This window comes from Coturnix japonica, chromosome 5, assembly GCF_054131305.1.
Source record: "Coturnix japonica strain WE chromosome 5, WE-NBRP24, whole genome shotgun sequence".
In the NCBI taxonomy this organism is placed as follows: Eukaryota; Metazoa; Chordata; class Aves; order Galliformes; family Phasianidae; genus Coturnix; species Coturnix japonica.
This window is the reverse complement of record NC_140667.1, coordinates 56,360,147-56,481,767: the sequence shown is the minus strand read 5'-3', so window position 1 is coordinate 56,481,767 and position 121,621 is coordinate 56,360,147. Positions and strand designations below refer to the sequence as shown.

Below are 121,621 nucleotides of genomic sequence, written 5' to 3'. Positions count from 1 at the left end.
GGCAGGTTTGGGTTCCTAGTAACTGCTTAGTGGTACCTGCCAAGAGCAATACGCATCTCCTTCATTAAGCTGATCACCTGTGGACTGCACCACAGAACGCTCACAGAGAAGCAGTGGGAGGTGGCAGGAAGGGCAGCCCCCAGCACTGCCCAGCCCCAACCCCCTACAAGGTCTAGGAGAAGGAACAAGGCAGCTCAGGGAAGGCAGAGGTCTACCCCCAGTCCCCCCGCTTGTGCCACAGGACCCCAACTCAACCTTCACCCCCTCCCCCCGTTGCCTCTGCAGAAAAGTTCCACAGGAGTCCTTGGGTTGCCCCACCAGGTGTTTCAGTGCTCGGATGAGTTTTGCAAGGCTGGGGGCTGCTGTCCTGGAGTGACATCGGGACATGCTCAGCCAACAGGCCTCTATGCGCTGTGCTGCTGCACAACGTCCTTTCCATTTGAAATGCAATCAACTTGCTCTCCCAGTGAAGCAAGGAGAAGTACAAAGGAAACAGTAAATGTGCACTACTCGTGACACATAAATCACAGAACAATCCTGCAATTATTGTTCTTTCAGATAAGTCATAAATAATATAGCAGAAGGAACGAGGCCTAATGAGAGAAAAGGAATCCGCACTGAGATTGTTTATCAGCCCTGCCCAGAAGAGGAGCAATCTGTATTTCTAACAGTGAATTTCCAGGCAAGCAGCAGAGACTGCTTCAAGAAGTGCTGCTGCTGGTCTGCTTTGTTCATGTGCTGCAAGATGCAGTGCAGAATGTTTCTCAATTGTTTTCCTTCCTCTTCCCATACCTTATCTTTTGCATAGACACCTCTTCCTTGTGCTGAAGAACTCCATTACATTTGGTTATGTCCTTTGTGAAGTTCACCACCACATTTTCCAGCTTGGCAGGATCATGGCTGCACAGAGCAGGGCAGAGGCCAAACCAGACAGCGCTGCCTCAAACTCTGAGTATTCAATTTGCCTCTTGCTGTCTCCAAGACCTGATTCAGTATCAAATATTTGCAGTGATGACATTTCATTTGCTTCTTGCAGAAATACCAGATACCTAGTTATGCACTGTGTACAGTTCACTATAAACCTCTGCCTTTTGTTTCAGCAGTATAAACTTCATCAGTGATTTTATACCTGATTATTTAAAGCCGACACCAAAGGCCTGAAAGAAGGACCTCACACAACTAAGTATCAAGAGAGAAAGTGATGAAGTCCACTAGCAATGGAAGTTTTTCAGCATAGGCTGAATCATCTGCAGGCTTTGTGTTCCCACTATGTACTGAGTTTTCCAGGTTATCTATTGAAGGAGAAACAAGAATGAAGTGTCCTTGCAAAATAAAATTTGGGAAGGATATGGGGTCCCCTCAAAACAAGACATAGAAAAAGCTGAAAAGAAGAATTTCAGCCCCAAGGATCTGGTTAAGCAATCTTATCTTGTAAATATATGGCAGGAAATGCTAGCTTAGCACCTGCAAGTAAATCTTGTTTGCAAAAGCGAGACTTTACAGGATACAAACATGGTTCTAGTTGGGCAAAGCAACAAACTGGTGAATCAAGGAGAACGTGAACCCTGAGTAGCTCAGCCAATGGAGAAAGGGGAAGGGCTCATTAGTGTCGGGGCTCAGGGGACTGTGCTCCCCAGAATCTTGAGGCCCCACAGGGATACAAATACAGAAAGATGAAGACTCTCTTCAGTCTCTTTCTGGGATTAAAAGACAACTGAGCAAAATGTTTGGAGCTGAAATTTTCCCAACATCTATGAACAATATATACTAAATATATTACATAGAAACAAAAGACAACAAATGCTCTCTCCACACATCCCACAGCACTGTTACTTTGCAGAGAACATTTGGTGAGAACTTTATAAAAAACTTAAGGAAATCCAAATATGCTGCAGGAACCAGGCATCTCTGGGAACATTTTTTATTATTATTATTTTTTTAATCAGTAAAGGTAAGAGACAGCAGTGCTGCTTCCTGCAGCTCCCAACACACCTCACCCACAGCAAAACACTGACTGTGCTACAGGGCACAGCCTAGGGGAAAGAGTGATGCTAGGACACTGCTAAGACACCACTGGGAGCAAGCAGCACCGTTTGCTCTGAACAGACCGCAGGGAAGAACCCAGACCCAAAGCACAGGACAATGAAGAGTGGAGAGCAGAAAGTATACAGATCCCGAAGCACCAGCTAAGCAGAGAGGAGAGTAACAATTAAGGTAACATTATAATATAACATAATTAAGTAACAGCAACAATTAAGGGTTTTATAGCTGCAACTTGCAGGAGCAGGTGTTGTCCATGGGGTCAGGGGATGGCATTAGATTGGGTGGGATCCCAAGTAGCAAGGGTTTCCCTGGGCAGCAGCAGCACAGGGTGGGGGAAGCACCACATGGAAATGGGCAACATTTCTGTGGGGAACTGCATCTCAACGATCAGAACTGTGTAAAGTCCATTAAGTGTTACACTTAAAAACTGAGTTTAATTACCACCTTTCAAAATGAAGAACACTCCACATGTGAGTACCAACTTCAGAGGAGAAAATCATGGTTTGTGTTACAACAGAAACACAATAGAAAGTGCAGTAATAACAGCATTGTAGGCTGTAACAGAGATATGCTCAAACAGAGCAGCTGTGTACACAGAAAAAAAAGAAAAGATAAGAATCTGCCTACTCTTTCAAAGCCTCAACTACACAGCGATCTCCAACAAGAAATACTCACCTCCACTGCCAACCCGTTAATGAGGTCTGGGAAGGGGAAGATCCTAGTTCCACCTCTTTCAGTCAGAGCTCCCCTGGGTTGGCTCTGCCTTCCCACCATGTGCTCCATCATTGCTTCAGGCCACGACAGCATTTCCACTACAGCAACAAGTATTATTGAAGTAATACAACTTGTGTATGAGTTAATGTTATTTGTTTGCTGTAGTCTTATGGTTCCCAGCAATGTTTTTGCACATGTAGCTGCAGTGGGCATCCTGCCTTTTCCCATGAGTAGTGGGAATGAGCAGGTGAGCGCCTGCTGCAGCCATGAGATCTGGATTATCATGAATCTGATTCCTAAGATTTCAATAATGCTCGGTAATGCCATGGTTTTGGTTATATATGAGGTGTGCCCATGTAAGTACAGCGCACAGCTGGGCTCCAGTAACTTGTGTGACCCTAAGAGCCCTGGCAAGAGCAGCCTTGCCCCAGGGATGGCTCAGGCTACATACACTTACTGCACTTAGTACTCAGGAAACATCATATCTAAATCCCACAAATCTCAGGGGTGAAAACATCATGCCATCTTTGTGTCTTTCTGTTTCAGCAATGATGAACAGTTTCTCAGTTCAGTTAGTGCCTTAATTCTGACAGGACACAGAACTATAATGCTCTTTTGCTCTTTTACTAATGGAGGACAGCTCACTAGCAATTTCTGGCTGATCAGTTGTCTACCTTTCCTGCTTTCATGACAGCTGTAAGAAAGTGCTCTTAAATGACAATCAACAGATGATGATTCCCACCTGACAATGCAGCATAATGAAAGGAAATAATTCTTTTCAGTTTTACTCAGGGCAGTTAAACTGTAAAACAGACACCCATGCTATCTTTGGGCCAGACCCTTCTGTCCTAAAAAAGGCAGAAATGGAGAGATGGTGACACTCGGTGAAGCTAGTGTAACTTCTGTGAGGTCAGGGAGAGAGGAAATGGGTTATGGTCCAGGGGATTGGGTGATGATGGGAAGGGGCATCAGCACACAGGGGCTCATCCAGATGGACGGCAGTGGCAGAACCAGCTTGAGATAGCCATCATCAGGACATTATGTTGTATAAAAAATAGACGCACAGAATCATTAAGGTTGGAAAAGACCTTTAAGGTCATCAAGTCAACTGTCAACCCATCACACCATGCCCACTACACCACATTTCTACGATAAATACTAAGAAAAGAAAAAGAGAGAAGAGAAGAGAAGAGAAGAGAAGAGAAGAGAAGAGAAGAGAAGAGAAGAGAAGAGAAGAGAAGAGAAGAGAAGAGAAGAGAAGAGAAGAGAAGAGAAGAGAAGAGAAGAGAGGAGAAGAGAGAAGAAGAGGAAGAGAAATTTGGAGGAAGGGATTCCTCAGTGAGTTTCCACTTCAATCAATATTTTTGTTCTGTGTTCTGTTTCTTCCATTTTCTTTTCATCCCTTTTCCATTATGGAAAGATGGAAATGAACTGGGAGAAGCAGGAAATGGTGACCTGAAATTGCAGATGAGAAGGGGATTAGAACTGAAACATTTTCCAAAAAAAGAGAAAATTCTTCCCAAACTCTTGATTCTTATTTAAGCAAAATTTGAGGGGGGGGAAAAAAAAAAAGAAATATGTTTATGCTTCATTTTGCTGAATTATTTATTTATCCTGCGGGAAAAAAAATAGTATTTCTGAGTGGCCGTGGTGGCTTAGGACTTTCAAGGCAATCATGAGATAAATGGGGCCTCCAGACTGCTCAGTGCTGCCAAGCAGAGTTCATGGCATGTGGAGCAGTGATAAATAGTAACTGCTATACAGTGCAGACTGAATAAATGCATACAAATTGGGAAAATAAATAAAGCACAAAGGGGACACCCGAATGGGAAAAACACACAACTTGGAGGCTCATAAAAAGTGGATTGTGAGCCTTGGGAAAATATGGAGGACAAGTTTTCAGTAATAGTTTATGCGATGTCTGTAATACATCAGATCTTCTTTGATGCATTATTAACTGTACCCACAACCGAAAGCTTGAATTAACACCTGTGCAGCAGTAAGTGTTGGTTCCTGGGCCATGATGCTCCCTGAGCTTCACCCACAGCCACTCTGCCATTCTGTGTGCAATGTGCTGCTGTTTTCATTTGGCACACCCTATGTTAGAGCACAGCAAAGCTCTGCTTATGGAGCTGTTCTGAAAATCACAGGAACATTTTGTATTTTTGGCCTTTTTACTTTTCATTCTGGCTTGCAATTAAAAAGTGTGAAGCACGTAATTAGCCAGAGCAATCCCTTACATGTTTAAGGCTTAGATGCATTATCAGCAGCTCAGCTCAGGGTGAAAGGAACTTCTTCCTGGATGCATTGTTTTGCAATTCTAAAGCAAGAGAACGCAAATGTTTCTGTCTTACAAAGGATTTTTATTATTATTATATTTTTTAATCAAATTGACACTTGCAGAAGAGTCAGCTTTGTGAGGCAGTTGTAGACACCACTGACTGGGATTCCCCACTGGCTGTGCCCTTCCTCAGGACAGAAGCACCGCTGCCCATGTGAAGCACAGCACTGGGGCTGTGGTGCTATGAGGACAGCAGCGCTGAATGTTCACGGCAGAGGCAGGATCCTGTGCTTTGCTGCCTAATGCACTGGAAGAACACTGGCAATGTTTCAGAAACAAAAGCTCTTCAGATCTGAAACTTCACCAACCGTATCAGTGGTTCTATTAAGAAATAAAATCTCTCTACACATCCTTTACCATCTTTAGTGTTTAGATGAGGGCTGCCATTGCTTTACCTCTGCAACATGGAAAACTAATCACATTTTATGTGTTGCGAGATGCAGCAGATGATGCAATTGGTTCTAATCAAAAGCCCACTAACATCTATCCACTGTGAGCTGAGTCTGAATCGTAGAATAACAAAGTCACAGAAAGGCCTGGGTTTGAAAGGACCATAATGATCATCTAGTTTCAATCTCCCCACCACATGCAGAGCCGCCAGCCTCTAAACCAGGCTGCCCAGAGCCACATCCAGGGATGGGGCATCCACGACCTCCATGGGCAACCTGTTCCAGTGCATCACCACCCTCTAGGTGAAAAACTTTCTCCTAATCTCTAATCTAAACCTCCCCTGTCTTAGTTTAAAAACATTCCCTCTTGTCCTATCCCTATTCATCCTCATAAACAGGCATTCCCCCTCCTAAGTGCTCCCTTCTAGTACTGGAAGACTGCAATGAGTGTCAGTCCCTCTCGGCCTCAAGTTCTCAGCACACAGTCGAGGCTCCTAATGGAGCATGTCAGCCCCTGCCACCTCACAAACAGGTGGTAAAGGGTAACCAGCCAGCTGGCAACACTGCAGCCGGCCCCCTGTCCTCTCTTCCCCCCAGCAGTAACTTGAGAAGGGAGGAGGAGTGGAAACGGGTACCTGCTCGACGGAAGGGGCATCCTCCATCACGACCATCCCCGGCTCCCCAGGTGCCTCTGCGAAACCGGTTTGAGGCCCTGGAACTTGAGGGGGGGACTAGTGAGAGTATGGAAACAGGTGCACCCATGAGGTTGCCACAGGTGAAGCGGTCACTCCGAAGACTCAAGACTGCTTCTACACGTAAGGACAGAAGGGTGATTGTTGTAGGTGACTCCCTTCTGCAAGGAACAGAAGGCCCTATATGCCGGCCTGACCCTACCCGCAGAGAAGTGTGCTGCCTTCCTGGGGCACGGGTCAGGGACATTTCAAAGAAAATTTCTAGATTGATTCATCCTTCAGACTACTACCCACTTTTAATAATTCAGGCTGGCAGTGAGGAAGTTGGCAAGCAAAGCCTGAGGTCCATCAAGAAAGACTTCAGGGGAATGGGGCGAATACTTGAAGGAGCTGGGGTGCAGGTGATCTTTTCTTCTATGCCCGTGGTGTCAGGAAAAGATACAGGGTGGATCCAAAAAACCAATCTCTTAAACAGATGGCTTAAGAGCTGGTGCAAACACAAGAATTTCGGCTATTTTGACCATGGGGCAATCTACACTGCACCTGGAATGATGGCTGCTGATGCTAGCAGCCTGTCCCTGAGGGGTAAGAGGGTATTAGCTGAAGAATTAGCGGGACTCATTGATAGGTCTTTAAACTAGGAACGAAGGGGGAAGGGGGCAAAATAAGGGCTACTGGGGTTGAACGGTGCATTCGAGGGATTGTACCAAACTCTGTGGGCAAAGATTGCAGAGTGCAAAAGGAGGGAGTAGGGCAGGGGGATGCTGGGGATGCCACTGTTCTAGTGGATCCTGGATCGCTTATGAAGGTGGTGAGACGGACAGCCCGGCTGAAGTGCCTTTATACTAATGCACGGAGCCTGAGTAACAAGCAGGAGGAACTGGAAACTGTGATGCACTCTGAAAATTATGACATTGTTGCTATCACAGAAACATGGTGGGATGACTCCCACAATTGGGATACTACCATCGATGGCTATAGGCTCTTTAGGAGAGATAGGCGAGGTAGGAAGGGTGGGGGAGTCGCCCTTTATGTCAGAGATTGGATAAACTGTGAGGAGCTCCCCATGAGAAACAGTCAAGAACAGGTTGAGAGCCTGTGGGTTAGGATTAGAGATGGGACTAATAAAGGTCAGCTGGTATTAGGGGTATACTACAGGCCACCTGATCAAGGGGAGGCTGCTGATGAGGCTTTCTTGCTCCAGATGCGTGAGGCGTCTGGCTCACGGGCTCTTGTCCTGGTGGGGGACTTCAACCATCCTGACATCTGTTGGGAAAACCACACGGCGAGCTGCAAGAGCTCCAGAAGGCTCTTGGAATCCATTGATGATAGCTTTCTGGTTCAGGTATTGGACAGACCGACCAGAGGTCAAGCGTTGCTGGACCTGCTGCTCACCAACGCTGAGGAGATCATCAAAGGCGTCAAGGTTGGAGGCTGCCTGGGCTCCAGCGATCATGCCTTGGTTCAGTTTGTGATCTCAAGCGATGTGGGCCTGGCAAAGAGCAGGACCAGGATGCTCAACTTTAGAAGAGCAGACTTCAAGCTACTCAATGGAATGCTGGCCAAGATCCCCTGGCGCGCTGCCCTCAAAGGTAAGGACGTTGAGGAGAGCTGGCTACTGTTCAAGGATGCCCTCCTGGCAGCACAAGAGGTCTCCATTCCCCTGATTAAGAAAGTGGGCAGGAGAGGTAGAAAACCGGCATGGCTTAGCAAGGACCTGCTAAGAGAACTGAGGGTGAAGAAAGGGGTGTACAAGCTCTGGAAACAAGGCTGTGTCACCCGGGAAGAATACAGGGATGCCGTCCGAACTTGCAGATGTGGGATCAGGAAAGCCAAGGCGCAGGCAGAACTGAACTTGGCGAGGGATGTGAAAAACAACAAGAAAACCTTCTACAGGTACATTGGCCAGAAGAGACAGGCCAAAATGGGCGTGCCTACTCTGGTAAATTCAAAAGGAGAAATGGCTTCAACAGATGAAGAGAAAGCTGAGGTGCTGAATGAGTTCTTCACCTCGGTCTTCACTGGTGGCCAGGATTCTAGTCTTTTTCACGTCCCTAAGTCTTGCACCCCCATACCTCCACGTGGGGACCAAGGAGGTAAATCCCTCCCCACTGTAAGGGTAGAGCAAGTCCGAGAGTGCCTCCTTAGACTGAATGAGTATAAGTCTATGGGGCCAGATGGCGTGCATCCCAGGGTCCTGAAGGAGCTGGCTGAGGTGGTTGCTGAGCCGCTCTCCATCATATTTGAAAAGTCGTGGCTGTCAGGTGAGGTCCCGGATGATTGGAGGAAGGGTCACGTCACTCCCATTTACAAGAAGGGGAGCAGGGACGACCCGGGTAACTACAGGCCGGTGAGTCTCACCTCTGTGCCTGGGAAGATTATGGAACAGATCCTCCTGGACAACATGCTTGATCACATAAAGAACGAGCATGTGATCCGAGACAGCCAGCATGGCTTCACCAGGGAAAGGTCATGCTTAACTAATCTTGTGGCCTTCTATGATGGAGTGACGGCGTTGGTGGATGAAGGGAAGGCGACCGATGTCATTTACCTGGACCTGAGCAAGGCCTTTGACATGGTCCCCCATCACATCCTCATCTCCAAATTGGAGGGAGGTGGATTTGATGGGTGGACAACTAGATGGATAAGCAATTGGTTGAAAGGCCGCAGACAGAGGGTGGTGGTCAATGGCTCTATGTCCAGGTGGAGGCCGGTAACGAGCGGCGTCCCTCAAGGGTCTGTCTTGGGACCGGTGCTCTTTAACATCTTTATTAATGACATCGATGAGGGAATGGAGTGCACCCTCAGCAAGTTTGCTGACGACACCAAGCTGAGTGGTGCAGTCGATACGGTGGAGGGAACAGATGCCATTCAGAGGGACCTTGACAGGCTGGAAAGCTGGGCTCGGGTGAACCTAATGAGGTTCAACACGGCAAAGTGCAAGGTTTTGCACTTGGGCCGGAAGAACCCCAGGCACCTGTACAGGCTGGGAGGAGTTGTCCTTGAGAGCAGCTCGGCTGAAAAAGACCTAGGGGTCCTGATAGATGAGAAACTTAACATGAGCCAGCAGTGCGCTCTGGCAGCCCGGAAAGCAAATGGGATCCTGGGCTCCATCAGGAGAGGGGTGGTCAGCAGGGATAGGGAGGTGATCGTCCCTCTCTACTCTGCTCTTGTGAGGCCCCATCTGGAGTACTGTGTCCAGGTGTGGAGCCCTCAGTACAAAAAAGATATGGAGATTTTGGAAAGGGTCCAGAGGAGGGCCACAAAGATGATCAGGGGGCTGGAGCACCTCCCCTATGAGGACAGGCTGAGGGAGTTGGGTTTGTTCAGCCTGGAGAAGAGAAGGTTGCGAGGTGACCTCATTGCAGCCTTTCAATACCTGAAGGGAACTTACTCCCAGGAGGGGAGTAAACTCTTCGAAAGGGCTGATAATAGCAGGACTAGGGGAAATGGTTTTAAGTTGAAGGAGGGAAGATTTAGGTTGGATGTTAGGGGAAAGTTCTTTACTAGAAGGGTGGTTAGGTCCTGGAACAGGCTGCCCAGTGAGGTTGTGGATGCCCCGTCCTTGGAGGTGTTCAAGACCAGGTTGGACAGGGCCCTGGGCAACCTGATCTAGTAAATGTGTATGTTTGGTGGCCCTGCCAGGCAGGGGGGTTGGAACTACATGATCCTTGAGGTCCCTTCCAACCCGGGTAATTCTGTGATTCTGTGATTCTGTGTGATTCTCCCTGGAGCCTTCTCTTCTCTAAGCTAAACAAGCCCAGTTCCCCCAGCCTTTCCTCATAGAAGAGGTGCTCCAGCCCTTTGACCATCTTAGTGGCCTCCTCTGGACCTGCTCCAAGAGCTCCATGTCCTTCCTGTACTGAGGGCCCCAGGCCTGGACACAGTACTGCAGATGGGGGCCTCACAAGTGCCAAGCAGAGGAAGGGCAAACCTCCCTCTCCCTTCTGGCCACCCCTTTTTTAATGCAGCCCAAAATACAGCTGGCCTTCTGGGCTGCAAGTGCACACTGCTGGCTCATATCCAGCTTCTTATCCACCAGGACCCCCAGGTCCCTCTCCGCAGGGCTGCTCTCAAGGAGATCTTACCTCAGTTTGTATAAATACCTGGGGCTGCCCTGACCCAAGTGCAGCACCCTGCACTTGGCCTTATTGAACCTCATTAATTTTACACAGGCCCACTTCTCCAGCCTGTCCAGGTCCTTCTGGATGGCTTCCTTTCCTTTCAATGTATCGATGGCACCACTCAGCTTGGTATCATCTGCAAACTTGCTGAGGTTGCACTTGATGCCACTGTCTGTCATTGAGGTGTTGAAGAGCACCAGTCCCAGGACTGACCCCTGAGGGATGCCACTTGTGACCGGCTTTTTCAACCCTGAAGATTTTTCAAACTGTATCTGAGAAAACAACCAGAAAATGACTTCAGGTGTTCTCACCACCTCCCAGAATGTGGGTGCCACACTCAGCAAGCAGTGCCAGCTCTGTCTGGGAATTGGGTGCTGGGGACTATGGAAAGGGGCACATATGAGTCAGATGGAGAGCAGGGAGGATAGGAAACTCCTGAGGCTGCTTGTTTTCTGCAGCATCTCCCCACATCCCTCCCCTACAGAAGGACATCCTATCCTCCTGGCCGTACTCAGGTACCAGAGACTCACACAGCTTCCCCTTTGCCCCCACTCTCACAGCTGCAGCTGGAGCTGCTGTTTCCTGGCCTTTACCTGCTTGGCCCTTGGGCTGGGCAGAGGGACCAACGCTGTCCAAACAACCTGGTTGCTGATGGCAGGCTGGTGTGCAGCCTGTGCTTAGAGAGCAGACATGATCCTTCCAGGAGGAATCCAAGCACTTGAGAGCTATTGCACAAGCCTTAAATTCATTATTAACAATGTAGAATTGCTAATTGTAGAATTGTGATGTAGAATTTGGTAATTGCTTACTATACAAACACTTGAGCAATTTAAAGAACACATCTAATTACTGGCTTTCAACATAATGCAGGCTTGTAATAACACCAGAGCTGCGGAAGAGCACGGCTCAGCATCCCAGCGGACTCTGCAGGTGAAGTCAAGATGAAGTGGATCCGTGCTGAACTAAGAAGCCTTCCTCACCCTCCTCTTTCTCAGCCCACTCACGCACAGTCTGTGCTGCACAGCAGGATGGGGCAGCCGCATGTCTCCCAGCAGGGCACCTGTACATGTTTTGTGTGAAATCCATGTTTGGTATGGAACTATATCAGAAATGAGACCAGGTGTTTTGTGTGGGTGCTCTTTTGTGTGTTTTGGTGCCCATCATGTTTGAAGATAAAACCAGGAATGGCAAAACTCTCCTCTGCTTTTCTGCTGGAAATATACACAGACTTACTGAGTTGCAATGGTAAATTTATTTTTTTAAAATGATTCTAAAATCGGATAGAGCTAATAAAATCTCTAGGAATGTGGTTAAAGATACTTCTTTCTTCTCTTGTTGTTGTTTGTTTTTGAGAAAGCAAACAGCTGTGTGGATCAGTCCCTGGGCGATGTGTGGCTCTGCAGCGGGGAGTAGGAAGGGCTTTGCCTGCAGTGAGTGGGGCCCACACGCACAGAGCCTTGGGGATGGGCTCTGAACCAACTACACAGGACACACATTTTTGGGTGTGCTGACTGGGAACATCTTGTCCGTGAGTATCTGCACTTCTCCAGGAGGTGAAAAGCTTTTCTGGCAGCACACCCTTTTGCTATCCAGCCTGAAATCTGAGAGCGGAGTCATAAGAGAATGGACTAAATGGAGACAGTAGTACTTATTTCTTTACTGTACATAGACAGCCCCACTTTGATTTTAAAAAAATCCCTTCCTAACATGTAGCTGTGTGCAGCGCATTCAGGCTCCTCCACAAAAGGGAAAATTTGAGCGATGGTGCCTCAAATGGATGAATGTTTTAAAGAGGCCATAAGAAATGAGAAAACTTGCAAGAACTGGGGAAAAAAGCTTATTGACCATAGGGAAATGCATCCAGGATTCAATGAAAATCACAGAGGAAACAAAGGTTTCTAAAAGAAAAGTAAGAAGAGGTTTTGATGGAGCGTGTGAAGTACTATGAGAGAAGTGGAACAGCAAAGCAGGAGTGGAAGAGGGCTAGGGAACATGTTTCAGGTCAGCACCAAAGGGCTGGTGCTGCTACAGCAGAAAAAAGTGAATTTCTGATGTCCACTTTTAACAATAAAAATAATAAAGTCACCTGGGTTTTAGCAAGAGGGTGGGCTGAGGGAGCTTCACACGTCCCTTTCCACCCCTCTGGTTCTGATTTTGTGACATACGTATTCCCCATAGACTGCCCCATGGCACCATGAGTAGAAAATAGTTCCAAATGGGCTTTAAAATGTGCTTGCTGCCTGACAACGTGGGAGTGAATCCTCCATTGGAAACACTGCCACAGCTAAACTCAGTAATTCAAGAGTGTTCGGAAATTGCATAGTATCATCTTTATTAGATTTATCTCACAGCTCTTCCTTCCTCCTCTGTAGGGTCCTTTATTCAGAATTTGCTCAAATATTTTTCTTCAGAAGATTTAATATCTCAAAGTGCAAATATCCAAACCTTGTATCATTTTGTAATTTCATACTCCATGGTTCTTTCATATGCATATCACTCATTTGCTATCCCTTTGAAGAATGCAGCTTGAGTAATGGAAGTGAAAGAAAACCCATTCAGTGTTGATTTTAATTGAACAAGCTTGGAAGCTATGGGGATCCATGCCAGATTCCAGCTCCCTCTCTTTTGAAGAATTATTACAAAACTTCTTTTGCCCATGTGCCTCTGCATTATTTTTTTTTCCCCATTGGCAAATTCCTGACAATATTAGTTACCCCAGCATCTTTCCATTTCTACTTGTTTGGGATGTTTCTGCCTAAGTCATTCTATCTAACTCCTTTTCCTGCCCAGTGGAATATTCCTTCTCTGGTCAGAAAATCATCAGACAGAATTAGACCCTGCCAGTACCTGTGAGTAAAATTTTGGAGTAACAATTGATTTGCTTTGATGCAACTTTGTCACTGAAGTGTGGTTATGCCAGTGATGAAATTCTGTAACGAAATTCTGCTTTAAGCTGTGACCACAAAGACTGTAAACTGAGTGATTTTTTGTTTGTTTTTTAAAACTTGTGTGCATAAATGGTTCTTCATCCTCCCACTCATCAGCTAATTGAGAGCCTTCAGCTGATTGGGTGGGTATAATAGATAGGACATGCAGAAGGAAGATGGAGCAAGCAGCTCAAATTACTCTTCTCCACTTAAGTCTTGGCCTAAGGTAAATGCTTGAATCAGCAGCTGGGAGACAAGCAAACCATTTTCAGTTCATGCTGTAAACCAGCCCTTCACCTGGCTGCTTCAGAAGCAGCAAGGATGCTCAGGCAATTCATGCAGGCTGGTGATGCTGACTTTGCTACTTCCTACAGAGATGTCATCTCCACAAGGATAAGTCACATTAAAAAAATAAAAACAACCAAGCAAACAGCAACATGAAAAGAGTGCAAGTGTTAAGGGAGCTCATTAATAACTGCCAAGGGCACACCTAAGTACTGCCAGAAGAAGGGAAAAGGAGATGGGCAATGGAGCACATCCTTAACCCAGATGCTTGGTTTTATTTCATGAGCACAGGGGTGGCTGCAGTGTGTGGGACAGAGGCACTTCACTACAGCTGGGTGCAGCCCGTCCCATCCCATCCTCACCCAGCAGCTCTGCCTGCCTGAATGCAGTGGGAGTGCACTGACCCTGTGGTGAGCAGGCTGGAAAGATGGACAGTGCTGACGGAGGCACTTGGAGTGGTGCTCTGTGTTCCTCCCCATCCTCCCCGTCCCCCATGCAGCCTGGTGCTGGGGTCACGCTGCTGTCCAACAGGCCTTGTGCTGGTAGTGATCTGCTGGGTGGCATTTGTTAGATAAAAGAGAGATATAAACCACCATTTTGAAAGTCAGGTGCCAATTGGTAGAAATCTTCATTTTATCGCAGACGAGATTTAGAAATCAACCCAAAAGGTGTCAGTGCTTTGTTTTACTTCTTTCTCAGAAAGCGAGGCTGTTAGAGAACAAACAGTATAAAACTGTAATCATGAATGTAAATCTAGGCTGAAAAGATTTGTAAAAGATTAAAAAACAAAACAAAACAACAACAAAAAAGCCCAAAACAACCCACAATCAAACAAACCAACAAACCCATAAACTAAGAATCCCAAGGTGCACATCAGCAACCAAGCATCTATTTCACCTGGCTTAGTTTCAGCCAGGGAACCAAGCTGACCTGATGACCAGCCTGCTTCACCATCACCCAGCAGTGAAGCACATCCAGGGGCAATAAATGAGTCCGTGCTGCTGCTCGCGAACACGTGTACTGTGGGCTTCAATGCAACGCCAGTCCACTTTACATAGCGTTAGAGCTATTAAAGTAAGGAAGAGGCTTATCCAGCAATCCCTTCCGTGGGCCAGGCTCCCGCGGAGCCATGGCCGGTGATGGATCGGGTGAGCCCGGCCCGGGAGGCTCTCACCGCGTGGAACCGGGAGGAGCAGCCTGCGCGGTTCTTGTGCAATGCAACAGCTCCCCCATCTTACAGACCGCAGAACTGAAACTAGAATAATTTAAACCGTGGGAAACCAACAGCGATGAACCTGACGTACCGCGCTGCTGCCTCCGGACAGAGCGTCCCCTGTGCCCGATAACCGCAGTGCTCCCATTGCCCGGCCCTCAGGGGAGGACACACTGCATGCAGCGCTGCCCCGACATTTCCGTCACTGAGGCATTGAGCTTCTTGTAAAAATGAGTAAAAACCGCAGTTCCCAAACGCTTCTTGATTAGCCACAACAGACTACCTTAAAAAGAAGCATTTACTCCCTCTTGCTTCAGAGTTCCAACAGGGATGCTAAACCTTGCAGCCACCCATCCATTGCTGTTCTACCTCCCTGCACTGCTGTTGGTCTCCTTTAGGGTGTGTACATAGCACACTGCATTAGCACTCAGAGGTGGTTTTGGTTTGTTTTTAAGCATTTCACTCAATCCAGACTGTCTCCCTAATCTGTCACTTCCCCAGGCTTGCACACAACACCTTAGGAAAGTATTTCTCCTTCCTTTCCCCAAGAAAAACGCCTGCGTGCCCAGCTGCTGGGCAGCACTTCTAACTGATGGCATCTTCCCCAGCTGCAAGGCCAGCAAGGGGTTATGGTGTAAAGCAGGTGGGGACAAGCAGCCACTGTGCCTAGGGCTGAATGGGGCACATGGCTCTGGGGTGCAGGAAGCACTTGGGCAGCATGACAGGTACAGCACGTAGCTGCAGCCTTCCATCTTTATTTCAGCCAAAAGAGACCAAAGTGATGTCCGTGAGCCAGTAATGTGCTCTCACAGCCCAGAAAGACAACTGTATCACAGAATCACAGAACTGTAGGGGTTGGAAGGGACCTCTAGAGATCATTGAGTCCAACTGTACCCTGGGCTGCACAAAAAACAGTGTGGTCAGAGACTGAGGGAGGTGATCCCACCCCTCTGCTCTGCTCTGTGAGACCTCACCTGGAGCACTGCTCCATATGTGGAGTCCTCAGTTCAGGGGAGACACAGACCTGATGGTGTGTTCATCCAGAGGAAAATGGTTAAATGGTTTCAAACTGAAAGATGGGATATTTAAATTGGACATAAGTTTTTACAATAAGGGTGGTGTTGGCACTGCAGTTTGCCCAAAGAGGTGGTGGTGCCCCATCCCTGCAGGCCTTCAAGGTCAGGAAATGGGTACTGAGCTTCTGACGGAGCTGTGGGTGTCTCTGTGCATTGTAGGGGAGGTGGATAGGATGACTTTCAATGGTTCCTTTCAACTCAAGCCACTCAGTGATTCTATCAAATAATTCTTGAATGATACCTACGAAAGGAGAATATAGGGTAACAAGTGGTCTTCTGTCAGAAATAAGGCATTTATCCTGTTCCTGAAGGCTGCAGTAAGACAAAGCTCCCTCAAGGGCTCGTGGGGAAGGGTGGAAGTGCAGGTACAGTGGCTGAGCTGTGGCACAGTGGATGCTCCCCATGGCCACCTGCCTCTCAGCGCTCTCAGACCCTCTGGAAAAGAGCATTTTTCCCTGGGTATGTTACCAAAGCAGCAGGGCCATTTCAGGCCCATGCCCAGCATGAATTTTGAGCTGGCAGTAGCCCCTGCACAGCCCTGAGAGCAGAGGGTGCAGGATGTTCCAGAACCTGCCTGTGAGGAGGCAGCTGCTGGGAGGTGATGTCACGGTACCTGTTCAGAGTGATTCTGACCCAGTCCTGGTGTTTGTGTTGGATGGCAGCAAAGCAGAGCAGCCTCCACTATGAGCCTGACTTGGAACAAGCTTCTCCTGTCACCAAGAAAGTCATACCCAAACATTTGCTTCCTTTCCTCGCACCAGAACACAGCTGGCACCGCTGCTGTGCCCGCCCTGCTGCTCCTGGGCCAGAACGGAGTGCCAAGGCAGCAAATGCTGGGAATGAGAGGCCTGAGGAGGCTGCTCCATGTGGCAGAGGTCAGCCAAGACTGCAGATGCATTACCACAGAGCGCCTTCCTGTCTGTCTGCTCCCCCCAGGGAGCACACTGCTAATGCTGAGCAGGGCCAAGCATGGGACTGAGGAACACCAAACACACTCCCTCCAGTTCTAAAAGACAGCAGTGATAGAACTGAAAATTAGGGATGCACAAGAAAACCCCGGCAAAGCCAACTTTCTGACGTGGCTTTTCTCTTAGGGGAGCAGAGGAATCAGTCGCTCCCTTCCTTCATCACTTGGGCCTCTCTGCCCTTGTAACAGCCTGATCCTGATCCATGGAGCAGAGGGCTTGAAAATGGATAGAGGAGAGCTGCCCTCAGTGCCAATCCTCAGTTCCCAGCCCCAGGCAGCAGTTGCTGATAGGGCAGAGGTGGCCACTGCTCTGGGAAGGGCAGTTTTGATGGTCCACAGGCACAAGCTGTGGTGCTGATCTCAAAACAATGCTCCTTTTCCCCCTTAGAGGTTGCAAGAACTGTGTCCTCAGGCTGCACAGAGATGGGTCTGGGAGCAAAGCCGCATTCCCTTTCCTTGCTCACACTGACCCCAGGCGCTGGATCCCAGGGCAGGAAGGTTTCCAGGAGGAAGGTGTGAGGTGCAGCGCTGCAGCTTTCTTCTTCTTCTGGGGCTGTGCCCCCCCCACGTGCGCACCCAGCACAACGCCCAGCACAAGGTATCCAGAAGCATTGCATCCACCCCGGCACAACGATGGGCTGTACCCACATGCTCCACAGTAACCCTGGCCCCACGCTCCTCCAGCTGCAGGCAGCATGAGAGTGGGGACAGCCCCGCCAAGCGGCACCACTGCTGTCCCCACGGGAGGGTGGCCGAGGGGCCAGGGTTCATGGCCAGTGGTGGGGGCCTCTTTCCAGGCGCAGGGTTGCTGCACATTGGCAAGGTACGGCGGCTCCTCTCCGGGCAGGCAGTGTTTGTCGCGGTGCTCTGCTCGCCGTGCTGTAACATCGCTGTCATTTTCTGAGAAAACCGGACCAAGGTTTCAAAATGTCAGAGCTGCACACTGCTAGGAGTCCTGGAGACAGGTAACAACCTCTAAAACCCTGACGCCTACAGAATTTATTGACCCCGGAGACAACGTAACCTCTCATTTCCGCGCCGGGCTCATCTCCTCCACCCAGCCGCGTGTCGGGGCCGGGGCCGGGCCGGCAGGAGACGGTTCCGCTCCGCGCAGCTCCGCGCTCGGCTTCCAACGCCGCCTCGAATCCGTGCGTGGCTCCTCCTGGTGCCGCAGCCGTTTCTGCCGGTTCCCTCAGCGGAAAAGCCGCTCGAAAGCCGAGCACGCTCCTGAGCGGTGGCAGCAGCATTCCTCTCCGCTCCTCTCCTCTTCTTTCCTCTCCTCTCCTCTCCGCTCCGCTCCTCACGCACCCGCCTCCCCACGGGCCCGGGGTCCCGCGTCCCTCCCGCATCCCGACCCGAGCGTTGGTCAGACTCGTGGCTCCGTGCTCCCTGTCGGCGCTGCCCCGCCCGGTGCGCGGCTGCCCGGCCCGCGACACGTCTGCGCGCGGTCGGGCGGCTGCGGCTCAGCCGTGCGTGCGGGGCGGGGAGCGCCCGCATCCCGTGCCCGCCCCGGCGCGGCGGCGCGGCGCGGGGGAGGCGGCGGCCGCCTCCGTGCTGCATCGCGCGGCGCCGCTGGCGGGGGCCGGGGCCGGGCGGCAGCGCTGGGTGCGGAGGATGGGCGCAGCGAAGGGCCGGGCCGAGCACCCCGCCCTGCCCCACCGCACCGCGCGGCGCCGCGGCTGCTCCGCCTGAGCGCGGAGCCGCATGGCCCTGCCGCCCGCCGCGCCGTAGGTGCCCCCGGGGAGGCTCCGCGCCCCCCCCCCCCCTTCCAAGCTCCGTCGTTCCGCAGCGAAGCGCGGACACGCAGCGCTCGGCGAGGATTCACCCGGCTCGGCTCCACCGCGAGGTCGGCGGGCGCGGAGCGGAGCGGCGCGGGCTGCCCGCGGCGGGGCGATGCGAGCGGGCTCGGAGGGCTGCGCCGCTGCGTGCCCCGCGCCCGCGCCGTCCCCCCGCCTCCCGCCCGCCCGGCGCGGTGTGTGCGTGTGTGCATGTGCGCTGCCGCTGCCCGCGCCGGAGCCGGAGCCGGAGCCGGAGCCGAGCCGCCGCGCTCCATGGGGCCGTCCGTGCGGGCTGCCCTTCCCTCCGCGGCCGCCGGCAGCCGCCACCGCGGAGCCGGTCTAGGATGCGGCTGCTGAGCCATGGCACAGGGCAGAGAGGCGGCCAGCCTGCCTGCTGCGAGAGTCTGAAGCCCCGCCGGAGCCCGGCCGCGGCCGCCGCTGCAGGGGAAGCGCTCCGGACGCCGTCTTTCCCCGAGAGGCACCAGGTAATCGCGGAGCTGGCGGCCGTCGCCCGGCTCCCGCCGCATTGCAGCCGCCGTTACTTATTCATGGGGGAAGGGGCGCGGGAGGGCGCCAGCGGCGGGGTCCCGCCCGGCTCCGTGCAGGGCTCGCCCCGCATCGCACCGGGACGGGACGGGACGGGACGGGGTGTCCGCCGGCGCCTGGGACTCCCCTCCCGGGGGGGCGGCGGCCGCGGGGCCGCGCGGGGCGAGGGTGGGGTGGGCGCCACGAGCCGGGCCGGGCCGGGCCGCGCTCCCATCGCTGCCCGCGGGACGGCGCCGGCGGCCGCCCGCGGCTGGGGGTGCTGCAGGGCCGCGGATACCGCGGCGGCCGCCGCCCCCTCCGCTCCTTGGCGCGGTGCTGCCGCCGTCTGGGGAGCGCCGGCACCGCCGGGCCGGGCCGGGGCTGCGCGGTGCCGCCCGAGCCCTGCGCTGCCGGGGTCGCGGCCGTGCCCGCGGTCCTGCCGGGCGCTCGCTCGGGGGCACGGCTCGGCTCCTCCGGCTGCGGGGGGTTCCTGAGCTCCTCCGCAGGGAACGCACCGGGTGTGCGGAGATGCGGCTCCCGGCTCCCTCCTGCCGCCTGCCCTCACCGCGGGAGGCTCCCGTCAGCCGCGCCGTCCCGCTGCCCTCGCCCGGCACACGCCTCTCATTGCACCTCTGTCCTGGGAGGCTGTCGCTTGTCCCCGGGATCCCAGGATTTGTGTTAAGTGCCGTCCCTTCCCCTCCCCTCCTTTTTGTGTGTAGTGAGCGCTCCTCGTCTGCGGGAAAGCAAATGTAGGACACAATCAACCTTTTTTTTTTTTTTTTTTTTCTGATGGAAGGTTCCCGTTAGGGGAGACAGCACGGCAGTTGTTGAGGAGCCAGCCGAAACCTTGCAGCCATGTTGATGTCAGGAACAAACAAACCTCCCTGCAGGGATCGGCTGCAGCTGAGGAGGGGGCCACGGAGGGCGGCTACACGGAGGGGCAGTTCAGTGCTGCCACACCTGGGGAGCACGGGCAGAGGTGGGCGAGGAGCTGTCACAGCCCTTCCTGCTGTTGCTGCTTGCCAGGCACTGGCTTGGCATCAGCATGGCATCTGCAGATCACGGCCACTGCCCTCTGTCATTTTCTTCTGTGATACAGGGCAGCAGTATTTCCTCTCCTGTGCTGTTGTCTTCTCTCTCTAGCCTGGTCTGTCATGTCTCCAGGGCAGGCAATTTTCATTGCATTGAGCAACTGGAACAGGAGGGTGTGTTGGCCTTAGCTGCTGGTGTGAACATCATCTGGCCAGCCCCCAAACCAAGGAGGGGAAAGCTGGGAGCCTTTAGCTGGGGCTGTCCCTGCACGGTCTCTGGCTGTCTCCTACAGAGCTTGACAGCCCAGGATACCTATGCCTTTCTCGTCATGTTGCTGGTTACTGATCTTTCCCATTCACGTTTACATGTCCCCAGAGTAAGGTGGTGTCTGCTCATTCCTTCTGAGAATCCTTGTCTGAATGCTGCATGTCCAGCCCTTTTCAAGTGAAGGTCGACAGACAACAAAGCAGTGGGATGGATGGATCCTCCCTGGGTTGTTGGAGCCTTTTGGTGATAACTGTGTGTCAGAGGGTTTCTACTTCCTTGGGAGGGCTGGGCTGGTTCTGGCAGCACCCATCCTACCTGCAGCCATCGGCAGGAGCACAGTGCCCAGGGCTGTTGGGGCAGTGTGTGCCTCGTGGTGTGGTGGGGCCTCTGCCTGGTTCCATTAGCTTGGAGTCATCCCCTGGAGCCGTGGGCTGTGTGTGGGTCTCCCCTTGGTGTCAGCCCACTGCTGTGTTTTACTGCTGGAATCTGTCCTGGTGGGGTGGAGCCGCTGTGCTCCAAAACGTGGAGCAGCGATTCCTCTCTGTTGGACTGAGAGTCAGGTTCAATTTTGCAGGAAGAACCATACCAGAAACTGAATGCTCTCAGTGCCCAAACACCTTTCTGATCTACATTTCTAAATATAAGCTGTTCTCAAGGGATTATGCATTTGTTTAAATGCATAATAAATGCATTTTAATGCATTAAGGCTGTATCAAAATGCACACCCAAGCTTGCCAGCTAGGCCTCCAGTCACAAAGCTTACTAAGAAGCTTCCCATGGTATATTAGCTTGCATTTCTTCTTTCAGAAAAAGCAGTTACCAGTTTTCTCATGGCAATGCAGTCAGTGGAAATAAATCCTGGCTATTTGAAGCATCTCGCATGAGTTTGAAGCTGAGCTGGTCTACCAGTTTTGTGGCTTACTAAAACCTACACAAGTCCAGGAATGGACTCCTTGCACTCATCAATCTCATCTTTGGTTTATGCTCAAGGAGGTGCAGTGTTATTCAGATGGTTTCTTGGGTGCTGTCTTTGAATTTGTTGTACAAATCTTTTGCCTGAAGAGATTTGTATTTGGCTGCATCATTATGAACATTGGTAGATGTTGCCCATGAGGTAGAGGAAGAAGGTAAGGTGTTGTCCAACCTAAGAATGGGACTGATGAGGTATGTGGGGCAAAACAGGTGGGAACCCAAAAACAAATGTGTCAGAACAGCACAGAAAGAGGGAAACGGAGCTTCCCCAGGCCAATCTGTAACTGAGCTCCCCACGCAGCTGCCTTGGTGTACATTTTTTCCAAAAATTTCAGAAGATGGGGATGGTGTTCCCGCTGGTGTGGTCTGGGCAAGCAAAGGTGCCTGCAAGCAGTGGGGAGATGGAGCGTCCGAAGGTACCTGGAGAGCTTGTCGGTCTGTTGGGGCGCATGGGGATATGTTAAATGCTGAAAGGCTAATGGCTTTCCATTGTTGATCAATATTTCCTATGCTTTCAGATGTGGTAACGGGTTTAGTTTATTAGAACAATCTTTGAATATTCTCTAAGCAAGCAACCCATCCAGAAAATCATGCTAATAGCTTTGTTATTAACAGGCCTGGCAGAATTTGAGCCAAGTAGAAAAGGCTTGTCTAAGTGCTGTTGCAGTGTTTGGGGCCAGGCAAATTCCATGCATTAGGAAAGATTTGTACTCCTTTGACCAGACATCACCGACTGTTGTCTATTTATATGCATCTAAATATATCCTCTGCAGACTTCAGACTCTTAGATAGTAGTAAAATTACTTTTCGATATTATGCTATTAAAATGTGCTTGCTGACACTACTTGATGAGTTTTATGCTAAGAGATGTGTGTGTATGTTTAAAATAAAAATTGTTCTTCAAGTTGTTACCTGAAATGCTTTGGAAGTGAAAGCGTGTTATGGTGCAGATGGAGAGCAAAAAGAAATACGGTTGAATCGAAGCAGTACTGGAGACATACTCAAGCCTCTAAGGCCAAATCCAAACAACTACAGGCTTTTGTTGCTTAAAAGTGAGCCATTCCCTCCATAAATATATATAAAATAATTGTTTACTATGTGATGCAATGGGAAGATTTGCTTCTGATTAGTCAGATATACCTTCTGACTACATGGTTCCTGCATGCTGAATACTGTGAAGTTTGAGACATCATTTTGGAAACAAACCCTGGAAGAAGCACCTTCTTGTCTGTTGTAGGTGTGCATGAGGCCCAGGCAGCCAGCCAATGTTCTTCAGTGGTGCTCCTGCTGGGGCCACCCCTCATCCACAACAGCGCTAATGTGGGTACCCACCTGTGCTTGGCAGCAGGGGAGCTGACAGAGAGGAGCATGAGGTTCTCCTGACCAGGTTAACTGATCTGTCAGCTCCTGAGCTCTGGGTGAGTGGGAGCTGTGCTGTATGCTGCCCCAAAGGGACACACCAGGAAGTAATTGCAGGTGGAGGGGCTGATCTCACTGCATGCTGTGGTGCAATAGTAATTGCTGTCCAGGTAGTGTTTTGGAACTGGCAGTACAGACCCAGGGGTAAAAAATGATACCCTAGTTCCAAGCTTTCATAAATGTTCCCAGTTAACCCTGCTGCAAAAGTGGTTGCGTTGGTGATTCTGTGTCTGACTGGCCTTCAGACTATGATGGAATGGTAATAATAGTAATTTTCTGTGGCATCTCTTGCTTATGGTTCTTGAGGAAGTAAGAAAACCTGTAGAGGAATTGAGAGCAATTGGTATCTGTAGGATGTTGAGACGGGCCACAGAGAAGTTAAATGTATGGTTCTCAGAAAAGGTCTCAAGTCTGGTATTTGGTCCCCTGATGCTCAGGGACAGGTACTGTGCCATCTTCAGCTCCTTGAATCATAGGATGGTATGGGTTGGAAAAGCTCTTAGTCATCATCTAGTTCTAATGCTTACATCTTTCTCTAGACCAGGTTACCCAAAGCCCCATCCAGCCTGGCCTTGAACAACTCCAGGGATGGGGCATCCATAGCTTCTCTGAACACCCTGTGCAGTGCCCTTACTACAATCATAGGTGGACAATCTGAGATCCAGACTGTTAGTCAGAGGAGTCCATTGCCCTGCCATGAACTGGGGTCATGGATTTCAGTGACAGCTGTCCTAGCTGCCAAATAGTCCTGTCATTTAGAAGGGTGTAGTGAAGTCTGTGATGACTAAAGGGAGTAAGACCTAGGGGAAGGTCTGTGTCTGAGTGCACATCGAAGTAGCGCCTGGTGCAGAGGAGGGTGGCAGCGCTGGCCACAGGGCTCCATTCCCCCGTGCCTGCCTTGCTGGCTGCCTGCTGCCTGTGGCTTGGGGCTGGAGCTGTTCTGCTGGCCTAAGCCAGTGTAGCAGTTCTCATGTTCTTGTGGGTTAAATCACTCTACAGATAATGTTTGTCCTGAGCAGGCTGAATAATGCAAAAGGTGATTTGTCAAATGGCTAATTCAGTGGCTAATGGGAAACCTCAGTAAAGGCCTCTTTAATTGCATAGCATGGGACTGGCAAACTGAGTGCTTGTATCTGGTTCCCAGTGCTGCAAAACCGTGTCTCATGCTTTATTTTTGAGGTTGCTCAACAAGAACTGCTATAAGATCATTTCCATGAGAACACACGATGAGCTGACTTGAAAGTTGAATGCCTGTTTTTTCCCTTGAAGTTTTTTGTTGTTGTTGTTCAAGTTTCTCTGTCAAGTCATGTTGGATTGTTGTTTTTGTTTTGTTTTGTTTTGGTTTATTATAGAGACGAATAAAGCTGTTTTCATTGCCAAAGCATTGTAATGTTGCCAGGTATCTGGTATTGCAGAGTTTATAATTCCTCATTCTGCGTAGTCTTGGTGCCTGTCTGAGGGACATGGAGAGACCAGAGGTGTGAGCTGGATGGGAGAAGCTGTGGCAGAATGTGCGACAGCTCAGCACCTGCTGCTGGAAGAAGGCTGGTCAGCAGCAGTACAGCAGTAAGGAGCAGACATACAAGTACCCAACAGTGTGGTAGAAAAGTGTCAGATAGGAAACCCAGAAAGGTGTCAGGGCTGCCAGTCCCAAGATTCAGACATAGGATTTCTTTAACAACTCGAAAAGTAAAGCAGAGATTTTCTGCTATGCGTGGGTGAGATGTGAATTGAGTTTTTTCCAGGCTTTAGAAGGGTTGTGGGTTTACCAACTGCGTCAAGTGTCCACCCCAGGAAGGGAAAACGCGCAGTCCGAGCAGCGCCGGCGCTGCGCTGAGCTCCGCTGCTTTCCAGTCGCCGCTGTCCGTGGTGCTGAAAGGCAGCCGAGCTGCGGAGGCGCGGCGGGCCGCCCTCCTTGGGCTGCGGGTGAGGGCAATCAGTGCCCACTGAAATTCTGTACTGGTGGTGATGGCCGGAGCGCAGCTGTGCGATGTCCCTGCAGGATCGGGTCGGGTGGAACTGGGGACATGGTGAGTGTGGATCCTTGCCTCACAATGTGCCTTGAGGACTGCAGCATTCAGATCCATTGGTTTATGGGTTCCTGGAAGGTTTATATGTACAGCCCAGTGCTGTGCTGCAACTCCATGACTCATCACTTGTCTCAGTGCATGCCCTGTTAGAGTGGGCCCAGAGAGGCCACGAGGATGCTTAGAGGTCTGGAGCACCTCTTCTATGAAGACAGATGACGGAGCTGGGGGTGTTCAGCCTGGAGAAGAGAAGGTTCCGGGGAGACCTCACTGTGGCTTTCCAGTATTTAAAGGTGGCTTACAAGCAAGTTAGAGAGGGACTCCATTCGGAGCTGTAGTGATAGGACAAGAGGTAACAGTTTTTAAGTGTTTAAACTGACTAGATTTGGGTTAGATATTAAGGGGACATTATTTACTCTGTGATTCTGCTCAGAGTGTGGTGAGGCCTTGGCACAGGCTGACCAGAGAAGCTGTGAGTGCCCCATCTCTGGAAGTGCTCAAGGCCAGGCTGGAGGGGGCCCTATGCAGCCTGATCCGGTGGGAGATGTTCCTGCTCACAGCAGGTGATTGGAACTAAATGTTCTTTAAGATCCCTCTCAACCTAAGCTATTGAGTGATTCTGTGATTCTACTTATGAGAGAAACTTTGGGAAGGGAGTAGACTCACAGTCATGGAAAGGGCTCTTTGGGCTGCGCATCATTTGGTGCCCTGGCTGTAACAGTGATGGTTTGGGCTGCTTCAAACAAATGTCACCAAGCATGTGGCAGTGGTTGCACTCTGGCAACCTGTTCTGAGGGTACAGTCTCCTTTCCAGTCGTTCCTTATTCTCTTGCATGGAGCCCTCACTCTGACTCCCAGTCCATATCACTGATGCCTCACTTACGCTTCCTCATCTCTGTATCACTATGGCTGCAAGCAGCAAGAAACCCTCCTGTTATGGTCTAGTGGAAGTACACGTGGAGATATGGTTATTCCTCTGAAGTGTGAGTTTGATCGTCCCAAAGAGGTTCGTGGGTTACATATAGAAGAAAGACGTTTCATCTCATCATTTGTTGAAAGTAAGGGCATGCATGTGTGTGGCAACAGGTAGCTACTGTGCCCCATCAGTAGCTCATTGTACACAGATGTTCAGTCCAGCTCCCACAACTGTTTTTCCAATTAAAAGTTTCAGAGCAATGCTTCTGTCTTATTCTGATGACAGAATGGAGTCTTTTATTATTTTATATTATTATTTTATTATTATTATTTTTCAGAAATCTTTGGCACTCTAGTTTGCAATTCTCATATTCCAGCTCCAAAAAGCCAGAATACTTCCACTGGACCCAAGTTAGATTATGCTGATGTCAGAGCTGAGCATGGTTTCTTGTCCTGTTGCACCCTTCACTGAGGTCCACAGCCTCAGCAGCATCATCCATCTTCCAGACTGCTGTTCGTGCATAATACAGTTGGGGTAGTTAGGACTGTGCACAGGGCTGGAGAAGGCAAATGCCTAGGGAGCTGTCTGGCTCTAGGCCCCACTGGCTGCTGTTAGCCTTGTTACTACAGGGACATACGGTCATGCTTAACTGTACAGGAGGTGCAACGTTCCCTGCATGACTGTGCTTTTGTGGCAAGAATCCCGGTGCTCTGCTGGAGTGCAGTGTGGAGCTGGCATCTCTGCCCTGGGCAGCAGCACAGTTTCCTGAACCCATTCTGCATGGAGAGTCTCCTAGAAACAGTACAAGAGTTGTGCATGCTGTGAAATACTGGTATTTAAAAATAAATCACAGTGCCATGCAGTGTGGGGTGATTTACAGTAATACACATCTCCGCAGGGGCTGCCACCTTAAGAGGAGTTTTCATTTCTTCAAATGGTGGTCTTATTAAATGAGTGTTGGCCATTAGCGTAGAATCTGGAGGAGCAATGACTTATTCCTGGCGCTGTGTGGGTACAGTTACAGTGAGGGATGTGTGCAAGACAAACATGTTCCACGTGCCCTGGTGGCACTGGTGTGACCTGGGTCCATGGGCTCAGCCCTTCACCATGGCTGTGCTTGCTCTGGTCTCAGGTCCCAGGACCATGAGTGCAAGGGAAGAAAGGGGCAGTACTGTCTGTTTGCTGCCAGCTTTACCCTTTCTGGGCCACCAGAGACCTCTCCTGTCGGTGGATACTGGGGTCACCTGCAGAACTTGTCACTGTCCCACTGTCGATGTGGGGCTTAGAGCCCTCCTCTGGTCACAGCACCACCCAGGGCACCACCATGAGTGCAGGAGTTGTGCCACGGGGCGTTTGTCCTTGTGACCCCATGCAGGGGCTTTGCTCGCTCAGCCATAAGTAAACAAGCAGAGCGCGCTACAGTTTGCTTTTGTGTTCCAACTGCCTGACCTGCAGATACTTTGATGCAGTTGTTGAAATGGGAGGTTGCTTCCCTCTGGGCTCACGTTTCTGTTGTATACATTATTGCCAATTACAGCCCTGGGTCAGATGCTCTGTTCCTGACTTGTTTTATTTAAGAAGCCGTCTTCAAGCAGATACCTTCTGTGTGTAGAAGCAACCCCCATATCCTTCCTTGATTATAGAAGGGAAACATGATATATACCATAGAAAAAGGCAGGGTAGTTGAAGATGTGTAGTCACAGCTGACTGCTTGATACAAATGACAGTTGTGTGAATTTCCTTGGGAAGTTAGGAAAGGAGTTTCTAAATGAATGTTCCTAGGGTAGCCTTGTGAAATACATAAAAATGAGTAAAAGACAAACTGCTTAGGAAAATGTTCTTTGATTACTTACATTGATGAACCATGTGATTGTCGTTAGCTCTGTTTCAGTACCACAGCCTTGCACCATTCACATCCGTCGTGCTGTTGTCTTCCATGGGAGGACACAGGCAGCTGAGCTCGACATGCTTAATTTAGCCTAAGAAGCATTCAAGAAGCCTGTGTACAGGCGGTGTGACTGTATTTGGTGTGCACTGGAAAGTTAAAATAATGACAAGAAAGAAATGACAATAATTAGGAGTAAAATTCTGACTGGCAGAAAGAGAGGTTCTTGGAATGCAGACACCTTCACTGCTGACTGAGATTCAGGATGCAGATGAAATCAGATACCCAGATTGTTCCCTGATGGTCAGTAATGCTTTCCTGATTTATACTGAGAACACGGAGGGAACTGAGGAGAGTGAAGGGCACAGGCATTACAATTACTGCATAAATCAGAAGAATCGGGCTCTGAGGGTATGCTGTGTTTCTCCTTTGCTGCTGGACACAGAATCCAACCCAAACTGTCTGTAGGGCAGCAATACATTCTGTGTTGGGCCGCATCCATGCAGCTCATAGGCCTTGTCAGCCCATGGGATCACAGCCTGCTGCTGTGGGCTGCTTTCTCTTCAGCTCCTGCTGTGACCATCAGTGCAGGGATTGCAAGTGGTGTTGGATATGAAAGTGTGAAAGTAGAATGTTTGCATTGGAGGGCTGATTCTGACCTTAGAACTGTATGAGCAGGGCACCATGAGGGAGGCTGCTCAGTGTGCTTTGAGTATAATCTCCCTGTGACAAGACATTGCTGCCTTGCTAAGTGTGCTCAGTCTCCCCTGACTCATTTTGGTTTGTGTTTACACTGGTGAGTGGTAGGGGCAACAGGAGGGCTATAGGGCATTTCACAGGTGGCACAATGGGTGGGTAGGGATGTGATGTCCATGCTGTGTGCTTCTGGGAGATTGTGTTGGGCTCATGTAGGTAGGGCTTGATGCACAGGACTGGGGCAGGGACTGGAGCACCCTGAGAGCGTGGCTGAGTGTGCTGTTCCACTGCCATTCCTGGGAGCAGCTCTGGGTGCCCATGGTGGAACAGCCCTGCAACAGGGGGTTTCTCTGGGTGGAGATGGGCTCTGCCAGAGCTGGGTGCTGTGGTGCGGGTGCAGGTTTGCTCATGTGCAGACTTAGCCCAGGCTGAAATATGCTGTGACACTTCTTATCTCTGTAGCTCAGAAACACAGTGCTCAGGGCATCCTGATGGATTTGTGACACTCCCTGTGGGACTTGGTGCTCATAAACCAATTAAAGGATTACATTGTTATAATGTGGAGAGTACTCTTTGTTTATTAAGTAATGGAGGTATAATTCAATTAGTGGAAGGCTGACCTGCTGATGTCAAGATGTGGATGCCAGCCAGGTCAGAGTCTTGAGCTCTGCTTTCCAGCTCAGCAACAGTCTGCCTTCTGGCTTCTGGACCAAAATGACAAAAGCTGAGGGGAATAACTGTGCCTTGTGAAAGCCTGTTGGGGGAGAGCTGGGGCAGGTGCCCCTGCAGGATGCTGCTGTGCCCTCACCATGGGGTAAGCACAGATGGAGCTCCAGCATCTTTGTCCCCTTTGCCTGCAGCTGCTCGCCCAGTGCCCTCACAGGTCAGCGCAGAGTCAGTGGGGTACATCTGACAGCATGGGAGAATCATCTTAGAGGACTGAGGAATGGCATGTAAGCCATCCCTGTGTTCTGTGGCACTTACTTTCTCAGCTGCGCTTTTCATGGGGTTTGCAGGGCTGCTGGTTACTGTCCATCAGAAGGAAGACTCCAGCCTGCTGGGTGTCAGAGCAGATGGCCTTGTAGCACAGGAGGCACAGAGTAAAATAAATGGGACCCTGGCAGTGAGCCATTCCCCCGCCAGGGTAAGAACTGCAAAAGGTGCTCACTGCTGAGCCAGGGTCTGCATTGCTGCTAGGACACCAAAGTCCGGCACAGGGATTTCTGTGCGTGTCTCTGTCCAGGTGCTTTGTGATGTACTATACCATAAAGTCCTGTAGAAATAAAAAGCCAAAAAACTGGCACAGGGAAAAGCATGCACTTCTTTGGGTGAAAGGAGAGATGAATGCTGATTTTCCAGCTGCTGCAAGGCCTTTATGTGGTAACCATGGCAACCAGGCTTCAAAGACAAAGGGTTAGGGTACAGGTTTCCCAACTTCTTCATCAGCAGAGACAGAGTCCTTCCAATGTCGTCATTTCAACACCGTCCTTCCAACACCGTCGTCTGTACAACATTGTCCTTACAACACCACCTTCCAATGCCATCCTTCCAGGACTTAAAGGGGCCTATTAGGAAGAAATTCTTTACTGCAAGGGTGGTGAGACTGGAACAGGTTGCTCAGCGAGGTTCTGGCATGCCTCCCTGGAAGCACTCAAGGCCAGGCTGGATTGGGGCTGTGAACGACCTGGGCTAGGGGGAGGTGTCCCTGCCTATAGCAGGGGGTTGGAACCAGGTGATCTTAAGGGTCCCTTCCAACCCAAACCATTCAGCCATTTGGATGAAGGTAAGGCTGTCGATATGTCTACCTGGAATTCAGTAAAGTCTTTGACACTGTCCCCCACAACATTGTCATGGAGAAGCTGGCTGCCCATGGTTTGGATGCGCATACACTCTGCTGGATGAAACATTGGCTGGATGGCTGGGCCCAAAGAGCTGTGGTCAGTGGAGTTAAATCCAGTTGGTGGTTGGTCACGAGTGGTGTCCTCCAGGGCTCAGTACTGGGGCTGCTTCTATTTAACATCTTTATTAATTATCTTGATGAGGGGATTGAATGCACCCTCAGTAAGTTTGAAGATGACACCAAGTTGGGAGGAAGTGCTGATGTGCCTGAGGGGAGAAGGGCACTACAGAGGGGCCTGGATAGACTGGATTGATGGGCCAAGGTTAACTGTATGACTTTCAATAGGGCCAAGTGTCAGGTCCTGCATTTTGGTTACAACATCCCCAGGCAACCCTACAGGCTTGGGGAGGCATGGCTGGAAAGCTGCCTGATAGAAAGGGATCTTGGTGTGCTGATAGACAGGTGGTTGAATATGAGTGTCATGTGTGCCCAGCAGTGTGCCCAGGTGGCCAAGAAGGCTGATGGTATCCTGGCTTGCATCAGGAATGGTGTGGTGAGCAGCTCTAGGGAAGTCATCCTGCCCCTGTACTCGGCATTGGTGATACCTCACCTCGAGTACTGTGTTCAGTTTTGGGCACCTCAGTACAGGAAGGACATGGAGGTGCTGGAGCAGGTCCAAAGAAGGGCAACAAAACTTGTGAAGGGCTTGGAGAATGTGTCCTATGAGGAGAGACTGAGGGAACTGGGGCTGTTTAGTTTGGGGAAAAGGAGGTTGAGGGGAGACCTGATTGCTCTCTTCCAATACCTGTAAGGTGCTTACACCGAGAGCAGGGCTGCTCTCTTCTCACTGGTGACAGGCGACAGGATGAGGGGAAATGGCTTCAAGTTGCACCAGGGCAAGTTTAGGTTGGATATGAGGAAAAACTTCACAGAAAGGGCTGTTAAGCACTGAAATAGGCTCCCCAGGGAGGTGGTTGAGTCACCATCCTTGGATGTGTTTAAAAAATGTTTGGATGTGGTGCTCAGGGACATGACTTAGCGGAGGGTTGTTAGGGTAGGATGGTGAGGTTGTGGTTGGACTTGATCATCTTTAAGGTCTTTTCCAACCTGAGCAATTCTATTATTCTGTGACTCCATTCTATGATCCTTCCAACGCCGTCTTTCCAATGCCGTCCTTCCAATACCATCCTCACAGTGTCATCCTTCCAGGGCCGTTCTTCCAATGCTGTTCCCATGAGATGAGGCTGCAGGAGCTGTGAGGGCCTATGCAGCCTCAGACCACTGGGGGCTTCCTTTTCAGCCCCTACTCAGCAGCCTGGTGTTCCTGCTGTATCCACATGCTCTTGCAGTGCTTGCAATGTTGCACACCTCCCTCTGCAGCACTGTTCTTACAGAAGCTCCAGCAGCTTCTACAAATCCTTTCCAAAACTGTAAGATTGAGCCTGTTTGCTTGGAAGGCAGAAGTGGAAGCTTGGGCTCTCTGTGGTCAGTCACAGCTTAGCAGCTCTTCCCTGATGCTTAGTGTGAGTTGTCACAGGCTGGCAGTGCTCAGCTCTCTGGACACATTTTATTGTCATGTTGCATTGTCTTATTTTGTACTTACCCGTGCGCTGTTGCTTCCCTTTAAAACTTGCAGTTAGTTAAGGCTGTAACTTTGACATGACATTCATTCCCATAAAGTACTTTGTACGCTAATATGGTACAATCACGTTGCAGTGAGATGGTATCTAAATACTTCTAAATGTCACTCCGTGTTGATGCATGGATACTGTTCATCAGGAAATTAATTTCAAATAGAACACCTCTGGGCATCCTGGAATAATGGTCTCTGCAGTGCTCCCTATTACCAGCCGGCACTTGCATGGGAAAGATAATGACATATGAATGAGTTAATGGCAGTTGGAGGGGCTGAGGGGAAGGAGGATACCTTTTACAAATTAATGAAGGGGAAGAAAACAATGGAAGGAAAATATCAGTTCCTCTGCAAATGAGGACAGGAATGGAAACTGCAACCTACCTACAGAACAACATGATTTGAAGTTGGCTTTATCATCTTTGTAGCACCGGCTTCGTCTCTGCAGTGTCAGAGCGGAAGCTCCCACCAGACCCAGCTGTGGGGCTGCATGTGCCTCATGTCTGGGCACCCTGTGCCTCGTCCTGCTCTGTGCAGTGTTTCACCATGTCCTGTGGGCTGGGGCTGTCTGCGTGGGCACATTCTGCCATGGAACAACAGAGGCTTGGCCAACTGTCTGTGTCCCTGTGGTTTGATCTGTCTGCAGGCTGGTAGCAGGGAGGAGCGGTGCTCGTGCTGCTGGCCTATAGCAGGCAGGGTGGAGGAGCAGGCAGGCAGAGCAGTGCTGTCTGCAGGCAGTGAGCGCATCTTGTGGGTGCTCAGTGTGCGGCCCAGCATGCGCACAGTGCTGCCATTCTCAACTGAAGCTGTGGTCGGGTCATGTCTGCTGGTAGGTTCTGCTCAAGTGTTGACGCTCATTTTCCACACAGTGTCAATTTTTCAGATTATATCAGTGGATTCTGCCCGTTATCACCGAGGACAGAGCTGATGGCTGAGCCCTTCTGCCTCCGCTATTTCATTAGATTCTGCTACTGAGGGACACCAGGCTTCCAAATGGAATTGTTTTGCTTTGCAAAAGGTCTTTTCCAATATATTTCCAGCTGAGCTTTGGTGGGTGCATGTGCTGAGAGTGTCAGATGTCGGAAGGAAATTGCACATAAAGACAGCTCTTTACACTGAAAAGATGCAATAAGGATGGTCAGATCTCATTCAGAGATTGAGTAGAAGGCTGAAGTGGTATCATGAGGAGATATTGCTCAGTGCTTTTGGGATTTGTTTGTTTGTTTGTTGTGCATATGTAAATGAGAGTTTAACTGATTGTAAATAGCAAAGCAGCTCATTTCCTAAATTTAAATGGGTAGAATAGAGTGAAGCGTTGCTCTGTTCCTTCCTGGTGCTGTTGGCTGTCTCACGCTGTGGCTCCACTGCCCGTCTCTATGTGAAATGCATTTCCTATACATCATCATCTTCAGATGATATCTGTCAGATCGGGCTGTGCGCTGCATGTGCTGGTTCCCATATCTTTAGCACATCGCTGAGCTCCCCTGCCCACTGCTGTGCCATGGAGTGAGTGGGTGCAGCCAGTCATGCAGTCCTGGTGCGGCTGCTTCTGACAAGCACTGCCATGAGCACTCAGCTGAGGCCTGGATCCCAGAGAAGGCTGCAGTGAGGATGGAGTCTGCAGAGGGGATCATGGCGGGGGCAGTGGTTGCACCACAGGATCCCAGGGATTTGCTGCCTTTGGATTAAAAAGAGTAATTTCTTGCTGTAAGGGCATCTCTCCTGAGAACAGCAGGTTCCATTCCTTTACCTGGGTGATGTCCTTCCAGGTGCTGTCTCTGCTGTTTCTGACCATATTGTTTGTGGTTGCTGCTTTCTCAGAAGCTTCCCCATGGCACTAGCTTGGCTGGGCAGTGCTGGAGATGCTGTTGCCGTCTCCAGGCTCACCACCAGCAGGGTGCTTCACGCTACTGCCCCGCCAGAACTGTCATTGCTGAGCAGGTCCTAGTGCTAAGGCATGTGGCATTGCTGGCAGGTGCTGGGTCCTGGAAGCAGCATGGCTGCTTGTGGTGGCACCTGAGAGAGCCTGTTGTGCTGCAGCTGGTAGTTACGTATCCCCATGAAGTCCCCACACCTCCAGTTACTGTGGCCTCACAACCCCTGCAGTGCTGCTCTGGCATTGCCACAATTGCATGGAGTTGCCACTGTGCAGAGGAGCTGTGGTTTACAGCAGCTGTGGTGCATCAGATCTGTGTGCAGGAGAGCTGTGGTGCAGCAGAGTTGTGATGCAGAGAAGCCATGATGCAGTGGGACTGTTGTGCACTGGAGCAGTGATGCAGCCGAGCCATGGTGCCGAGCAGCCATGATGTAGAGCAGCCATGGTGCAGTGGAACTGTGGTGCAGAGCAGGCATGGTGCAGCAGGGCTGTGATGCAGAACAGGCATGGTGCAGCGGAGCTGTGGTGTGGAGCAGACGGTGCAGCAGAGTCATGGTACAGAGCAGTCATGCCTGGCTGCTAAATGTGGGAGTGAGAGAGACCGGGGGTGGCTTCCCCTGGTGCTGCACAGCAGTGCCGGTCAGCTCCCCGGGAGGTGGCATTTAAAAGCAGCACCCACGTTCTGTCTGATGAGAAGAAAGTCCAGGAAGTTTCTGTGCACAGACTCAATCTCTCACAGTACAGTGGAGTGGCAGAGTCAGATGGATGGAGCCCTCTAACAGATGTGCAGTGCTGAGCTGTGGCTGGGCTGTCAGTAGTTTGGAGACTTGAAGTCTCAAACTACATAAGCTGATGCAGAGCAGCAGAGGAGCACTCACACACTGGAGTCCCATCATAGCAAGTGTTGCACACAGAAGTCCTGCTCTGCAGAGCTTGCAGTCAGACACATGCAGTTGGCACATAAGTAATGTCCAGATGGGAGCAGCCCTGAAGCAGCACCCAGACCTGCAGAGTGCTCTGGAGTCTGTGGCAGCCTGGAGGGGTACAGATATAGGTCGGTCCAGCCAGGAAGGAGCTCATCTTCCTCCCATGCTGCAGCACCCAGCCAGTAGCTGAGCAGCAGCGCAGCTGCATTGCTTACCATTAAAAGTGTCTGATGTGCAAAATGGGCAGTCCTGGCTGGAAAGCATAACTGCAACACATAGAAGGCATATATCTTTCCAAAGACATAAAAGCCCTGTTTCTGGGAGAACTATAGCAACATACTCACAGAATCAGTACTTCTGAGTGACAAAATAAGTTGGAAATGATTTCCAGCCATGGGAGCACTGAAGTGCAGCCATGGCCTAATGTGCCCCAGTACCAGAACTCTAAAATACTCCATTTTTCTCCATCTTTCTCCCTCTTATTTTGTAATTATAAAATGAAACAAGAAGACAAGAAAGAAGAACAAAAAGAGATGGAAAAGTGAGAACTGATAGCAAGACTGGAAATTAAAACAAGAAAGTTTTGGATTCTTTAAAATAAGACTTAATTTTCAGGAAAAAGGCTTTTTATTACAAGAAAGTCAATTAGCTTCAGTTCTTTGCAGAAAAAAATTCAGTGTATGAGAAAATATTTACATATCTTGGATCCTTCAGTGCAGTGAAGTGATAAGAACAGAGCAGCAGTGTTGCTTCTGCATTTCTGTTGCTTTCTTTAGAACAGTAAGAGGAGAAAACAGCAATCAACAGCAGTTGTGACACTGGCAAATGATTGCAGTACATTCATGGTAGCGATGGGGAATGATGCACTTGCACTGTTCCAACTCTGAGTCTGTGCTACTGCATGTGCTATGTCAGATACGGTCACCATCGCCATGTTACATGAGGGTGGAAGCTTTCCTCTCCTGAGCATTTCTTCACGTTGGTTCAGGGTCCTTCCCTTTCCAAGGTCTCTTCTGTGACTGATGCTCACAGTGGTTCTCTGCCCCCCAGTGTGGAGACCTGCACACTGCCCTGTTTCGGGGATGCAGTGGCACCCACATACACCTGTCAGCTCAGTCTGGGTCTTACTGCTGCCTTTGTGGGAAGGGGTGGCTGGAGGTGCCTTCAGGACAGGCTGGAAGAGCCAAGGACCTGCTGAAAGGGAGCTCTGTGGAGTGTGGAGAAGATCCGGGATGTCCTAGTTGGAAGCAGGGTGACAGAGCCCCGGTGCTGTGTGTGTGGAGGAGAGAAGGCTGAGGGGTCTGAGCAGTGCTGGTAGTATCTGTAGGGCAGCGTTGGGGAATGGGGTCGGGCTCTGTTCTGTGGTGCCCAGCGCCAGGACAGGGGGCACTGGGGCTGGGGGGATCCATATGGCTTTGAGGAACTCTGTGCTGTGAGGGTGGCAGAGCCCTGGCACTGAGGTGGTGGTGTCTCCCATGGAGAGATCCAGCCCCACTGGACACCTTCCGGCGTGTCCTGCCCTGGGAAACTGCTTTAGTGAGCTGCTGAACTGAGGAATTATCAGAATTCCCTTCCAGTCCTTGTGGTTGTGGGACTCTGTGATTCTGTGATGAGGTTCAGCCAGGTGAGCTCTGCAGCCTGTGTACGAGGAAATAACTAGGAAATCTTCTGATTACATTTTCTTTTCTGCTGAGAAATGCCTTTTTAAAAAAATTTATTTTATGATTATTATTTTTTAATACAAAGTGCCATGCTCCAAATGTTTAAGGTTCAGTGGCTTTTCCTTTGTTTAGGCTAAATTTCCGAGTTCCCCTGCCCTAGGATGATTGGTTCTGCAGGGAGCAGTAAGTGGTGGTGTCACCACTGAGCACTCCACATGAAGTGGCCAAGGAGCAGTGCTGCATTTCTGCATGGCTGCATTTCTGCATGGCTGCATTTCTGCATGGCTGCCTTCAGTGCTGCAGGAGCTGTCAGTGCTGGTTGTCTCCTGGCAGTTGGAGGCATTTGGGCTCCCCAGGAGTAATTTTGCAGAAAGCCTAAGAAAAGAGAAAAAGCAGTGTGTTTTTACAGACAGCCTTCTAGGGAGAACAAAGCGCTTCCCTTGATTTCTGCACATAATTTAGGGATAACTCAATTAGCTTCACTGAAGTCATGCTAATTTACCTTAGGTAAAAGTTTGAGGTTTCCTGTTTCTTCAAGTCTTTTCCTGCATAATGCTTCTCTTTCTCCTTTTGTGGAAAGGGAACAGTGTAAATTTCCTGATGTTAATTAAGACAGAAGCAGACTATACCTTCATGTATTCAGAGCAAAATAAGCAAGACTAGAACACAGCCCAAACTCCAGATTACAATCACTGGCATGGTCATCGTTTGGCACAGGCATCCGCAGCAGCTGGGATTTCTGCAGCTGGCTGATAGAACAGCATAAGGAGGAACGTGTTACAGAGGTGCTTGAGAACTGCGTGGGTTTCTTTCCATGAAAATATCAGAGATTTGGGAAAGCTTTTTTGAGGGGCAGGTGCTACAGAGAGCCACTGTGCCAGGACCGTGGGGAGCTGCGTGGTGGGGTCACCATAGGACATAGAAGGTTCCAAGTTGGAAGGGACCCACAGGGATCACACAGCACCACCCAGACCTGGTGTCAGAGTGGTGTCCCAACACTCCCTGAGCTCCGGCAGCTCGGGGCTGTGCCTGCTGCCCTGGAAGCTGTGCCATGCCCACCACCCTCTGGGGCACAGCCTTTCCCTCACCCCCACCTGCCCTCCCCTGACACAGCTCCATGTGTTCCCTCAGACCCTGTGCCTGTCAGAGAGCAGAGCTCAGTGCTACCCCTTTACTCCCTGTGAGGAGCTGCAGGTTGCCTTGAGGAGCTGCAGGCTTGCATTTTTCCAAGCTGGCAAATTGCAAGTTGCACTGCTATTCCAGCTAGTTTTGTTCACACCTGGTACAGCAAGAGAGTTTGCCTTTTACCTTCAGCCTGGAGCCCACTGTGCTGTTTCTGGAAGCAGTTGTAGGGCCATGGGGGCAGGCAGGAAGCTGTAAGAAAAGGTTTCCTAATCTCTGTGCTGGGTGCTTCTGGTGGCTTCTGGTGGCTGTGACCAGGATGAGCCTTGCCTTGATAGGCTGATGGATTTGAGTCTGGGGGGTTGTCGGTGGCCGTCTATTAAGTGGTCGTTTTGTAGAGTCCAACAGAAACCTTGCAGCAGAAGCATGGCTGATCAATTTTTGAAACAGCAATTAAAATCTGAATTTCTTGCCAAAGCTTTGTCTGTTATCTAAAATGCTCAGACACATTGCTGAGTTAAGAACATTAAGACCAAGAGACCCATTAAATTATCTGGCGCGGAAGAGATAGCTTGAAACCTGCAAATTTACTTGATCTCATGCTGCAGATTTGATGGTATCTTCTTTATGCACTAAGATGCAGAAAAGAAGGGAAAAGACTTTTTAGAACAATTCCTCTGGGCTAGAAGCCCTGAAAGCAAGCTCAGATTTTTTTTTTTTTTTTTCCCCTTTTCCAATAATCTTTGTAAAATATTTTTGAATTTGTCCAACTGAAAGGAAATCTGCTTTGTTTTCTTTTTTTGTTATTATTATTCTTTTCCATCTTACAATATGTTATATCTGTCTTCTGGGGAAAGACAAAGATTCAGCACTGTTCTGTAAGCCATTCCCAGATTAATTAAAATGATCTGTGATAATTAGATTCAGAAACTGTTCAAAACTGAAACTCAGAGATGAAGGTCACAAAAATAATCGCTTTACAGCTTCTCTGTGTTTCAGTGATGCCATTAATCCCTAATCTTGTTTCTCTTTAAGTTCTAAGTTGGGGGTTATTAGAAGCAGCCTTGATTTAAGTTGTAGGCTTTATTTGTTAACTAATACTCAGGAAGCATTTGTGCACATACAATCCTGACTAGCCTGAACAGTGGGACTTATTAATGTGAAGCTAAATGGGATGGTGCGATAGAAAAGAATCATAGAGTCACTGTAGGAATGGACACTTAAAGGCCATCTGGTCCAACTCCCCTGCAATGAGCAGGGACACCCACAGCTCCATCAGATGCTCAACCTGACCTTGAAGGGCATCCGCCACCTCTATGGACAAGACAGCCAATTAACTTGTGAAATAACGAGGCGATCCCATCAGCACCTGCCTGCGAGTGGCTGTGCTGGGAGCAGTGGAGCTCCCCCTCCCAGAGCAGCCCCGGGGCACTGCCCAGTCCTTGCTTCAGGCTCTGCTCCAGGCGCTGCCCTTCCCACTGCTGTTTTAGGAGCTGCTTTTCTGTGAGATCACATTTCTATGGCTTGGTCCTATCCCAGAAACATTTCTGCTAGCTGAGGGTTTGGGTTTTTTTGTTGGGTTTTTTTCTTTTTTTTGGTGCATGAGTATAGATGTGCTTTCTGAGGTCAGAGGAAGTGCTTTAATTAAAATATTAAATCTCCCTGGGTTGGGTACCAGGTGCAGAATGAGATTTACATTTAGAAGCCAATAAAAGCCTGTCATAGGACTGGGCCTGACTCTCGGCAAAGGCAGAAACTGACAGAAAAGACGAAGTTTCTCAATGGTGATGCAGAAAAGAAAGGACTTTTCAGTAATTACTTCTGTTTGCCATTTGCCAAGAAGCAAAAAAATGCAAACTCACAGTGACAATGAGATATTTCCTACTTCTGTGGGAACTAAGAAAAAGGTTAAAAAGTGACAGTTTAAGTAAGGCATTTAAAAGTGGCAGAGCTGGATAACTGGTCCCCAGGAGTATTAAAATAATTGGCCAAGTAGCTCCCCGAGACAGCAAAGGTTTATTTTTAACAAATCCTGGAACACTCACTGTTGACAATCCAGTGGAATGGGAAAGGGCTAATGAAAACTGATAGAAAATTACACTTGATTGGGTCTGGGTCTGCAGGTTTGTCTGGTGAGCAGCTCTTGCTGCTGCTTCTTCTCCTCTCCCCTCCCCTCCTCCTCCTCTCTCCTTCCTTTTCCCTTTCTCTTCCCCTTCCCCCTTTCCCTTTCCTTTTTTTTTCTGAATACAGTTAGATTTTACTGTATTTTTACAGACTTAGGAAGGAGATTTGCAGCTGCCAGCAGAAAATCCCATTGGATGGAAGGACACCCAGCCTGAGCTCTGGGCCAGCAGTGGGAAGTGGAGTGGCTCCAAACCTCCTGGCCTTTTACAGCAGGCCCTTCCTTAGCTGCCATAGCTCTGTTCTAAACAGTTTCACATCTGATTGACTGACAGTTGCTTAATTATGACATCTGGGTCCCTGTGATGGATGTCGGAGCCCATGATCCCTGCAGAGACTGCAACCTGTTGTTGGCCTGAGCTGCTGCACGCACTGTTTTGTAAGGCCACGCAGTGCTGCAGGCGCATGGCATTGATAAAGGCTTTTCCTTGTCCCAGAGTGTTGAGGGCCTTTTGGGTGGTTCTCAGCTGCCCTGGTCTCTGTTCACAGGCCTTTTCTGGAGGGGAAATTTTCTGTTTCAGAACTTCATTAATTTTTCTATCTGCATCCTGTCTGACACAGCTGTCCCTATACATTTTCCTACACCCTGTGACCTCGTATGTTGTCTGAGGTATGCCAGGTTTTTAAGCCCTTTGGCATCATTATTCCAGTGGCTCTAAAAAGCGTGCCATCAATTTCAGGAAGAACTGATAGGATGAGCTTCCACTGTAGTCTCCTGATTTTACTACAGCAATAGGCTTAATGACTTTCAGGAGGGTGCTGTGTCCTCTTCAGATTCATTCCTTACTCTTTCTGAGGGTGCCAGTTCCTTCTGTTGTGAACCCAGTGGCCATGTGCTGTTCTTTACTGAGTTGCCTACTTGCTCTACCTGAGCAGTCCCTCTATTTCTGCCTTTCCCCTAAGTCTGTCAGTGATCATAATTTTGCTAATATTCCATGCTGCTCATCTTTGCTTTCTTCTGTTGCTTTTCCCTGTATCTAGAAACCAGAAGTATGTATTTCAGAGCCATCAGTTTTGTCACACATGCGGAGAACGGCCTCCCAAAAAAATCCCGGCAGCAGGTTTGGAGCCAGAGGGAAGTCTGCAAAAATAGTTTCTCCCTTATGGCACATGGGAAGTTTCTCTTTTGGGCTAAATTTCCCCAACCTGACAGATGTATCTGAAGTTTTAAAAAATATTGGTCCCAGTATTTCACAGAAACTGTCATCCTTGGTAGATAAAGGGAAATGCTCTTTTTAGTGTGCCCACTGATTTCCTTTGATTTAGGTACAAGCAAAGGCCCACCCATTCTGTGCTGCTGCTGAGCTACCGTGGTTGATTTGTGCTGTGCTCCACAGCCGGGCAGTGCCTTGCTCCGTGGTCGGGCTCACTCCTTTGCCCTGCTCCTGGGGCTGTGCCCTCTTTCAATGCTCCCCATGAGCTGCTGGGAGATCTGGGCACCAGCGTTTTGTGGTTGTATTAGTCTAAGCATATAGTGTGCATGTACCTTGTATCAGAACTGGGAAAGGCTTGATTGAAGCCAAGCATCAGCTCTTTGGAACCAAATTCCCTCAGTTTCTCTGCTGCTCTCCATTCAGTGGAGGCAGACGCCACTGCTCACCTCACCCCATCTCCCAGGGTACCCTCTGGAGCACTGCAGCGAAGCACCCAGCTGCATGGAGAGGTCGAGCTGTGGTGCAGGCTGTGCCTGTGTCCCACACTGCTGTGCAGAGCTGTTGTGCAGTGGGTGCTTGGGGCTGCTGGCTGATTTTGCTCAATTCTGGCCCGGTTTGTAGTTGTGAACAGTGGTTTGAAGCAAGTGGGGGACAGTTGTTTTGGTTGCCTTGAATCTCAGGGCGTGCATCACCGGCTGATTCAGATGGGGTTTGGTGTTCACTGCTGGATCGCGGCAACCAGGGAGTCACATAGAGCTCTCAACACTTGCTCTTTGAATTGATCTAAGCCCTAAGGCCATCTCAGCTTTGAACTACATTTGGATTGATTTTACCTCCAGGACGTGGAGCTATTTCAGAACCAGAGTTGCCTGCAGCATGTCCCATTGTTCATGGGCACAGCCCGGCTCTGCTCCCACAGCTGCTCTGCATGGGGGGGGGGGCTTTGCTGGGGCTGCTGCTGTGATTTCGTGGTTCCTGGGAAGGGGAATTGCTTGGACTTCCAGGCAAGATAACGCAGTGGATTAATTAGATAGTTAAGTGCTAATAGCACTTGAGAAGAGATACACTCGCTGTATGCCCCTAAGTTTGAATTTATTAAAACTCCTTTCTGTATGGCCTATTAATTTTTGATGACTTTAGATAAATTGTGCACAGCCTGAAAATAAATTAAAATAAGTGCATATAAATCATTTACTATTCTTGGCTTCTGGAAAACAAATTTCCATTTCAGCTCTTGTTGTCCTTTTTTATTACATGTAGTCTGCCTGAGCACATCATTCTTTATTGTGATAAAAATGTTTTATCTCCACGAGATTCCCTGATTTTGTCTTTGAAGTTTCAGGACTGCTGTAGACATGGCACATCCTATATCATTTCAGCAGCTAATTTGACCATATCCGTTTTGATATACTAGCAAACACAGACCTAAATCCTGAATAGATATTCTTTCAGAGTTCTGCAGTTTACAACTGGTATCAGTTAATGTTAAATTAAACTTTGGTACTTAAATTCCAGCTTATGTTTTATGGCTTGTATCCTTAAGTGACATAGAGGCACGTGTAGAGGCAGCCCTACTAAATGCTCATCTGTTTGAGGCTCATTTAACGTATTCTATGTTCACCTAAGAGTACAGTGACTAAGGAAAGAGTTGGCCTGAGTTAATCCTGAAACGACTGAGAGATATTATTACTGAGATAATAAACATCCATCTGGAGTAAATCATTGTTAGTTTATTTTTCATTTAGTTTGGTAGTTTATACGTAAGTGAGGTGGTGGAAGAACTGAGTTATTTTTACAGCACTTAATACAACCCACAGGCTGCTTAGGCTTGGAAATCCAATTATGATTAACCCACCTCCCCCAGTTTTGCTTTGCTGCACCACACTAATGACCTCCCTCTTTGGCAGTGCTGCTTTGTCTGCTCTGGGTCATGTACTGTCCTGGTGAACTTGGCTCCTACATCATCCTACCCAGCACAAGTGGCAGCCAGCATTGGGGTGCCCTGATGGCAGCCCTTGTGATTGTAGGTGCCCTGACCTGGGGACGGGTGTGCTGCAGTGCTTGCACCCTCCTTGGCTAGAGCTTGGGGGATAGGGCACCACAAGCATCACCTGCACGGGCCAGGTCACTTCTGGCTCTTCTGTGGCCATGGTGCCACACTCCTGTGTGGCACAGCCAGTGTAGGTGAGTGATAGAGTAGGGTGTGCAGTGGAGCTGAGCTGTGAGTTGGAGCAGGGGCATGAACTGGGATGTGGTTACATGGTGGGGTTGAGGTGTGCATTGGGATGTGTTATGTGATGGATAATGGAGCCTGGCTGCCCAGCTGAGCTCCCAATGCACGATGGAGGACAGGTCCATGGCAGAGCTCGGCTGGGTGCACAGCAGAACTGCAGGGTGTAGCTGGGGTGTTCAGAGCTGAAGGCACTGTGGAGGGAGCGCTCTCCTGCCCAGTCACAGGAAGGACAGCTCGCACACTCCAGGTGCTTGAAATCCTTTCATTTCTTCTCACTGCTGCTGCCCACTCCAGGCCTCTGTTGCATCTCAGACCTCTTCTCAAGGCATAGGAACTCACTTTCTCATGGGTCCTTGCATTCTCCTATTGACAGATGGATATAATTGACAGGGTTTCTTTTATTTCATTTAGCAGTGCAGCACATACAGAATGCATTCTGATTAATCACAGCTGATTATCAGTGCTGGACAAAGTTTTCAACAAGCAGCATGCGGTGAGTTCTCAGTGTGTGTTCCTGTGGCTGCCTCGACCTGCCCAGGTGCAGGTGTGAAGCCCGGTAGGTGTTGCCTGTTACTCCATCTGCCTGTCTGTCTACCTGGCTGCTTCTCTGCCTGTTATCTGTCTGCATGTATAACACTGCCTTCAGAGCACTGCACAGCAGCACTGCCTTCAGAGCACTGCATGGCAGCACTGCCTCCAGAGCACTGCATGGCAGAGCACCGATTGGCAAACTTTGTGGCAGAGGAGCATCAAAGGAATTCCCTTCACGATGCTGTTGTGCTTTGATGTTGCAAAAACTCTTAGTTTTGAAAATGCCGCCATAGTCTAATTCAATACAAATGTTTTGATAAGATAAAAGCTGTTTTGTTTAAGCAATTATTCACTGTATTCACTTAGGCTACTTCACATTTTTCAGCTGCACAATTAATGCAGATATTGCAGTTGGCATTTAGCATATTTATGTAGCATTTTGTACAGCGGCACCTCAGCAGCTGAGGAATGGAGTCACTCCGTGTTCCTGATTGAAGCACTGACGTTCTGCAGTGCTCAGTCTGTGGCTCCCCAATCTGTCCTGGATGGGACCCGTGGCTCTGGAGTGGCAGAAGTGGGTTTACAGCCTCATCTGCGGGCACAGGCGATTCCCACACAGTCTGGGGTCTGTTAAGGGAAATGTACTTCCTTGCCCTTCTCCACCTAAGAGATGGGAACTTCCTCTGAGTACGATGCATTATTATAACAGTCATAAAAGAAACCATGCTCTGCTTTCTCCATTGCGTACTGCCACGTGAATAATTACTGCTGGCTCAAAGAAAATAAAGGTTTTGTAACAGGTACTGAACAGACATGGGGGAGAGGAGTGCTGTGCCTGCTGTGTCTGCAGACCTCTGCTGCTTGCCATCAATCCGTGCACGCTGCTTCCAGCAGGTGTAGAAAGGCAAACCCAGGAAGGAGCAATGGGCAGCTCAGGTGGGATGTGTTGCTTGCAGGTAGCTACTCCTGTACACCTGCTTAGATTTGCCTCAGAAAGTCAGTGGTTCCCTGGGATCACTGCTGCAGTGTATTACTGATGCTTATATTCCAAGGACAAGGAAGAAATGTGAAGGGAAGAGTTCTCAGTTGTGCCTGCTGGAACCTAAGGAACAGCACCGCCCCGAGCAGCTCATGGGGCTGTATGCTGCACAAGACAGGGGTGTAAATGTACCCCTTGCTTTTTATCAGGATGGATGAAACCAAGTGGCCATTTTCTCTTCAGGTTGAGCCCCTCAGGCCAGAAGCTGTGTTGGGAGGGATGGAATACAGGAGGGACACTGGCACTTGGCTGGGTGTTCCTCAGCTGGAGGAATTAGTACAGCAGGATGGCCTCACATTTATTCACCTGCACAAAACTGGGCCTAGCAGGAGACTTGTACTGAAGAAACCTCATGGGATGCCATGGGATCTTGCAGTAGGGTGCCAAGGCTCAAGGCAACTGTTCTTAATTGGCAGCAGCAAAACTGCCCTATGCCCAGGCTGTGGGCAGCACCTCATGCCACCATTCTTCTTGCTCCCGCTGTGCCCTTGGAAGTGTCCCTCCTGTGGGCACCTGGAGAGCCCTGCAGTCAGGGGTGCTGGGAGTGGGGCCCCCAAACCATTGCTGTGGTGCTCAGCAGCACCTTGCCCAGCAGCAGCCCATGCTGTGTGCGCTGTTTAAATGCCCATCTCCCTGGGCTGGGCACAGAGCTGTGAGAAACGCTTCCGGAGCCTGGAGTGCTCAGGAGCCCGAGGGTGGCTGCCTTGCCAGATTTTCTTACGGCAGAGCTATTAATAACTGACATAGCTGCAGCCTTGTTCCTACACCACTGTGTTGAGTCATGCCATGTATCACTCTCGGCTCCTTCTCTGTGCTACAAATGCCTAATGAGCTGCCTCACTTCAGCACATTGTTCCTGAGTTTTCCTTCCTGTATGAGTCGCTCAGCACTGAATTTATTGAATTTCAGATGCATGAGTTTTAGCCTGGGCTCACGGTGCCAAAGCAGAGCTCTGTGCTTGGCCGTGGTCATGGAGCTGCACAAGCAGCAGTGGCACAGAGCTGTGCAGCCTGTGGTGCGACCATGTGTCTTCCATGCGGAGCCACCACGGTGACAGCTCTTGTCAGCTCCGTTAGTGAGTTGGCAGCAGCTGGTGGCAGCAGCTCTGCTCACGGATGTGTGCAAAGGAGAGAGCGAGCAAGTGGTGGGGAACAGAAGGGAAAGCAAACCAGGTTCTGTGCCTTGCTTCAGCTGCTCCCATCCTGGTGTCACCTACATGCATATGGCGTGGGGCCTCTGCTGCACTCAGCCCTGATGTGTTCAGCCCAGCACTGTTACCCTGCAGTGCCTGTGGGCTCCAGCAGTCCCTACATCCCATCCTCCTCACCTGGCAAAACACTGGGACAGCTGCAGGAACTATGGGGCTTCACTGGGTCCTTCAGGAATGAGCTGTGTTGGCATCATTTGGAGCTCAGTGCCCCAAAGTGTCCGTTTTTTCCTGGCTGCTGCTGGCAATTCTTTATCGATCATCAGGGAATCACTCTTTGCGTCACTTCCCATTATCTCCCAAGTAAGCCTGAGCACCAGTGGTGACGCAGGGAGATTTCCTGCCCAGAACTGTGATACAACCTGCACAAAGGGGTCAGTGACCAGCAAGAGGCTGGGAATTAAGGCGTGATGAGCAATTTTAAAATCATTAGTGGCACTGCAGGCTGAGATAATCGCATCCCACGCAGCAGAGAATGAGGGCTGAGTTAAGAGCGTACAGAAAGCCTGGCTCTGTCCTGGGGGGTGGGGGTATACATGATGCCAGTGCTTGTTTGGGCTGCCTGCAGTGATCCCACAGCCCCATCCAGGGGACAGGGGCAGAGGGTGCTCCCAGGGGACAGCGGGCACAGGGGTTACAGGGTGCTGGCAAGGGTGTGATCACGGATTGCATTGGCATCATTGATGCATCCTCTGTTTTACACTGATGAGGTCATGGAACAAAGTATCAGAACACTCTAATCTCGTGGGTTATAATAAAATAAGTGGGCAAAATAACTGAAAATAACCACTTGCAAATTATCTTCAAATTACAAACAATTTAAGGAAGTTAGAGTTGTTCGTGAAACAGATGAACAGTGGGGAATAAAAAGCCAAACTGCTGTAACACCTCAGTCCTCTGCAGGCACAAAACCACTTTTTACTGCTTGGCTGTCTCCATATCAGAGTGACAACTGAGAAATGTGTGAAATTGACATTAATAATGGATTCAGCTCCCTTTAATGCTGCCCAAGACACAGCCCCTCTCAGAGTGCAGCAGCTGAAGGCAGGGCTCTAGGAGAGGATGGGTGGGCAGTGTGCATAGTGGGCACGGTGCTGGGAGCAGGACCCTGCGGTGCTGCCCTCACACCCCACCATCACCAGGCTTTTGTTTCTGCTCAGCTCAGAGCAGTTGGACCCATCTGTGGAAGTCTGTGCTGCCTGGGCTGTGATCTGAGCAAACACCACTGTCCCTGAAAGTCGTGAGAAAATAAATGGAGGGTTCAGTTGGGAGAATCAGTGAGGGGTTGTGGTTCTGTGTGTGTGTGTATAATTGGCATCACTTGGCCAACTCCCTGTGGAAATGCTTGTTGCACGTATGGCGTGAGATTTTCTATAAGTTTTCTGAACCTGTAAAGTTTTCTGAAACTGTAAAAATAAAATGCAGTGCCATGTATTTGCCACATGGCAGATGCAGGCACAGGAAGCAGGGTAGTGCAGGGCGTCCCACATCACTTGTGCCCAGGACTGCTGACCAAAGACCTAATGCTGAGCTGGAGAGTGGCTTGTGCCCCATGCTGCCGTCCATCTTCAGCCATTGAGCAAATGCCCTTAAGAGGAGGGTTTCTGGGCAGAGTGACTCAACAGAGAGAAAACCAGGCACTGACAGTGCAGGTACTCTCTATCCTGGCCACGGCTGTTGCCAGGGACATGGGGAGTGCCCAGTGCTCTGTCTCTGCCCTGACTTCCATGTGAGAGGGGCAGAGAAATGAAAATCCCCTTCTAAGTGTGCTTCAGCTGCCCTTGCCCTGGGAATGGAGTGAGGCAGACCTGTATTGGACACGAGTCTTCCTCTGAACCTTTCCTCTTTCTGCTTTTCTGCTGTGCTGTTCCTGAGCCCCTGCCCCACAAGCTGAGGGTCTGCTGGGGCCAGGGGCTGGCGGCCACACTCAGTTCCCATCCCAAGGCTTATGTCCATGCTCACCTCCAGGCCTGAGGTCAGTGGCTGTGCTCATCTCCCAGCCTTAGGGCAGTCTCTCTGCTTGGCTCCATGCCTTGAGTTCTGCTTATGGAGACAGTGAGTGCTGTGCTCACAGGTGTCAGCATGTGTGCCATTCACTGTGCGTCTTACAAATACTGGTCCTGCTTTCCTTAGAAATCTTTTAGAACAGGCATTATTTTTCACTTCAATCTTGCAGGTTTAGACCTCATTACGGGGAGAAAAACTGCCTCCTGGAATGCATTAGAATCATAGAATCATTGAATTACCCAGGTTGGAAAAGACCTTGAAGATCATCAAGTCCAACCGCAGCTTAACCAGTACCCTAACTCTAAAAACCCTGCACTAAATGAGATCCCTGAGCACCACATCCGAACGCCTCTTAAACACATCCAGGGATGGCGATTCAGCCACCTCCCCGGCGAGCCTATTCCAGTACTTACCTCTAGTGTATATCGTTTAAGGCTTAAGGCTGGAGAAAAATGAGGAAGGCTTAGCAAGTGGGTGGGCAGGAGGAGCCCTGGCTGCTACCCACTGTGCCGTGGCCTCAGGTGATGGGCAGTGCAGAGCAGGCAGTGGGCACTGACTGTGTGCGGAGCTGCCTGTGGTCCGGCAGTGCTGTGCAGGCGTGGGGCTCCCCAGGGATGGCGTGTTGGTCTGAGTGTGTTTTGTTTTTAGGTGCTGTGTTTCTGTTTCAGAGAAACACTCAGACATGTTTACAAACCATTGACCTTTGTGAAATTGAAGCTCTGCATTTTCCGCTTAAGTATATGCCCATATTAGCATGGCTGCCAGATGCCTTTCGAGGCTCATGCCAGCTATTTCCCCATCCTTCATCTGCAGCAGGTGAATACAGACGGCTCCTGGACGTTTTTTCCCCACCATGAAATTGCATTTGCAAAAACCTTGAGAATCACAGCTTCTCCAGAGGCCGGGGGGGTAGGAAATGCAGTCAGCAGGCTTTGCCATGGCCTTAGTGATGATGGATTATGTGTGAGGCAGGCACTGCATTAGCAGCTGGCTGCAGCTCTCCAGTGCTGTGCTGTGCTCAGGTTCCCCACACACTCAGTGTGTGCAGCACCTACAGTCCAAACAGGATTGGATGCAGCAGAAATGGTTTGATAATAATTTACTGCATCCTATATCCTGCTGCTTCCCTTTGTCACATAGTTCTCAATATGAAATGAATCTTTATAGCATTGGACAAATAGGCAAAATGGTGCATGAAATATCCTAACGTGTATTACTGCTCCCAGTGAAGATGAGGAAAAGAAAAACCAAAACAGTAAGCCACACACAGGAAATAGGAAGCAGTGCTGTCACTTTGTTCCTGTGTCCCCTCATTCAATTCCAGGTAGACATTTCAAATTCACTGGGTCTATACATGACCTCAAGTGGGTGCATGAGCTGATGAGCACTCACTTGTTTTCATAGCATGCTGATGGAGGCCTTTGATTCAAGCGTGGGAGCTGCTGGCACCTGAGCCCCAGCTGTATGGGACAGGGAGAGTGACAGTCCCAGGTGTGGGGCTGTTGTGACCATTCCTGGGGTACAAATCCCACAGTGCTACATGGGAGGCATGAAGGCTTCCTGCATGGGCTTTATCAATGGGAGACACCTGTCTGTAGCTGGAAAAAATGATTAAAGGCGAGGACTTCTATGCTCTGAAATGGGAGCATTTCAGGTCACTAAGAGGGAAGCAGTGGCACTGTGGCATGTCCTGAGGAGAGCAGTGAGCTGGGGGCTGATGGGGCTGTTCACTCCTGGGAGACACTGTTGGAGCATCTGCACAGCAGTGAGTTCTGGAGCCGACTGTAACTCACAGTTTATTTTTGTAGTCACTGAATAACTCAAAAAATGTAACAGAACTAATCTAAAGCTTCGTTTCTGAGAGCCTTCACACGTATCACATGAGGAGCTTGATGATCCCCATCTCTTTGAGAGCACCAAGCACTAAATGAAAGCACTCCATACCTTTGTAGGAGATTTTCATTTGCCCCTTTGTTTTCATTTCCTTTTTCTTGATGCTTTAAGCAAGCAGTGAGATTCAGGCCGTGCTTTGTGAGCCAGGTGAGCTGCTCAGTGCTGGGAGCACACAGGAGGCAGCTCGGGCTATGCAGTGTAATGCCATGTGCAGGTTGGCTCTTCTTATTAAGTGAAATAAATACCCTGTGCTGTGCTTCAGCGGCAAATACCAGTACATCTTTGCAAGACTTTTAGAGCACTTGTGAGCACTTGTACAAACACATAGCTTTATTTTAAGCTTTCCTCGCATTTATATTGCAACTTACTTAACACTTTAAAAAAAAAAAAGCCAACAAAAACTGTGAACGGTTGGGAACAATATAACAGGAATAGTTGGGTACTTGGCAACAGCAGGATCCTGCAGCACCTCTGGGTCTCGCTGGCCATCTGAGCAGGGCTCAGGCCTCTCATGGGTGCTGCACTTGGAGGGGAGCCATGCACCCACCTTTATCTGCTCTCTTCATTCTCCCCAGCACCTGCCAACAGCATTTCTCAAGCTGCAGCGTGGGAGAGCTGATAGACCTGGAGGGTGCTAAATGATCATACTGATGCTAGTTCAGCCCTGGTTAGAGTCATAGACTCATAGAATCCTTAGAGTTGGAAGGGACCTCTGAAGGCCATGTGGTCCAACTCCCCTGCAATGCACAGGGACACCACAGCTCCATCGGGTTGTCCAGGGCCTGATCCAGCCTCGCTTGAAAAGTCTTCAGGGATGGGGCATCAACCACACCATGGGGCAGCCTGTGCCAGTGCCTCGCCACTCTCACTGTGAAAGATTTTTTTCCTAATATCTAACCTAAATCTATCCTCCCCGAGCTTGAAGCCATTACCCCTTGTTGGTTAGTGGGTGTGATGGGTGTTGGGTGGGGTTGAATTTGGTGATCTTAGAAGTCTTTTCCAACCTTAATGATTCCATGGTGGTATGAACTGTGAGGGCATGTAGGGTGCTCCTTGCCCTGACCTGTTTGCTTGGGGTGCAGGGTGCTGGGAGCTGGCACTGGGTGCTGGGTGCTGCTCTGCTACTATGCTGTGCTATGACGTACCATGCTGCACCGTGCTGTGCTGTGCTGTACTGCACCGCGCTGCCTGCTGCTCTGTGCAAGATGGGGCACACTGTGTTCTCTGTGCTTCCTTCTCTGGTCCCTGGGAGTACAATAGAAGGAAGCAGTCCCCAGTGTTGCTCTGTGGTCTGGTGTCCCCCTCCACTAGTGCCAGCCACTTGTGGCGCTTGCAGCTGCCTCTCTGACCAGGCGGCCCCGTCAGGAGGATTCTATCACAGCTCAGTGACGCTTCTCTGCTTTGTCCGTGGTCACCCTTCCTGCCTCCATCAGGTTTTAACTGTGGGGAAATTGTGGTCCCAGCTGCAGATACAGGACGAGGCAGCTCCCTGAGGGAGCACCACAGTCCCTGTCCCAGCTCCGCAGAGTAGCAGAGGGCAGCTGCAGCCTTGCTCCAGCACTGAGTCACTAAGGGTAAAAAACCTTTGGTAGGAAGGGGCTGTGCCTGCTTCCATGACAGGCATGGGAGACAGCATTTTATCTGCATTTTTGTGTGCACCAGGAGTGATGGAGGGCCGCTGGCACAGCGTGTCCCACTAACTCAGATGGAGAGTTGTGTGCTACTGCATCTGCTCTACAGAGGATGGAAGTGGGAGGGCGGAGGGCTTGGTTCCCTCTGGTGTGGGCTGCCCAGGTGCTGGGGAGGATGAGGAGGGTTCCTGTTGTCTGCCCAGCAGCAGCTCTGAGGCTGCTGTGTGCAGGCTGTGAATTTTGTATCTGCTTCTGCCACTTCATCAGCTGAGTCTTACAGAATTGTCTGAAGCCTTGCCCTCTGCAGAGCTGAAATGCACCTTGCTGACTCTGTTTTAATTTTGCCTACTTCTAAAAACAGTCTTGGCTGAATCTGAGAAGTGCTGAGCACATTTCCTTAATCACAGCTACAAATCTAAATTAGCGGTATTGCATTAGCAAATCTAAGTGAGGATGGTGTTCCCAAACCAGGACGACCGTGGCCCTTGGTGGTCCAGCTATGAATGTTGCCGAGCTGTGAAGTCTGTTTTGAGCTGGTGTATGAGGAGATAGAAAATCCCATCTGAAACAGTGGCAGCTGCTTGGGGAAGTGGCCCCTGGGGGTCCCAGCAGGCTCTGGGGCGTGTATGGCGCAAGCTACTTCTGCAGGGCTCTGTTAGTCTATGGTCACTGTCAGAACTGTCCTGTGTGCACCTGCAGAACTGCCTCCGTGTACAATGCTGACACAAGAAGTGTGAAATGTAACCCTGCAAATGCATGTAAATGCTACCCAGGAGGTTTGCTTTCTGCTGCAATTAATGCAAAAAATTGTCCCCAGCAGAGGTGCAAAAGGTTTCGTTCTAAAACTTTACAGCTCCTGACAAGAGCGGGCTGCCTCCCGTGAGGATAACAGGGAAGGGAACCAATTTAATTGGTGCATTTACAGCCCAAGAATGGCCAGTTTTCGCTGAAGGAGTCCCATATAAATTGATGCCGTGTTGGATTGTATAGCACACAAATTGCACTCTCAGCTGGCTTTAAAAAGGAAATTTGTTTTTATATCCTTTTCCAGTTGTCAGATAAATGCGGATTGTCTTCAGCAAATGTTGCTGGCATGTGACAGACATGGGGCGGATGCTGGGAGCTGGGTCCCCATCCAGGTACTGCCACCTCCCTGGGGAGGAGCCCCACGTGGCACTATGCCCTGTCCTGCTGTGCCCTGCTGGTGGGGCAATAGGGCCACAGGAGTGCAATGCCTGCAGCCTGCAGCACGTTAACATGGATGGATTGACTCATCAGGAAGCCATATGTTCTGAGATTCCACCAGGGGCTTTGGGATGGTTCCCAAAACTACAGGAATGGCTGTGCCTTCAGTGCTGTACATAGTCATTATTTAAGTTAAACGTGATGGTTTGAAGACTCTTTTATTGTTATTTTATTATTTTTTAAATGAGGATTTACTGGTTAGCAGTCATGAAAAGTATTAGCAAAAGAAATAAAATAGTAGTGCTGAAAGGCAAGTTTTAGGGGCTGGTATTTTCACAACAATTTTCTGCAACTGCTTTTTCATGGCAGTGTAGATGGATTATGAATGGGATGGACAACAGGAGAAATAATTACTGTTTTGACACTGAATATCCATGAAGATTCAAGATTCCAACACAAACCGTTCTGTGATTCTGTGGTATTTCTATGATGTGTCTGTATTATGTATACGAATAGTTCCATCAGTTCCAAAGGGAGCTGACTGTTTCATTTCCATCGTGCAGCCCTGCTGCAGCCAGGTGTTTCCTGCTGCACAGGTTTTCTCCTAGAACTCACATGTTTTGCTCGTCTCCTGCCCACATCTCACTTTTTGGAAAAGAGGCAGCTGTGGGCTACACCTTTGTTTCCATTCACTGTTGTGTGCTGCAGTGAGAAAAGGGCTGTGTAGCTTGTGGAGTTCTTAACAGAGTTGCTGATAGACGAGTGCATTTAACTTCTCTGGGTATGGCTGTTATCTTCTTTGTCTTTGTACTCTGTGAAGTTCCTGGATCTAGCAATGTAGAAGATAAGGCTAATTGAACTGTCAGAGATTCTGGGGTAGCAGTTTGGTGCTGCTGTGCCATCAGGGAAACAGCAATGCTCTAAAATTACCCTATATTCCACTTCTGTTGAGGTGTCTGTTTCCAGGAGTTTTCTTGATACTTCTTTTTTTTCTTTATGCATATTATTGTTTTTTCAATGACGTAAAATTAGCTCCTTCTGGGTTCATTCCAAAAATAGCATTAAAAGCTTAAATGTTCAGTAGAAATGGTTATAAACCTATTGAGTGATTTAGAGGTCACTGAGGGTTTCAGCTCAGCAAGTAAAGCGCACATGAAACATCCCTTTTTCCAGTATATAAATGGCATTATCATAAAGTAACTCCAGATCATGAGGTCAAAGCATCAGTTTGAAAGCTCAGTGATGGGGATGGCAGTGCTGTATGAGCCGGGGGAAGAGCTCGAGCAGGAGGGGCTCCGAAGGCACCAGTGCTGCAATGTACAGAGCCAGCAGGTGCTTCCAAACCGTGCTGTTACTTGCACATGGATGCGTAGATGTGTGCAGATGTGTGTGTGTGCATACATACAAAGACACTGTAGGCACTCTTGTTAGGATATGGAGAGCTATAATGCATCTGGTGATAGGATGGGAAAGAAACACTGTTCTGTGAACCTGTTTCGTGATTTAACCATAGACAGTTTTCCTTTGCTTCTGTTATGACTTCTGTTATATTTCCTATACTTGCAGGCATTAACGGACATTTATTCTTCATTGCAGGCTCGTGAACCTAATCTACAATGGAAAAACTGCTTTTGTTTCTGCTGTTCATTGGCATAGCAGTGAGAGCTCAGATCTGCCCGAAGCGCTGTGTTTGTCAGATTTTGTCTCCAAACCTTGCGACCCTTTGTGCCAAGAAAGGGCTCTTATTTGTTCCACCAAACATTGACAGGAGGACTGTGGAATTACGGCTGGCAGACAACTTTGTTACAAACATCAAAAGGAAAGACTTTGCCAATATGACCAGCCTTGTGGACCTGACGCTGTCCAGGAATACAATAAGTTTTATCACACCTCATGCGTTTGCTGACTTGCGCAATTTGCGGGCTTTGCATTTGAACAGCAACAGATTGACTAAGATCACCAATGACATGTTCAGTGGGCTCTCCAACCTTCATCACTTGATACTTAACAACAACCAGCTGACTCTTATTTCTTCCACAGCTTTTGATGATGTTTTAGCTCTTGAGGAATTGGATTTGTCTTACAACAACCTGGAAACCATCCCCTGGGATGCTGTGGAAAAGATGGTTAGCTTGCACACTCTCAGCCTGGACCACAATATGATTGATCATATTCCTAAGGGGACCTTCTCCCACCTCCACAAGATGACCAGGTTAGACGTCACGTCTAACAAACTGCAGAAGCTACCACCTGATCCTCTCTTTCAGCGAGCTCAGGTACTGGCAACCTCAGGAATTATCAGCCCCTCTACTTTTGCGTTAAGCTTTGGTGGAAACCCTTTGCATTGCAACTGTGAGCTCTTGTGGCTGAGGCGTCTCTCCAGAGAAGATGACCTGGAGACGTGTGCCTCTCCCCAGCTGCTGTCGGGCCGGTACTTCTGGTCAATCCCTGAGGAGGAGTTCCTGTGCGAACCTCCTCTCATTACCAGGCACACTCACGAGCTGAGGGTGCTGGAGGGCCAAAGGGCGGCACTGAGGTGCAAGGCCCGGGGGGATCCAGAACCAGCAATTCATTGGATTTCACCTGAGGGCAAACTTATTTCTAATGCAACAAGGTCTGTGGTGTATGACAATGGTACACTCGACATTCTCATAACAACGGTGAAGGACACAGGCTCTTTCACTTGCATCGCTTCCAATCCAGCAGGGGAAGCCACACAGACGGTGGACCTGCACATAATCAAACTCCCTCACTTGCTGAACAGCACTAACCACATCCACGAGCCTGACCCTGGCTCCTCGGATATCTCAACGTCCACCAAGTCGGGATCCAATGCAAGCAGTAGCAATGGGGATACAAAAGTCAGCCAAGACAAGAAGGTGGTTGTTGCTGAAGCGACGTCATCCACTGCTCTGCTGAAATTCAATTTTCAAAGAAACATACCTGGAATACGCATGTTCCAGATCCAGTACAATGGCACTTATGATGACTCTCTGGTGTACAGGTATGGCACAGCCAGCCCAGCCCAGCCCCTCCCTGTTGCTCCACACTGGTTGCTGGTGCAAGTTCATTGCTGCCCACTCCTTGGGGGGCTGTCAGCCCGCACCACCTGGCCACAGCCCGGCTCTTGGCTGGGCAGAGGGGTAATGAAGATTGGGAGATTACTCTGGTTTGGGTTATTTCTAGAGAATCCAAAACAGACCTCTGATCCTCTTTAGTAATCTGATTAGCAGAAGGATTGTGAAGTTAGATGAGTTAAGTGGATCTTAATGTGCTCAGTTTAATGAAAGCACGGGGACCATGCTGGCTGCAAACATGCTCCTGCAAGCACACCCAGCTGGCATGGCAGTGATGCTTGGGAGGAGTGAACATGCATGCACTGTGCACTGAGTGGCTTTGTTCTGAGTCTGGGCTGTAACTGTCACACCTTCCAGAACTGCTGTTTTCTTAATTTCATCTACAGTTGCTCTCAGGAGGGGCTCTGCCTAGACGAGCTGTGGGGGGGGATTGTGGTGCTGCTAGGCCAGGGCCAGGGCTGTGCTACCAGGGGAGGGCTCCAGTAGTGGGCTGGGAGGGAGCTGTGGCAACACGGGTTTGTTAATATCGATGTCCTCGCCCCCAGGATGATACCTCCCACAAGCAAAACTTTCCTGGTGAACAACCTGGCTGCTGGGACCATGTATGACCTGTGTGTCTTGGCCATCTACGACGATGGAATCACCTCGCTGACTGCCACCAGGGTGGTGGGCTGCACGCAGTTCACCACCGAGCAGGACTACGTGCGCTGCCACTTCATGCAGTCCCAGTTCCTGGGCGGGACCATGATTATCATCATCGGTGGGATCATCGTGGCCTCGGTGCTTGTGTTCATCATCATCCTTATGATCCGGTACAAGGTGTGCAACAACAACGGGCAGCACAAGGCCACCAAGGTCAGCAACGTTTACTCGCAGACGAACGGGGCCCAGGTGCAGGGCTGCGGCGGGGTGCTGTCCCAGTCTGCCTCTAAGCAGGCGGTGGGGCACGACGAGGCTGCCCAGTGCTGCCGGGCCGCCAGCGACGGTGCCGGACCCTCGCCGGAGCTCAGCCCTGGCCCAGAGGCCACCGCCACCACTACCTCGCCCTCTCCTCATGCCTGGGCTGCCGGCACCTCCGCTGCCCAGAAGCCGAAGCGGAAGCCGGGGCCAAAACCCAGCAGCGAGCCACAGAGCGAAGCTGCCACGAGTATTGAGTCCCAAAACACTAACAGAAATAACTCCACTGCTCTGCAGCTAGCTAGCCGTCCCCCCGACTCTGACAAAGGGGTCCCCACGTACAAAAGAGCACAATCCAAGCCAAGTAAGTTCCTCACCTTGCCGGCCACCACGTCCAGAGCCAAGCGCAGGCTGTCACTGGGCGGCGAGCTGCTGCTGTGCCGCTGCCAGCAGGACGTGGGGCTGTGCTCCCGGCGCAGCCTCTCCATGAATGGGATGCTGGCGCAGGCGGGCCGCTCCAGCGCAGAGGGCGGAACAGCGACGTTCTCGAGCTCTGAGTGGATATTGGAAAGCACTGTGTGACCTGCCTTTGGGTTCTTTTTTAAGTTTACTTTTTATTTCTGTGACAAACGAAATGCCAAACGTTATGTGAAGTTCCCTCTCCCGGGGAATTGGATTTGGAAGTCCACTGTTGTCTCACTGAGTGATGGTTTGTCCATGCGGGGTTCTCTATAAGCCACCCAGTGCACACAGGGTTTTGTTTAGCTTCCATTTGGTTTTATTTAGTATCCAAACAGAAGGCAACATTCAGAGTTTAAAAAAGAAAAGAAAAAAAAAAAGGTTATGGGGTGAAAAAAGCATGAAACAGCACCAGTGCCTTCCCTGCTCTAGGACTGGCTTCCTGGTTCTGCGGTAGCAGAAAACACAAGAGAGAGTTTTCACAGAAAAAGCCTTTTATAAAGGAAATGAAATTTCCTCCAAGCTAACAAATAACCACTTCTGAATCAATCAGTAAAATGATATTTTTTAAAATGGTCAGACTGTACATTTCTTTTCCGTGATAATGGTGTTGCCTTTGTTTTTAGGCAGATGCTGTACAGAAACAACAACGCTGTGTTGTTCTCTTGTGTAAAATAAAATACTCACTCAGTACACCCAGCCAGCCTCGCGGTGACTGCCCGGGGCACCCAGCAGTGTGCAGGGGATGCTGGGCTGAGGGTCCCCTCCCGTCCCGCGCCACAGTGTCAGTGCCACGGCTGGGAACACCGCTGCCTTCCAACAGGACCGGTGCTGATCGCTTGCTCCCTGCTTTGCCCTGCAGAAATGGAATGTGTTGAGCTCCTGTGTGAATGCCAGCATCTTGAGACAGTGCAGAGCGTGGAGCAGCAGAGGGCAGAGGCAAGAGCAGTGGTGGGGCAGTAACCTCAGTGGTTCCAGGCTTTTAGAGGTCTATCTCCTGTAAGCACTGTGGTTTGCATCTGTAGTGCACAGTGGAGTGGCTGGGAGATGTTCACACCTTCACAGTGATGTGCTGCTTGATTGCCATGCCCTTGGGATGCTGCCAGGCCAGGATGTCAGCCTTGACCACATGGCAGTAGGTGGTAGCAGCTCAAACACCCTGTTGTGAGGATACCAAATGTGCTTCTGCTGCTCTGCTCATTCTAAAGAAAATTTGAAAATTAATACTGATTAAACTCATATGGTCATTACGTTTAAAGCAAACACAGCTTAACTGAGACATCTCAGCGCATTCTCCGATGCTAAACACTGGATTTAATATGGGCTTTGTGACCACTAAAGTGATAGAACAGTTAAATTTTACTCTCTGCATGAAGGAAGCACAGCCCTGTGTGCAGGTGCTCCGGCTCTCAGGCACACACACATACAGTGCTGGGCCCCAGGTCCAGTGTGGGAGTGTCTCCTGCATCCCCAGGGCACTGTGCTTAGGGCTGGGTGTGCAGAGCCTGAGAGTCGTGGTTGTGCTCTGCTGGGAACTGGAGGTGGTGCTGGGAAGCACAGGGAAGGAAGAGTCTTGGTTTTTTTAAGAAAGCCCTTTTTCTTCCCTTTGGAAGTACAGAGACCAGAAAGGAAATAAAGCACCAAAATTAGAATACTCGGTTCCTGCCAGAAAAGCTAAAAAAGCCAAAAAAAACCTCCAGATTTCTCTGGAAGATGAAAATTTTCTAGAGGGGGCATGCGGACAGAAACGAGCTCTTAACATAGCGCGCCATCAGAGCTAGCGATATCTTTGTCAAAGCTATGGAAGGTTGAAAATGAAGGCGTGGCAAATCTGGGCAAAGGGGGGTAATGGTCCACGGAGGAGCTGGATCTCTGCAGCCCGTACCTTCGCCTTACAGTGGGTAAGGAGGCACCTCTCCATGTGCTCTGCTGAGGTACTTGTCCTAACTGTGCGTTTTACGAACATCAAATGGAAATGCTTTGTGTGTTGTCTCAAACTGGGTGTGTCTGATGTTTTGTGAAAGTGCTGAACTATTGACAGCTTCTGGGGGGCTTTATTTTTATATTTTTCATTTTTTACTCAAAGGAATCGATTTTCTAAATGCTGAAGCTGAGTATTCTATCTGCAGTACATTTGTATAAGCAGCTTAGAAGGACCATATGTCACCGTGTTTTGTTTAACTCTGCACTAACGTTGTAGACCTGGGTGGCTTTAGGGCTCTGCTCACATTGGAGAGGAGCGTCCTCTGGGTGTGCACAGGGTGTTAATTCTGTGCCATTGCCACAAGGGTGAACATGCAGCTGGATGTTCCATCTTGTTCAGGTTTGGTTCATTCCAGGCGTGGGAAGCCCTGGGAAGGGGGAAATCTTCTGTCCTTTCTGTTCTGCAAAAGCAGAGCTGTAACAGATAGATGCAGAAAAAGTGCCAAGATATCCCTTGATCAGAAGAATGACATTGAAATATTTGTTCAGTGATGTGCTGGAAATTTTTTAATTCTTTGGAAATCAAAACATTCACGTAGGAATCCCAGATGTGACTTTACCCCATCGTGGTCATGCAGTGCTGCCATTCAGGGAAGCCTTGGGGGAGAGAGGAGCAGCCAGGAGCTGCTGTCCCTGAGATGAGCCCCCTCGGGCTGTATGAGTGAGTGCAGCCCCCTGATGGAGTGTGCAGCACCCCAAGGCACTGTGCAGCACCCCGGCTGGGACCTTGATGTTTGCACTCCATGAGAACAGTCACCAGCACTTTGTCGGGGGGGGGTCTCTGTGTTTCACAAGAACAGGCAAGGAGAAAAAACTTCAGAAATCTGTGCTAAGATTTCTGACACATGCTTTCTCTTACATATTTCTTAAATCCACTCCTAACTCCTTTTCCAAAGCACACTCCTCCTGTTAAAGAGGGCTGCTTCAAGTAATGTTTGGATGGAGAAGCAGGGTTTTGTTGGGTGAAAAGCTGGTTATGTTAGTTGTTCTCTGTGCTGCCTTTCTGCTGATGTTCTGGGCATGTTCTTGACAGTGAATATATGGTACTGTTCAGTTCTGGGTGCAACGTGGCTTTATTTCTGCCAATGTGCTCTGGTTTGCTGGAAAACTCCCCAGGCACCAGTGCAGAACTGCAGTAATGAGCAAAAGAGGCATTGGGGCGTGGGGATGCGTGTGGGGCAGGCGATGCCCCCGATGCTGCAGAGCAGTGCTGTCCATGGGGGCTTTGCTGTGCGTCACCATAGGGGCACATCCCACAGAGCCCTGCAGGAACTGTGGGACATGATGGCAGGGCCCATTCCCATTCTCCTGTTGTAAAGCCCCTCCAGCAGTTGTGTCCCCTGAGCAGCACAGTGCCAGCACGGGGTCCAGTGTTCTCCTGCAGCCATCACTGCACCCTGTGGAGCTGCTGGGGGCTGAGCTCTGCTCTGTGCAGTGCAGAGATGTTCTCATTTCTCAGAGTACAGCAGAACTCTGCTGGTCACCACCTTGTGCATGTTGCAGTTCTGAGCAAAGTCAGCCCAAGCTGTGATAGACGGCAGTTCTGCCACAGCCGTCTGGCCCTGTGTCTGTGTGTCCTGCAGCTGCCCATCCCCATGTCCCACTGCTGTCAGCACGCACTGCTCACGTCCTTGAAGAAGTGCAGTGTGGCTCTTCCTGCACCATCTGCAAATGCACCCCAAGCTGGAGCAGGCACTATGCAGAGAGAGGCACTGGGTGTTTATCCCCAGTGACTGACCCAACAAGCAGGAGCAGTGGTCACAGCTGCTGTCATTTACTGCTCCTTCTCACTAACTGGGAGAAACTGGAGCCTTGGAGGTACTGCTTGCAGAGTGGCAGCATTTGTCAGCCTTACAATATCTCAAGAAAATGTACTGTCCTGTTCCTTTAAGGTGCTGTTGTAACAAGTGATGTGCACTTGCCCTCTAAAAGGAACAACAGCAGCAGTAACAGAATAACACAATGCCTCTCCCATGGTAATTTAGGAAGTAATTTTAAGGTAGGTCAAAGATCTGGCTTGAAAAAAAACCAACAAATCACAGCAAAATCAATAGGATCCTGCTTACTGAAACCATGCATCCGATGCTTTCCCTTTGCAGACATTTTTTCTGCACGCCTTTTAGTTCAGTGCTGGCTGTGACACAGATACGAGGGTTGCACTGAGCTGCCCCTGCATTTGCTGAGTGCTGCAGCAGCATCTCCCGCCTTCTGTGCAGATGCACAAGCATGCTCTTTTGTCACAGTGTGATGCACATGGCTGCTTACCATCATTCTAAGGGAAGATGGTCTTACTGTATGCAGAAACCCATTTCTTTTATGCAGCCAATGTTAACAGCCAGAGCATCAGTGCTTTGCTAAAAGAGCATCAGCACCCTGGCCATGCTCCCTCACCTGTGTGGGGTGCCTGGACCCACAGTGGCTGCCCCAGGTAAGTATTGCACCACAGCACAGTCACCAGTGGCACGTCCCCAGGGCACACAGGAACAGCAGCACTGCAGGGCTGGTGGGAACAGTGGCCCTTGTTGTGCTACCAAGCTGTGCTGCACTGTGCATGCATGTTGAGTGTTGGGCAAAGGCAGCACTGTAAATAAGAACAGATGTGCCATATTCTGCCTGTCTCAGCTTGGATGTAGCTGTGGCATTGTTTTCATGGCAGCATGGATGGAGCACAGGTGTGCAAGATAGGGGGTCTGGAATGGGTTAAAGCACCCACACCTTGCATCAGTAATGTGAGGCCAAAAGGCAGTGCTTGCTGATCTTGCTGATAGTAAGTGCTAATGCCATTGATTTATTCACAAGAGCCAGGCATGAAGGCTGCTGCTGTAGCAAGAAGGAAGCTTAGCTTGCAAGGAAATAATCTAAAAAAATAAAAAGCAAATATGGCAAATTGTTGGCTGCAGAGAGACAAGATTGAAGCTTTGTCTGTATGAAAATAAACAGAATGAGCTCTACTGCCTCTATCGTGCTGGGAACAAGCCATGTCTGCCAGGTCATTTGAAGTTGTTACTCAGTTGGTATCAGCCTCGAGGTTGCTGACAGCTGTTATCAGTTGACACGGATTGTTACCAGCCTGCAGGCAGGGACAGGTCAGTGCAGCCCAGTGCTGTCCCCAGGACTTCCAGGGTCTGGGAAGGGCTGGTGGTACCTCTGGGTCCCCCTGGCCTGCAGTGCCCCTTGGGAGTGGTGCTGAGATGGAAAGTGGTGGCATTCCCTTGCATTTGTTAGTACCCAGGGTGAGGCAGGCAAGGAGTATGTTCCTGTCACTGTGCATGGGGAGCACACACCTGCTGGGAGCTGCTGGGGCTATTGGTGATGTGCAGATGCTGCTGCAGCATGTCCTGAACACTGTGGAGCCACACAGGCAACTGCTGATTGCAGAGCCACGCCTTGGGGCTGTGTCCTGGGCACACAGCAGCACTGCAGCCCAGGAGAACGTGGGGCCTGGAGCTGCCTGGGTCTCTCTGCATCATGGGGATGTGTGTGCATGTCTGTCTTGCACAGGAATTCAGTTTGGACAGGAAAATGAGAAAAAGACTCATGGTTCCAGCACAGCTCCCTTCTCCCATTGCTCACTTGGGCAGAGGGTGGTGGGCAGGGAGTCCTGCAGGCCCCAGTGCATGGCTGCAAACAGCTGGAGAGCTGTGTCCTGCAGCAAGCCATGGCTGCACTGAGAAGGGGGCCTGGTTTGTGTTGGTGCTGAGAGGTAAGTGGGGCTGCAGGGCTGGCAGCAGCAAGGTGCAGGGCTGCAGTCACTTGTGGAGCTGCAGGTCCCCATTCTCCCACGGAACAAGACCAATGGTGCGGCTGCTCAGGGACAGATGGGCACATGCTACACGTTCTCTGCATGGTGACTTTTAACTTGCATGTAAACCTGGCAAGGGTCAGTGCTGGGCTCGTGCACATCCACTGCTTCATGTTTTTGTTTCACTTCTGTGCACACTCCCAATACTGCACAGAGGTGAAATCACTGTAGTAGAAAAGGGCTTTGCCTGCAGGGAGTCAGAAGCGAATCTAGGGAGTGATAAGTTTTCTAATTCTGGAGAAGTGAATGTTCCCATTCCTTGCCATGGGTGTTGCTGTCCCTCTGTCTGTCCATCTGTCCGTGTCAGTCTGTCTGGTGGCTGCAGCACAGCGCTGGGCACTGCAGGTTACCCTCACTGTCTCTGTTCTCTCTTTGCACAGAAGCTGGGGCTGACCTGAAGGACACCCACACTGCTCCGCTCCCTGAAAGCAGTTGCCCCAGTGTGGTTACGAGGCAGAAAACGAAGCGATCCCAGTGCACCAAGGATTGATGTCACACCGCGTTCACACTGCCCAGACTATTCCTTCAAGTCACAGGAGGCCGTGGAGGTCGGCAGTGTCGGACAAACGTTCCTTCCCAGCTCACAGATTGCCCATCTCCCATCTGCCACATTCAGTCTAAATACCTTTTTTTTTTTTTCTTTTTTTCCTGGTGTCTGAGGTTTTTATAAAACTAACAATGAAAACTTGGGTGGCAGCAGCTGCGGTACCACTTGTGTCAAACGTTGCCAGTGGTGAGTTCACAAACTGTAACCATGGTAGCTTACATCACTGTAACAAATAAATGTTTTACTACAATGGAGCTGGCACTGGGCTGATTCGGGGCAGCGATGCCTGCTGTGGGGGGTGTTGGCACATCTGCAGTGCCGGCCATACCCTGTATTGTGGGGTTGGAACATGGGAGCAGCCTGGGGCTCAGCAGAGCTGCAGCCCTCCTACAGCACCCCGGCCCCTGCCAGTCCTGTGCAGCACTGCTGGGTCTCCCATCACATCTCGCTTCTCAAACGGGATGGAGAGCTTTGCTTTCCTTCCCTCTCACTAAGAGTTTTGTATGGCTTCTAGATGTCATTGTCACTTCTGCAAACACCACAACTCATCACCCAGCTTCAGCATGACTGCTACAGAATAGCTGGTCTGTGTGTGTGTGTTGTCAGTGGGGCCACTGGTGCTGCTGCCCGTGTTCTGCTGTCCTGTCACACCTACAGCTCACAACAGGAACTAGTCACAGCAGCTGTCACACAGGGACAACGACATCTCCCCAGTTTGCTCCAAGCTGCCCCCATAACACCATGGGCTGTGTGAGGCTGTCTGGGGGAGGTTGAAGGCCCCCAGTTGGGCTGTGGAGGTGCCAGGCTGAGCAGTGGACACACCCTGGGGCTGGGGGTGTGCAGGAGACCCCAGGTCTGTCATACAGAGCCAGGGGCAATGGTTGGGGTGGGACCCTGCAGGAAGGCGGTGTGGGTGTGCCAAGGGGACACACAGCAGCATGGTCAGGAATTGTGGCTTTAGTTGTCTGTGTTTTTTCTGGCACTGCACACAGCCTGAATTGACATGGATTACCATCACAGCAGGTGACTGTAATGCACAGAGCAGTTGGATTTCCTGGAAAAGGATGAGCCCAAAACAAACCAGTTTTCAAAAACATGTTTGATAAAAACAGTTCACAAACTGCACACACCTTGAAGATACAGGCACCTCCTCAGCCTTGTGGCACCACTGCCCTTTTCCCTCAGGAAGCAATGGCAGCCCAGGCTGCAGGACAGCCCAGCAGTGTGCAGTGTGATTCAGGGAAGGAATGAGAGGTGCTTTCCTCCTGTGGACATTCTGCATTGGGCTACAGAGCCATTTAAGCCCTTATCAGCCAACAAGCTCAACATTCTTCCTGCAAAGACTGTGTCAGATCTCAGAATTTTGTTTCCCATTATTACTGTGTTACTACTCTCATTTGGTGACTTCAATTTCAAGTTTCATGAACGTAGCAGAGCTGCTTTTCCCTTGACGATTCTTTTTTAAGTCCTTTTAATTAACTGTCAAGGTAAGTTCCACCTGTCAGCAGTGTTAGTTAGAAATCTGTGTGTCACTGGTCAGATTCACTGAAACTGTGAATCAGGTTTTGCAAAAATCCCTACAATGTCCATGGAGCAGAGTGTGCCAGCTGCACGCTGTCATCAGCAGCCTGCTGCTACGCCAACAACAGGGCACAACTTCAGCCAGGATGGCCTAATGGCATTCCATCTGTACAGTAAGAGTAGATGAGTAGCATCATACCAACGAGCAAAGATGGCCTGCTGAAGAAAAACAGAATTGGATACTTACTGAAGAGTCGCACCAATGTTGGCTGCTGAGAAAGCCCGAAGTAACTGGGTCAGCAGCAGTGTTGCCTTCACCCCCACAGGCGCAGCCATGGCCAATGCTGCCCATATCTGTGCTGTTGTGTGAGTGGGTGGTGGGACATGGACTGAGGCACTCCTGATGTCCCCCATGGCTGGGCAGTGCTCACAGCCACCCTGTGCCCAGCAAAGCAGGGAGTGCATCAGTAGTAGTACATGCTGAGGGCAATCTTGGGATGGTCTGTGTGCAGCCCAGGTTGGAGCAGATCTGCAGCAGGGATTCCTATCTTCATTGCCCGTATTCCATGTGCGCATCATTTGCTGATGCCTCCAGCTGTACCCTTGCATGGGCAAAGGCCTTCTTCCTTTCTGCTCCCAGGAGCAGAGAATGGCCACACCATGTGTGTGCTGCAGACAGGGGAGTGGTGGGCACAGCTCTGCTCACCATAGTGTTGCCCTGGCAGCTCACAGCTGTGCTGCAGCACAGGGCCAGGAGTGCCCCTGGGATCATTGCACTGTGAGTCTCCTGCTCCTTATGCTCCTTGTAAGACCCTGTCCTGCTGCATCCATGACAGTGTCATCTTCACAGTTCTGCACACAGCTGTGAGGAGGCACGGACTAGAGAGCAGCTGTGTGTGTCGAGGATGCTTCCTTTGTATTAAAGGACTGAGTTCAGCAGACTCTTCAAACAACATTTGGCGTTTTTTTTTTCCTGTTTATATTTTTCAGAGTTTTCAAAGCTGCAGCCATGGGGTCACTTTGGGTGCCCCCCCAGCTGCTCTCCCAGCACAGCAGCCAGCAGAGCTTTCCCTGTGGGGACCTGGGGGCAGCTCATGGCCCAGGAGGAAACAGGAGAGTAGGAACCACCTCCTGCCTTTGCCATGGGTACAAGCTTCCAAATGTTCCTAAAGTGTTTTTTGACTAAGTTATGAGTGCTCTGAGAACAGTAAGGGAATGTGGAAACAGCTCCCTGTGGTTGTTTGCTGACATTGTGCCTGTGGTCCCACCCAGCATCCCTAAAGGAAATCTGACCTTTAATGTCACAGAACCTGAAGGAAGTTTAAAATTCCTTGAATTCCATCACAGTTCCAGCCCCACTTGCCCCTGTGTTTGCCTCTCTGCTGCTTCATCAGGAGCAGTGCAGAACATGTTTACCCCCCTCCTGTTTCGGTCACTCCATCATCACACTGTATTTCAGGTTCAGCAGCTTTGCAGTTTCCTTGAAGGACAAGCACACTGCTGGAGGTGTCCCAGGCCATCACATCACCATGCCCAGCAGTGACATTGCTCTGCAGCCTTTGTGGTTACCAAGTGCAGCCCACACGCATGGTGTGAACTGAGGAGTGAGCCGAGGGGCTGTGGCTACCTCAGAGCATCTGTGCCAGGTGAGGTCCTGGGAGCTGGGCTGGCACAGCCAGCAGAAACGTCAGTGAAATCCCTTCTTAAAGTGCTGCCATATGGGTTGTTTCCAAACTCCTTCTCTCCTCCCCCCCAAGTAGGAAGGCAAAGGCAAACCATATCACCTAGAGGGGAGAAGACAACAACCTCCATAACCAGACATCTCAAGTACAGTTTCTGTTATAGGCTTGGGCAATGAACTGCAATGAGCCCAATGCCAGCCAATGAGCAGCACCTGCTGCAGCCAGAGAAATAAAGATAAAAGAAGGCAGCTACCCTTCCCTTAGCATGATGCAAAGTCAGTATGGCTGTGTGGGTGTGCTCATGGGGTTGTGCTGGGAGCTGGGCTGCAGGGGCTGCCTAGGACCATCCCTTACTCCCAAAGATGTGTGTGTGCATCTCTGTTCCCCTGAGAGGAAAGGACAGGTTGTAGAGAGGAGAGTGGTCCCTGGGCAGCCTCCTGTGAGGCGGGTGGCTGAGTGCTGCACATGTCCAGGTAGGGAAGAGTCCTCAGAGCTGAGGAGCTCCTGCTGGTGCTGCACTGTGAGGACAGACAGGAAGACAAATACAGGTTTAATGCTGATGCTTTGCATGGCTTCTGTGAGCAGCTTTTTTCGACATTGTCTCTTATCCCCTTAGAAGACAACTACCGATAGTAAAACTCCTTACAATAATGCAACTCAGCTCCTTGGTTTTTAGGGAATTAATGGACTGTGGGAAGACAGAGTTCCATTGCAATGTGGTTTTGTGCATTGGTGTGAAGGACACTTCATGCACTTAAGCTTCTGATGATTCACAGAGCTGAAAACTGCTGTAGGAGGACAGCTCAGCCTTCCCACGTCCTGCTTTCATGTTGGTATGTTGTTCCCCTGCCCTGCAGGAGGACCCACATCTGCTGAGGTTTTGGTTCTGGATCACACAGCTCTGGAATGGCAGCCTGAAGCCTTTTGCTTCCCTCAGCCAAGCCAATGCTGTTTCACTTGCTCAGCTCTTATTTCCTTGTCTAGAGCAGATGGGATGAGGGGTTTTCTCTTGTCCCCCTGCTGGGTTTTACTCCTTGGTCTCATTGCTTCTCCATTTTGAGAGGGAAGAGGCCTGGCAGTTCCAGGGCAGTCTCTAGGCAGAACTCGTATTTTTCCTGCAGTAGCTGCTGTTCGAACCCCTAAGAGAATGTTACTTTTGTAACTAAACAAACAAATCAACAGAAACAAAAGAAAAACACCTGCAGCTTTCTCAGAACACTCCAGCTCTGACCCAGCTGAGCCCTCCCAGCGGCTCAGACCTGCATGTCATGCTGGCTGCACGCTGTGAAACTTTTGCAGTCATTAAATAGGGACTGTATGCAACACACCTCAGATATGGGGTTCTCTCTTGTGAGTAACTGCTGCAAAACACTGCTGTGCGGAGTGCTAGTGTGAAATATGCAGTGTTGCTGTTCCTGTTATGTGCCGCTGCTAAGATGACGTGGAACTGTGTTGGATTTTGTTTTAAATGATGTTGAAGGTTGGATGTCAGGGGGAAGTTCTTTACTAGGAGAGCGGTGAGGTCCTGGAACAGGCTGCCCAGGGAGGCTGTGGATACCCCGTCCCTGGAGGTGTTCAAGGCCAGGTTGGATGGGGCCCTGGGCAACCTGATCTAGTAAACTTGGAAGTTTGGTGGCCCTGCCAGGCAGGGGGTTGGAGCTTCATGATCCTTGAGGTCCCTTCCAACCCGGGTCATTCTGTGATTCTGTGAAATGCATTTTTTTTTATTTATTTATTTTTAATTTGTCTCATGTAAGGGACAGCTGTAGTGTACCATTTCTTTTCCCCCATTACTCCGCAGTGCTATGTGGAGCCAGGAGCTGGATCTGATGGTCCCTGTCGGTCCCTTCTAACCCAGGGTACTGTGATTGTCATTCCCAGGTCTATGAAATGCAATGGCACGCAAGTCTCTGTGCCTTGTGCTCTGAGCCCTGAAAACTGCGTCTGGCCAGGCTGCTGGGATTGCACTGAGGGAAATGGCAAAAGCTGGTATGGGCATGGCCATCAACTCTGCAGGTGCAGCAGCTGTTGGGCTCTATGCAGACAGCAGCACAGGCTTTCTTGCCTCTGCCCAAACAGAGGAGTCCCAACCTTCTGCTGAGAGGGGCAAAAGGACAGGGACAGCCGTTCTGCCTGCTGCTGGCCTGGTGCAGCTGGCACAAATTTTGCTGGGCATCACATGCTTGGTTCTGCTTTGCTCGTGCTGCATTTTCACTTCATGACTACCCATCCAGCTGTTGTGCATTTCTGCCTTCACCCCTCCAAATAAACAACAACAGGAGCTAATATTGCATGGTGGCAGATGGAGCCTAGGAAGTGCTGTCTCTGCTCAGTATTTGCATGGTACAGAGCAAGCTGCCAGCAGTTATTGATCTTTGGAGTCAGTGGTGCCAGCTCCTCATCGACTGGATTGCTGCTGTACCTCTGCCATGAGGAGGGTCATGCAGCACCACACCCAGCAGTGCATGAGGGGATACGCTGCTGTCCCTCCAGACAGTGCTGTCTGCATTGCGTTTGGTGCCACAGCAAATGCTGCACCAAGTAGTAGCAAGGGAGACTCTGGTTGCTCACCTACATCTGACTGCCAGGGGGGAAGTGGTCTCAACTCAAGGGATGGGGACTGTGGCAGGGCCTGCAGGGGTCCTGCTGGTTTCCCCCATCCCTGAGGTTGCAGGCACTGCCCCATCCTCCCCAGTGCCTGGGCAGCAGTATTGCTGGCACTGCTTTGGCAGACTGAGCAGAAATGCAATGCCATTTTAAAGCTTTTTAGAACACAGTTCTTCCCCTTTTCCCTATTCTGTTTTGCTTTACAAGCCCCCCATGGCCCAGATTAGTGTCCTGCTGTTGTTCCAGCCCCTGGTGGTGGGGCTGATCCCAGTGAAGTCAGCACTGCTCACCCCAGAGCCCCTCTGTGGAATGCAGAGAAACAGCAGTGAGGGATTGCAGCGTGATTTTTACTCCTTGTTTGCCCTTGGTGACAGTGCATGTGCTGTCTTGGATGGGGGTGTTCACACAGCTCCACCCATGTCGAGGTATTTCTGTGAAAGGAGAATGTGTGGGCTCCCCCAGAGCACTGCCGACGTCTGGCACAGCACAGCTCAGCACAGCACAGCCCAGCACAGCACAGCACAGCACAGCACAGCACAGCACAGCAAAGCACAGCACAGCACAGCACAGCACAGCACAGCACAGCTCAGCACAGCACAGCACAGCACAGCACAGCACAGCCCTCTGCTCAGGGTACAGCTCTGCAGGGGAAACCCCACTGCTCCTGCAGGGACTGGGTATGTGCTGGCTGTGCTGTGCTGCATCAATGCCTGTGGGTGAGCATCAGGGATGGCATGGGCTGGAGGTGTTCATGCATCCTGTGCCTGAAACAGTGAGCCCCGACTCCTGGCGTTGTCAATGCTTTGATGTTCCTTGCCAATACCAGCATCATTTCTTATCATTACCAGAGCAGTGATAAGGAACAGGAGGGCTGATGGATTTCTGGAGTTGTTTGTGAGCACTCTGCCTGATTCCTCGGTGATGTCTCTGATCCAGACAGGGCTGCAGATCCAAAGAAAACTGAGTGAAGGGTGTGAATTTTGCCACTGCTGGGGATGATGGGAGATGTGTCTGCTGTGGTCTTGTAGGGAACAGGTGGGTTCCCAGAGCCCCCCCCAGCTGGTCCTTCCTGGGGGACAGCGTGATCTGTGGCAGACGAGTGTCCCAATTGAGAGTGAGAGATTTCATGTTTGGGTGGCACATCTCCTGAGAAGTGGCTCTTTGGGACGGAGTGCTTTAAAATATGGTCACACTCCTTATGTATGTTTAAAAAGAAAAACTGGGGGTGGAATGTGTGAATCAGAGGAAAGGAATTACCTGCACTGTGCCCAAGATAGAAGTGGAAACAAAGTGTGGGTGTAGGGAGCAGAGCAGGGAGCTGTCTGGGGCAATGGCCTCGTGGCAAGGACTCCAGTGAGAACAAACACCTCTCTGAGCAGGAATCCAATTCTGGAAGGAAATACGATCGAGGGCCTCTTGCTCTTTTCCCTTGAGCCTGTTGCTCCTGCCTCTGCTGCTTTGAAGTAGCTTTTACATGGCTTGCAGAGTGAGCAGTGAGTCAGTGGATGCAGTCTCCTATCGCAGTGTGCCACCTACAAAGCTCCTGGAGGTGGCTCTAAGAGAAGAATGTCTTGAATCACACCAGCAGTCCCTTCCGTGGTAATGCATGGAAAAGGAGTTCAGCCACAGAGTAGTTTGTATAGAAGACAAATATATATGGGTGAGGATTGACAGAACAGTAACCTGAGCCAGCTCTCTCCAGCCATTTTGTTACTGCACACAGTGCTCAGTGAGGGGCTTTCCCTGGTATCTGTCATGGTTCCAGCCCCACTATGTCATTTTGGGCATGTTTGGAAGATGCTGATGGTGACATAAGGGAACAGTTTGGAAGGACAAAGTATGAGTTCTGAGGGCCCTCTGTAGACATAATTAAACCATAGCAATGGCAATGTGGGAATCAGTGATGCTGCAATTGAACACCTTGGGAGACAAATCCTGGCCAACAAAGGTCCCAGACTGTGCAACCTTTCTAGTTCAGATGCTGCTGGGTCTCAGCTCCTAACAGCACGTTGAACAGTTTACTATGGAGCAGTAGGACAGCACTGAGCTGAGCAGCCCAGAGCCTCGTGTGGCCCACGCCTTAGTGTGCAGTGTCTGCTGAGCTGGTGTCCACTCACGTTCTTCTCTGCTCTGCAACTGCTGTTCAGAATGTGGCTGTTCCACCTGGGGAATAGTTGTTGTAGTCTTAATCATTCTTCCTATTTGGCTCTTATGTCAACAGTGACTGAGGAGCAAAATTAAGTACCCTTAATGGGCCCTTGTGGGGATCTTATCAAAAGGCATTTACAACTCTTCACTTTCCTTCTGCTTTAGATAAAGAGCAGCTGTAGCACCAAACAAGGGACTGTCACAACGCTGACTGCAACTCCCATTGTGAGAAATGCCTCAAAGGAATCTTCGGAGACCAGAACTCGTGTGAAAAAGTTTTAATTTGTGACTGCAGTGATGGGTGTGCTGCAAGCAGGGGCACCTGCTGGGAGCAAAATGAGCTCTTCCATCTCCCAGTTCTCACTGCTGAGTCCCACTCCTGCTGCCTGGTTCACATTCTTTGCGCACACATCCCCCATGTAGTTGACAGAGTCCATCCCTCTTTGTTTCTCCAAGTAAGCAGAACCCACAGATGGGCTGCGGAGCTGTTGTCTCCTGCCATTTATCTGCCAGAGCAGTTTGTTCTTATGCAGTTCTGGATGCAGATGTTTGTCTTACAGCCTCTACTTTTGGTTGCCCACCCTTCCTCCAGTGATTTCCTCAGGGGAGGAGAGTACACAAATTAACACCCAGCCAGAGACTCCTCTCTCAAAAATGCGCATTACTCTATTCTTTATCCACAGAGACGTATTCTGTATCATGGACGTGTCCCCCTTTGGTACAACGTTCTATTACTTATGCAAAAACAACGTTATCTCCCACACCACAGTGCTGTCTGCTGAGGAGCCGGGATTGTGGTGTGGGTGTGGGTCAGGGTGGTGTCCCTCCATCGTACTTCTCCACTGGAAACAAACCCTGTGGTGCCTTCCCAAAGGTGACATCACTGTCACAGCGAGAACAGAACGGGTCTGACTGGAGGTGGTGGAGGATTCTATGCGGGGGTTTTTGGCGAGGAGAAACCGGGGATGGAGCAAGTTTGTTTCTGGTGGATCGTGGTTGAGTGCTGATACAGCCGGGTCGTGTCAGGCAGAATCGTTCCTGGCCGAGGGGCGACCCGTGCAGCCCCGTCGGTGCCGCAGCGCAGCCCGAACCCCTCGGTCCGCCCCCAGCCCAGGGCTGACCGTCGGGGCAGCGGATCCACCCGCCCGGCCCCAGCCTGCAGTGCAGGCCCAGCCAGCGCGGCTCTCCCGGTTCTTTGTTCGCTAATCATTGCAGTTAAATGGGCTGCCGCTCATCCCGCTGTTACTCGCTTCGCCTCTCTTCCTTCTCCCCAGCTGTGAACCTGTGTTTGAAGCAATAACTGTATTTAAGAAATAATAGAGTAAGTGGGAGGAACCGGCGCTTCTTTCTGCTTTTCCAGATCATCTGCGCTTGATGTGAAAAAGAAAACTGTCGTCTTTAACGGCTCTCCATTCCCCGGTCATTTAGTTCCTCTTTCTTGGGATAGCTCCCTTTGCTTTAAGTGCTCTCAGCATTACTCATCCTCACGCCCTATTCAGAATCAATGAGGCGGGGGAGAAAAGGGAGATTTACACGAGAAGCAGTTTGTGTGTTTTCGCGCAGTTCCTTGGAGCGTCTCCAGCCGATGATCGGGGCTGTTTCACCATCAGGGCACCCAGCCCGTCTGAGTTTTCTTTTACATGAATCTGCCTTTTTCCTCTCCCCGTTCTGACCTCGCGTTCAGCTCCCCGAGGTTTCCCACTGCTGCGCTCGCTGATACCGAAGTCACTGCGAACACCTTTTCCATCGAAACGCGTTAGGCAAATAATCCACCACTGTGGCGCTTTTTCACGTGTCAGCTTCTGTCTTACACGGCTTCGCTGAGATGAAACATCCCCCAGTGCCGCCTGCGCTACCTGGGGAGCCGAGCCTGGCAGCAGCGGGGCTGGATGTGAGGGTCAAAGTGCTCCGGCTGCGAAACTCAACCCACCGGTGTCTGGAGCAAAGCTTCCATGGGAGCCGGCTCCGTTGGGTTACTTCTGTACTTTGTCACGTTCAAAAATCTTCGACGCTAACGCTGCTAATCGGATACTGTGTTGTACAATGCAGTTTTTGGGTTTGGAGAACTGAAAAAACAGAGACAGGCAAAAGGATCCTCGTGGTGTTACAGAAAGTCACAAATCCAAGCTGGAATGAAAGGTAATTGTGATCCCTTTGGAGCTATTTTAAACAAGAGAACACATACGGACTTTCAAATATACATCTAAGCGTTCTGAGCTGTTGTCCCTGGTGGCGCTTGAGAGCTGCAGAGCTGTGGTACCGGGGGGACATAGTGGGTGTAGGGGAACCTTTAGGTCAGGGCTTGAGCTGGTGATGGAGCACCTGGTGAAGGGGGCAGCGCTGACCCAGGGAGCACAGGCACATTGTTTGCAGCTGTGCCCCCCACCTGAGCCGAAGGGCTGGACCCTGCAGTGCGTGGAGCCTCCATGGGCTCATATAAAAGTCAACCACTAAGGAAAGATTAAAAGATTAGTAAATCAAAGGAAGCTCCTAATAGGTGCAAGAAAGAGCCACGTTTGTGAGATATAACTCTGCATCCTGACATGCCAGTGTGAGCTTTTTGAATTTCTCTTTGCCCATCATAACACCACCTGCCTACTTCTTGAGCGGTGTAGTTTTAATGGTGAATAAACCTGACTGAGCACAGCTCTGGCTGTTGCTCTTGAGATGCAGGTTCTTCCTGGTCCATTCATCCATGCTGTGTTCTTTACCCATTGGTGATGGAGAGTGAGGGTTGTGCTCGGGGCTGAGCTTGTGCTGTAAGCAGCAGTAGCAGCTGCTGGTGGTTTCTGCACCCCCTGGGCCAGCTGTTACTTAAGAATAACTGCAGCAGGAACAGTGATGTGGGTGGCTGCACTGTGGGGCTGCATCTCGTGTTCATGTAGAATTGCTTTGAAGGGAATGGGGGCGTTCTGGCTCCCTGCTACTTCCTCCTGTTGCTGTTTCCTCCTTCCCTGGGCCCTGCTCCTGAGTAACTTGTACAATTAACTGCTGAGTATCACATTAACTTTAAATATACTATTGCTGGGTAATGCCGTGGGCTCTGTACCAACAGTGCAGTGGTGTCCAGCCATGCTTGGACTTTCTGTGGTGCAGGTGACTTTAGCTCGTGTTCTCTAGGACAGCAACCACTCTGTGGCTCAGTGCTTGCTTCCTGAACGTCCTTTGACTTCAGCTGGGCTGCTCCTTTTGGTTAATTACTTGCCAGTGCTGTCAGGAAGGGCTGCTGGCTCTGCAGGGTGCCCCTGCCCATGGGTTGGTGCTGGAGGGAATGCGCTGCTGGGAGCTCTGCTGTGGAGCCCCAGCTGGCAGGGCTGGCTGTGCTTATAACGATTTATTTAAAATAAGGATTGGATAATTTGGGATCTAGGTGTTAGTGCTATTGTAACTGGACTAATAACAACTGGCTCTTGTATTTTGATTAAGCCAGTAAAAGATTAATTACGAGAGCAATAATTTCTTGACACCTTGGATGCATGCTCCCATTTGCCCGTAACAAGATTTTGAGTTTAACAAATGAAGCGGATATGCTTTTATGGGAAGCCATAACACTTACTATGAGACATCACAGGATGATTCCCGCTAATTGTCCTTGAATCCTAGAGAAAACTCAGCTGTTACATGAAGAGAGAGAGTTTCAGGCATGGAACATGACTGTTGAGTGGAGATAACTAGCCAGAATTTCTGCAAATTTCTGTTTAATATTTTGACATTCTTCCGTTGTTTCTGCTAATGCTGGGCTGTGGATATCATTACTGTGTCATCTGCCTGGAGTGGGGCCTGTCTCCTCACTTCTTGGTACAGAAGTGACTCCTAATTTCCTAATTGCTGGATTAATGTTTTGAGTTGGGAAGTTAAACAGAGGCAGAACGTGGCAGCCGCGTGGATCCAGGCACAATGGGACAGCTGCAGAGCAGCGGTGCACTGCCAACGGAGAGGCAGTGTCGGCTGGGTTGCCAATTATGTGGGATCCTCAGTAGCTTTGGTTCATAATTTGCAACTCATTCATTGGGATTATTTTACAAAGGCATAAAAGCAATCACGTTGATGTGATTATTAGCACACATGGAATACATAAACATAGGAAATGAGATTTATGGATCTCAGTGTGACAACTCTGCTTTCCATGCTTTCCCTCTACTTTTTTTTTCTTTTTTGGTGTTTCAGTGAAGACAGATTATAAGACTTCAAGATGTGAATAATCATCCTCCCCGTCTGCTTCTATTACCTTCTGTGAAGAGCTCACAGAGCTTATCTTGCTGCCGAAGTTTTCTTGTACTGTTTTTATTGGAGGGTTTTTTGTTAGGAAAACAGATGCAAAGCAGGGAACAAATGCAGTCACAGAACTGATGTTTTGCAAATCCTTTAATGTTTTCCACTCATGCTGATGTAAAAGCCGTGATCAGACTGTGTCAGACTGCTGACATATGGATCCGTGCAGTTTGTCAGGAGCAGAGGAGTTGGGACAGTCAGCCAAACACAGCGGGATCTGCTGGAGGAGCAAGAGCTGAGGCATGGAAATAGGGATGCTCCTCACCAGCCTGGTGGCATTACATCCTCAGCCTGCACCTCGCTTCCCTGCTTTATCCTATGATGTCAGGATGGCACTTAGCTGCAGGAGCCCCTGCACTGTGTTTGGAGCTCCTTGTTGGTCCCCAGGAGTTGTTCCAGTGCTGACATCCAGCACGACATCTACAGGTGTTGAACCTGTATTTGTAGCATGATAAATTTGTGCAAAATCTCACAGTTCTTCGGGTAAGGTATATGAAAGGAGTTATCAGATGTCTGAAAGAAATACAGTTATTGCACACCTTGTGCCAAAGTCCTGTTGCTATTAGCTCAAGAAAGCAAACCTATGCGCAGGGCAAAGCTTGTGGCTTATTCTTATTGCTGTGGGTATAGGGTTGTGAGTAGTGGGGAGAAGCATGCAGGAACTGCATGGAGGGTAAGGTTTGGGCTGAGAGCATCCTGAGGATCTGGGTGACCCCGTCTCTCTGTGGCTGTGGGGATTTGTGGCACCTCCCGCTGGGGTGTGCAGCCCTGGGGCAGTTCAGTGCTGCTGATGCTGCCGGTGAACAGAGGCTGACAAAGGTTCTTTAGTTTATTGTGTGCTGACCGTGAAGTTCCAATAGCCACATGGTTCTGTCAGGAACAGAAATGGTTTAGTGAGCTGAGATACCTCATTGTGGGGAATCTCATGGTGTTCTTATATTATTTAATTCCTTGAGAGAAATGTTACAAATTTATATAAATTTGATGTTTTATGGCCTTCTTGTCTCCTTGCAGTGCCTATGTGTGGCCCCAGGGCAGGCACTGTGCCTTAGCTGACAGCTGATGCGCTCTTGTTAACTTGCGGATGCCACAGGAGAGACTCATTAATTGCATTGAGGACTGATAGGCAGCAGCTGAAACATGTTGTGATCATCTAGAAGTGGTGCTATACAAGCTGACATGAGATTTATAAAAGAGCTGGTCCTGGCAGTTGTCCTTTGTGCACACATTGAACCTGGCTCCGCTCAGTGCGTGCTGCCAACTGGTGTGGGATGCAGCAGCAGCTCAATGTGTGGTGCTGCTGTGTGTGTTCTCATGCTGGAGCGTGAGATGATACTTTAGCATTGTACATCTGAGTACAGCTTAGCGGAAGCTTAGGGAGGGACTGAGGTGAGCTGCTGGGGGCCATGTGCATGCTGGGCTCCCGGCCCCATGTGTTGGGAGGATTGGTTGTGCACTGATGGATTTTATTTCTTTTGGAGTGAGCTTATAATGCTTATAGCTGTGGTAAAATTAAAATACAGGAAGCAGATGTTGCCCTGTGGGTGCCTCTGGGTGTACAGAGAATAGAGCAGAAGATAATGATTTTCAGTTATGATTTAAAAGAATCTTTGCTAATTTTGGGAAGTGCATTGGCCAAAGCACGGGTGAAAGAATAATAAACGTTATCTACATTACTGTGATTCATGTCCTTTTGCCAGGACTGGCACACAGCTCAGTGCTACGGCCGTGCAATGGGCTCACACCAGAGCAATGCTTAGAAAAGTGTGATTTCTGCATTCCTGGAAGCGAAGAAAAGGATCAATTTGTGGTTTTTTTTTTTTCTTTTTTTTTTCAGAGTAGTAGGAAACAGCAAGTGCAAAAAAGAAAAGGAAAGCAAACAAAACCACCTAATGCAGTGCTGTTACAAAGCAGCAGTCTCTGAGCCCAGTGTCTGTGCACAGGGGTCTGGTCTCCAGCTGACTTCTGTTTAGTGAGGCACTCTCCTCAGTGAATGCGCTTCCAGAGGGAGCCCAGTGTTGGATTCTTTTTATATAAATGCTTCAGCAGAGGAGACCCTGCAGTGCTGATCTGGGGCCATGGCTCACATTTCAAGTGTTCTTACAGAGTAATGTCTTTCCTTTGTGGAAAAGCATCTAGACAAAACTTACCACCATGATGCTGCATAGCTGTTGTTCTGCACAGACATCCAGACCAGAGCGTTCCTTAAAAATAATTGGATTTCTGTTGTGTTGCACAGATAGGGGAAGGAATTGCTGCCTGGCCATGTGCCCTGTTCTGGAGGGCCTTGCTAACCCCTGCTGACATGGACAGGTTTTGGCCTTGTTACTGAAAACTGTAATTAAGAAAATTCTCAAAATCAAATGGTAGCTCAGGAAGCTGACATGAATTTATTGCAGAGCTGTGTGCATAGGGGACTTCTCCTCCTGGCATACATACCAAGGGACAAAAGCACACTTGTATATTCTTTTTTTTCTAATGTATATAATGATTTCCAAGAATTTCCCATCAATTTCTAGGAAATTTGATGCTCTGTGCAGCAATATGTTTACCAAACTGCCTCTGCATAAGGTACTGAAATGGGGGAAGAGTCTCTGGTGGTCCCTTGATTTGCCTATGCATGGTACTGATGTTGAGGAACATCCTATTGTGCTTTCTTGGCACATGTATTGCTCTTTAACAAGTAGGTTTATTTATTTGCCTGAAGGCCCCTTCTCCCCATCCCACACACACAGGGGCCTGCCCCCACTTTGTCTGGAGCACAGAGGGATCTGCTGTTTGAATACTAACTAAATTGTTTAAGCCTTTGGCATCAGTTTTGTTCTCATGAATCTTCACAACAAGAAAGCAAATACATCTTTAGCAAAGTAACAGTGTAGATAAATCACAGGGGAACTGAAGGGTCTTCCAAAGCCCTGCAAAGAGCCCTGCAACCATATTTGGCTGTGCTGCTCTGCAAAACTGCACAGTCCCCAGCACTGAGGATGGTGGGATGTGGGGCAACGTCTTGTTATGCTCTGAAACAGAGGAAGAATACTGGGCTCCCTGGATGAATGTTATTTCCTTGCGTTTCCCATCCCCACTTATTAATAGAAATGCTAAGGAGCTTGTCTGTCACATTTTATTTTTTTTAAGTTTTAATTACAGCATGTTGTGGGTAGACCATGTGATATGCATGTATTTTTGTGTGCTGAATCCATTGTAGAGGAGCTCAACTCAAGCCAGAAGTCATTGGAATGTGAATTTCTTTATCCCGGTCCAAGCACTCCCCGTGTTTGTCTCTGAAACCTGTGCAGGGTTTCTGTTGCAACTTTCCCTTTACCTACTCAGCTTCTTACAAGTTTCTGACTATTGGTCTCAGCTGTATTTTCTGCTCTGTATTTTAATAACATGACTTGAATTATAACAGGAATGTGAAAATGACATGAAGCCTGCTTTAATGACTATTAAATCCAAAGAAAGCCATACATAGCATTGGGTATAACATCTAGGAGAAAAAACCACGCAGATCTCAGCTAGAAGCATGAAGTGCGCCACAAAGCTGACTGCTTCTTGTAGGATGTGTGGTGCTGCTGGCACCCAGGGGGAGCAGAGCAAGAGGAATATGTCCTCTGTCCTGACCTTGGTGCATGCTGGAAATCACATCACCCTTTGTACGAGAGCCCGTGTTTAATCATTGGTGTAGTAGATAGAACAGGTGGAGCTGAGATTTCTGAGAGCCTGATGAATAGCTTTATGTCATTGTGACATTACCTACTTACATATTGTATTCACGATAGGCAACTTGCCAGGCTAAGAGACTTAGCACAATTTGTGCCAAACCCTCGTGTATCCTCCAAGAAGATAAAGTGCAGCACAAATGGCTCCTAGGCAGCCTCAGGGCTCCCTGCACCCCACTCTCAGCCAACGAGAGGCACATGAGGACCATATTGCTTGCACGTGAGCTACTCATCAACTGGACTTCACTCCCTCATTTAAGTCGTTGATGAATATATTGAACAGTACTGGTCCCAGTACTGATTCCTGTACTGGCACAGGACATAACTAGGAGAAAAAAGCCTCACAGTTATCTCTTGACCCTTCTTGTACAAGAATTTGAATGAAACTGGAAAAAAAAATAGAAAGCAAAGAAATAAGAGGAATTAAGAGTAAGAAAGGTACTTTAAGGCCTTTGCGTGCATTCTTCCATATATAGGTTTGGAAGAGAGACCTCATTGCTCGCTAAAAATCCCTGACAGGAGATCAGGGTGAGGTGGGGGTCAACTTCTGCCCACAGGTAACAGCACCGTGCCGTGTGAACTGAGCTGGAGTCATCTCCACCCGCAGCCTTACTGCAGTTGTTTCCAACTGCTCAGCCATTTAGTTCTATTTTAGAACCTTTCAAAGGCATTTTGCTTGCACAGGTGTTGCTAAAGATTAAGGTGAGAGTATGAGTGTATTACTTGGAGCTTGTACTTCCCCCACACCCAGGAAGAAATGTGGCCCAACTGTCAAAGATTTGCAGAGCTGGCAGCTAGGAATAAAAACATGTTTTAACAGCTCTTTTAATCTAGCAGAAAGAAAGTTGGTGAAAGCCAGACAGTAGAAGTTAAAACCCAGAAAGCTCAGGCTAGAAAGAAGAATCAGGTGTTTAAAATGGACTGTGATTAATCAGGGTTGCAGTTTGTTCTGGGGGGCTGCTTCTGCTTGGGATCTTCACACCAAAATCTCTGGGGTTGTTGGGTTGATTTGTGGAAGAGGCAGCCCTGAAGTTGTGGGGGTTTGCTGCATTCCCCTGCTATTTCCCCTGGTGAACAGGGGCCTGGTGAGATGGGAAATAGCTTCATTTTGGTGGGGTTTAGAATTGCTGCGTCACAACAGCAGTAGAGAAATTGGTCCCTTGGCCTTTTGTTTCTTTGGGTTTAATGATCCAGCAACATTATAACCAATAATTGCTATGAAAATGGCTGAGATACACAATAAGGTTATTACGCATTACTCATTTACCACTGACAGACTTTACTGAGTGACAAACTGGGCTAGTGGATTAATAGTAGATGTGATATATCTAATAGCAAGTGATGTTGCAGAGCTGAATCCTCAGAGTTCAACCAATAGGCATTAGGGTGCTGAGTGGAGATACCAGTTGGTTATTTCTTCCTTGGCAGGTTGCACACAGAAATAGTTCCAGCACTCTTTCCTTAATGAAGTTTGTTTTCCTCTCTGAACTTCTTCAGCCTTGACTTTAAAGCTGAGCTCAGTGCTTTTTCCTGCCTCTATTCTTACCTTCTGAGATATGTGGCAACCTTGGACATGACAAAACTGCTTCTCCTTATGCTTATACAAGGTAGCAGTTTGCTTTTTTTGTTTGTTTGTTTATTAAATGTTTCATAAGGTACTATGGGAAAAAGGTCAGATATTTTAAGGGGTTACTTAATGCACAATCATTCAAGTCAGTACATGAATTACAAGCTGAAACGTTGCATTGCTGTCTACCTGATATGAGTTAGATGGTGAGCAATCTGGAGTAGGAGTGGTCTTTCTCTGAGCATAGTCAGTGCTCAGTACAGTTTCCTTAATGTAACTGAAGGATCTAGCTTCCTCCATGTGTGTTGTTAATGCTGTCTATGAAAAGTAGTTCCTCAAGTAGGTACAGATTGAATTGTTGCTTCTAAATCAATCTCTGAGGATTATACAAAGTTTTGTAAGAATTAATAAAGCCTTAGGGATAACATTTCAAGGCTTAAAATTCTCCATAAAGTAAGTTGAAAACCCCTTAATCCTCCTAAAACTGTTTGTGGTGTTGACTGGGTTGAACACTGGCAGATGTACTGAATGTACCACTGTGAAGTCCCATTTGTGGAGCTGGGTCTGTGGGGTGGCAGAGCCCTCTGCACTGCTGATAACACCCAGGCAGCCACTATGGGTGTGAAGAAAAAGACAAGCTGGAGGCTGATTTCATTAGCAGAGTGCCCCATATCCCCTGACATATGTACGAGGTCAGGGCTGCAATGGGTTCTTCTGCTGTGTCACAGCTTTCCCAGAAAATGCAACTTTTGCATCTCATTCCAGTGATACAGCAAAGGAGGCATTCCTTTGGAAGAAGCCGGGGTGTGACTTTGGTGGGTAGCAGTGTAGAAAAGCAGCTTCCCTGGAGGGCTGGGCAAACCTTCACTGCTCGTGGCACCGTTCTGTGATTCCTCCTTGATTTTCAGCCTGACAGTCCCCTGGGAATAATATCTGGGTAACTCCCACAGCTGGACTCAGAAGTGCTGCAAAACAACTCTGCAGGCAGTGGGCATGGCTGTAAAGCAAATGGCATGCAACACTGGAGTGCCCTTTGGGCTTTGATTCTGCTCAGTTTTGTCAGTATGCAGAAACTCTTGCTGCGTGGAGGAGGTGGCTGCTTTCTCTCTCCCTGGCAGGAGCTGAGCTGGGTGAGCCTTGTGCAGGACTGGGGTAGTGTTGGGAATCATGGCTGTGCCCCCACCCCTGTCAGTGTCAGAGGGCTTTGCTCTGCTGGGCACAGTCTGTGCTGTATGGACAGGATGCTTCCTTTCACAGTGTATCAGAAAGAAGAAAACAAGGCCTGTGACTTTTAAGAGCTGTCCCTTTCTTTTCATATGCAGGTATTGCTGATGGGGATTTTGGGCTGTACTGTAATCCTAGAACATATCTTTGGAGACTGCTTGAGTTTTGTCTAATATCTGATGGAGGGGAGCTCACATTTTTCTGGTTTGAGGTCCTGTTGGTGCAGGTCTCAGATGTGTCTCCTGTAGCACAGAGGCACAGTGTACATCGACAGTCCCTGGTGTTTGCAATATAGTCCAAAGAACTCTCCTTGCCTTTTAAATAGAACAGTGTCGAAGAGTCTTCCCCATTCTCTGTGTGCTGTGTGCTGTTAGTATTCCAGAGCTGAGCTCTTCATCGTTCCCAGATGCTGTTGTGCCCTGCACAACTCACAGCTCTCCTCAGGCTGCCCCTGCTCTGTGTTATGGCTGCGGTCACAGCCAGAGCAGGCAGATGCTGATGGCTGCCAGGTGTTTGGTCTGCATGATCTTAAAGATTTTTTTTTTCCAACTTTAATGATTCCGTGGTTCCTTGTGCTGCTGCCCTCACAGCTCAGCATTTCCCTTCTATTCTTGCTGATGTTTTTCCTTGCTGCCCAACCTCGCACTCTCTCAGTGACAGCTTTGTGGTGGCTCCTGCATAAGGTCAGCTATGGGGTTCACCACTGCAGCTCACACCAGCTGAGCTGGGGCTGCATCCACGGGCACCTGCAGGGTGCAGGAAACACATTTGCACTGTTGGCTCTGGTTTAGTGCTGGTCTCTGTTGTGGGTCTGCCAGGACATGAGCAGATGCGACTGTGCTGGTAGGGCCAAGGGGGCTTCTGCCACAGGAGATAGCCTGGGGATCTCCCAAGAGGTGCTGCTGAAGCGTTCATCTCATGGCTGAGTGCTTTGATAACTGCATCACTTTGTGCAGCCATGTGGTCAGCTCCTGTAGCAGTGCTTTGAGTGCAACACCTGCAGTGCTGTATGAGCAGCACCACCCCGGGCCTGGAATGAAGCACCGCTGTGGTGCAGAGCTGCCCTGTCTGTGACTGAACTCAGGGTTACACACACTGCATGACAGCCATGTACCAGAGTGGCACCATGGTGCCACAAGTCAGATGAGCACTGGGCTGAGCCCTTGCCAGGTCAGCATTTTCTGTTTTTGTTGTTGGTGCACAGAGGGACCATATCCTGCTCTGGACTGGCAGCTGCCTCCTCCTCAGGGTGGGATGAAGCCTTGGTGCTGGCTGAGAGCACCGTGAGCACAGCACTGAGGCTGGCACTGCCCTCATCCTCCTGCAGCAGTGCTGGGAGTGATTGGCGCTGCCTTTGAGTTCAGAGGCTTCTCGGAGCGTTTACCATCTGGTACCACTTAACACATTAGTTGGGGTCTGAGGGCTGAACAAACCATGTCTGACTTGAGATTTCAGAAGCAACTGGAGCTCTATGTTCCAGATGCTGTTATCGATAAGTCTGAAGTTCTGTGTTCACATCACTGCTTCCATGAGAGAAGGAAAAAAGAAATCCCTGGGAACCAAATCTGAAAACAAAACTTGGCCACGTTTGATTTTTGCACTGAGTTTTGGCAAAGTGTGGTGTCTGCGTTTCTGACAGTGTTACGGTTTAAACTTTCATGACCCAAACTGAAAAACACACCTCTGGCAGTATTTTAATATTGATAGGCAAAATTGTGATTCATCAACATCAAACTGTTTAATTCATTAGCCCACAACGTCTCTGTAACATGGGAATACATTTAAAAGACTGAGATGAGACAAAGTATTAATTATGCAGTCATAGCACAAATTAATAATTTTATGCTGTACAGATCTTTGTATGTATGAATGCTTTAGAACTGCCTTCCTGTCCTTATTTTTAAGCTCTTTGAGGTGTGTGGGTACACTGCTTTTAAATAAGCTTTCTCCCATGTGATGGACACGACTGAACTGAACATGAGACCAGCATAACAGCCGTGCTGTGCTTGGAGGTGAGACTTCTCCTATTTCTCGGCTCCCTCATTTCCATTCCTGTGTGTAATTCTTGTAGGCATTTGTCCATAGGAATGTCACTGATGGTTTTGTGCCCTGTAATGATTTCTCTGCCTTTTGCAGTACTCTCCTTAATTACATGTGTATGCTGATGCTTGTCTCCCAACCCCCTGAAATGCTGTTTGGAAGTAAGAGGAAGGAGAGCTGAAGCAGTTCCTGAGGGAATTGGGGTGGGGAGCCCTGGCTGTGCCTGGGGATGGCCCAGGAGGGAGTGGGTGCTGCCAAACCCTTTGGACCAGTGGACAAATGCTGTCTGTCCCCAAGGCAGAATCTGGATTGTCATTATTGCCACATTGCAGATGTTAAAAATTTAATGGCTCTGCGATGTGATCGTCTCCATAATAGGGCTTGAAAAATCTAAGTTTGACCTGAAAAATACGAAAGCTGTTCAATGCTCTTCAGGCCAGAGCTTGAGCCGAAAGCCAGACTGAGCCTTTGGATACCCTGAGCATTCTTCATGCAGCATGACACAAGCACTGAGGGTCAGCAGGCATCAGTGGCACTGGAACTTCTTAGAGCAGAGGGAGACTTTAACCTGCCCAGAGGGGTCTGGAGAGCAAACTGAGCCCCAGAGAAGCATCAGCCTTTTGCTTCACGCCATGCCATTAAAAAGCTGTGAACTGTGGTCCCTGAGCTGACACAAAGCTGAGCTCTGTAGTTGTAAGAGCAAAGATCTCCAACTGCATCCTGCTGTGCCTGTAGTGTATTGGTTTAGGTGAGAGTTAAATTGGAGCCAAATGCTATATACATTGACTGAGGCAATTTCTCCAAGAATATTTTCCTGCTTTAGGAACAGTAGTGATGATGCTCCTGTTTCTTGGCTCTTGCCTACTACTGGCTGAGATTTCATCTGTTAACTGCTTGTTACTAAAAACTCACAATCTGCTTTTACAGTTACTTCACATAGAATGTGAAAACACTTCTTTCTGACAACTTTGTGCTCATGAGCTTTGCTATTTCTACAGTTTAATTGATTTTACAAGTTAAATTGTCACATTTCTGTTCCTTGTAAGAGTCACTACTTTATTAAGCAAGTTCTTTCTTTCCTCAGATACTCTTTGCAGTGACTTTCACCATTCTGAACCAAAAGTACAGGAGATCATTTCCTGCAGGCTGCCAAAGGGGTGCTGGCTTGAAAGTACCTTCAGCCCTGAGAATATCTGGGCTCCATTTGCTGCTTTGTCTACCTCTGTGTGGCTTCAAGAAAGAACTTTTGGTAAAACAAATTCCTCAGCTGCTTCCAGTAATGAGTTGGAAGTATTTATGGATGACTGGAAAATCTAATAACATGGTTTTAAATGCACAGGTACTCCTCACTCCCTTCATCAAGGATGCTGTAGTGGTAACACCCGGTAGGTTCTGTTGTGAATATATATATGTATAACCATAAAACAGTGATGACTATAGTCTGTATTTTTCTAATCACTTATTAATCCCAGAATTAGTTAATTAGAATTATTCTCAAACAAATTTCAGGGCTTTTCTGTTGTTTCTCCAGTTGGAAACGGGCACTTTGGGTGCATGGGGAAAGGAGGACCTGAGCTAATGCAAACTTTTGTGTCCTCTTGTAGTTGCTGTGCCAGCTTCTTAATGCTCCCTGCTGGTCAGTGTCACCTGCTGAGGCACAAAAGACAAAGTGGAGAGGAATGGGCTGAGGTGTCCTGAACAGTGCCAGAGAGCCCAGGAATGGCAGAAGGGCTGGGATGGTACATGGGGGGTTAAACTTCCCAAAGACTTGAATCATTTTCTGTTTTGGAAAGAAGGGTAAGACCAAGAGAGCCATGGAAAGCCGGAACTGAGCCAGGAGAATGTTTACAAATCCTCCTGCAACATCTAAATCAATAAGTCTATACATCCCTCTATGCTCACCAGGGCTCAGGCACAACAGGTAGTTGTTGGTTCTGGTGTTTGAGGGGAGACAGATTTCTTTTTAAAAATACCTTTTCCTCTCTATTTGATTTCAGTATAAGCAGAATGTGTTTATTTAAGAAAGGAGAAAAATGCACAAAACTGTGTTTGGAGAAAACAGAAGGCTTCTACAGATGGACTTGGAGAGTTAAGGTGCTGACACAACCTAGGATGCAATTATGGGGCTGTTCCAGGAGCACCATAGAGTTTGGGTATGTTCTGTACTGGCAAAGAGGGGCATAGAGCCCAGCTAGGCACTGTTGCCATCAAAAATGGTAAAAGCTGGATCTACAAAAATATGGCTCTGAGGCAATGAGTGAGCTTATACCTTCCCAGCATAGGATGGGTAGATGAGGGAGATCTGGGTTCTCCAGTTTGGATAATTGAATTTCCTACACCTCGTTATTAACAGTAAACTCTGAAGCATCCACTGCAGACAAGTGAACCTCTGTGCCTTCCTCGTATTTGATGTGCTAAGCATAAATATTCAGCTCAGTCTCTCAAGAAAACATGAGGTTTTACACAAGAACAACTATCCCAGATGAGCAGGATTTATAGCTCCAAAATGGTTTGGCTTCATAATTTGCAAAAGCTTTAACCTTTCAAGCATTTCCAAACCTCTTTTAGCATGCAGGGAGTAGTGATGCACAGACATTAACATCAAAACTTTGTGTGTCTCCAGTGAATATTCTTACAACAAGAAGCAAAACGTATCCTTTTTCTTATTGCCTTTTCCACTACTTCAATGATGTTTGTTTCTATGAAACAAAAATACATTCTCATAGAATTCACGAGTATTGCAAAGCTTTAGATACCAATTAGGGTGATTAATTTAGCATGCAGATGTCAGTGTGTGACAATTGTATGCTTCATCTGTCTGTTCACCAGCTTATGATAGAAACTGGAGGCAGCTGTGCTGAAGCAGATCACATTTCCTTGAAGGTCATTTAAACAGACTTTCAGATTTTCTTTCAGCCTTCAGGTGATCCTGCTAAAGTCTGGGAGGGAAAAAAAAAACAACACAAGCAAAAACTGAACAACAACCAAAACAAAAAAACAGGATTCAAAGCTGGAATATCTTGAGAACCAAAGCAGATAAATTACGTGGCAGCACTAGGTAACCTGGCATTATGTGTACTGGTGCTGCAGAAGTGCAGAGCAGACATTTAGCTTGGCTCCCACTTGCAGAAGTTGGCTGCCCTTGGAGAGCCTCATGCCACAGTCCCGGGGTTGTGGGCCTGCACTGCTCTGACCTCACACCTTGGCTGTCGCTGCTCTCTGCAGGGCATGCACAGAGCCTTTCCCTGGCTTGATGTGCCTCCTCTAGTCACTGCTGCCTGCATGGGAATCACAGAGTGACAAAATTGTAGGGGTTGGAAGGATTCTCTAGAGGTCATCAAGTCCAGCTCCCCTGTCAAAGCAGGCTCCCTGCAGCAGGAAGTGAAGGGCAGATGTGGTATGGCCAAGGGCATCACAGGTCTACCAAAGGATGCAGATAACATTTCCCTGAAAATCATCCTCTGTGCATGAATGGATTCCAGCACTGCAGCCACTGCAATGAGCTGGGCCGGGCTACTGAAAGAAGAGCATGGTTCTCATAAAGAGTGGTTACGCAGTGTCACAGCTGCCTATAGAGGTGGTTGGGTCACAGTCCCTGGAGGTGCTTCAGAGCTGTGGAGTTCTAGCACTTATGGGTATGAGCAGTGAGAGTGAGCATGGTGTGTTGGGCTGGAGGATCCTGGAGCTCCTTTCCAGCCTTGGTGATTACGATTTTATGGTTCTGTGATTCTGGTTATTCTTTTTATCATAAGAGGACATTGCACAGAATTCCTGTTATGTGAAACCTTGCAAATCAGATCGAAAATGCATCCCATTGAAAATGTAACTAATTTTAATGTCTCTCTCTAATAAAGAGAAAAAATAATGGGCCTACTAGCCCAGTGTGGACATCTTGATAACTGCCTGGAGCTTGTTTGCTGCTTTTCAGGTTAAGCACTGTTACTGGAGCACACAGATTACACTTGTATTAGGCTGTTCAGCTTCTTATAACACTGCTCTTTTTGAAAACAATTATGTTCAGATTTGGGAGAGGCAGTCTGGCATTACGACTGCTAGATCACATGTATCTGCTGCACTTGCGGAGTGATCTATATCTGTTATCATCACTCTGATGGAATCAATTGTTCCAGTGAGTATTGATGGCTTTAGGCAGGAGAATAGCTCAGAGCTGTGCAGACATCTCCTGATGCTGTCAGCTGATGTGCAGGCTTTTCAGATGTACTGTGCACCCAGTGTCCTCTTCTGGCAGCCCAAGTGTTCCAGTGGTGATGAAGCACTGGCAGAAAGGGGCACCTGGGTGTGGGGCTTCCATGCACAGACCAGTGATGCTGGAGTGGTTCTGTAACCTTTGGTAGAGGGAGGTACTCAGTTTGGGTTGTCTTTCATTGCAGGCCTGGAATTTGACCTGTTGTCTTCTTGGTGTCACTTTATAAACATGGTTAAGGCTCACTCAGGGGACATGACAAGAGAATAATCCCACCAACCAGAAAACTTCAGGGCTGTCAGCAGAGTGTTCAGACTTCCCATTGCAGATGTGATGACCCGGATGTGTCTGTGGAAACTCTTCAGCATCTCTCCATATCCTGGTAACTCCTGGAATGCTTCAGATTTTTAACACAGCATGGCATAAGGATTTTCCTTCCTTTATTCCTCATTAATCATCTTCCACTCAGCAGCTTGTGATGAATTGAGAGGTTATAATTAAAGGTGCTAAGTTTTTCTTTCCCTGTCAGGGGTGGATGTTCCAGCCTTCCTATTTATAGGTAATCCAAGCTTACAGGTTGCTGTTCCACAGTAGAATGTTTGGCAAGGATTACTTTTCTTTTGTGAAGAAATTTGAGTGATTTAGAACACTGTTAACGTATTATTTTGATTATTCTGATCAGAATTTTGCCTTGATTATCAACGTGAAAGACAGAGGTACTGGACTAGCCTAGCTCTGATAGAAAGCACACAAACCAGAACGCAGTGCTTTGAGATTGCAGCACTAAAAGTCTGCAAGAGCATTTCACTACCACAGCAGCAGGACACCTTGCACAACTAGGACTACAAAGGAAGAGTTGCTGGAAATCACAGAGAAAGACCTCAGTTCTGGAGAGGGTTCAGCAGGCTTCTGGGAAGATGCTTGAGAGTATGATTTTAAGTTGAAAAAGAGGGAAGATTTGGGTTGGATGTTAGGGGGAAGTTCTTTACTAGGAGAGCGGTGAGGTCCTGGAACAGGCTGCCCAGGGAGGTTGTTGATGCCCCGTCCCTGGAGGTGTTCAAGGCCAGGTTGGATGGGGCCCTGGGCAACCTGATCTAGTAAATGTGGAAGTTTGGTGGCCCTGCCAGGCAGGGGGTTGGAGCTTTGTGATCCTTTAGGTCCCTTCCAACCTGGGTCATTCTGTGATTCAGAAAGAAATTCCCATGTGCAGTACAGGCTGTGAGCTCTGCTTGTCTCAGTGCTGACACTCAGAGCATGTTGTAATCTGACATCTCCAGTGGCTGTCCCCATGCTACCTTCACATCCTTGTGAGATAAATCAGTAGGGCAGCAGTTCAAACTTGGAGCAAAATACTCAGCACCAAAACAGTTCCTCTTTTAGTTATTGTAGCTGGACTAGTCATATGTCAAAGATGCCTTCTGTCAAATATGGAATCACTAAAATGATCGAGGACAGTTGAAATAAGCTGAGTGGGTAAGAAGTGCTTCAGTGACACAATGCACCATGCAGAGCCAGCATGAATGCTTCCTGTGCTGACAGAACTCTGGAAGCTGCAGGGAGTGAGCTTCAGCAGAGGTATATTGAAACTGCCCTGGATATGAATGAGATTAGATTAATGCTGCACAGCAGAAAACGCATTGAGATAATGGGGCGTAGTGAATATGGGAAGTAATACCTGTGGCACTCAGAACCATGAACCTCTCTGCAAACTGGGTTTATTTCTCACCGTCTCCCAGCTAAAATCTTAATCTACATGCACCAATTTGAAAGTAAATTCTATCACTGTACAGCCCTTACAAGAATGAAAGGTTGTTCTTTCAATGGCTACACCCTTGGCTGCTGAAAAGTGACCTAGATTGCTTGATGTGAAATGGCAGATAAGTAGAAGCATTATTTTTGAAGAGCCTCTCAGTGGTCGATTTGTAACTCACTTGGCATTTGCCCTCAGACCGTTTCTTTTTTTACCCTAACTTTGTTTTGACAACCAGAAAGCTCAAATCTGTGGAGATTAAGTGCAGTTCTCACTCATGTTTTCATTTCTGGAAGATCAGTGCTGTGGCATTGTCCTGTGCTAAGCCTGCTGAGCCCGAGGTCTGTGCAGAAACACGGGAAGCACCATTTTGCCATTGAAGAACATTTATAGAGGATTTCTTACGACTTTCCAAGCACCGTCGTATCACTGCAGGCCAGAAGAACTTGAGAAACTCTCTTCAGTCAACAGCTGTTTGATATGTACCTTATACAATGGTGGTAACTTGAAGTCAGTGACAGGGTGTTTATCTGTTGGCTGAGGGCAGCAGATCTGCCCTTAAATCACTCCACTGAATTATCATAGGAATAGCAAAAAAGAGGTAATTTCTACACAAAGATGTAACTTAGTACCTCATCTGATCTAACTGAGGAAAGAGGGAGGAGCTGTGTGCAGCTGTGCACTGAGTCTAATGCATGAACAGTGCAAAGGTGGGAGGGAGCGGGATAAGCTGAGGGCTGCTGACTGCCCTGAGGTGCTGAGCACATCTCCTTGCTTCTATCTTCTGGCATAAGGCTGCGTGCCACTTGGAGAAATGGTGTGTCCCATCTCAGATAGATACTCTGCACTGATCACACGGTGATGATGGGCTGATGGCTGGACATGGTGATCTTAGTGATTTGGTGCCCAAGGCTCTGGAGGAAATCTTCTGGCCTGTCCTCAACTGATTTTGAAAAAAAAGGTATGAAACAGGCACTAAGGGGTTCAGTAAAAAGAAATGGCAAGTTCCTTATTTTGGTGGAAATAAGTGCCTGGAATGGAGGATGATGAGACACTGCACCGGGCTCTTCACAAGAGGATTCAGGAACTCAGGTGAAATGCAGGAGGACCTGAGCTCGTTGGGTTGTGATGGTGCAAGGAGGCAGTTTGTGGGCACGTCAGAGCAAAAGCAGGAAGACCCCCACAGCCCACTTTCTGCCTGGGAGACATGGGAATGCAGTGCATTGGATCACTGAGGGATCAACCAGTGTCATCAGCTGAAATGCCTCTGACGTCCTATGAAAATTCATGGCATGTAACTGACAACTCTCTGTTCCTGCTGTTTCTTGTCCACTTAGGATTTTCTTTGTTCTATGTAATTATGGAACAAAGGCGATGAGCTCTGCAGCCTCATCGGTCACAGGAGCGTATTGCAGATGTCAGCACAACCTCTGAGGGCAAAACTGAGCACAGTCTGAGAGGAGGGGCTCAGTGAGTGAGACAGCTGCAGTGAAACCCAGCCTGACTGGGACCCATAAGGAAATTCTGCATCTCTGGCTAAAAATCAAGTAACCTGGTTCTTAGAAATACATTGCTTCTCTGAGCTTCTGCACAGCCCAAATAGCACTGCTCTTGCTGTTTAACAAATCTTTCTAGAAAATGTCACTTTATTCAAAATCTGTAATTCTACGGAAAAGCTAAAGTCTCAGCATGCGTAATATCTTATTCTTGTGTCTGGGCCCATAGCCTTTATCCCAAATAAGAAATAAAGCAATTGTTGAATAGAAAATTCTCGAGCCTTCTCAAATTCTCAGTTGGCACCACCCACCTCATCACAGGCTGAGGAACTTCAGTTCTTTCCATTAAGTGTATGCAGAGTACAAATATATTTGTACATGCAGACATACATGCATTACATACAAACAGAAGCACCAGGAATACATACCTTGCAGATCAGAGTAGAACCAGTCTTCACTGTAGCTGATGTTACAGGGAGCCCTTAAAACTAAGGGTGCTCACACTGTGCTCCATCCCTGAGCAGAGCTCTGACCATGGGGACGGAGCAACTGTGTCAGGCTGTGCTCAGCATGGGACGGTGAGAGTGAATGGAGCTGGGGAGGGGGGAATTCAAGGCATTCAGGGCCAGGCTGGATGTGGCTCTGGGCAGCCTGCTCTGCTGGTTGGTGACCCTGCACATAGCAGGAGGATTGAAACTGGGTGATTATTGTGGTCCTCAACCCAGGCTATTCTATGATATGATTCTATGAATGCTGCAGTGATACTGGCAGAACATTCTCATTTCATGTTATTTATTATTGTTTTTAATACTTCTGTGAAGAGGGCATAGCCACCCTCTACACAAGGCTCTGCTTGAGCAAGCAGAACACCTGCCTGAGGTTGTCTCTGTCAGTGCTTTCCTATCCTCATGTCTTTATCACTGCACAGACATGGCTGGGGAGACGTGGAAAGGTAAAGGCAGCATGAATCATGGAATCACAGCATGGCTGGGTTTGAAGCCCGCTCCCCAGAACTGTGAACGTGCCAACCCGTCACCAGAGCAGCAGGGCTGGCTGTGCTTACTGCAGCCACGAGCACCCCAGAGCCCCAGTTGATCTCCAGAGGCAACACGAAGTAATTGCTCCTTTTCATCAACACCTGACCTTTCCCTGCATTGACAGCTCCCCTGTTCATCACTGCTGTATTTGGTCTCACTCATTCTATGCTGTGTAGAATTGAATTGTAACACGTTGCTTATTTAAACTGCTGACACCTTCTGATTTATTTCGTCTTGAGAAAGTTTTATTTTTAAATCCATTTAATGATGAAGGAACTGGACCAGGTGGTTTTCAGTTTTTTTCAATGAGAGGTGTGTGTGTCTCACTGTCATCAGTTTGTCTCATGATGTGGAGAGGCAAATCAAGAAGGCTGATGCATTGCTTAGAAAGGACGGAACAGCTTTATCCAATGATGCAGCACTGTTTATTCTCTAGTCGTGCTGTAGCTCGAGGAGTTTGGCTGCCCAGTTCTCTGAAGGTTCAGCTGATGCTGGTAGAATAATAATATTAATTATTTTGTTATAAAAGGGAGAACGTTTCTGTGACTTTTGTATTTTTTTATTGCTTTAAAGCCTTAAGCAACTATTTACTAATGCTTTGAGCTCTACAAGATTGAAAAACTAATGTTTCTTTTTCTCTTTATTTACTTTAGCTTTTTCTGTGTGTTTTTGCTCACTCTTTTTTTTTTTTTTTCCTTTTGCCCTGAGGCTCTTCAACACTAAATCACATTCATCATGTGGATTCAAACTACTTCGTAAGGTGCAGCTCTGTCTGGAACATGGCAACAAACGAATTATCCAAGGCTTTTGAGGTGCTCTGGTGTTGTTGAAGCGCAGACCTGAGGGGCACATCTCTGGTGCATCACTGATAGCGATGTGAGGCCGTGGGTCTGCAGCCCTGGTGTGCTGCCATGTGCCCCAGTCCCACATCTGAGGCTCCCGGTCACCACCTGCACTGCCTGGGAAATGTCAGTGATAAATGTCAGTGACAGGGAAATGTCTCTGTGATAACACACAAATACGAAAAGCAAAACTATACCAAGATAAGCAGCACACAAACAAGACAGAATATAGCTTAGAAGTTCCTAAGTGTGAAGTGTGGTGAGGTGAGAGGAGCGTTGGGTGAAAGTGTGCTATAAGAAGGTCCTGCACAGCTGCCTAAACTTTTCCCTTCTTTGCCCTACACGTATCCTAAACCGCTGTTTACAAGAACATAAAAACAAACCCACGTTTTTTGGTGTTCAGTCTGTAAGCTCTGAATGATGCAGGAGGTGATGGCCTTGTGCTGAGCTAGGGGAGGCTGGGTTGGATACTGGGAAACTCTTCTTCTCTGAGAGAGTGGTGATGCAGTTGCAGAGATACACAGGGAGTGGTGGGGTTACTTTCCCTGGATGTGTTCAAGAACTTTGGAGATCTGGCACTGAGAGCCATGGTCAGTCAGTGTGGGGTGGGATAGGGCTTGGTGATCTTTGAGGTCTTTTCCAACCTGAATGATTCCATGATTTGATGATTTGTTTGCATGTGCAAACTTGAAGCATATGGACGCACTTGGAGCACTTGAACGAGGGATGAAAGTCAGTAGGGACTAAGAAAGACACAGCTGGACCTGTGCTTTCTCCTCCTTTTCTTTCCTTCTTGTGAAGATGGCCTTGTGTGTAGCCTGCCTCAGATCGTTAGAACCCGATGTCATCTTCCTCATTTCCCATGAACAAGAGCTGGGCTTCATCTGGGAAGGTGCCAGCGGGTTTCTTTGTGGGCCTCTTTCTGCTTACCTGCATGCAGCCTGTCTGGGAGAGCAGCTGTCTCCTCTTGAAAATCTGAACTGCTCTTCCTAAAATCAGGCTTAATTCTCTTCATAATTGTCCTTTGCCTCATTCTAAATTAAAGGATAATAATCCAGTCTCCAATTAACCTGTTAACTGTTCAGATTCACTGCCTGGTCTTTATCCGCAGATTAGTGGATTTAGAGATTATAAAGCCAGAAGGGACTGATGTTACTTTCTGCCTACCAGAGGCCTGAAGGCTTTCTACAATTAGTTCCTGCTTGATCTGGAGAACAGGGGAAGAAAAAAAACCACACATGATTATGATTTAAAAGTGCACTGCTTCATGCTAAGTTTGCTGAATTCCTGCATCAGCACCAGGCATTGGCTCCTCTGCTCTCCCCAAAATCTGCTGAGCAGAATTCCTTATCTCTGTGCCTCCTCAGCCCCAGTTCATGCTGTGGTCTGTGCTTATGGCCATACAGCACTGACAGCTCCCAGGCAGCGGCCCACCCAAACCCAACCCCTTTTCATGCACTGGCAACAAATGGCCATGATGTACCCATGCTGCAGGTCGAGTAATGATTTGATATGCACCATTTTCATTCAAAAAGCCCAACACATCACATACCTTTTGGTTGAAAAGCAGCTGCTTATAGATTCCAGAGCGCCCCAGTGAGGAGCACGGTGCCCTGGCTGCTCACTGGCAGCAGGGATGGCCACAGGGCATGGAACATTGCATGATGCTCGAGCACCCTGGGAGACTCCTAACTGTGGATCTTCTCAAAAAGGGAAGATAATGAGTTTTGCAAACCAGCACTGCCTATATTTTATCCTTTTAGCTCTCCCTTGATTAACTTCCATAACAGCTGTTCTGTTATTTTTTCCAGCATTGATGTTGGACTGACAAGTCTATAATTATCTGGGCCATCTTGCTTATTCTGTTTTATAATACTGATACACTTCCTCTCTTCTCACTTTGAGCCAAATATTTGTAGAGAGATTTTGTGCCAGCTCCTAGAAGAACTCTAAGTGTTACATTATATATAACTTTTTCCATGGTAGGTGCAGAACATATTGATTTTAGAAATTTGTCATATGAGGTAATCATAAACCTTGACGACAATTTAATAGTGGCAGAATGAGCCTGCCAGTACACACCATTCTCACCAGAGCTCCTCTCTGCCAAACGTCCTCTGTCTTAGTTACAGCTCTTCTTGCCTAATGATGTTTTGGTGGTCTGCACCAGAAGTCAGTGAGTACATCTCCCAGTGCTCTGTCTGTGGCCATCCATCAGGATGTGTATTCAGACACTCTTTGTAGCCTCCCATTGCCTTGCCCAGCAGGGCTGTGTTCATTCCTTCTGATGTAACATCCAGGGACTGAGGAATGCAGAGATCAGTGCCACAAGAAGCAGGATTTCTACACCCAAATCTAAAGGCTGATGTTCCCTTGCATGTTACCAAAGCTCAAGCTATTGATATATATATTGCACTTTGATACAATAAAATGTGAATGTTCTGTGCATCAGCTGATATTTCTCACACCATGTGAAGATTCACACGTGTAGTTCTACTAACCGCATCCTCCGAATGTTTCTTTTCAAACCCAGTGTCCATCTGCTGCTGAGCCTCAAGCAGGTGGGAGCATGCTGGGGTAACCCAATCTAACAGGCTGCCTGTCCTTCCCAAACCTCCATGCATTCTATTTCACTCCTGAGCCTGTGAAGCCACCACACACCAGGGGACACATCCTCCGAACCTGGTTGCCATCCATGACTAGTTCAGAGCTCTGCCCTCTGTCTCTGGGGAGCACATACATGTGCCAGCACTGTGGCTGTGGCTGTACCTTGGTCAGGCTGTGTTGCTGCAGCCTGGCCCTGAGCACTGCACTGCAGGCTGGGTCTCTGGGACAGGGCTCCTGCATTGGGACGTGGCTGTGGTGCAAGGCTATCTGTCAGCAAGTGACATTGTAAGCAACCTCGTCCCAGTCTGTAGTGTTAAGTGAGAGAATATCATGCACTAAAAATCAGTATGGGAGTTCATGGGAAGCAGGCATGAGGTTATTGGTGCTGCCTGAATATTGGATGGGTTTGATTTCAGAGTGTTTAGCCGTGCATCTTTAACGTTTGTTTAACATCACCTTTGTCGATCGAATGTATTTGAACTTTTAAGGAGTTAATTGTTTTTCACACTTACGCTAGTAGCTATCTCCGTGATCTAATAGGAAACCAAACTTCATTAGGCTTGTTCCAGGGAGATTAAAAGGTCTTCTCCACTTATAGTATCTATGATTTAATGAAGTGAGCCTGTGATTGTCTTTTTGAACATGTTCACCAAACAGAAAACCAATCTGGTGCCCATTTCCACTGAGCAGCATCCAGAGCTTTACACAGCTGTTGTGTATTAGCAGTGCAACAAACACCGCTGAGTGCCAAAAAACACAGATTTATAAGTGCCCTCTGATGACTGGTTGTGTGAAGTTCCACCGTGCAGCTGCATTTGTGCATCTGGGTGCCTCTGGGCACACACTGAGGTGGTCTCCTGCTCCTGGCCGTGCTCACACTCAGCAGCCACACTCCTGGAAGCTGAGCAGCACATTCTCTGTGTTGATCATGCACCCACCTGACAGCAAAGTCCCTCATTGCCTCCTCTTGGTCTAAATCTCACCCCGAGATAGCAGAAAATATCTCAAGAACTAAAAGGTTTAGACAAAAAGTTCTCAGCGCACTCTTACCTAAATAAAGATAAATATCGGTATTTATTTCGGTGCTTAATGTATATACAGGTAAGCATTGCTCCCAGACACGTCCCTACAGAGCTGACTAAACACATATAGATGCCCGGTCTCAGTCTGTAAGATCTGCACCTGAAGCATTAGGTTTAGGAAAACCAGGCCACGGAATTCATTGGAAGCCTCGGCCTGCCCTACAGAGCTGCATGAATTATTCAGAAGGTAGATGGAGGGCTGCAGAACGCTGTGTCACTTTTTAATGCAGTGCAGGGAGGCTCCGGAGTTACTCGTGGTTGCTAATTGAAGCCCAGAGGACTTAGAGAATGGTGGAGAACAAAAAGATTAAAGAGGAACCCAAATGAAGTTCTCCAGCGTGTCTGAATGAAACAGTTTTTTACATTTAAATAACAAAAAAAAGTATCTGTAAATAGCCTTCGTGCTGAACTATTCATAAGGGGGAAAAGAAGACAAATACAAAGGCTGCCCCTTCTAGTGGAAAAAAAGGTCAGCATCATTTACAGCTCTCACCTGCTTTGGGAAAGTCGGAAGGAAATGTGCAGTGCTGTGCGAGGGCAGGGCCCTGTGTTATCGCTGCCTCAGCATTCGTCAGCCCTAGTTTGAATTTCCTTTTATTGCTCATTTCAGAGTGTGATGGAAATTGGTAAATGTCACCCACAATGAAAGACGTCATAGAAACTGGTAACAATTTCCACCTGACTGTGAGAAAGAGAATATTTAAAACAGCAATGAGTGCTCAAGACATGCCTGTTTGTAAGGTGTGCAGCAGAAAGCCCAGGAGATGTGTGCCAATTTTTGCTGTAATTGCATCTGAGATGCACACCATGCTGTGAATGCTGCTGCAAAACACAGGCTGTTTCCAGAGCTTTCTGTTTTCTTGAATGATGTGTGCAAGTTCTGCCTCCCCTTCCATCTCCCTAAAAGAAAACTAAGAACCCCCCCCTGCAAACCCGCAGCCAGGATCCAGCAATCCTGGATAAATGCCAGATCTACAAGAGCACTAATAGGCCTCTGATATCCTGCTAAGTGCTGGTACATTTCTGAGAGCAATACATTTTCTTATTTGAATACTCCTGCAGTATTTCATTCTCTTGAAATCAACCAGATCGTTCCCTATACTGCAGCAGTGCTGCCTTTGTTGCAGTCCTGGTGGTACCTTGGCAATGCAGAGGACAATGGTGGAGGGCCAGTGAATGCTGCTCCTGCTCAAGGAGCACGTAAGTAGTAGCAGGGCAGCTGCATGGGAAACATGCCCTGAGCAGCCCCAGCGGTGCCCTGCCCTGCCTCTGCCCATGCCTCTACCTGTGCTCCCATCCCTGCCCCTGCCCTGCCATTGTTCCACTTCCCAACACCCTTAAATCTGCCCGACTGGCATTTGTAGGCTTCCAGCATTGGCACCAGCAATGTCTGTCTGTAATGTTGAAGCCTCTATTGTAATTTTGCAGGAAGGAAAGTCTCATGTTAAAAAGAGAGAGATCCAATAGCAATCTTCACCTGTCTCCAGCCACACCTGTTTCCCGTTGTAAAGATAAGCATGATTTGCTTTTTAAAGTGTCTTCAATTTGAGAGATGAGTAACAAAGAAAAAAGCATCTAAAAGACAGGAGAATAAATGGATTTTTAAGGTCTTCACACTGAAAAGCAAAGTATACCACAACTGAGCTGGTATTGCTATTTATCATTAGTGGGTTGTTTATATTTACTACCAGCTTTGAAAATAGAAGTGCAGTAAGAACAATCGAATGATCCCCACTCTCTTCCTTTTCTGAAGATTGACTTACACACAGATAGTTCAGGATAATATGAATTAATGGCAGAGTAGAAATGCATTCAGATACCCCTCATTAATTTTTTAAACTAAAATAATCACTATATCGATGTTTTGCTACAATATTAGTATGGCAATTTCTAAAATGGTTACCAAGCAGGTAGGCAACAGTAGAACATTATTCATATCCAAGGAATCACAATTTGTGCATGTGGAGTTTTCCAGCACTATAAATAGATAAATGTATTTCCACCATCCAACAGTTTCTGTTTGTTTTGCAGGCAGTGTAATTGCCATCAGTTCTGTGCCTGTGGATTGTCTGAGACTCCTCTGTTCCTCTCCCCCGATGTGTGAAAGCTCTCTTCAAACAAGACGAGGGAGACCTTTGCCTTCCTGGGGCACTGCTCGGAGCTGCTGTCTGCTTTTCTCCTGCACACATATTTTTGGGAGAACATAACACAGCATTCCTTTAAATCATGTTTCCTATCTTCTCCATGGCAGAAAACTGCACTGAAGCACTTTTACCCTCCCTGTGTCACCCCATCAAGCCACACTGCACAGTGGTCTCTACCTGGCTGGGGATGGAGAACACACCGTCCTCCTCTCCTCTGGGTGTGCTGCGTCCTCCTGTGCTGGCCCCAAGCCCCTCATTACTGCACCCTGAATTACTGCTGGGGTTGGCTTGCCCAGAGACCAGCAGCAGCCTCCAAGAAATAGCTGTAAGGGCCTACAAGGGCTTGTTCTCTATTTCCATGACTACATCTCTCTTTTACAATGCTGGAATTTGCACAAGCTTCAAGTGTTTGTTTTTTTTAAAATTGCTTTTTTTAAAAAAATTGCTTTTTTTTTTTTTTTTTTGTAAGTGCATCTTGACTCAGTAAGTTTGCTGTAGAGTCTGAAAACTATTACAGTGATCTGTGAAGCTGGAGCTTCTTGTGTTTAGTCACCCATGAAAAAGAGAAATGCCTTTCCTCTCTCATAGCCCAAGCACACCCGAGATCTCTCATGGGCAAAACACCTGAGTACCCACGTCTGCCAACACATTTTCCTTTTCTTCACTTTGTAATAATTAATGCAAGCTACTTTCCCTTCAACTTAATTAACCAAACCTTCACTTTGGTGTTACAGGGCCACAGGGCTGCAGATTGGAATAAGCCTTCATTGGACTTCAGGCACTGTGCTTAGTGGGCAGTTGCATGTGCTGTTGCAATGCACCAGGAGCCCTTCTGCAGTCACTTTCACCTCACAGCATCAGTCTGTGCATGGCCAGCAGTTCCATTTTGCCATGATGTGAAGAGCTCTTTTATGCCTTCACTTCTTGTATTTTTTAACCTGTTTCATGCCTGTTCTTTCCTAAGGAAATATTTAACATGCTTTCTCTCTCCTACTATTGATTGTAACTTTGTGCTTGTACTCTTTGTTACAGCTGAGCAAGGAAGAATCCACCCCAAACGGAAAGGAAGGCACGCTGGATTGGATCAATTACCCTTTAGCAATGGACAAGGACAGAACAGGGAGAAGGAAAAAAGTGATCAGAAACATGAAAATTATTTAAGGAGACTGCTTTGTGGGCCTCCTCATTTCCAAACACAGCACACGGCGCTCTCTGCTTTCATTTCATCTGGGAGATGGTGTCCATCCCACTGTCAGCTGGTTGCCACTTAAATTTCCCCTCTGCCAGTTCTGCATGTAGGAGTTTGGGCAAGAATTGCTGCCATCTTCCTGCTGCCCAACCCATTGGAGCAGCCTTCCTGCTACCAGCAGAGCTCAGTAACAGAGATGCAAACAAACGAGAAATAAGCAAACAAACTCATCACAGAACAACAAAACAAACTCTGCTATTCTACTTGTGAGAGAGAATGCTGTAAGGACTGCCCTTTCCCCCCCTAAAGCCAGTACAGAAATAATTAAGGAGTAATATTTCTAAGAGAAATTGCCTTTTGGGGAGATGATAGTACAACTGTGCCCAAGAATATCTCACTAAGGTGTCTTCTGCGCAGGCTTCTGAATGCTTCTCATGATTTCTTGTTGTCTACTAATTCTCCTGGGATGGTTAAATGATTTGTGGTACAAGGAGAACCACTTCCATGGCAATTTCAATCCAGAACATATGGTAAGATATTGCTGTGATCCTGTATCACAGGAATCTGAATCCTCTGCTCTATGTGATTATTTGAACACTGCCATGGGATTTTTTACAATGGTTTTTATTTTGATAAAGTAGGCTTGACAGACTGCAGGAGGGGAGTGCACCAAGCACATGTCTGCATGAGGGACACATGCTGCTAGAAAATCAGCAAAACCCACTATTGCATTATTAGCATTTCTGAAATCATCCCCTGTGATGACTCAGGCTGTTGCACAGCCCTGTTGAGCACTCTGTAGCTGTTCTAATGAAAGATGTGTTTGGCTTTTTTTAGTCCCTGGCAGCAGCGTGGGGACCTGGGCAGCAATTGTGGAATGGAACAAATTTACTGCAGGACGTGGTTGAAGTGCCATCCCCACCATTGTTAGCAGGTGGTGAGAAGCCATAAAGAACTGATGGACTTCAGCAGATCCTGCAGCGTTTTGAATAAAGAGCTCAAAAAGGATTAGAGAGGGGGATGTCTGGCAGTTCTACCAGCAAATGTAATTTTTACAGCCTGTTGTCATCTTCCTGCGGCACCGTGCGTTTTGCATAGTTATGAACAGATCTGTAAAGTGTCTGCAAAATTTTCACCCCCTCCATCAATAGTAAAAATAGGGAACTCAAAATGTGGCATTTTAAATGCCTGAAGTTGGTGTAAATTGCAATTGTCTGCAAGACCTGCAGACGTGGAAGCACTGGGACACCTGCTCTAACATGGCTCACAGGGTCTGTGACCACCTCCTCAGGTGTAATGTTTGTGTGTTCCTCTGCCTGTGAAGTGTGCAAAAGTAAAATACAACCTCCTGGCAGCCTGGTTACAAATATCAGATAAACATTTCTGTGTTCATTCACTGTAGGCTTCAGTCCTAATCTCTAGGAAGTGACAGTCTTCTGCTAACATAGCCTGGGGAGGACTCCAAGATGCCACCTCTGAGATGTCTTGGAACACACCAGTAGTTCCATGGCACAGGATGCCTACAGCATGATGCTCCAGGACCTTAATGATCTTTGCTGCTCTCTGTTAGACCCTTTCTAGGACATCCATCCCTTTCTTGCACAGGGAAGCCCAGATCTGGACACAGTATTCCAGATGTGGCCTCACCAGGGCAGAATAGAGGGGGATCACCTCATTCAACCTGCTGACCGCATTCTTTATCATGCACCCCAGGGTCCCCTTGGTCTTCTCAGCCACCAGGGCACATTTCTGACTCATGGCCACACTGGTGTCCACCAGGACCCCAGGTCCTTCTCTGCAGAGATCCTCTCCATCAGGTCAGCCCCTCACCTCTACTGATGCATGCAGTTATCCCTCCCCAGGTGCAAGACTTGCTCTTGCTGAACACCATGAGGTTCCTCTCAGCCCAGCTCTTCAGTCTGTCCAGGTCTTTTTGAATGGCAGCGCAGCTTTCTGTGCGTCAGCCACTCCTCTCAGCTCTGTGCCATTAAGGTCACCAAGTCCAACCATCTATTCATCGCCAGTGATGTCAAATAAATAAATCCTTTCCAGTGTTTGTATGAATTTTCTCCTCTAGTAAATCTTTGGACTCTTTTATTAAATATAAATTTGGCTGCAAGTCTCTTAGTTTTGATGTTTAGAAAAAATGACCATGGAGACTCAACTGACAAAACGCATTTACATGTAACTGTGCTAAGTCCCTGACTGAGCTCTGAATGGCAGCAGTTGGGGCACTGCACTGAATGCTGACGTTTGTTACTTGAAGGAAAAATACCTGCAGTCCCAGTGGCATGAAATCCCATCTTCTTTTGCAAGGACTCCAAGTGCTTGGTGTAATTCTTCTCCTTTCTCTCCAGAGATGGGAAATTGAAAGGTCCATTACTAAGATGCTCAAGTATTTACAGGGAAAAAGAGTGCTACATAAGGTTAAAAAATAGCCGTAGGGTTTTAATCTCCTTGTAAAGGTGATGATCACTGTATGTTTTACTTCTGACTTATTGTTCCTTCAAAGATAAGAGCATACAGTTAAGGTCATAAAGCATGGAAAGGCATTTGTGGGAAACATTGATTTAAAACATAATGGAAAAATATATAAGCAAGCAAGCAAACCTGCGTGGATGATTGCGTGACATAACTATGAGGAACGGGAGAAGATGTGGAATAGTCTATTAAGAGAATATGACAAATATTTTCAGCTGGAAATAATAATAGCACTTGTAAAAATAATTGTACTTTTTATCTGTAGACTTTTATATGAAAGAATAATAGACTATTGGTGAATTATTGCAACTGTTATATTAAACATGAATCCTAATAATAAAAGGCAAAGGACAAAGACCCTGCTGGCTTATGATGAGTCAGAAGATCATCTTTTACAGCTCATGATGAACTCTAGCACTAATTACATCACACCTCCGTTAACTCTCCTGTAAGTCTGGCCAACAAGTTTCCCTTCCCAGTCCTTGGCCAGTGCGGATCTGACCCCTGGCAGTGCCACGTAACCCCTGTGCCAGAGGAGCTGCTGCCATGGCATGGCCAGCTGCATGGAAATAGGTGGGCAGTTGGACCAGTTGATATTAGAGCTTTTTTCCAACCTTAGTGATTCTGTGATTCTACGATTGCACTGAAGCCTTTTCTCCAACATCTTTCTCCTGTAAATCTTTGAGATCTCTATCCCTGACTTCTTTTTTCCAAATACGGCTCAGTGTTGTCACAAAGCACAGCAGAAGCCCCAAGGATGCTGAGTAGATGCTGGTAGAGCAATCTCAACATAATGATTTAGGAAGCTATATTCCCAGACTGGGTTTCAGTTATGCTGAAGAAGACTTTATGATGCCTCTGACAACCTTTAAAGCTTTGTTTGCCTACTGTACAGTCAAACAAAGTAACAGGGCAATTTTTATTTTACATTTACTGTCATTATTTTATTTGTCCTCCCTGGATTTATGAGTGGAGCTTATGAAGCTGAGCACTCCTCCACAGCAGCCACTGAAGCAGCTCTGCAGCTCTGAATGTGACATGGTCTCTGTCGTACCTGATGTAGCCTGACAATCTTTCCTCTAGCCTAACAGCTGGGCTATGGGTTGCTGGGCTCTTAGGTCACCTACTCAAATACCAAAAGAGATTGGTGCCTCGTGAGGAGGAATTCTTTGCTAGATATACAGCTTATAAATGCTTTTGAAAAAATTAGTGCTTCAATCATTCTCAAAAATACCCTCAAGAATTAAATATTCTGTATAGTGATATTCCTTTCAGTAGATACAGGGGGGCTATAAGAAAGACCAGACCTCTTCAGCAGGATCTTTTATTGACAGAACAAGGGGAAATGGTTCCAAATTGAGAGAGGAGATTTAGGTTGGGTATAAGGAAGAAGATATTGCACTAAAGGAAGTGAGGCACTGCACAGGCTGCCCAGAGAGGAGGTGCTGCCCCATCCCTGCAGACAGCCGAGGTCAGGGGATGGGCTGTGAGCACTGATGGAGCTGTGGGTGTCCCTGTGCATGGTGGGGAGTGGGACCAGAGGCCTTGAAGGGCCCCTTCCAACTCAAACTGTTCTATGATTCTATAATTGTTTTTCTCTCAGCTTCCTGGTGAGCACTGTGTGATCTGGGCCACTGGTGCTCTTTAAAGCCTCTGGAGCATTGCAGTCCAGGTGCAGGTGTGAGGCAGGCTGTGTGCTGCAGGACAGGGCAGGCTCCTGCAGCTGCAGGGAACGAAGGCTGATGCTGCTGTCCCTGTGTCCTTGTGCCTGAGCTCTTTCCAGGCAGCTGCTTCCAGAGGAAGTGCTGTCAGCAGCCCTGATGTGTCTTGCTGTACATTTCACAAGGCCCAGTGAGACTCTCATGGGCTTCGCAGTTACCTTGCACAATATAACCTTCCCTACTGATGTTGAAAGGAAAAATGTGCAAAGTTCTGCAGCTAGAAAGAGATGGCAAGCTTCCTTGTGCCTTGCAATTACTTGAAGGACCTGTGTTTTCCCAGTAATTTGGAACAATTATCCTTACACATAACCCACTTTCTCCAGGTTTTATAGCTCCCATCCTGAGGTGGAGAATGCAGTGACAGTTCTGAAATAATTTCTCAGAGAATTTTGGAAATAAATGGTGGATTTTGTTGGACAAACCCTGCCCAGGCATTGCTCCTGGGGCTGCCCCAGCACTCCTTGCTGTGTCACCTGGGGGAGAGCAACTGCTGCCCTGGGAGCCCTCCTCACACCACGCAGGACTGCAGCACGGTGTGGGCAGTGGTTGCTCCTGTAGTTGGTATCAGCACTGCTGGGCAGGCACTGGGCTGGGGGGGAACAACCTCTTGCAATCTGTGGCTGCTTCATTTTGTTCTAGAATGAAAATCACAGAAATACAGAACGGCCCGGGTTAAAAAGGACCCCAATGCTCATCCAGCCCCAACCCCCTGCTGTGTGCAGGGTCACCAACCAGCAGCCCAGGCTGCCCAGAGCCACATCCAGCCTGGCCTTGAATGCCTGCAGGGATGGGGCATCCACAGCCTCCTTGGGCAACCTGTTCAGTGCATCACCACCCTCTGGGGGAAAAAGTTCCTCCTCAGATCCAACCTAAACCTCCCCTGTCTCAGTTTAACACCATTTCCCCTTGTCCTATCACCATCCACCCTCATAAACAGATGTTCCCCCTCCCATGTATAATCTCCCTTCAAGTATTGGAAGGCCACATTGAGGTCTCCCTGGTTTGATGTAAGGTGCTAAGAAAGGGTTTGCTGAAAGGTGGGGGTAGAAAAAGGAAGATTTGAAGCACCAGCTCCAAGGCCTGAATGAGCCATCATGATCTGCAAAGGGAAATAAAGCTAGGCTTCATGGTTCCCAGACTGGTAATGGCATTCCTGCGGAGAGGGGATGTCTCCAGCAGAGCATAAAGGAGCTGTGGGGAGAGCCCCTCAGACAATGAGATGGATTCTGTAATTCTCCATCAGTGCCGCGGGCTGTTTGTACGACTGCGCTTGTTTCTTACAATAGCATTAGTGAGACAGTAATTGAGTTGAACACAGCCATATACAAATGTTTGGGTGACGCTCCAATTACAAACGCTGAGGAATTTTTATTTATTTGTTTGTTGGTTTGTTTATTTATTACGATGCCACCTATCTCTGTCTTTTAGGCAGGGGAGCCAGATGGTAGCATTAAAAGAAAGTCAACAGCAGCACTTTGGGGAAATAAAACGTGTTCATTTAAAAATAAATAAATAATCCTTGCAGTCCATTAACCAGAGCTCAAGGCAAACAGCCTTAACGATTTCCTTAGTTAAAAGGAAGGAGCCCATTCCTGGAGTGTTGGCAGACAAGGCAGCTCGTAGCTGTTGCTGGAAGGTGGTCATTCCTGGGGGCTGCAGGAGATGGCAGTGAGCAGAGAGCTGGGTGGGGACCCTGCAGGAAGGGCAGCATGGAGCACGGAGCCGCTGGTGGCAGCTGGGAAGCACGGACACTGTCTGCTCCTGGGTCCTGCCTAAAACTCCTGTTCCTAATGACTGCTTCATTGCATTCCCATCAGAATTTTATGCCAAGCAATGAGTACAATTGTTACCAACCAGAAGTTCATTTGCACTGTTTTGTACTTGTGCCAATATCTGCATTTATTGTGTCTACTGTTATACACAGACATTATTTATCTAATTTCATAAACAAACCTATGTTTTTCTTTTTGATTAACTGTACTTGTTAAGATAAAAAAACCCATAACATTATGCATGATAATAACTGTTTGAAGAAGCCAGCTGGCTTCATTTCGAAGGAGATATTGAAGCACACAGATTTCAAAGCTGAAGAGAAAGTTTTGTCTGTGTGAAGAGTTTTGCACAGACCGTCATTATTTTTCCTGCTGCAGTTTAAACCGCCTCTTCCCTCCTCCATTTTTTTTCCCCCTAGCAATAATTTCTTACTCATTCACAATGAAAACCACAAAGCTTGAAGCCCTGTGACCAAAGTGCCATTGCCTCGTCCCAGAGCTCTCACAGATGTAATTGTGGTCGCTGTCCTTATGGTTGTGCCATGTGGGGGCCATTTCACCAATGAGCTTTTCCCTCCTGGTGGCTCTGAAGGACGGGCTCCCCATGGAGGTGGTTGGGACACCATCCCTGACTGTATTTAAAAGCTGTTTGGATGTGGTGCTCAGGGCCATGATTTAATGGAGGGTTGTTAGAGTTAGGTTAGAATGGTTGGGTCGTGATTGGACTTTATGACCTTCAAGGTCTTTTCCAACCTGAGCTATTCTATGATTCTATGTCATGGTATATGCAGCGGTACAGCATTACTACCCCGAGCTTCTAAAATATGTCTACATTAATTTCTGTTTGCATAGAAGAATGCTTGAGTTCAAAGGCAGAGAGTGCTTCATTAAATAGAAGCTAATATTATGACCACCTGAGGTTATACAGTTTAATATTTGGATTTACTGTACTTAAATGGTGTGGTGTCCCCTGTCCCACAGCCTCCCCCAGCACAAGTGGTAGGACAGGGCTGGCACTGGCTGTGGTGGGGCCCTGTCATTGTCTGGCACTGCTGCAGGATTTCCCTAAGCATCCTGAGAATTCTTTGCTCGTAGTCTCTGACTTTGCTCTCACAGGGATTTACTGTGTGCTGGGGCCGGTGAGGTGATGAATAGGACTATGGTGTCTTGCATCCTGAATATTAATTCAGTCTTGGGCCTGGCACAGCATACTGCAGGTCTGTAATACAGCGTTAGATGGTGGTCTCCAGCTGTGTGCTGAAGGCAATGAAGACATTAAAAAGAAAGGAGACTGAAGCCTTTGACACAACCTGATGCAGAAGACTAGAGACCATGGCTGGTACCTCAAATTCAAACCCTTGTAATCATTAGCATTAATGAAAGTAGCTCTTTGATGTTCTTCTTTTCTAGTATGTCTTTCTGGGTCTAAAAGCTTCAAAACTGCTCAAGTTCTCAGGCCAACTCTCTTATTTCTGCTCTTCTGTCCTGGAAATGCTTTCATCTTTGATGTTTCTAAAAGGTATGTTGTAACAGCCAATCAGTTACTGAAACAGATATTTGGGGTGAAAGAGTTAGGCAGCGGTGGGAGGGGGTCTTCTGATGCGTCTTTGCAGAGCGTAACAGGTTTCTCTAGCACTTCCTTTGAAGGTTTCAGGCACAGTCTGCTCGTGCCCTTTGCAGTCCCACGGCCCATCAGCTCTGCTGAGGCTCTGTGACCCCTCTGCCAGGTCCAGGTGGGTCCCCTCCCCCCCTCCTACAAAATTTCCTACTCCCACTGTAAACTGGACTCCTTGCTGTTCTACTCAGCTACTTTAAATGAATCATTAAGCTTACTGCAGTAATGACTGTTACCTGGTTTAAACACCGAACTGTCTCACATCTTTCACTGAACATTTGTGTAGATTTCGCTGTGGCTTTCACTGAGAGATTTTCCTGTTTCCCATGGATAATGTATGCTCTAATTCTCCCTTAGATTTTCATTGTACGCAGCTGTGAAAATCAAGTGCTATTGCTGTTAATATGGGGATATCATTAGACTTCTCCAGGACAGATTAATTAATAGCTAGCAAGATGGATTAAGTAAATTGAGCGCCATCACCCTACCAAAGCCAAAACTCACAATGAACTTTGCAGGAAGGCAATAATTTTCACCTGAACATTTTTGCTGCCATAGATGTGAGTACAAGGGGATGGGGGCAAAGCCTCATCAGGAGGGATTTTCAGCCCAAGTTTTTTCACACTGTTACTGAAGTTTGAACAGGTTCTCAGAAAAGGGAAGACATGAGTTCCCTTAGTTAATTACTCAATTTCTATTGAAATGTGCTATTTCTTATGATTTCTCAGAAAGTTAACATGTTCACTGTGAAATACCTGGAACATCTGTGTGCAGTGCTGACAAACTGTGTTTTTCAACATCTCTAATAGCTCACACAAAGTATAAAATATTGTCAATACAGTTTTAATGAGTTTTGTGATATTTGATTATTATTTCTGCAAATCACCATCACAGCTGTGAATTTCATGAAGTCCCAGGGATCCAATCATCACCAGCAGATCCTTAACAAACTTAACTGCCCTTCCCCAGCCCTGCAGCACCCATAGAGTCTCACCACTAAAAATGCCCTTACAGAATGGGAAGCACCAATAGAAATCTTCATTCATAAATGTTATGAATGAACAACTTTGCTTTCTTTTTCATTAACCCAGTTAAAGAAAGTGGAATTTCTAGTAAAACCTTACAAAGCGATGAAAATCACAGAAAACACAATGGAAAACAAATCTTAATCAGTCTTGTCTCCCTTTAACATATTAAACTCAGCATTTTTGTTATGCTTATGTGCACAGTTCATTTAGATTCAAGATTAATGTGGTTAAATGGTTTTGGAGAAGAGAAGGCTCTGGAGAAACCTCAGTGTGGCCTTGCAGTACTTGAAGGGAACATAGAAACAGGAGGGGGAATGGCTGTTTGTGAGGGTGGGCAGTGATAGGACAAGGGGGAATGGTTTGAAACTGAGACAGGGGAGGTTTAGGTTGGATCTTAGGAGGAAGGTTTTTTTTTGTTTTTTTGTTTTTTTTTAGCAGAATTTTAATAAAAATATCAATTTGCTGAATAAGGGCTTTACAAGGTACGTTTCTATGAAGGTGCAAGCTTTGATAATTGTAATTACGCTTAAGAAATCAATAAGTGATGATGTCATGATGTCACTGAGAAAAATGCAGCAAGTTAAAAAAGCAAATATAAAATCAAAGGGATGAATGATTCCCACCCCCCACCACCCCCCCTCTTTTATTTTTTCCCCAGAGATGATGGTTGATTTCATAATGTACTGAGGCTGAAATTAAGTTCTTTCTATCCAGTACCTGCAATATGGCTCCTCTTTCAGCTTCACAAGTCCCAGTGAGGGTACTGTGCTAGGAGATGCTTATTAAACCAAGGTCAGATGAAAAGAACGTGTGCCTCTTCCTCTGTCATGATCACAGCATCTTCAACCAACTAATGCTTGCTATTTTGGTAATGTAGAAATATGGAATAAATGTCACCTTCTTCTAACATATTCTGCCTTTTTTTTAATGCAAATGGAAACCAATTCACCCCTGCAAGCTAAATATCTTCTCAAACAAAACACACATGGCTAGGGGGTAAAAAGCATAGCAACAAAACAAAGCTGGAGACAGAACAGGGGACTGCAGAGAGGGGTCAGCAAGCACTGTTTGCTTGCTTTGCCATCACTTTGCAGGCTGACTCACTCATTGACATTCCAGTTTACAACCAGGAGTGTCAATGCTTCAGGCAAGAATTTGAAGAAATGTTCAAATAACCATCTCATAATGGAAGTGTAGCAAATAACTTTCCCTAATTAAAAATATACATCAATGAAAAACACACGTGGAAATACAGCATTCATTGGTTTCTGGTCCTACTACAGGAGCGGTGAGGTCACTCCCAGGACACCTATAGGTCAGTCCTGGTGTCCCCCACTCCCCCCAGCACAGGCACACAGCCCTGTCACCACCGGCACTGCCCGCTCTGGGTGCTTTCAAGCTTTATTTTCACATTGTGGAGCCCAGAGCTGTGCATGATATTCAAGGTGAGTCCACACCAATGCGAAATACAGCAGGAGAATCTCCTCTTTCTATCATCTGGCTGGGCTCACATGGCCCAAAATACAGTATGTCCACCTGACTGCCAGGGCACACTGCTGGCTCCTATTGACAGGCTGTCAGAAGCACACACAGGTCACTTCCCGCTCAGCTGCGGCAGGGACCTGTCTCCCATGGGTGTCAGTGTCAGCAGTGCTGCATCTCAGGGCCGGGAGTTGGTTCTTCTTTCATAGAAACATAGGATCATAGAATGGTCTGTGTTGCAACGGCCCACAGTGCTTATCCAGCCCCAACCCCCTGCTGTGTGCAGGGTCACCAACCAGCAGCCCAGGCTGCCCAGAGCCACATCCAGCCTGGCCTTGAATGCCTGCAGGGATGGGGCATCCACAGCCTCCTTGGGCAACCTGTTCAGTGTGTCACCACCCTGTTCCTTCTTCCCTCTCTCCCCCTTTCCCTTCCTTCCTGGTTACCAATATGCTGTGGTTTCCTCTGGATTCTAAATGACATTTGAATCTCTTTTGTGGGGTTTCTTAAGATCAGTTGAATAACTGCACTCTGTGTCTGCCTGTTTATTTGTAAAAATCCAACTGACGTACTATCACTGTGTGTTTTCTGTCCGTTCTGCATTTGGTCCTACACATCTGCACAGTGGTGATCCTCCATTTCCAGGCACTGCCTGTGAGGCTCTATGGCACACACTGCAGTTTGCTGGTTCACTGCTTCTCTCCGATATGCTCCCTGGAGGCTTTTCTGCAGCTATGCACACACCAGTGGAAGTATCTGTCCCCAAGTTGTCCTCTATGGCCTCTGCAGTTCACCACTGTAGCTCTCTCTGCCTCAGCATCACTTCTGTAAATGCTGCTTTTGAACTGTGCTGCTGCTCCTATGCCCTTTCTATGTTTTTTTCATCCATCCCAGTTTGCTTTGAAGGTTGTGGGATCCTTCATGGGCTGGAGGGCTCCTTCCCATTTGTACTCTGCTGTCACCACCACCACCCCCTGCCTCCCCACTTAGCTCCAGCTCTCCAAAGGCCGCCTCATTGCAGGAGGTCCAGCCAGCACTTGTAAGCAGCCATCACCCCCACACAACGTTGTGTTCCTGAGAACAGACTGGAGGTTGTATCGTTTACTTTCTCCGCTTCTTGAATCCGAAGCTTCTCTTTTATCTAAGCACACTGGATCTTGTATGAGCTTAAACCTTGCAGATTTGTACTTTGTATGCACCTGTTGTACATTCTGAGCAGCATCACCAGGTTTAGGTCGGAGTCCCCTCTGGCAGGGATGCTGAATAAAGCTTTGAGACTTATCTCCTATCTGCAGTTGTGGAGTATTCTCTCAGAGCACCTTGCAGGTATGCTGCTCATCAAAAGGGCATGCTCCCAAAGAGCTATCTGCCAGCTCCAGCTTTCAAGTGTCTTTGCAGATGTTTAGTTTTCTTTGCTAGTATGACCAGCATATCTAAAATATTGAGTGCCACAGGAGGTTCTAGGAGTTACTGTCACGGCAGGTAAGCTGCAGGGCTTCTACTCTATTACCATCTTTATATCTAGAAGTTGAAGAATATCCGTGTTTACTGCTGTTCTTTTTAACTGCAGCCATAAGGACAACCCCTTCTGAAGGTATCTTCTGCTTCCACCTGCTTGTGAATTCTAACAGAAGACTGCTGTGACTATCTAATGTCTGTTTGGTCCTGCACCCAACCCATTAAATATCTGATATTTAACTGTTAGACTTCAAAATTTCAGCTATGATGGCACAAAGAGCTCAAAGAGTAACTCATAGTGCTAAGGAAACAGCCATGGCCTCCTCAGAAGCAGCTGTTTTTTGATCTCTGGTTTACAAAACAAATGAGGTGAAAGAAAGAAAAGATATATCTCTGGTACACATTTGCTATAGGTGTCAGTGACGTTTTGGTTTTGAAACACAGCTGGTCCCTCTTGTTAGAGGCACTCAGGTAATTTAATAAATGGCATAAAATGGTGTCTGAGAGGTAACATACTAATTGGGTCTTTAATGAAGCCTGTGTCATGAGCTGCTTGGTGCTCATACACCACATGAAGTGACCTAACTTGTGATTTATAGATGTGTCAGAGCTGAAGGTAGGTAAGGGATGCTCCATTTCATTGAATCACAGAACATCCTGAGTTGAGGGACCTTCAAGGATCACTGGGTCTAACTCCTGGCTTCACAGAGAACCCCCCAAACTCAAACTCTGTGTCTGAGGGCCGTGTCCTAAGGCTCCCTGAGCTCTGGCAGCTCAGGGCTGTGCCCACTGCCCTGGGGACTTTCTGAAAGCTTCAGTCCTGAACCCTTTTTCCTCTTTGCAAGAGGGACTGTATTCTGCCAGGTGCTGGTGGGACAGAAGCAGAAGCCTCAGCTGCCCCTCTGGGCACCTGGGCTCCTTCCACACAGTCATCCTGGAGGAAGTTCAATATATTTTTCTCCTCTTAAGAGCATTACAAATGCCTCATGCAGATACAGCTTGAAATTAGCATACTCCATTCAGGTCTAACTCTGATTTGCATAAGAAGTTCAGAGATAATTCAATAAATGCCATCACATTCTCAGAAAAATCTTGTTGAGATTTAATTGGACTGAACAGTAATTTTATCTGGTGTTCATTGTATTAGGTGTTCCAGCAGTGTATTCATTTTTAATTGAAATAATTAATTTTGTAATTATTAGTATTCACTTCTTCTGGGATGTTACTTTGAATATATTACCTGCTTCATTTGTGTCTTCTGACATCACCATTAAGGCTGTGTCTCAGATAGTTTTGCTTTCTCCCATTGTACCTATTAAGCTGTGCCTGACACCGTACTGGAAATCAATACAGTATTTAAAAAGGGTTAATTGCTGTGCTCCTCCTTCTCCCCTTGGACGCCCAGCAAAGACCTCCCTGCACAATGCACTGGGCTGACAGCTGCACTGTGCAGCCCCCACTTTGCATGCCCATGTCTGTGCCCTCCTCACTGCTATTTGCTGCTTCACTGCTGCTGCTGCCATTGGGGAGCTCTGTGGCAGTGAGGGCAGTGGGTCTCTTCCTTTCCCATCTGTTAATGGACTCTGCATGTAATGACACTCAGCACAGTAAATGCTCAAAGTGATGTGAAAGTATTAATGAGCCAACAGGAGTCACACCCTGGAGCTGCAGCTGGTAGGATGGAAGCAAGGCAGGGACTGTTGTAACAGGGCAAGGGGAAATGGTTTCAAACTATAAAAGAGGAGACATTTAGACTAGATATAAGGGAAAACAATTTTACGATTAGGGCAGTGAAGCACAGACTGTCCAGAGGGGCTCTACTGCTTGTGGAAGTCTGTGAAACCCCTCTTTTTACTGCTTTGCTGTTGTTTCCACCGATAGAGCCATGGAGTTCAGCTGCAGTCACAAAGACGCAGCTGCTTCTATCTGATGGCCGCAGGAAGAAAAGTTCCTTGGGCACTGGTGTGCTCTGCTCAATGCAAATGAATCCTTGCCCTATACGTTACTATAATGTGTAACACTACATAGTATGGCAAGATGAAAAACATGCATTTGTCTTCTCAGAAGTAAGCATAAATTAACTGTATATTCCCCTATGGACTGTGCCTAACAGAGAAATTACTTCTCAGGACCATGAAGGTTATTCCCAGTGACTTTCAGGGATGAGGACCTGCAGCCCACCAGGCAGCAGCGCTTTGCAGAGCTGTGTGGGAGGAGCTGCAGAGTCGTGGTTCAGCTGCATTCCCTGCACAGAACGAAGCCGATGTCTGCACAGAGGGGACCTGGCAGCAGCCAGGCGCTATACACTGGCTGTGGGTGCTGGCAGCTGTACTGCCTGGCAGGGCCCTTCCTGAGCCCCCACCCTCCCCATGCAGCCCCGGAGCTGAGGTTTGGTGCCTGCATCCATGCAGTGCTGCCCCACCTCAACACTCAAAGGAGAGATTAAAATAAAGGTAACAGGCTGCCAGGAGCACAGCACCCAGGAGCAGCTGCAGGAGCGGGCACACAGGTGAGCTGAGCCCCTCTGCCCACCCTGCACACTATGCTGCTGCTGCTGGGGGAGGACCAGGGATGCCTCTGACATAATACAGCTGTGGAGCTCTGTGAAACCAGAGGGACACACGGCTTAGCTGTAGGTATCTCTGTTCATTTCATGGTGTTGGACCTGATGGCATTTAATGGCCCTTCCTGCTCAAAGGATCAAAGGACCCTATAGCTCTGTAGAGCCACTCCTTCCCATCTGCTGCTCCCCAGGAGCACAACCATTGCACCTCCAATCCTGAGGAGCTGCTGCTCTGACGAAGCCTCAGAGCTTCACCACCCCCAGCTGCACCCTCCATCCCACAGCAAACTGTGCCGCTTTGCACACCACCTCAGCTGCGCTTTTGGCTGCAGTGCTCCCCTCCTGGAAACCTGTGGGCAAAGCCTCCCAAAGGCAGAGTGGTGTGGGCTGTTTGTAACTGCCATTGAGGAAAAGGGTTTTACTACACCACGCTGCACTGTGCTGCATAACAGCTTCCTGCTGCACGGTGCTTGTGCTGCTCTACTTTGTGATTAGCTCCTACTGGCAGATGAAAGGCATAGGTGACATTGTTTTATTTTTATACTTCTGATATCCAGTGACCAAAAAATAGACTACTCTTACAGCAATATGGAACATATGCGTCTGAGAAATGAATGCAAAATAAGTCCGTCATTATTAGTGTTATTACAGTACACTTAATTAGCTCATCCTAACAGCACACTTGTGGTGAAATGTTCTCGCTGATTCTAAAGTGCTAAATCTCCATTAAGCACTGCAAATGACAAATGAACACCTACAGACATACATATGACAGCCACATCAATAAACAATGAATTGAGTGGCTCTGATTTATAAAAGGAAATTCTGCCTTTAATTATTTGTCGGTCATTCTTTTGATTCCTGATAGCAATGCAGCATCCCGGCTGTGGGGCAGGGTTAGCACTGTGCTGCTCTGCCACATCCCGGCTGTGGGGCAGGGTTAGCACTGTGCTGCTCTGCCAGATCCCCCCCCCGGGAAAAGAAAGCTCAAAGAAAATGGATAAGTTACCAAAATGCCTTTCAAAAGAAAAAAACATGGCACAATAACCCCAAAAGTCATAAATATCACAGAAAGTGAGGAGCAATGTTCTCCTTTCCAGTTGTGTGAGGGTTCCTGAGGACAGGCTGCGTGGTGCTGGGCGTGAAACAGTCCCACACTGTGACCCGTGGCTCCACAGGGCTACCTGCAATGCCCAACATTGGAACCTGCCAAAGCTGCAGCCTAAGGATGCAACCAGTGTTACTTCTTGTGTCTCGGATATTTGTAGAACAGTGGACCAACAGTGACTAATTTCATTCCGGGCTGCTCCTGTGGACATGGACCCGTGCTGCTGGCTGATGGGTGTGAGCTCCTGAGAGCAGCTGGCAGAGAGCTGAGCAGGAGCACAGCAGGCAGGGCTGTGCAGTGCCCAGACCTGCAGGGTGGGCAGGGCTGTGTGGTGATGGGGACCTGCAGGTGCTGCTCTTGTGGCTCAGGGGGTGCTGTGAGAGCTGTGGGTTTTCCATGGTAGTTCACATGAATTGAGGAGTGAATCTGCATTGGCCACTGATAATACGGCGTTTCAGTCAGAAGAGCCTCTAGAGCCCTGCTCAGGGACAGAAGATGCAGACTGGCCACCAGCCACCACTGCAATGATAAACTCCGGTGCTAAAGAAACCCAGCAGGAGGGAGGAGCAGTGCCTTCATTGCTTAAAGTGCACTGTCACCATGTGTGCACTCAGACTGTGGGAGCTGCCTGCACTGCTGCATGGGAGGGGAGGGTGCCACCAGAATGTCCTGGCCATGCTGTGTGTTCCTGCAGAAACAGCCCTTTGCTCCCCAATAGCCGCACTGAGCTGCTGATTGCTTCATAGGGAACCCCTGTGCTGGCGAGGCTCCCATCGGGCACACCCCACAGCTGTGAGGTTATCCAGGGCCCCATTTCCCTTTGTCACATCCCTGCACTGAGGGAACAGACCACAGAAGGATGTGCTGCTGGCTGCTGACTGCAGCTGGGACTGATTTCTCCCTGGGAAAAAACCAAACCAAAACAAAACAAAAAACCAACCCAACCCAAAACACTTCACAGATTAACAAGCTGACAGCGTCTGTTGAGTGTATGAAAGTGCATTACCCTTGTGGCAGACTTCACTCCTGTGTGACTTTCTAATACTATGTTAAAACCCATACGCTGGCAGAATTACAGGGCAGGCTTTGTTGTGCACACAGATAGATTGTTTGAGCTTAAAACAAAATGGTTTATGAGTGGAAAGGAAGCTCACTCCTGTCTGTGGTAGATCAGAGCCAGCAGTTCTCCATACCAAGCTGATGGACTGTGTCCTCACTTTTCCTGTCTGGCTTATCTGTTTAAACTCCTCGGCCATCTCCAAGCTCTGCGGGGCATTTACTCTTAATGGAGTGTCCCCATTCTGCAGTCAAAAAAAAAAAAAAAAAAAGAAGCAGCAAGGGTAGAATGTGCAGCTGCATGCACAGCTCCTTCCCTTCTGCTGGCACCAAATAGTGCGACATAACCAGACCTCAGCAAACCAGCAGGTCAATACAAACACTCCCAGCAGCCCATTGCTGCCTCCCACCTGCATCCCATTGTATGCTGTACCTGCCATGGCTCAGAGCAGCACCAGAGGGGCCGTGTACTGCTGTCCTCAATGACCTGACCAGGCTCTCCCTCACCCAGCAGCATGCAGTGCATCACAGGGCAGCGTGCCCACCCACCAACCTGTGCATGCACCCACCAGTGCCCAGCCTCCAGCAGCAGAACCAGGTATCCCAGATTATCGGTACATCTGAAGCTCTGGGCTCAATTCCTTTTCAGAAGCTGCGCCTCCGTGTTAAGTTCTGCAGCTTTTAGTCACACAGTGACTCCGACTCACTTCAGTGTGAAGTAGCCTAGAGTGCTTTTTGAAAGATAAAGGATCTGATGGAAAGACTGTTTTAGGCATTTTTAAAACAGCTTTTTTGTTTCCTTACCACTGACATCTCCAGAAGGCAGTGTCGGGATGACTTACTGCCTCTGCACACCCTGACAGATGCAGCACTGTGTCATTCTCCAGCAATCCCAGAAACACCATTTACCTATAGCTCTCCGACCTGCTGTCACCACACTTACACAGCTGTTTGAGCTGCTCCAGGGCTCTGCATATCCCAGCCCCTTCCACACTACTCCTCAGCTCCCGCTCTGCCCCCAGTTACAAGGCAGTCCTTACAAACTTGATGTAGGCCTGGTACGAACCCCTGGGGATAAAATGAGATATGCAGAGATAAAATGAGATTCACTAGTCCCTTTTGATGTAAATACTGTCACAACAGTAAAGAGTGAAGGGCAAATTCTGTAGTCAATAGAACCACAGACAAAATATTGTTAAGAAAGACATTGATCTCTTGATGAAGATGCACACAAACACATGTCCCCAAAGGCACACATGTGCCATGCCCCATTTGCCAGTGTGTCTCTTAGAAGAGGCTCCTGCAGTGCTGTGCTGGTGAAGCCCTTCCTTGTCCCACCCCGTGGCAGCACTGGGCTGCCTCACGCCCCCCTTGCTCTGCCTGGGGCAACATCCATCCTGGATTTGCATTCTGGTTCCCCAACTCCAGCCCTGCACCAGGAGCTGCCCCCGCCACCTCACCCAGACTGCGGGCTCAGAGGGAGCTGCTCTATAGCTCATCTCTGGCACAGATGGTCCCTTCCTGTCCACTTTATTCCCATATTGATTTACTCTTTCTTGCAAGGTCTGCAGCACCTGAATGTGGCATACAGTGCCACATTCCCCTAAAGGTTGTGGCTGAGAAACAGGAGGCCCTGTGTCGCTGAGCAGCACTGGCTGGTAACACACTTGTTCCTCTCTGCTCATTGTCATGCTCAGATCCCTTCTGGGGACAGCAGGCACTGCACCCTGCCTGTGTCACCCTGGCCCACGGGAGGCAGCAATGCCTGGTGCTGCCCTTGACCAGCATCCTGGGATCCAGAGTGGTGGGCATCACTGCTGGTTCCCTCTGATTCCCCCTTTGCACAATGATATCCTCAGGTAAATAGAAGCATTGTCACAGACATGACAGAAGCAGCATCTTGTGTGCCAAGGGAGCACTCAGCCAGGGATGGACAACTGAAGTGCATAGAGTCAGGGCTTCTGCTCTCACATCCTTGCCAAGTCCAGCAGTGTTGCTCCTTTCTGAGCATTTCCTGCCTTTAGGAATAGAGCCTTTAATGGTTTCAATTCCCTCTAGCTATACTGTTCGTCACAGCAGTGTGTAAATGCTTCTCCACAAACAAGCCAAGAACAGTAAATGCAGGTTTATTTGCAGGTGTGGGGAGGTGTGGTGCTCCCACTGCAGGGGCCCAATGTCCATGAGCCCTAAGGGATGCCCTGAGCCCCTGGCTATGGGGCAGGGTGTGGAGACACAGGGGCAGCTCCTGCTGATGTTTGAGCATCACAGAGTGCTTGCACAGAGCCTTGGTGAGGACCTCAGTGTTGCCACCCTGCTGTGCCAATGTGGGGCTTCTCCTTTCTTCCCCTTCTTTTTCCTTTTATTTGTGTGTGATTGAGACCCTGGGATGGCCTCTGCAGCAGTTCTGCCTTTGTTGAAATTTAATTCAAGCAGGGAAGGTAAGGTGAAATAACATCAGAGGATGGGGGCATGAGAAGCAATTGGTTCTGGTGGCTGACAGGATATGGATCTGATGGGGAAACTGTCCAGAAATGAGATGTTTGGAAAGAGAGAAAAATGTGAAAGTAAACAGGGGAGCTGTTTTAAGAGGGAAACCTGTTTCTCTTGTTGTTGTTTGAAAAATTGGTGAAAATATAAAGAGATAGGAAGAGAGAAGAATGGAGACTGAATAAGTGCACGAAGGCAATTCCAGATCTTACTCTCACATAAAACATCTGATTTGTTCCCGAGCAGCTTTCTACTTCCTGTGAAATGCACCACAGCAGTAATAACTGTGTTGTACAGCACCTGACAACCCCATTATATTATAAATATGTAGTAGCTGTCAATAATTCTCCCTGTGTTACGCTGAGTTAATATGGTAAATGACTTACATTAGTACAGTGTTTATCTACTTGCTGAAACTCTTCAAAGATATGTTAAATGAAGGTAAAAGCATTAAATGAAGAGAAAGAATCATTCCAGATGGAAACATTTCATGATAAAGGAAAACAGGCTTTCAGTAATAATACTTAATTAAATCAAATATGTACATATGTGAAAGAGGGAGATGGATGAGGCATTGCTGCACATTGGCACTGTGCTTCATCCCAGGGCTGGGGGCACTGGGCTCTGCCCGGGTTGCAGGGATGGTTTGGTCTGTGCCTGGGGGCAGTGGGCAGTGTGGGCAGAGCTGGGGGATGTTGTTCTGGTTGGGGCAGTGTCAGCTGGGCATCCCCATGTGCCACTTCTCCTGCGGGTGGGAGGCCAGGGCTGTCCCTCCTGGGGTCACACATTATTGAGCCCTTTGTCAGCATTCACCATGGACCCTTTCTTTCATCAGCTCTTTTCTCCAATATTGTATTTCTTATTCTTTTGGGAAAATAGAGCACAGTTTAATAAGAAGAGCAGGTTGTTTTGGTCCACCTGAGTATTGATGATTGACTCTCAGACTTTTTTTAATAATTCAGCTGCAAGATAGGCCCAGTGTATTCAAAATCAACCTAAAAATGCCCCAGAGAAGGAAACAGAGTTTGAAGATTTTCCTGTGTGATGCTGGGGGCTGAGATTCCCACTGAGAGCAGATGGGAGCAGGATGCCCCTACAAGAGGCAGCTGCAGCTCGGGTTACTGACTGCCCCAGCAAAGTGCCAGGGAACAGAGCTGACAGAGAGATCAGCCACATCAACAGCTCTGCTGCAGGCAGGGAGCAGAAAGCACTGCACCAGATCTGAGTGCAGGTCATGCCCAGAGCACAACTTTGTGAGGGCTAAATCCATCGTGCTCCATTTGAACCTGACTCTTCCACAACAGGTTCCTCATAAGGCCAAAGCATTTGAAGCCTAACAGGTTCATGTAAGCAGGGGAAATCAAAAGCCCCAGCCCAAAAATCTGCTATGACTTTTTGTATTGGCTGCAGTTAAAGTAAACTCTGACACAGAAGTGATGAAGCAAAGCTCCACTAACACTTCCTGTGATGCTTCTCATAGGGAGATGCCCAGAGAGCAGCTGAGCACACAATGTATATGCCTGATGAATGGACTTTTCTTGCTGGTGAACACTTCCTTGGATGTCAGGCTGGCTGCAGCTCTCCAAAATAACTCAGAGAGAAGGAGAGGATGGTCCTCCACAACACAGGCAAAGAGTTCTGAGTGCTTTCTGCTGCTACTGCTGCAGTTCACCATCATGTTCCCTGAAGAAAAGCATCGTTGTCTGCTCTTCTGACTACTTTAGGTACATTTGCTGGTGGCATCTTTCTTGCTGCCACTGTTTTAATATGAGGATTTGAGATTTGTTTATAGAAAGAAAAGATGTGCTCACCCATGTAATTTTGTGTTAAAGTATTTACATGGCTTTCTGAACAGTTGTCAGGGCAGCAAATTAGAACAGTTCAGGAAAAAAAGGAGGATGCAGGGTCTGATTTATCCCAACAACTGTACTTGGGCAACATTCATATTGCTTTATGGAAGATCATGAGAACCGGTGGCTGAGGGAGGTAAGTGATCTGCAGGCAACACAAGAAGAAAATGAGGATGGGTTGCAACTGAGGGGGTGGTTAGGGGAAAATGGTGCTTTATTTTTTCCTGACATGAACAGCACAAGCATATATGCACTCACCAAATCCATTAGCTAGCTACAATTTGCTTCTTGTCCCCATTTGCCCAAAGGTTTAAAGTTTTTTCCCCCATGTTCTGTTAAGTCTCTGCAAATTTTTCCCTTGATTTCAGCGATAAACTGGACTCTGTGTGAATTACAGATAAAATGCTACAGCATGCAGTGATGTGCAGCAAGGAACACGGAGAGGCTCTGACTCCATCATCTGTGATCACTTCAGCTGCCAAAATACACCCAATTTTCAGCACCAGGATGCATACATCACCCCAGACAGATGATTCTTACTCATTCATTTTACCATAATGTTTTTTATCTCAGTGTGATATACTGCTTTTAGCTATGCAGAAATAGCAAGGTTGCAGCAAACCTGAAACACTGTTATCTGCAGCAAGGAGTCATACAGTTTATAAGGGATTTTAAAGGAGGACAGTTAAACTGACAT

General features: G+C 48.4%; 2 protein-coding genes across 4 annotated transcripts; both read left to right on the top strand.

Annotated features, from left to right (window-relative positions):
- The first annotated feature begins 5,940 nt into the window (after positions 1-5,940).
- Positions 5,941-14,768, top strand: LOC146760870 (uncharacterized). Its single transcript, XM_085549831.1, has 3 exons — positions 5,941-6,302; positions 6,488-8,529; positions 14,631-14,768. Exons 2-3 carry the CDS (start codon positions 6,982-6,984, stop codon positions 14,766-14,768), a joined length of 1,686 nt encoding a protein of 561 aa, XP_085405957.1. The 5' UTR covers positions 5,941-6,302; positions 6,488-6,981.
- Positions 14,769-18,266: 3,498 nt separating this feature from the next.
- LRFN5 (leucine rich repeat and fibronectin type III domain containing 5) lies at positions 18,267-63,422 on the top strand. 3 transcript variants are annotated; one of them, XR_014946213.1, is made up of 4 exons: positions 18,267-19,034; positions 54,004-55,411; positions 56,030-58,774; positions 63,006-63,422. XR_014946213.1 is itself a non-coding variant. In XM_085547886.1 (4 exons), the coding sequence occupies exons 2-4, from the start codon at positions 54,024-54,026 to the stop codon at positions 63,113-63,115; spliced, it is 2,214 nt and encodes a 737-aa protein (XP_085404012.1). In that variant the 5' UTR covers positions 18,267-19,034; positions 54,004-54,023; the 3' UTR covers positions 63,116-63,422. The 3 variants fall into 3 exon arrangements, 2 of the variants coding, with proteins under 2 accessions (XP_085404012.1, XP_085404011.1); XM_085547886.1 differs by having other exon boundaries at positions 56,030-56,745; XM_085547885.1 differs by lacking the exons at positions 18,267-19,034; positions 63,006-63,422 and adding an exon at positions 19,871-20,053 and having other exon boundaries at positions 56,030-57,539.
- Positions 63,423-121,621: the final 58,199 nt, after the last annotated feature.

Bases quoted from the DNA above. Each gene is read 5' to 3' on its own strand.
- LOC146760870 (XM_085549831.1), top strand. From the start codon at position 6,982: ATGAAGGTGGTGAGACGGACAGCCCGGCTGAAGTGCCTTTATACTAAT. The intron at 8,530-14,630 runs GTGAGTCTCACC...TCCGTGGGCCAG, and splicing joins ACCCGGGTAACTACAGGCCG to GCTCCCGCGGAGCCATGGCC.
- LRFN5 (XM_085547885.1), top strand. From the start codon at position 54,024: ATGGAAAAACTGCTTTTGTTTCTGCTGTTCATTGGCATAGCAGTGAGA. The intron at 55,412-56,029 runs GTATGGCACAGC...CCTCGCCCCCAG, and splicing joins GATGACTCTCTGGTGTACAG to GATGATACCTCCCACAAGCA.